Source organism: Pygocentrus nattereri, chromosome 25, assembly GCF_015220715.1.
Source record: "Pygocentrus nattereri isolate fPygNat1 chromosome 25, fPygNat1.pri, whole genome shotgun sequence".
NCBI lineage: Eukaryota > Metazoa > Chordata > Actinopteri > Characiformes > Serrasalmidae > Pygocentrus > Pygocentrus nattereri.
In genome coordinates, this window is record NC_051235.1 from 1,978,397 (window position 1) to 2,091,866 (window position 113,470).

At 42.2% G+C, this 113,470-nt stretch overlaps 12 protein-coding genes and 1 pseudogene across 14 annotated transcripts; 9 read left to right on the top strand and 4 right to left on the bottom strand.

Moving 5' to 3' along the window:
• The first annotated feature begins 12,122 nt into the window (after nt 1-12,122).
• Nucleotides 12,123-34,634, top strand: si:ch211-246m6.4 (transcription factor 15). Of its 2 annotated transcripts, none has more exons than XM_017687199.2 (3): nt 12,123-12,254; nt 15,383-15,794; nt 34,080-34,634. In XM_017687199.2, exons 1-3 carry the CDS (start codon nt 12,142-12,144, stop codon nt 34,134-34,136), a joined length of 582 nt encoding a protein of 193 aa, XP_017542688.1. In that variant the 5' UTR covers nt 12,123-12,141; the 3' UTR covers nt 34,137-34,634. The 2 variants fall into 2 exon arrangements, with proteins under 2 accessions (XP_017542688.1, XP_017542689.1); XM_017687200.2 differs by lacking the exon at nt 34,080-34,634 and adding an exon at nt 22,068-22,727.
• Nucleotides 25,203-38,799, bottom strand: bzw1a (basic leucine zipper and W2 domains 1a). 2 transcript variants are annotated; one of them, XM_017687198.2, is made up of 12 exons: nt 38,669-38,799; nt 36,141-36,213; nt 35,874-36,050; nt 34,929-35,023; nt 32,821-32,886; nt 31,964-32,099; nt 31,768-31,877; nt 30,595-30,765; nt 29,950-30,096; nt 28,158-28,296; nt 27,039-27,161; nt 25,203-26,221 (listed from the first exon to the last, which is right to left on the bottom strand). In XM_017687198.2, the coding sequence occupies exons 2-12, from the start codon at nt 36,202-36,204 to the stop codon at nt 26,190-26,192; spliced, it is 1,260 nt and encodes a 419-aa protein (XP_017542687.1). In that variant the 5' UTR covers nt 36,205-36,213; nt 38,669-38,799; the 3' UTR covers nt 25,203-26,189. The 2 variants fall into 2 exon arrangements, with proteins under 2 accessions (XP_017542687.1, XP_037390509.1); XM_037534612.1 differs by lacking the exons at nt 36,141-36,213; nt 38,669-38,799 and having other exon boundaries at nt 35,018-35,023; nt 35,874-35,918.
• Nucleotides 38,800-48,550: 9,751 nt separating this feature from the next.
• LOC108414343 (aldehyde oxidase 3-like) lies at nt 48,551-80,192 on the bottom strand. Its single transcript, XM_037534590.1, is given in 36 exon segments — nt 48,551-49,658; nt 50,474-50,641; nt 51,546-51,734; nt 52,011-52,076; nt 52,633-52,747; nt 53,869-53,921; nt 54,022-54,096; nt 54,299-54,427; nt 54,636-54,731; nt 57,054-57,281; nt 57,413-57,444; nt 57,447-57,570; nt 58,477-58,563; nt 59,402-59,489; nt 60,404-60,537; nt 60,854-60,978; nt 62,158-62,254; nt 62,713-62,835; nt 63,947-64,073; nt 65,146-65,315; nt 66,015-66,104; nt 66,553-66,715; nt 66,886-67,070; nt 67,182-67,291; nt 67,830-67,923; nt 70,471-70,622; nt 71,056-71,148; nt 72,083-72,227; nt 72,784-72,864; nt 73,123-73,200; nt 75,200-75,261; nt 76,346-76,472; nt 77,448-77,556; nt 78,930-79,026; nt 79,851-79,908; nt 80,066-80,192. Coding segments are annotated over 36 exon segments (3,972 nt in total). The 5' UTR covers nt 80,120-80,192; the 3' UTR covers nt 48,551-49,610.
• A 1,134-nt stretch (nt 80,193-81,326) lies between these two features.
• LOC108414344 (high choriolytic enzyme 1-like) lies at nt 81,327-82,415 on the bottom strand. Its single transcript, XM_037534593.1, has 4 exons — nt 82,295-82,415; nt 82,040-82,180; nt 81,829-81,946; nt 81,327-81,714 (listed from the first exon to the last, which is right to left on the bottom strand). Exons 1-4 carry the CDS (start codon nt 82,413-82,415, stop codon nt 81,327-81,329), a joined length of 768 nt encoding a protein of 255 aa, XP_037390490.1.
• Nucleotides 82,416-84,831: 2,416 nt separating this feature from the next.
• Nucleotides 84,832-85,920, bottom strand: LOC108416523 (high choriolytic enzyme 1-like). Its single transcript, XM_017689470.2, has 4 exons — nt 85,800-85,920; nt 85,545-85,685; nt 85,334-85,451; nt 84,832-85,219 (listed from the first exon to the last, which is right to left on the bottom strand). The coding sequence occupies exons 1-4, from the start codon at nt 85,918-85,920 to the stop codon at nt 84,832-84,834; spliced, it is 768 nt and encodes a 255-aa protein (XP_017544959.2).
• On the top strand, nt 85,919-87,432 carry LOC108416522 (annotated as a pseudogene).
• Nucleotides 87,433-89,776: 2,344 nt separating this feature from the next.
• LOC108421203 (high choriolytic enzyme 1-like) lies at nt 89,777-90,864 on the top strand. The gene is made up of 4 exons (XM_037534591.1): nt 89,777-89,897; nt 90,011-90,151; nt 90,245-90,362; nt 90,477-90,864. Exons 1-4 carry the CDS (start codon nt 89,777-89,779, stop codon nt 90,862-90,864), a joined length of 768 nt encoding a protein of 255 aa, XP_037390488.1.
• Nucleotides 90,865-93,166: 2,302 nt separating this feature from the next.
• On the top strand, nt 93,167-94,254 carry LOC119262453 (high choriolytic enzyme 1-like). The gene is made up of 4 exons (XM_037534592.1): nt 93,167-93,287; nt 93,401-93,541; nt 93,635-93,752; nt 93,867-94,254. The coding sequence occupies exons 1-4, from the start codon at nt 93,167-93,169 to the stop codon at nt 94,252-94,254; spliced, it is 768 nt and encodes a 255-aa protein (XP_037390489.1).
• Nucleotides 94,255-96,556: 2,302 nt separating this feature from the next.
• LOC119262459 (high choriolytic enzyme 1-like) lies at nt 96,557-97,644 on the top strand. Its single transcript, XM_037534637.1, has 4 exons — nt 96,557-96,677; nt 96,791-96,931; nt 97,025-97,142; nt 97,257-97,644. The coding sequence occupies exons 1-4, from the start codon at nt 96,557-96,559 to the stop codon at nt 97,642-97,644; spliced, it is 768 nt and encodes a 255-aa protein (XP_037390534.1).
• A 2,347-nt stretch (nt 97,645-99,991) lies between these two features.
• Nucleotides 99,992-101,082, top strand: LOC108420910 (high choriolytic enzyme 1-like). Its single transcript, XM_037534636.1, has 4 exons — nt 99,992-100,114; nt 100,229-100,369; nt 100,463-100,580; nt 100,695-101,082. The coding sequence occupies exons 1-4, from the start codon at nt 99,994-99,996 to the stop codon at nt 101,080-101,082; spliced, it is 768 nt and encodes a 255-aa protein (XP_037390533.1). The 5' UTR covers nt 99,992-99,993.
• A 2,346-nt stretch (nt 101,083-103,428) lies between these two features.
• On the top strand, nt 103,429-104,519 carry LOC119262457 (high choriolytic enzyme 1-like). Its single transcript, XM_037534634.1, has 4 exons — nt 103,429-103,551; nt 103,666-103,806; nt 103,900-104,017; nt 104,132-104,519. The coding sequence occupies exons 1-4, from the start codon at nt 103,431-103,433 to the stop codon at nt 104,517-104,519; spliced, it is 768 nt and encodes a 255-aa protein (XP_037390531.1). The 5' UTR covers nt 103,429-103,430.
• Nucleotides 104,520-106,865: 2,346 nt separating this feature from the next.
• On the top strand, nt 106,866-107,954 carry LOC119262460 (high choriolytic enzyme 1-like). Its single transcript, XM_037534638.1, is given in 4 exon segments — nt 106,866-106,986; nt 107,101-107,241; nt 107,335-107,452; nt 107,567-107,954. Coding segments are annotated over 4 exon segments (768 nt in total).
• Nucleotides 107,955-110,300: 2,346 nt separating this feature from the next.
• On the top strand, nt 110,301-111,390 carry LOC119262456 (high choriolytic enzyme 1-like). The gene is made up of 4 exons (XM_037534633.1): nt 110,301-110,423; nt 110,537-110,677; nt 110,771-110,888; nt 111,003-111,390. The coding sequence occupies exons 1-4, from the start codon at nt 110,303-110,305 to the stop codon at nt 111,388-111,390; spliced, it is 768 nt and encodes a 255-aa protein (XP_037390530.1). The 5' UTR covers nt 110,301-110,302.
• The last annotated feature ends 2,080 nt before the right edge of the window (nt 111,391-113,470 follow it).

A 113,470-nucleotide genomic window follows, 5' to 3' on the forward strand; every position in this document is an offset into this window, starting at 1 on the left:
GTGTGTGTGTTGATACTCAGTGTGTGTGAATGCAGAGGTGTGTGTGTTGATTCTCAGTGTGTGTGAATGCAGAGGTGTGTGTGTTGATTCTCAGTGTGTGTGAATGCAGAGGTGTGTGTGTTGATACTCAGTGTGTGTTAATGCAGAGGTGTGTGTGTTGATACTCAGTGTGTGTTAATGCAGAGGTGTGTGTGTTGATACTCAGTGTGTGTGAATGCAGAGGTGTGTGTGTTGATTCTCAGTGTGTGTTAATGCAGAGGTGTGTGTGTTGATTCTCAGTGTGTGTTAATGCAGAGGTGTGTGTGTTGATTCTCAGTGTGTGTGAATGCAGAGGTGTGTGTTGATTCTCAGTGTGTGTGAATGCAGAGGTGTGTGTGTTGATTCTCAGTGTGTGTGAATGCAGAGGTGTGTGTGTTGATACTCAGTGTGTGTGAATGCAGAGGTGTGTGTGTTGATTCTCAGTGTGTGTTAATGCAGAGGTGTGTGTGTTGATACTCAGTGTGTGTTAATGCAGAGGTGTGTGTGTTGATACTCAGTGTGTGTTAATGCAGAGGTGTGTGTGTTGATACTCAGTGTGTGTGAATGCAGAGGTGTGTGTGTTGATTCTCAGTGTGTGTGAATGCAGAGGTGTGTGTGTTGATTCTCAGTGTGTGTGAATGCAGAGGTGTGTGTGTTGATTCTCAGTGTGTGTTAATGCAGAGGTGTGTGTGTTGATACTCAGTGTGTGTTAATGCAGAGGTGTGTGTGTTGATACTCAGTGTGTGTGAATGCAGAGGTGTGTGTGTTGATTCTCAGTGTGTGTTAATGCAGAGGTGTGTGTGTTGATACTCAGTGTGTGTTAATGCAGAGGTGTGTGTGTTGATTCTCAGTGTGTGTGAATGCAGAGGTGTGTGTGTTGATTCTCAGTGTGTGTTAATGCAGAGGTGTGTGTGTTGATTCTCAGTGTGTGTTAATGCAGAGGTGTGTGTGTTGATTCTCAGTGTGTGTGAATGCAGAGGTGTGTGTGTTGATTCTCAGTGTGTGTGAATGCAGAGGTGTGTGTGTTGATTCTCAGTGTGTGTGAATGCAGAGGTGTGTGTGTTGATTCTCAGTGTGTGTTAATGCAGAGGTGTGTGTGTTGATACTCAGTGTGTGTTAATGCAGAGGTGTGTGTGTTGATTCTCAGTGTGTGTGAATGCAGAGGTGTGTGTGTTGATTCTCAGTGTGTGTGAATGCAGAGGTGTGTGTGTTGATTCTCAGTGTGTGTTAATGCAGAGGTGTGTGTGTTGATACTCAGTGTGTGTGAATGCAGAGGTGTGTGTGTTGATTCTCAGTGTGTGTGAATGCAGAGGTGTGTGTGTTGATTCTCAGTGTGTGTTAATGCAGAGGTGTGTGTGTTGATTCTCAGTGTGTGTGAATGCAGAGGTGTGTGTGTTGATTCTCAGTGTGTGTGAATGCAGAGGTGTGTGTGTTGATTCTCAGTGTGTGTTAATGCAGAGGTGTGTGTGTTGATACTCAGTGTGTGTGAATGCAGAGGTGTGTGTGTTGATTCTCAGTGTGTGTGAATGCAGAGGTGTGTGTGTTGATTCTCAGTGTGTGTGAATGCAGAGGTGTGTGTGTTGATACTCAGTGTGTGTTAATGCAGAGGTGTGTGTGTTGATTCTCAGTGTGTGTGAATGCAGAGGTGTGTGTGTTGATACTCAGTGTGTGTGAATGCAGAGGTGTGTGTGTTGATTCTCAGTGTGTGTGAATGCAGAGGTGTGTGTGTTGATACTCAGTGTGTGTTAATGCAGAGGTGTGTGTGTTGATACTCAGTGTGTGTGAATGCAGAGGTGTGTGTGTTGATACTCAGTGTGTGTGAATGCAGAGGTGTGTGTGTTGATACTCAGTGTGTGTGAATGCAGAGGTGTGTGTGTTGATTCTCAGTGTGTGTTAATGCAGAGGTGTGTGTGTTGATTCTCAGTGTGTGTTAATGCAGAGGTGTGTGTGTTGATTCTCAGTGTGTGTGAATGCAGAGGTGTGTGTGTTGATTCTCAGTGTGTGTTAATGCAGAGGTGTGTGTGTTGATACTCAGTGTGTGTGAATGCAGAGGTGTGTGTGTTGATTCTCAGTGTGTGTTAATGCAGAGGTGTGTGTGTTGATTCTCAGTGTGTGTGAATGCAGAGGTGTGTGTGTTGATTCTCAGTGTGTGTTAATGCAGAGGTGTGTGTGTTGATACTCAGTGTGTGTGAATGCAGAGGTGTGTGTTTTGATTCTCAGTGTGTGTGAATGCAGAGGTGTGTGTGTTGATACTCAGTGTGTGTTAATGCAGAGGTGTGTGTGTTGATTCTCAGTGTGTGTTAATGCAGAGGTGTGTGTGTTGATTCTCAGTGTGTGTTAATGCAGAGGTGTGTGTGTTGATTCTCAGTGTGTGTTAATGCAGAGGTGTGTGTGTTGATTCTCAGTGTGTGTTAATGCAGAGGTGTGTGTGTTGATTCTCAGTGTGTGTTAATGCAGAGGTGTGTGTGTTGATTCTCAGTGTGTGTGAATGCAGAGGTGTGTGTGTTGATACTCAGTGTGTGTTAATGCAGAGGTGTGTGTGTTGATTCTCAGTGTGTGTGAATGCAGAGGTGTGTGTGTTGATACTCAGTGTGTGTTAATGCAGAGGTGTGTGTGTTGATTCTCAGTGTGTGTTAATGCAGAGGTGTGTGTGTTGATACTCAGTGTGTGTGAATGCAGAGGTGTGTGTGTTGATTCTCAGTGTGTGTGAATGCAGAGGTGTGTGTGTTGATTCTCAGTGTGTGTTAATGCAGAGGTGTGTGTGTTGATACTCAGTGTGTGTGAATGCAGAGGTGTGTGTGTTGATTCTCAGTGTGTGTGAATGCAGAGGTGTGTGTGTTGATTCTCAGTGTGTGTTAATGCAGAGGTGTGTGTGTTGATTCTCAGTGTGTGTGAATGCAGAGGTGTGTGTGTTGATTCTCAGTGTGTGTTAATGCAGAGGTGTGTGTGTTGATACTCAGTGTGTGTGAATGCAGAGGTGTGTGTGTTGATTCTCAGTGTGTGTTAATGCAGAGGTGTGTGTGTTGATACTCAGTGTGTGTGAATGCAGAGGTGTGTGTGTTGATACTCAGTGTGTGTTACTGCAGAGGTGTGTGTGTTGATACTCAGTGTGTGTGAATGCAGAGGTGTGTGTGTTGATACTCAGTGTGTGTGAATGCAGAGGTGTGTGTGTTGATACTCAGTGTGTGTGAATGCAGAGGTGTGTGTGTTGATACTCAGTGTGTGTTAATGCAGAGGGTGTGTGTGTTGATTCTCAGTGTGTGTTAATGCAGAGGTGTGTGTGTTGATCCTCAGTGTGTGTTAATGCAGCAGGTGTGTGTGTTGATACTCAGTGTGCTGTTAATGCAGAGGTGCTGTGTGTTGATTCTCAGTGTGTGTTAATGCAGAGGTGTGTGTGTTGATTCTCAGTGTGTGTGAATGCAGAGGTGTGTGTGTTGATTCTCAGTGTGTGTGAATGCAGAGGTGTGTGTGTTGATACTCAGTGTGTGTTAATGCAGAGGTGTGTGTGTTGATTCTCAGTGTGTGTGAATGCAGAGGTGTGTGTGTTGATTCTCAGTGTGTGTGAATGCAGAGGTGTGTGTGTTGATTACTCAGTGTGTGTTCGAATGCAGAGGTGTGTGTGTTGATTCTCAGTGGTGTTAATGCAGAGGTGTGTGTGTTTGATACTCAGTGTGTGTGATGCAGAGGTGTGTGTGTTTGATTCTCAGTGTGTGTTAATGCAGAGGTGTGTGTGTGATTCCAGTGTGTGTGAATGCAGAGGTGGTGCGTGTTGATTATCAGTGTGTGTGAATGCAGAGGTGTGTGTGTTGATTCTCAGTGTGTGGTAATGCAGAGGTGTGTGTGTTGGATTCTCAGTGTGTGTGAATGCAGAGGTGTGTGTGTTGATTCTCAGTGTGTGTTAATGCAGAGGTGTGTGTGTTGATTACTCAGTGTGTGTTAATGCAGAGGTGTGTGTGTTGATTACTCAGTGTGTGTGAATGCAGAGGTGTGTGTGTTGATTCTCAGTGTGTGTGAATGCAGAGGTGTGTGTGTTGATTCTCAGTGTGTGTGAATGCAGAGGTGTGTGTGTTGATACTCAGTGTGTGTGAATGCAGAGGTGTGTGTGTTGATTCTCAGTGTGTGTGAATGCAGAGGTGTGTGTGTTGATACTCAGTGTGTGTGAATGCAGAGGTGTGTGTGTTGATACTCAGTGTGTGTGAATGCAGAGGTGTGTGTGTTGATTCTCAGTGTGTGTGAATGCAGAGGTGTGTGTGTTGATTACTCAGTGTGTGTGAATGCAGAGGTGTGTGTGTTGATTCTCAGTGTGTGTGAATGCAGAGGTGTGTGTGTTGATACTCAGTGTGTGTTAATGCAGAGGTGTGTGTGTTGATTCTCAGTGTGTGTTAATGCAGAGGTGTGTGTGTTGATTCTCAGTGTGTGTGAATGCAGAGGTGTGTGTGTTGATTCTCAGTGTGTGTGAATGCAGAGGTGGTGTGTGTTGATTCTCAGTGTGTGTGAATGCAGAGGTGTGTGTGTTGATACTCAGTGTGTGTTAATGCAGAGGTGTGTGTGTTGATTCTCAGTGTGTGTGAATGCAGAGGTGTGTGTGTTGATTCTCAGTGTGTGTTAATGCAGAGGTGTGTGTGTTGATTCTCAGTGTGTGTTAATGCAGAGGTGTGTGTGTTGATACTCAGTGTGTGTTAATGCAGAGGTGTGTGTGTTGATTCTCAGTGTGTGTGAATGCAGAGGTGTGTGTGTTGATTCTCAGTGTGTGTTAATGCAGAGGTGTGTGTGTTGATTCTCAGTGTGTGTGAATGCAGAGGTTTGTGTGTGTTGATACTCAGTGTGTGTGAATGCAGAGGTGTGTGTGTTGATCTCAGTGTGTGTTAATGCAGAGGTGTGTGTGTTGATTCTCAGTGTGTGTTAATGCAGAGGTGTGTGTGTTGATTCTCAGTGTGTGTTGAATGCAGAGGTGTGTGTGTTGATACTCAGTGTGTGTGAATGCAGAGGTGTGTGTGTTGATTCTCAGTGTGTGTTAATGCAGAGGTGTGTGTGTTGATTCTCAGTGTGTGTGAATGCAGAGGTGTGTGTGTTGATACTCAGTGTGTGTTAATGCAGAGGTGTGTGTGTTGATTCTCAGTGTGTGTGAATGCAGAGGTGTGAGTGTTGATTACTCAGTGTGTGTAATGCAGAGGTGTGTGTGTTGATTACTCAGTGTGTGTGAATGCAGAGGTGTGTGTGTTGATTCTCAGTGTGTGTTAATGCAGAGGTGTGTGTGTTGATTACTCAGTGTGTGTTAATGCAGAGGTGTGTGTGTTGATTCTCAGTGTGTGTGAATGCAGAGGTGTGTGTGTTGATTCTCAGTGTGTGTTAATGCAGAGGTGTGTGTGTTGATTCTCAGTGTGTGTGAATGCAGAGGTGTGTGTGTTGATACTCAGTGTGTGTTAATGCAGAGGTGTGTGTGTTGATTACTCAGTGTGTGTGAATGCAGAGGTGTGTGTGTTGATTCTCAGTGTGTGTTAATGCAGAGGTGTGTGTGTTGATTCTCAGTGTGTGTTAATGCAGAGGTGTGTGTGTTGATTCTCAGTGTGTGTGAATGCAGAGGTGTGTGTGTTGATTCTCAGTGTGTGTTAATGCAGAGGTGTGTGTGTTGATACTCAGTGTGTGTGAATGCAGAGGTGTGTGTGTTGATTCTCAGTGTGTGTGAATGCAGAGGTGTGTGTGTGTTGATTCTCAGTGTGTGTGAATGCAGAGGTGTGTGTGTTGATACTCAGTGTGTGTGAATGCAGAGGTGTGTGTGTTGATTCTCAGTGTGTGTGAATGCAGAGGTGTGTGTGTTGATTCTCAGTGTGTGTGAATGCAGAGGTGTGTGTGTTGATACTCAGTGTGTGTTAATGCAGAGGTGTGTGTGTTGATTCTCAGTGTGTGTGAATGCAGAGGTGTGTGTGTTGATTCTCAGTGTGTGTGAATGCAGAGGTGTGTGTGTTGATACTCAGTGTGTGTGAATGCAGAGGTGTGTGTGTTGATTCTCAGTGTGTGTGAATGCAGAGGTGTGTGTGTTGATTACTCAGTGTGTGTGAATGCAGAGGTGTGTGTGTTGATACTCAGTGTGTGTGAATGCAGAGGTGTGTGTGTTGATTCTCAGTGTGTGTGAATGCAGAGGTGTGTGTGTTGATTCTCAGTGTCTGTGAATGCAGAGGTGTGTGTGTTGATACTCAGTGTGTGTTAATGCAGAGGTGTGTGTGTAGATACTCAGTGTGTGTTAATGCAGAGGTGTGTGTGTTGATACTCAGTGTGTGTTAATGCAGAGGTGTGTGTGTTGATTCTCAGTGTGTGTTAATGCAGAGGTGTGTGTGTTGATACTCAGTGTGTGTGAATGCAGAGGTGTGTGTGTTGATACTCAGTGTGTGTTAATGCAGAGGTGTGTGTGTTGATACTCAGTGTGTGTGAATGCAGAGGTGTGTGTGTTGATACTCAGTGTGTGTTAATGCAGAGGTGTGTGTGTTGATTCTCAGTGTGTGTGAATGCAGAGGTGTGTGTGTTGATACTCAGTGTGTGTTAATGCAGAGGTGTGTGTGTTGATTCTCAGTGTGTGTGAATGCAGAGGTGTGTGTGTTGATTCTCAGTGTGTGTGAATGCAGAGGTGTGTGTGTTGATACTCAGTGTGTGTTAATGCAGAGGTGTGTGTGTTGATTCTCAGTGTGTGTGAATGCAGAGGTGTGTGTGTTGATTCTCAGTGTGTGTTAACTGCAGAGGTGTGTGTGTTGATTCTCAGTGTGTGTTAACTGCAGAGGTGTGTGTGTTGATTCTCAGTGTGTGTTAATGCAGAGGTGTGTGTGTTGATACTCAGTGTGTGTGAATGCAGAGGTGTGTGTGTTGATACTCAGTGTGTGTTAATGCAGAGGTGTGTGTGTTGATTCTCAGTGTGTGTGAATGCAGAGGTGTGTGTGTTGATTCTCAGTGTGTGTGAATGCAGAGGTGTGTGTGTTGATTCTCAGTGTGTGTGAATGCAGAGGTGTGTGTGTTGATTCTCAGTGTGTGTGAATGCAGAGGTGTGTGTGTTGATTCTCAGTGTGTGTTAATGCAGAGGTGTGTGTGTTGATACTCAGTGTGTGTTAATGCAGAGGTGTGTGTGTTGATACTCGGTGTGTGTTAATGCAGAGGTGTGTGTGTTGATACTCAGTGTGTGTTAATGCAGAGGTGTGTGTGTTGATACTCGGTGTGTGTGAATGCAGAGGTGTGTGTGTTGATTCTCAGTGTGTGTTAATGCAGAGGTGTGTGTGTTGATACTCAGTGTGTGTTAATGCAGAGGTGTGTGTGTTGATACTCAGTGTGTGTGAATGCAGAGGTGTGTTTGTTGATACTCAGTGTGTGTTAATGCAGAGGTGTGTGTGTTGATTCTCAGTGTGTGTGAATGCAGAGGTGTGTGTGTTGATTCTCAGTGTGTGTGAATGCAGAGGTGTGTGTGTTGATACTCAGTGTGTGTTAATGCAGAGGTGTGTGTGTTGATTCTCAGTGTGTGTGAATGCAGAGGTGTGTGTGTTGATACTCAGTGTGTGTGAATGCAGAGGTGTGTGTGTTGATTCTCAGTGTGTGTGAATGCAGAGGTGTGTGTGTTGATACTCAGTGTGTGTGAATGCAGAGGTGTGTGTGTTGATTCTCAGTGTCTGTGAATGCAGAGGTGTGTGTGTTGATACTCAGTGTGTGTTAATGCAGAGGTGTGTGTGTAGATACTCAGTGTGTGTTAATGCAGAGGTGTGTGTGTTGATACTCAGTGTGTGTTAATGCAGAGGTGTGTGTGTTGATACTCAGTGTGTGTGAATGCAGAGGTGTGTGTGTTGATACTCAGTGTGTGTTAATGCAGAGGTGTGTGTGTTGATACTCAGTGTGTGTTAATGCAGAGGTGTGTGTGTTGATTCTCAGTGTGTGTGAATGCAGAGGTGTGTGTGTTGATTCTCAGTGTGTGTTAATGCAGAGGTGTGTGTGTTGATACTCAGTGTGTGTGAATGCAGAGGTGTGTGTGTTGATTCTCAGTGTGTGTGAATGCAGAGGTGTGTGTGTTGATACTCAGTGTGTGTTAATGCAGAGGTGTGTGTGTTGATTCTCAGTGTGTGTGAATGCAGAGGTGTGTGTGTTGATTCTCAGTGTGTGTTAACGCAGAGGTGTGTGTGTTGATTCTCAGTGTGTGTTAACGCAGAGGTGTGTGTGTTGATTCTCAGTGTGTGTTAATGCAGAGGTGTGTGTGTTGATACTCAGTGTGTGTGAATGCAGAGGTGTGTGTGTTGATACTCAGTGTGTGTTAATGCAGAGGTGTGTGTGTTGATTCTCAGTGTGTGTGAATGCAGAGGTGTGTGTGTTGATTCTCAGTGTGTGTGAATGCAGAGGTGTGTGTGTTGATTCTCAGTGTGTGTGAATGCAGAGGTGTGTGTGTTGATTCTCAGTGTGTGTGAATGCAGAGGTGTGTGTGTTGATTCTCAGTGTGTGTTAATGCAGAGGTGTGTGTGTTGATACTCAGTGTGTGTTAATGCAGAGGTGTGTGTGTTGATACTCGGTGTGTGTTAATGCAGAGGTGTGTGTGTTGATACTCAGTGTGTGTTAATGCAGAGGTGTGTGTGTTGATACTCGGTGTGTGTGAATGCAGAGGTGTGTGTGTTGATTCTCAGTGTGTGTTAATGCAGAGGTGTGTGTGTTGATACTCAGTGTGTGTTAATGCAGAGGTGTGTGTGTTGATACTCAGTGTGTGTGAATGCAGAGGTGTGTTTGTTGATACTCAGTGTGTGTTAATGCAGAGGTGTGTGTGTTGATTCTCAGTGTGTGTGAATGCAGAGGTGTGTTTGTTGATACTCAGTGTGTGTTAATGCAGAGGTGTGTGTGTTGATACTCAGTGTGTGTTAATGCAGAGGTGTGTGTGTTGATACTCAGTGTGTGTGAATGCAGAGGTGTGTGTGTAGATACTCAGTGTGTGTGAATGCAGAGGTGTGTGTGTTGATTCTCAGTGTGTGTTAATGCAGAGGTGTGTGTGTTGATACTCAGTGTGTGTTAATGCAGAGGTGTGTGTGTTGATTCTCAGTGTGTGTTAATGCAGAGGTGTGTGTGTAGATACTCAGTGTGTGTGAATGCAGAGGTGTGTGTGTTGATTCTCAGTGTGTGTGAATGCAGAGGTGTGTGTGTAGATACTCAGTGTGTGTGAATGCAGAGGTGTGTGTGTTGATTCTCAGTGTGTGTTAATGCAGAGGTGTGTGTGTTGATTCTCAGTGTGTGTTAATGCAGAGGTGTGTGTGTTGATACTCAGTGTGTGTTAATGCAGAGGTGTGTGTGTTGATTCTCAGTGTGTGTGAATGCAGAGGTGTGTGTGTTGATTCTCAGTGTGTGTTAATGCAGAGGTGTGTGTGTTGATACTCAGTGTGTGTTAATGCAGAGGTGTGTGTGTTGTCTTTGGGCCCCTGGTCAGGACTAAATGTCAGGCGCTTGGTGACCATTACACGGAAACTGAGCGCGCCGACCGTCGGTGTTTGGTTACTGAGGTCGAGGTTGTGTGTGTGTGTGTGTGGGTGGTGTTACAGTGTGTGTGTGTGTGTGTGTGTGTGGGTGTGTGTGTGTGTGGGTGTGTGTGTGTGTGTGTGAGATGAAACAAGAGGGATGAGGAAAAAAGGAAAAGTTGCTCTCACGGCACGTCAGCTCACCTGCACAGAGGTCAAAGGTCATTTGTTAGTTGCTGTGACCTTCAGACCCAACGAGTGTTTATAAATACACGACCTCCTCCCTCTCGGCCGGCTGACAGGAGGCGTCCGGCACGAGCATAAACAGACCAGCGGTCAGAGCTCAGGAAGAGAAATGAGGAGAAGGAGAAAAAGGGAATATTAAATATAAATGACTCAATTATATAAATAAATAAATAAATAAATAAATAAATAAATAAATGAGTAATTAGTAAATATTGTTCTAAAATATGAATATATTATGAAAGCCTGTTTCTCTCCAGGTAGACGAGAAAACATCCCAGATGATTTCCCCTCGTTTGTGGCAGAAATTTGACTTATTATCTCAAAATATTTACTTAACATCTCAAAATGACAATAATTATTTCAAATTAATTACATTTTTTTCAAAATATTGAGTTAATATCTCAAAATAATTACATATTTTCTCAAAATACTGCCCATGTAAAAACAACAATTTAATGTTTTATAATATTTCCTGACTATATTAAAGTGACTTAAAATCCCATAATAATGACATACCATGTTGAAATAATTATTTTTCAAAATTTTGACTTACTGTGTCAAAATAAAAGCTTACTATCTCATCAGAACTTTCATAAAATGTAATAACAGGGAGTAAGAATGTTATAAATTTCCAGAACATTATTGTGATATTAAGTCAATATTTCACAAAAATATGTAAGTAATTTGCAATATGAAGAAAATATTTTTCTATTATTTTTTTGAGATATTAAGTGAATTATCCAAAAAAGCTACAGACTGTAGTCCATCTGTTTCTCTGATACTCTGTTACCCTGTTCTTCAGTGGTCAGGACCCCCATGGACCCTCACAGAGCAGGTACTATTTGGGTGGTGGATCATTCTCAGCACTGCAGTAACACTGACATGGTGCTGGTGGTGGTGTGTTAGTGAGTGTTGTGCTGGTGCGAGTGGATCAGACACAGCACGCCTGAACAATCAAAGCTTTGTCCAGTTATAGGTGGATGGCATCATAACACAGGACGTCTTTATTGATCAACACAACACTGCCATCTAGTTGTCAATGCAAGGAAACAAGCTGGGAGACTTTGGCCCCCCGTTAAACACTGTTTATAACAAGACGCCTCCATTCTCTCGGCCTCCGTTAGGTGGGGTTCTCGTTTGAACATGACACGAAATTTCACAACAGACATTTCCTCTGAACTCAGTCAGCGCAGCCTGATGCTGGTCTGCTTTGTGAGGAGGAGGAAAGGAGGAAAACATTAAATCTTCACAAAAAAAAGAAATGACTGACAAAAATGTCCTTCAGTTAGCAAAGCTATCTTAAAAAAGACGGTTCCTCAAGGGTTCCTTCGTAATGGAAATGCTTCTTTTGAGACCCAGAGTTCCATTTGATGCTCCAGTGGTCCTCTGCATGTTGGAATGGCTCTTCAGACTGATGGAGAATCAAGGCATATGGCTCTGTACAGCAGAACCCATGTACAACCCGTTCTCCATCAATCTGAAGAACCGATTCAGAACCATCAGCCTACTGTGATTTCCACACAGAGGAATCAGACCTCCGCATTTAACCCATCCGGGCAGTGAAACACCACACACACACACTAGGGGGCAGTGAGCACACTTGCCCAGAGCGGTGGGCAGCCCTATCCACGGCGCCCGGGGAGGAGTTGGGGGTTAGGTGTCTTGCTCAAGGACACCTCAGTCATGGACTGTCGGCTCTGGGGATCGAACTGATGACCTTCCGGTCACAGGGCTGGTTCCCTGACCTCCAGCCCAAACAGAACAACTGCCTTCACTCATGAATATTTGAAGAATCATCTTTAAGAGTATACAGGAAACTTGTTGGTGCTACATAGAACAGTTTTCAAAATGATGTGTATCTACGTATCAGTCATGCCATCAATCTGAAGAACCATTTCATCATGCAAAGAACCCTTTACGCGTGCAAATAGTTGTACATAGGACTTACGGTTCTTAATAGACCTATTGCACTTACTAAAGAGCCCTTGAAGAACCATCTTTCAGAGTGTACAAGAACCTTTTTGATGCTATACAGAACAGTTGTCAAAAAGATTTTATGCATCAACCGACCATACCATCAATCTGAAGAACCCGTTCACCCTGCAAATGGCTCTAAATAGAACCCACAGTTCTAAACTGAACCATATTTTCCAGCTGTACAAAACATTGTAGATGCTATGAAGGAACATTTCTGACTAAGCTGGAAGAGAAACAGTGGAAAAGCGATCAGTTCAGCCTCCGCCCACATCTCCGCTGCCCCACTTCGCCACACGGTGGCGTCCCATCCCAGAAAGGAGCTGCTCATGCTCAGCAATGGCATGCAGGAGGGAAAGCGGGTCGGCGGTCAGTGGGAGCCCCCCGGTCACCGGATCAGCCACAGCTGCCTCCGGCTGCTATTTTCACTCCAGCATAAAGCGGCATGGGGAGCCAACAGCTCCAGCCTGGACGAGCAGCCTTCACACAGTCTCCCAGCCCTCTCTGCGTCCACGCCATGAAGTCCGCAGGGGCCAAGGACCACCCGTCCTCCTGCGTGTGAGTGACCGCTGTGTGATTGATTAGCTTAACATGGTGTAGTGAAGATAAAGAGGCGTTGATGTAGATAAATGACAGCAACGCTTTGGTAAAATGACCAAAATGAAGCCAAAGCATGTTCGCTTCCTTAGTTTTAGCACTGGAGCTACGAGGCTAATGTAGCTAACAAGTAATGGAAGCTTATACCCCACCAACTAGCATCATGCTAACCGCACAAATCATCACATACTTGCCTAAAACTGTGTGGAAGACAAAATTTGTCTTAAGAGAAAACTGCAACCATCACTGTATCGGCTGTAAACATGCTACAGTGAGATTTTCCAGTATAATGTTTAGAAAATCCTCTTGAAGGTGGGAGGAGCCTCTAAAAATGATGCAGAACATAGAACTTACACTGTATTTCCAAAAGACTTCACTCCCCCATCCAAATCATGGAATTCAGGTGTTCCAGTCTCTTCCATGGTCACAGGTGTATAAAGCCGAGCCCCTAGGCCTGCAGACTGCTTCTACAGACATTAGTGAAAGAATGGGTCGCTCTCAGGAGCTCAGTGAATTCCAGCGTGGTACCGTGATCGGACGCCACCTGTGCAGCAAGTCCAGTCGTGAAATTTCCTCACTGCTAAATATTCCACAGTCCACTGTCAGTGGGATTATAACAAAGTGGAAGCGATTGGGAACGACAGCAGCTCAGCCACGAAGTGGTCGGCCATGTAAAATGACAGAGCGGTCAGCGGATGCTGAGGGGCATAGAGCGCAGAGGTCACCGACTTTCTGCAGAGTCCATCACTACAGACCTCCAAACTTCATGTGGACTTCAGATCAGCTCAAGAACAGCGTAGAGAGCTTCATGGAATGGGTTTCCATGGCCGAGCAGCTGCATCCAAGCCTTACATCACCAAGCGCAGTGCAAAGCGTGGAATGCAGTGGAGTAAAGCGCCGCCACTGGACTCTAGAGCAGTGGAGACGAGTTCTCTGGAGTGACCAATCACGCTTCTCCGTCTGGAAATCCGATGGACGAGTCTGGGTTTGGCAGTTGCCAGGAGACGGTACTTGTCTGACTGCATTGTGCCGAGTGTAAAGTTTGGTGGAGGGGGGATCATGGTGTGGGGGTGTTTTTCAGGAGTTGGGCTCGGCCCCTTAGTTCCAGTGAAAGGAACTCTTAAAGCTTCAGCACCAAGAGATTTTGGACAATTTCACGCTCCCAACTTTGTGGGAACAGTTTGGGGACGGTCCCTTCCTGCTCCAACATGACTGCACACCAGTGCACAAAGCAGGTCCATAAAGACGTGGATGAGCCAGTTTGGTGTGGAAGAACTTGACTGGCCTGCACAGAGTCCTGACCTCAACCCCATAGAACACCTTTGGGATGAATTAGAGTGGAGCCAGGCCTTCTCGTCCAACATCAGTGTCTGACCTCACAAATGTGCTTCTGGAAGAACGGCCAGAAATTCCCATAAACACTCCTAATCCTTGTGGAAAGCCTTTTAGAAATACAGTGTGTACACTCCTGACTGTACACCACTGCTGGTCCACCCTCGGACCACCCAGATTACTAGTAAGACAAACCACTGAGAGAATAAAAAAGACTAAAGCCTGATATGAAATCATTTTGTTGACAACGTTGCTGTCAGTGTGCTGGGTTGATTACAGCTGTATAACCAGATTTATTATTGATATTATTGTTAAAATTATGAACTAAACTGATTTAGCAAAAGGTAAACAAAGTATGAAATGAATGAAAATAAGATGGAAATGGAAGATGAGTGATGAACAGTGGCATTTTGTCTAATACTCTGCTTAACCATCGGTGGGCCGCCCGGAAAATGCTACCTTCGCCATTAGTGGTCCGGCAGTGGCCCACTGTCCTCTCACTATCTAATAGGACACTGAACACCGTATTTACGGTGTTTAACTGTAGTAACTGTCCCCAGACCATCACTTCCGTGGAGAGAACGGATTTGTAAAGCATCAGAAATGACTCGACAGATGGCGCTGACAGCTGATGGTAGCAGGGTAGCTAACTGGCTATCCCGACACTTCAGTCTGGTGTGTTTTCAGTGCTGAATAAAGATAAAATCACTCTTTTCTTTATGATTACGTTGAGCTAGCAGGGTCTGCTGACGCTATGGGGATTCTCAGTGGTCGTATGAAGTATGTGTGTGGTGCATTCTGGGTATTGTAGTCAGAACCCTGATGCACAGAAACATGAAAGAGCTATAAAACCCTGCATTCTGTCAAACTGGTAACACTGCACTGCATATAAACAAGAATATTAACCTCTGGTTTCTGGTTTTAGGCCAGAATGTCCTTTTCAGTGCATTCAATAGGCCAGATGATGTGGTTTCTGACACTGAATGACTCACAATTAACTACAAACATGGACTAAAGGACATTAGCACAGCTAAAACCAGTAGCGCCAATCCTGGAGCCTGGACTGAGTCTGTAGGCCGCGTTTAAAGATAACGGTGTTTCTTACAGCGTCATAAACCACATACGCAAGTCTGTTAGAGATGCTGAACACCGTGGGAACTGGAGAGCGGATGTGTGATGATTTAGCTATGCCGTTAGCACCATGCTAATCCCCATGCTAATTTGTGTACATTAGCTTCCATTACTTCTCAGCTGCATTAGCAACGTAGCTCCAGTGGCAAAGCTGGTGGTCTACCAGTGGTTCAGCAGAGCACTAGAGAAAATGGCACTTTTAATTGTCCACCCACCGGCCAATTCACTCATTTTGTCTTCCTCTCTTTCTTTCAAAATTCTGTGTAAATAATTTTAGTGAATATCAATATCATAAATAAAGCCAGTCAGACAGCTGTCACTAATCTAGCACAGTGCCAGCAACAGCCTTTTCAACTAAACCATTTTATTTCAGGCCTAATCAGAATTTTCATTTAAGTTAAGTGACACTATTTTCATCCCACAAACGGGGAAACTCCACCTCCGCATTTTACCCATCCGTGAAGTGAAACACCACACGCTGACATTATCAAGCCAGAGGACCGATATATGTTCACTATTTCACGTGTGTGTAAACAAACACATTTTTGCTTACTAGTAAACAAATGTGCTTTGATGCACTAGGAGTTTGTCTGAGTGCTTATTCCTGTGTCCATTAATGTGTTTAGCTCCTCGCCCTCGGAGCCTGAGGAGCTGGACAGCGGCAGCGAAAGCTCGGAAAAGTCGACGGGTGAAGCCAGGAAGCGACCCCACCGATCCGCCCGTAGGTTGGTGGGGGTCAGTAAGCAGAGGCAGGCGGCGAACGCCCGGGAACGCGACCGGACACACAGTGTGAACACGGCCTTCAGCACCTTGCGGACGCTCATCCCCACGGAGCCGGCCGACAGGAAGCTGTCCAAGATCGAGACGCTGCGGCTGGCCTCCAGCTACATCTCCCACCTCGCCAACGTGCTGCTGCTGGGCGAAAGCTGCAGCGATGGGCAGCCTTGCCTGCAGTACCGCGCCGTCCTCCAGGGAGGCGCCACCCGCGCCTCACTCAGACCCATCTGCACCTTCTGCCTCGGGAACCAGAGGAAAATGGTGAGTGCAGATTTAGCAAGTGGGCCAAAAATGAAGCAGCCCAGGGGTCAAAACCATGTCCATGGCGCCACCTAGTGGCATAGCCAGTATTTTAGGGGGTCCTGTTTGCAGGTTCGGGGGCCAGCCGGTATTACTGCAGTGAAGACTAGCAAAATTCTTTGTAGGGCCATTTTACAGAAACGTCCACTGGTTTATCTGTTCACAGGAGTCACTGGTGTTTCTGACCGTCTCTGGTGTTTCCTTTATTATGTTTTTAATGATCAAACGTTTTACAGAACATCAAACCACACGCTGTCAATCTGGGGACGTCCACTAAAATATGGAATTTAATCACCATGAGCTTTTCCTCATAGATCCTCAGAAAACAGGTCAAAGGAGGTCGAGTGACATCATCAGCGTGACTTTTATTTCAAAATAAGAGAATTTCTGTCAGAGCGACTGTGTGGATCATATGAACATTACAGAGCTTTTTAAATGAAACAGTAGAAGCCGTATCGCCCCCTACGCTTCCTGTAGTGTATTACAGTCTGTCAGAGCGACTGTGTGGATCATATGAACATTATAGAGCTTTTTAAATGAAACAGTAGAAGCCGTATCGCCCCCTACGCTTCCTGTAGTGTATTACAGTCTGTCAGAGCGACTGTGTGGATCATATGAACATTATAGAGCTTTTTAAATGAAACAGTAGAAGCCGTATCGCCCCCTACGCTTCCTGTAGTGTATTACAGTCTGTCAGAGCGACTGTGTGGATCATATGAACATTATAGAGCTTTTTAAATGAAACAGTAGAAGCCGTATCGCCCCCTACGCTTCCTGTAGTGTATTACAGTCTGTCAGAGCGACTGTGTGGATCATATGAACATTATAGAGCTTTTCAAATGAAACAGTAGAAGCCGTATCGCCCCCTACGCTTCCTGTAGTGTATTACAGTCTGTCAGAGCGACTGTGTGGATCATATGAACATTACAGAGCTTTTTAAATGAAACAGTAGAAGCCGTATCGCCCCCTACGCTTCCTGTAGTGTATTACAGTCTGTCAGAGCGACTGTGTGGATCATATGAACATTATAGAGCTTTTTAAATGAAACAGTAGAAGCCGTATCGCCCCCTACGCTTCCTGTAGTGTATTACAGTCTGTCAGAGCGACTGTGTGGATCATATGAACATTATAGAGCTTTTTAAATGAAACAGTAGAAGCCGTATCGCCCCCTACGCTTCCTGTAGTGTATTACAGTCTGTCAGAGCGACTGTGTGGATCATATGAACATTATAGAGCTTTTTAAATGAAACAGTAGAAGCCGTATCGCCCCCTACGCTTCCTGTAGTGTATTACAGTCTGTCAGAGCGACTGTGTGGATCATATGAACATTATAGAGCTTTTTAAATGAAACAGTAGAAGCCGTATCGCCCCCTACGCTTCCTGTAGTGTATTACAGTCTGTCAGAGCGACTGTGTGGATCATATGAACATTATAGAGCTTTTTAAATGAAACAGTAGAAGCCGTATCGCCCCCTACGCTTCCTGTAGTGTATTACAGTCTGTCAGAGCGACTGTGTGGATCATATGAACATTATAGAGCTTTTTAAATGAAACAGTAGAAGCCGTATCGCCCCCTACGCTTCCTGTAGTGTATTACAGTCTGTCAGAGCGACTGTGTGGATCATATGAACATTATAGAGCTTTTTAAATGAAACAGTAGAAGCCGTATCGCCCCCTACGCTTCCTGTAGTGTATTACAGTCTGTCAGAGCGACTGTGTGGATCATATGAACATTATAGAGCTTTTTAAATGAAACAGTAGAAGCCGTATCGCCCCCTACGCTTCCTGTAGTGTATTACAGTCTGTCAGAGCGACTGTGTGGATCATATGAACATTATAGAGCTTTTTAAATGAAACAGTAGAAGCCGTATCGCCCCCTACGCTTCCTGTAGTGTATTACAGTCTGTCAGAGCGACTGTGTGGATCATATGAACATTATAGAGCTTTTTAAATGAAACAGTAGAAGCCGTATCGCCCCCTACGCTTCCTGTAGTGTATTACAGTCTGTCAGAGCGACTGTGTGGATCATATGAACATTATAGAGCTTTTTAAATGAAGCAGTAGAAGCCGTATCGCCCCCTACGCTTCCTGTAGTGTATTACAGTCTGTCAGAGCGACTGTGTGGATCATATGAACATTATAGAGCTTTTTAAATGAAACAGTAGAAGCCGTATCGCCCCCTACGCTTCCTGTAGTGTATTACAGTCTGTCAGAGCGACTGTGTGGATCATATGAACATTATGGAGCTTTTTAAATGAAGCAGTAGAAGCCGTATCGCCCCCTACGCTTCCTGTAGTGTATTACAGTCTGTCAGAGCGACTGTGTGGATCATATGAACATTATAGAGCTTTTTAAATGAAACAGTAGAAGCCGTATCGCCCCCTACGCTTCCTGTAGTGTATTACAGTCTGTCAGAGTGACTGTGTGGATCATATGAACATTATAGAGCTTTTTAAATGAAACAGTAGAAGCCGTATCGCCCCCTACGCTTCCTGTAGTGTATTACAGTCTGTCAGAGCGACTGTGTGGATCATATGAACATTATAGAGCTTTTTAAATGAAACAGTAGAAGCCGTATCGCCCCCTACGCGTCCTGTAGTGTATTACAGTCTGTCAGAGCGACTGTGTGGATCATATGAACATTATAGAGCTTTTTAAATGAAACAGTAGAAGCCGTATCGCCCCCTACGCTTCCTGTGGTGTATTACAGTCTGTCAGAGCGACTGTGTGGATCATATGAACATTATAGAGCTTTTTAAATGAAACAGTAGAAGCCGTATCGCCCCCTACGCTTCCTGTAGTGTATTACAGTCTGTCAGAGCGACTGTGTGGATCATATGAACATTATAGAGCTTTTTAAATGAAACAGTAGAAGCCGTATCGCCCCCTACGCTTCCTGTAGTGTATTACAGTCTGTCAGAGCGACTGTGTGGATCATATGAACATTATAGAGCTTTTTAAATGAAACAGTAGAAGCCGTATCGCCCCCTACGCTTCCTGTAGTGTATTACAGTCTGTCAGAGCGACTGTGTGGATCATATGAACATTATAGAGCTTTTTAAATGAAACAGTAGAAGCCGTATCGCCCCCTACGCTTCCTGTAGTGTATTACAGTCTGTCAGAGCGACTGTGTGGATCATATGAACATTATAGAGCTTTTTAAATGAAACACTAGAAGCCGTATCGCCCCCTAGGCTTCCTGTAGTGTATTACAGTCTGTCAGAGCGACTGTGTGGATCATATGAACATTATAGAGCTTTTTAAATGAAACAGTAGAAGCCGTATCGCCCCCTACGCTTCCTGTAGTGTATTACAGTCTGTCAGAGCGACTGTGTGGATCATATGAACATTATAGAGCTTTTTAAATGAAACAGTAGAAGCCGTATCGCCCCCTACGCTTCCTGTAGTGTATTACAGTCTGTCACAGCGACTGTGTGGATCATATGAACATTATAGAGCTTTTTAAATGAAACAGTAGAAGCCGTATCGCCCCCTACGCTTCCTGTAGTGTATTACAGTCTGTCAGAGCGACTGTGTGGATCATATGAACATTATAGAGCTTTTTAAATGAAACAGTAGAAGCCGTATCGCCCCCTACGCTTCCTGTAGTGTATTACAGTCTGTCAGAGCGACTGTGTGGATCATATGAACATTATAGAGCTTTTTAAATGAAACAGTAGAAGCCGTATCGCCCCCTACGCTTCCTGTAGTGTATTGCAGTCTGTCAGAGCGACTGTGTGGATCATATGAACATTATAGAGCTTTTTAAATGAAACAGTAGAAGCCGTATCGCCCCCTACGCTTGCTGTAGTGTATTACAGTCTGTCAGAGCGACTGTGTGGATCATATGAACATTATAGAGCTTTTTAAATGAAACAGTAGAAGCCGTATCGCCCCCTACGCTTCCTGTAGTGTATTACAGTCTGTCAGAGCGACTGTGTGGATCATATGAACATTATAGAGCGCTTGTTTTTAAGTACATGACAATATATTGATGTAAACCACTATTCAGTGGTTGTAGTCCTAGTGTAGTTCTGCTGTAGTCCTAGTGTAGTCATTGTGTAGTCCTGGTGTAGTCCTAGTGTAGTCCTGGTGTAGTTCTGGTGTAGTCCTATTGTAGTTCTGGTGTAGTCCTAGTGTAGTTCTGGTGTAGTCCTGGTGTAGTTATGGTGTAGTCTTAGTGTAGTCCTGGTGTAGTCCTAGTGTAGTCCTGGTGTAGTCCTAGTGTAGTTCTGGTGTAGTCCTAGTGTAGTTATGGTGTAGTCTTAGTGTAGTTCTGGTGCAGTTCTGGTGTAGTCCTAGTGTAGTCCTGGTGTAGTCCTAGTGTAGTTCTGGTGTAGTCCTAGTGTAGTTATGGTGTAGTCTTAGTGTAGTCCTGGTGTAGTCCTAGTGTAGTCCTGGTGTAGTCCTAGTGTAGTCCTAGTGTAGTTATGGTGTAGTCTTAGTGTAGTTCTGGTGCAGTTCTGGTGTAGTCCTAGTGTAGACCTGGTGTAGTCCTAGTGTAGTTCTGGTGTAGTCCTAGTGTAGTTATGGTGTAGTCTTAGTGTAGTCCTGGTGTAGTCCTAGTGTAGTCCTTGTGTAGTCCTAGTGTAGTTCTGGTGTAGTCCTAGTGTAGTTATGGTGTAGTCTTAGTGTAGTTCTGGTGCAATTCTGGTGTAGTCCTAGTGTAGTTCTGGTGTAGTCCTAGTGTAGTTCTGGTGTAGTCCTAGTGTAGTCCTAGTGTAGTTCTGGTGTAGTCCTAGTGTAGTTATGGTGTAGTCCTAGTGTAGTCCTAGTGTAGTTCTGGTGTAGTCCTAGTGTAGTCCTGGTGTAGTCCTAGTGTAGTCACTGTGGCCTCCGCTGGACTCTTAGACAACAGAATATATAAAATTATATTAACAGACTGAACCAAACAGACGAAAAACATACAGACGCTCCACAACGTGCTTAACATTGATCACTATTGTGAGGTCATTTGTAAGATTATATAAATCACATGTTTTTATGTGATGTTATCAGATAAAATGCACAATATTATCAATCTTTCAATCATTATTTCTTAAAAAAACAACATTTTACAGAATGGCAGCATATATGTCTATAAAAGACCTACATACCCCTTTCATAACAGGTGACATAAACCTACCTGCGCCGGTGTTCATAAAGGCTGCTTTTGTCCATCTTTATTCATTGGAATAAACCTTTATTAATGTCTATATAGGTTTTTGACAAATTATTAAGTGTTAATAAGACGTTAATATTATAAAAATGAAATAAATTAATCTAGAAATAGATTTATAATTAATAATCCTGCAGTAATCTTACAGTGGCTTCACTTGTAACGCAGCCTTACATTGGTATAGTTTGGTTGAGATACATAAAAACCAATTCCAAGTCAATGAAATGCCTGTTTAGTGACAAAATGCTGTTCGCTTTCTGTTGAAACAGGGATGCTGGTCATTTCTGTCCAGAACGTTGTTGATTTCATGCCACATTTTCCGCGCAGTCACTCAGTCAGCCCAGCGGATCGCTATCGGAGCTGATTTGTGCTCATTGTCCATGTATCACACCATGAAATCAACAGCGTGAGGCACCATTTACAGTGGAAATTGAGTGGAATTGGATTTACGCCAGCAGTATTATCTCCATGTCCGCTACACTCACTCATCCACCTGTAAGCATCTTGATGAAAGGAGTGAAACCATTTTCATGAATTTTCTGCATAATGAAGTGAATAAGATGTAAACAAAGCTGTTCAGAGTGGTTTGGTGTGGTTTTGTGGTGGTGATAGGAACCAGACGTCCCTCTAAATGCTCCTCACAGTGGTGGTGATAGGAACCAGACGTCCCTCTAAAAGCTCCTCACAGTGGTGGTGATGGGAACCAGACGTCCCTCTAAAAGCTCCTACAGAAAGTTCCTACATGAACTGGTTCTGAATTCACTGCCTGATGACTGAGACGCTGTTTTATGAGAGTTTAGAGAACTTCAACTCCACAGGTGTTTCTGTCCATCCTTCCACTGTGAGAAGACCACTCAGCGCTGTGGGTCTGAAAGGACGTGTAGCTGATCAAGAAGAACCTCACTGAGAAAAGGAGACGGACACACCAAACAGAGAAGCTGGACGATGGACTGACCGCCCCAGAGTCCAGACCTCAGCACCACTGGATGTGTTTGATTAGTTCAGAAAATGACCCACCAGCTTCTCGGCTGAGCTTTCTGCCCGTTTGTCACTGCTGTGTGTTTGTGTGTTTTGCAGATGCGAGCCGGGGAGAAACAGAGTCCACGGGCCTGAGCGGCGGACCTGGACGCCACGTCCTGCTCAACGTTTACATGTAAAAGACTCTTCGACTTGTACAGACAAAAGAAGCAGATGTATATTTTTCTAAATCTCTGAGGACAGAAGAAAATCTAGTTCAACACTGAAATGCACTTTTTCTCCCTCTTCGTTTACGAGTGTCTTGGGCCTTGTTTTGGTGGCGGTAACCGGAGCCTGGCGTGTGAAGCAGCACCTGGCAGTGAGTTATTTCAGTGTCAGATATAGTGAGCCTCCGCGGGCCTCTCCTTAAAAAACAAGCCCCATGTCTGGCCTTCCTGGGTCACATGACGGTAACCCAAGCCTGCAGCGGTTGCTGTCAGTACACAGCCAGAGCGCTTTTGGGGTAACTCTCTGGGCCCCTCCCTCTTCCCCTAGACTACCAGCTGCGTTCACATAACACATAACAGGCTCCGCCCACAGATGCGTTGTTGTCTAGCCAGTGTTACGAGGTGGGCTTTACAGAGCTTTAGCACAAAATCCCATTTAACCTAATTGTCATCAAAATATGTCAATTTGGTACCTATTGTTATTTTTACTATACACTCACCAGCCACTTTATTAGGTGTTCGGACCACGGCAGACCGAGCATCAGAACGGGGAAGAAAGGGGATTTAAGGGGCTTTGAACGTGGCGTGGTTGTTGGTGCCAGACGGGCTGGTCTGAGTATTTCAGAAACTGCTGATCTGCTGGGATTTTCACGCTCAACCATCTCTAGGGTTTACAGAGAACGGTCCGGAAAAGAGGAAATATCCAGTGAGCGGTCAGTTGTGTGGACGAAAATGCCTTGTTGATGTGAGAGGTCAGAGGAGAATGGACAGACTGGTTCCAGATGATAGAAAGGCAGCAGGAACTCAAATAACCAACCAACATCTCTGAGGAACGTTTCCAACACCTTGTTGAAAGTCTGACATGAAGAATTAAGACAGTTCTGAAGGGAAAAGGGGGTCCAACCTTTTACTAGCAAGGTGGACCTAATAAAGTGGCCGGTGAGTGTATATATTGTGTCACCGCTGTCTGAAGAAAACCCTGTATCTCCAAAATGGAAACTTTACAGGAGAAGGAAAAAACTTTCTTTACTTTTAATGAAAGTCAATGGAACCAGAATTTTTCCCAGGTCATTTTGGTCCGTTCATGGTGAAATTTACACACGACGTAAAGAGCAACAGGAAGTTTCAAACGGAGATACAAGGTTTATATAATGTGCTTTTTTCCTGACATGAACTTGAACTTTCTGGTTGTTTTGACAGGAAAGTAAGTCAGTAAAGGATTTTTACACAGCTCTGTACAACGCAGTGTCGCAGTGTTCTGGATTTACTGTGTAGCTTCTTTAAGGGTTCTTTAGTAAAGAATACGGCTCTACATAGAACCATGAACAGAGAACCGTTTGCGCCATTAAAGGGTTCTCTGCATTATAGCGTTATAGACGGTTCTTTAAAGAACCCTTTTGAAAAGGGTTCCACTGCTGTTGCCATGTCAAGCCTGTTTGGCACTGTACCCTTTTCAAAAAGGTTCAATCTGTAGAACCCTATAATGACAGAGAACCCCTTAATCAGGCAGAGTCCTTACTTAACTTAACTGTCTTTACTACAGAACTGTTGAAGAACCTTTGTTAAGTGTGTACTGTGGTGCTGGATCAGGGTTAAAGCTGCTCTTTCTGTAAATACACTATACATGCACTGCAACCTTAAATACTACAGTATGTATCAAACATACTAAATATATATTAGTATTCATTTCTTGCTTGTTTGCCCCTCGTAGGACGTGGCCTACCTCTAAAATACTCGAACCCTGTCAACATACTTGAATTGTCCTTTGCACACAGCAAATAATGTCAAAGCTGCTACCAAATGATCGTGTATGTTTTTTTTTTTTTTTGTACATTAAGAGAATTTTGTCTGTACTCTTATAAATTTTCAAAATGTATTAAATTATTTCCAAAAAAATTTCTCAATCTGTTTGTACTTCTGTCCAGGGCCTTTACTATATCAGGGGTTGACATTTTAATGTGTAAGGAACAGGCTGGGGGAGGGGACGGGCTCTATAGCACCATCTGGTGGACGTTAGAGTGCAGGGAGGTGCCTGGGACCCCTGGACCACTAGAGATGTTTCAGAAAACACGGTCCTTAAATCTGATGGTTTTACATTTCCCCTTCATATCCAAAATCTTCATGAGCGTTTCTCCTTAAGGGATCCACGTTCTGCACTTCCAATATTTCATTGTTCTTCTAACGAGGTTTGTGGCAAAGATATGACCATCGTCCAAATTCCCCTATTCATTTTCAGAGTGTAGTGAAAAGGCACATTGGGAAATTCCCGCAGCAAGGTCTGTTGAAGCCTGCATCCCAAGCAGACTCTTCGGAAGTCTGCATTATTCCCTTTATATCTCCCAGTAGGACCAGCTTCTGACTATCGGATGCCCTCAAATGAACCTGACCGACTCGTTTACATCTGTAAGTACGTTTGTAAAGAGATCCAGAGGGTTTGGTGTGAAACGGTTCAGAGGTCTTTACAGTGGTGGTGATGGGAACCAGGCGTCGCCATGACTACAACACAGATATAGACACTTTATTTACCATCCAGAACCACCAGAGAACCTACACGAGTCTCCTGAGCTTATATGGAATGTTGATGATGGAAAACAGTGGAAAATCTGGAATAATGAGTTTTCTTTGGGGACTATTTTGCCGCACAGCGCCCTGCATGTCTCCCTCCACCATGAATGGAGTTTAAGTTCTCTAAACTCTAATAAAACAGCGTCTCAGTCATCAGGCAGTGAATTCAGAACCAGCTCATGTAGGAACTTTCTGTAGGAGCTTTTAGAGGGACGTCTGGTTCCCATCACCACCACTGTGAGGAGCTTTTAGAGGGGCGTCTGGTTCCCATCACCACCACTGTGAGGAGCTTTTAGAGGGACGTCTGGTTCCCATCACCACCACTGTGAGGAGCTTTTAGAGGGACGTCTGGTTCCTATCACCACCACTGTGAACGGTTCTGTCAGTTTATCTAGAACACACCAGACGAGCAGCGGAATGAATCCTGACACTAAACCACATTCAATAAAACAAGCACTCCAAATTGGCTACAACTAAGTTTTATTTCTTAAAAAAATTCAATTAGGTAATCAGATCAAAGAAATCAGTGATGAATCAATAAAAGGTGGTGGGACATCAGAGGGAAAAGGCCAGCGGTCATTTAAGGGTCATTTGAAGAGGGCGACTAGCGGAGTTACAGCTGGAGACGACGACGGGAGCGGCTAGAAGAGCTAGTAGTGCTGATGGTCCTCAAGGGGCTCCAAGCTTTGGCAACAACTTGAAACGATCGTTCAGCACAACGGAATCCAATTCGCATGATTTTCGCTTCGTTTCTCTCGAGCGTCGCGAGGCCGAGCGCTCACAGGTCACTAAGGGCTTTTCTTATTTACAGCGACACGGAGGAGACGGCTGGCGTCGCAAGTGTGATGAACTCACCCTTTTTAACTGGAATGTGACTCGGAGGGAAACGACTTATGAACGCAAAAACCTTCAGCCAGACCGGAAACGAGGCTTTAACTCCGTTATCTTAACTACTTTCGCCCTTTCAGGGCTAAAGGCATCGATTACGTACTATAAAAGGGTCTTTGAGTGAATGTACAGCTGAATCTCTTGGAATGTAATCTTCTCAAAAGGAATCGTGATTTAATTATCGCAATAATAATAATTTAAAGATGTCCAAACGTGTCACTCGACGGCTCTGTGAGGATGATTACAAAAGGGTTGACGATTCACAATTTGTGCTGTTTTTTTTTGTTTGGTTTTTTTTCTTTTTAAGTGTAAACCTTAACATTAGATAGAAAAATCTGTTAAAATTAACCTTTTTTTTTTGTTACAAAGCCCTTAAATGACATCTAAAATGTTATGGTTGAAAAAACAGGAGGTAGAATCAAAACAAAAAAAATTAAAGTAAAAAAAAAGGGAGGAAAAAAAAAAAAAAGAAAAAAAAAAGACGAGCACTTCTGTAACAAATCATTCTGCAGCTCCTGTGGTAGCGGATGGCAGGCGGCTGCAGGTCCTCAACTGAAGCTTCTTAATCTCCTTCCTCTTCCTCGGATTCAGACTCTATATGGAAACACGCAGAGAACAAATCCAGCTTATTTAACACGTTCAGACGACACTCCAAATAAAGTGCGCTACAAATACAGAAAAGGGGCTCTGGAGTGACGGTCCTGCAGTTTCCAGGTTAAACGATCTGCTGCCGAAACTTTCCGCTTTCTCTCGTTTGACGGGCGTCAGAGGCGTCAGCCAATCGGCAGTGACGTGTATATGAATCCCTGCTACGTTAATAAGGCAGTGCACACAAGTGTCTACAACTCCCATCAAGCTGCACAGCTATGAAAGGCGTTAGAGGACGCAGCTAAAGACGTATTTAAACCCAGTTTCTCAGGATCAATTCAGCACCATTTAATACTGAGTGAAGCCCAGGTCTGCAGGAAGGAGGATCTCCAGGCGCAGGGCTGGTGGCCACCGTCATGGAAAAGCCACTTTTGGTTCCTTGAAGAACCTCTTTTATGACGTTTGGTTAAAATGTTTTTTTTTTGGGTGTCCCAGTTTAGCCATTTCCATTCATATATATAAACAAGTGTAAAACTATGTTTATCTAAACTTTAATTTGGCTGGGCGAAAACATTCGTTACTGTGATCGATTCTGCCACGATGACGACGGGCGGCTGTGGCATCACATGATCGTTCATAGATCGGGCCACCGTTTATGCAGCTGTACCGGTGGGAAGCCTGAAACGTGGTCCAACATCCTGCAAACTGCATCCAACCGAAAACAAATATAATCTGAACACAGCTATTCTGTCCATATCATGCAGCCCTAAATCTGCTGGGTGACCAGTTCAACTTCAAATTGATCTCGGGCCATTTGGTTTACCTTCTTCCGCGTTCTTCAGCCACTCCACGAACTTTTTCATCTGCTCCAGGAAGACGCTCTTGCCTTTGGCCAAGTGGCCCTCGGTGTACCACTTCAGAATGGCCTCCTCACTCAGAACATCAGCTAGAAGATTTAAACAAAAATCAAGTGAGACACTAAAATCTGCAAAGCAAGGCATCACACGACTCCAGCAAGGGCACCAAGCTGGAAGAGGTGCACTTTTGTTCAGCTTCTGGTCAGTTTATTTGGGACTGTAGTTCTGCGATTGAAGAGTCTACATACTCCGATCTGATCTTCACTTAGGAATTTCATTGCATTTCACAGCATCCGACCTCCAGTTAGGAGATCTTCACCTACTCTATCGAAGTCAACAATCAGCCCTCATGTCTGTTGCCTAGCAACCGACAATAAACACACAACTGAAGCGTAAACACATCAAAATGTTAAAATGTGAGCCAAGCTGCTGTTACTGGTGTAAAAAAGGTCAAAACAGAACCAAAGTGTGATAAACTGAGTTGTGAATACTGTGAGAGCGCCCCCTGCTGTTTAACAGAGCGCCCCTGCTGTTTAACAGTCGCCCCCTGCGGTTTACCAGAGCGTTGTCGCTCCCCAGTTTCAGTCTCCATTTCCCAAACGCTTTAGCTGAGCGCGCTGACGTTCCTCCTCCTAATAAACAGACACGCGTTCAGCTCCGCCTCCTCATTATTCACCTCCATCACTGTAATACTCCATCATCAACATTAACTCAGGAAGGTGGTCAGAGGGGCGGTGGAGTTCGAGTCAGCAGCCTCTGAGATGTTTAAAAGGCAGAGTTAGAAGAGAAAAACATCTCCCAGTGAAAGCCGCGTTTTACAGTAGGAATAAATGGAGCTCATTATGCTGGTAGTGAACTACGCTGTTTAAAATTAGCCTGAGAACCTCATCTTTTAATCTTGAGATGCTCATCCAGTCATTGTTTTAGGCCTTATTTTCATGGCATTTTCTGTTTAGACCTGCACCAACAGGAATTACCTGTACTGCATTTGAATGCACTCTGATCCAGATTCAGGACATACCTGGAATTGATTCCTAAAGAACTGCGCCGATTCAAGGTCATATGCACACGGCTTTCAGACTTACCTTTATAGAGCAGCACCACGATCTTTTGGAAGGCCTTCATGAAGTGGATGTTGTCGTAGCAGTACTCCTGGATCTTCAGAAGCAGGGTGAGCTCAGACAGACCCTGGGACGTGAATGCTTTCAGCAGGGGGCTGTATTGCTGGAACAGCACAAGAGGAACGGTAAATATCAATACAGACTCGCTGAACGAAGTACAATCCATCTGCTACCTTTACCAGCCATGCCAAGTTACACATCACGTTCAGTGGGAAATTAGACATTCCTGCATTTATACGCAGTCTAAGTAGTCTACTAAGGGCTTGTCGTTAATTAATACTGTCCAATATTCACAAACTCTGTAGCCAGGCTTGACATTTCATCAGCGTAACACGTACAAGTCGTCAGCGCTGATTATGACTTCAAATCAAACTAAGAAAGTCTAACTGCAGGTACTGATCTGCATCAAATCAATACGTTATCTGAGTCCTGATTATACATTACGGCTCACGATAACACATCCAGACATCTTCAATTACCTTAAATGCTGCATCAGTGTTTACATCGCAGGACCTTACAGCATACAAATGACTAGAACCGTAATTATTTGGTCAGTGGATGGTCAGCAACGGTGTGTTCAAAAGTGGGTAACAGCTGCGTATCCATTACTACCAGTGCTGGATCAAACACGACTTCAAAAGATCTAGCAGGCTTTGTGAGGAAGTGCAGCTGCGTTTCATTCCACATGTCTGCACAGGCTGAGCCACATGATCAAACAAGACCTTCCAGGAACAAGTCGTTTTCTGACTGAACGGCTGATTGCGCTGGTTCGCTGACGAACGTCCTCTTACATTACACCCTGATGGATTTTTAGCACAAGGCAATAACGTTCACACCGACAGGCCTAGTGGAGAAGATCTCGGCCCATCTCAATCAGGCCTGTAGCAGAAGATAAACACCACAATTGGCTTTAAAAGGAGAAAAACAGAAGCCGAGAGACCTTTTTTCCTTCAAGCTGCTGCAACTCATTTGTGTACTCTGGCTTAAATCGATATGGTTGCATGTTGCGAAGGTCACATTACGAGCCCCGCTGCTCAAAACTGACTTTTTGGTCAAATCCGATCTCCGACGTGATGATTCGCCCTTGTTCAGGTAAGTGATTCAAATCGGTCACTAACGTGATGAACCGGCGTCCTCAAATTACCCTCATGAGCTCATCGTACTCTGTAACTAATGAGCTTCGCTGAGAAGATCGTTAACTCTGATCAGCTCTCAGCTTCATTATTAGAGCCAGACGGAGGAGAAAAAGGTGAGCCGAGCTGCTTTTCCACCGTTTATAGGCTCTGTTGCCATGGTAACGCTGAACGATGGCGCAGTCAAGTGGTGAAAAGCACGCGAGTTCCGATCTGAGCGCCACATTAAGGTCACATGGCCACAAATCAGATCCGTATCCGATCTAGGACCACATATGGAAGGGCCTCAGGTCGGATTTGAAAAGATCAGATGTGTGTCCACACAGCCCCGAAAACACCAGATCTGAGTCACATTAGGGCAAAGAAATCAGATTTGTGCCACTTCAGCCTGGAAATGTGAACGCAGGCCTGTCATTTTTGAAATGGACCTCCTCAAAGTCCTCAAAATAAATTTGTGGGCCAGGATCGCGTCGTAGTCCTCGCTTCCCAAAATAACGTTCTAGCAACTCTGACAACTTGCTCAAGTCTACCAGTATTACACACAACTTCACTGTGGCAGACTCTGAAATCCAAGAGTTTGGCGAGCACCATAAAGCTCAGTGCACAGTGAGCGACACACGTACCTTCAAGTGTTTGATGGCTTGTTCGGTGACGAGCTCCTCCTTCTTGTTCCACTCGACGGAGCTCATGACGCTGGTCCACACGATGCCGATCATCGTCTGCTCAGAGATGTTGGTCTTCTTCATCTCCTCGCGGACGTACGCAATTATCTGCAGCAGTGGACGAGATGGTTTTAGTACAAGACACAGTTTACTACAGAAACTGAACTGATTATATACAGTTTTATTCTAGTGGTCATATACAGACTTATTGCTACAGGACTGCAGTAAAATCCACCTGTGGAGGGTCTTGATGTGTAAATGATTACTTTTTGTATTTATGATGCCACTAAAGGGCAATGCAACGCAGCTGCGAATGTATTTCAGTGCAAACTACAAAGGGAAAAAGCTCATCTATCCATCTGGGTCAAAATCCGAAGCTCAACAAGGACAGGCCAAAGACTAGAGGGCTTTAAGATCATGTCATGAATCTGACGTAGACTTTTTCTTAGGACTTTTTTCAAGAACACATTTAGGAGGATGTTGGTCCAATGAGCCCAATACCAGCTGCAGCCCAGCTCTCAAAACCCAAGTGCAGAAGGTAACAATTAGCTTCAATATTAAAAGGAGCGAGACAGAGGGGAAGAAAAAGCCTGTAAGCTGCCGTACATCTTTGAGGGTCTCTCCGCGGGACATCTGCTCCTGCAGCTCTTTCTGGAGCTCCTTGCGGGCACCGATGGACTGCTGGTTACGGGCGAAGTCAGATAGCTCCTTCAGCCCGGCGTCCGTGAAGTATTTGGAGAAGTGCTCGCAGCTCCGCTTGTTCGCCGGAAACAGCTCCTACAACACAAACGAACAGGACGTCCAAGTATTAACAAACCTGATCTAATGCAGTCTTGAATAAAACAAACCCACAGCGCGGTTCATCACTCCTGACTTGGCTCCCGAAAGGCTCGTTACTCTTGATTGAAACCAAACCTGACTGAGGCCATTTCCATAGCAGCCTTCAGCTTGCCAGCTAGCAAAGTACTGACCATCAACGATAACCTATAACAGATGGGCTGCCAAGTAAAGCCCAGTTTGAACAGTGCAAATCAAATGTGGCTTTTGAAAAATAAACCATTTCCATTTTGAGGTTTAAAGTAGTAATTAAGATGAATAATCTGTATGAAAGTTCTGCTGCTAAGGTCGATACATTAATGCAACCTGTCGCCCCTTCAGCTACTGTTATAAAGTAAATGACGTTTAAACTGTCGCCCCATTTTCGCCTTAAACGGTGGACCCAAAGTTAACGGAGGCGCTGTTCCCACATACTTTGGGCTACAGTCATGATCTTGGTCTCATCTGAAAGTCATCTGAGTAACTATGAATTACTGACTCCAGAATGGAGGAGTTTATTTCCTCCCGATTCGTAGATCTCTAAACTGATCTCTGACTCTTGCCACGTTATCGGATCACGTTTGGATGATGGTGTCTCTGTGGAGGCGGAGAGGCTCTGAAGGTGAGGAGACAGACTTTGCAGTCTTTACGCTGCAACCGCAACTGCTGCGAATAACGGATCATACAACGGTTTGCAGCAATACAATGAGATTTTAAGCTTTCCAGCAATATGCCGCATCAACACATTGCTGGATGCCACCATGCATAAAAACACTGTAAACGAAAGCGAATTCTTTGATAAGAGCGCTGGTACATTGACCCAAGTAAAGGTCAACGGGCAGCAGGTGTGTTAACCCAAGGTCCCCATGTTTCTTGTTAAAAACCACTGAAAAAAGGAGAACATTGCCACCAAGACTGCACAGCACTGAACCGCTGGTATCCTGCAGGGTTTCTATACTCTACCATCAGCCTGTTGTCCATGCCAACTTTCCGCAGACTGGCAGCGACCGAGTTGATGTCCTTCTCGTTGATCCAAGATTTAAACAGTTTGACAGCGAAGGCAGCAGAAACACCTACAAACCACAGACATGGCATCCCTCATTATCGCACATTGGTACAGCAGCTACAGACTCACTGGAGATCAGCTGGTATCGCCTACCTTCTTTGACCAGGTTCTCGTTGAAGAGGCTGTTCAGGATGGAGGCTGAAATGTTCCCGTTGGCCAGCAGGATGCCAGTCAGCATGGCCAGCTTGTTACGCTCTGACTCTGTGAACCCTTTTAAGAACAGCAGCAGCTGCAGAGCCAATAACAGGCAGTCAGACAAACATTCGGCAGCACAAAACAGGGCTCCTCACTTACGGTGCTGAAAATTTCAACTAAACATCAGGTGGCTGTTTATGGCCAAACACATGACCCAACAGTTTAAGTCAATGCTCTCTTAAGCTCAGCTAAGAGTCCAGGTCTGCACAAACTATTCATAACGACCAGAATCACAAATAAATACATTTTAAAACTAACCAATTTATACCAAATCTAATCTTTTTGGTCATATGAGACTCTGAACAGGCACTCTGGTCAGATTACACAATTTATTTATCTGCTGCTTAAACACTCCAGTATCTTAAATTCTGCAACAAAAATAAATAAAAATAAAAAGTTAGTGCCTTAAAATGTGCAGAACTATGTTCTCCATAGAGGAGGTGTGTTTATTAGGAGGAACAACGTCAGCACGCTCGGCTAAAGTGTTTGGGAAATGGAGACTGAAACTGGGGAGCAGCGACACTGATAAAGAGCAGGGGGGCTCTGACAGAATTTCAATTCTCAGTTTATCACACTTTACATCTGCTCGACCTTTTTTTAGTAGGTTAAAATTTCCTAACTGGAGATTAGATGCTGATGTGTGATATGAATGTGAAAATTCTTATCTTGTTCCGTCAGATCTTAAGATAAGAAGTTTCTGTAACACGACCCCACAAAACAGAGGTGATTGTGAACGGGATTCGTCCCACACTCACCTTCTTGATCTCCTCCTCAAACCCTTTCTCCAGGTACTTGTACCGCCTGATCAGCTTGTTAAAAACCTGCAGAAAACGAGTTCAGGCATGTTTATTATACGGGGAACAAAAGGCTTTCATTCCGTTTCAGCCCCGCATTAAACCCAACACATGAATGTACTCGCACTACACTGCATTTAGGAGGTCAGCGAACATTCACCGAGTCTTCGTCAGTAAACGTGACTCAGATAAGCCAGCAAGATCTACAGGTACATCACCAGGGGCCGGATTCATGAAGGTGAATTAAGAAAAACCTTCTCTTAACTTCATTCTGAAAACGTTATGAAAACATTTCATTATTTCTTTAATATTTTCTGAACTATTACCTTCAGAATACATCCAAGAAGTGCTATTCTTTCAGACACTGTCCTTAAATGTTGGTTTGTCCATCTGAATTTACACGACCAGATCAGAAGGCAAATTATTCAGTAACTGCATAAAATAAATGAATTTTTATCTATTTATACATTTTGTAAAACCTCCCCTCAGACTAAGAGAGCCTGTGTTTCATGATCTCATGTCACTACACGCTCACAATTCACTGCTGAGAGCCAAAAATCTGCGCCGCTCTTTGTGTTGTTCTCTAAAAGTGATGTTTCCAGAGCAGATCACTGAAGAGACGCCGTCTGTTTATAGTTTAGAGCCCAGATTTGGGGAAAAACGGGTCGACTTTCAGTAGAAAAACAAACTGAGTTCAGCTTCTTTTATTATAAGGGTTTAAAATGACGTCACCGTCTATTAGACTGGAGAGAAGAGCTACAGCCTCACACGACGCCCAGCTTCTGAATGGAGCTTATGGAGTAGGAACGTTATGAAGAACATGATGAAGAGCGGTTTGGGACCACCGGTGGTCTCGAGGAGTTGAAATGTTTAACCTTACGATACCCTCGCACTACTTTTTTCCCCCGTTTCCACTTCCATCACCTCTAGCTCTTGTTTGTGTACCTTTTTTTAAACACTGATGCATTTCCTCCATTCAGCTCCTCTGAGTGGATCATAATGAAAATAAGAGTTACTGCAATTTAAGACTATTGTGGTGATCACAGTGAACCGTAAAACACACCACAGACTACATAAGGAAATCATGAATTTAAGAAAATCTTAAGGAACTGATGAGGACCACCCTGAGAACATTTGAGATCTTTGAGAACTGTGTTTAAGAACATTCTTACAAATATCTTTGTGTTTGTCTTAAGAAACTCTGTGTTTTCTTCCTAAAGCTTTCATGTATCCGGCCTGCGGAGCTTCAATCGCACGTCCAGAGGACGCAACCGTAGGAACCGATCCTCCCGTGTTCACTCAGAGACCCCTTCGCATGATGAAACGAAGAGTTCTTCATATCGACAGAACCTTTCGGCAAAGGGTTCTTCTACTGTTACGATGTCAAGCCTGTTTGGTGCTTTTTGTACGGCTACATGTTTTCATACATGGCACTAGACTCTAGTTTTCCTGTTCCGAGATATTAAAAATCACAAAAACTAACTCATCACATTTAATGAACAGATCACCCACCCCAACAAGTCACACTGCTCGTCTAGTTTTACTACAAACTCAAGACCACCGATTTCAAGGTGGCACTTCAACTGCAAATACTTCCATAGATTCTTTAACAGACCATAATTATATTTGCTTATGAGGTGTGCACTCATTTTTTGGAGAAAGCGACTTCCAGGGCCATTTTCAAACATTAAAAAATCCAAATAAAGAGATATTCTCATGAATATTATATAACCGCTGTTGATGGAACAAAACCTCACATCTCCTTGTATGGAAACTTCACAGGAGAAGGAAAGAAGACACACTAATTTTAATGCAAGTCAATGGAACCAGAATTTTGTCCAAGTCGCTTTGGTCCGTTTCTTTTGGTCCATTCGTCATGAAATTTGGGCACAGCGTAAAAAAGACAACAGGTTTTTTCAAACAAACAAAAAAAAACCGATAAAAATGGATATAAATAAATGGACATGCTTAGAGAAACTAGAAGATAAAACATCATGACGCATTTAACTGTAATCAAACTGTTGTGATTTGCTTTATACGGCTATAAATCACGGCCTTAAAGCAGTTACCTGAGCATAAGCTTGCATTGTCTCCAGGTCCTCGTTTGCCGTGAAGAGACAGTACTCGGTGCGGGTCATGTCATCAGATAGGGTCCCACCTGGGGCTACAGCACAGAAACAAAGACGCAATTACTCAAAGTGGAAGAGCTTCAGGTTCTTCAGCTCTTTAAGAGGAATGAAAGGACTTTCTGATCATTTCGACCACCAGGAGCCACTGAACTACCATAAGAAGCTACATGGAATAAGACGCCGTCTAATAACAGCCAGTTAACCCAATACGCAACATTATATTACAACCAGAAGCGGAAACACAAGTTTACCTTATTTTTAAGGTCCTATTGGCCGAAGAACCACATTCACCACTGCACGGATTATCAGCGCATCTGTGACCTGCTCTACCTAAATCTGCGCTTCATGGCACAATTACATCATCGGGTGTTTAGAAATCCGCAATATTTCAGGATTAACACACAGCACCCGATTCGATTGCATTAAAACATCTTAACTTTCGCTTTTATCAAGTTTTATTTTTTGCATAATTATGACCAATTACTCTAAAATCGAATTTTAATAAAATAAGACTTAAATTTTGATGCATGTGTAAAGCAGCTCACACAACACATGCAAGTTAAATGTAGTAGTAGTAGTAGTAGTAGTATTATTATTATTATTATTATTATTATTATTATTATTATTATTATTAGTAGTAGTAGTAGTAGTAGTATAAGTAGTATTAATAGTATTATTATTAGTATTATCTGCTCACAGATTTCATAGTTATGCAGCAAAAAGGCAAATATACATGAACACTGAGCGCAACAACGATTTCTTTACTTTGCCTGTTAATTATTATAATTACAGTCACTAATCAGCAGCAGAGGCTCAGAAGGAGCTAAACCCCGCAGCACACGTTCTCCGAGTGAACGGGTCTTTGTTCCGGGAGCGGTTCCTTACCCAGCATTCCACCGGCCACCAGGATGTCGAAGAGTGTCTCTGCATACCGGCGATAGTCGAGCTTGGCACCAGAGGCATCAAGGAACTTCGCAACTGCGTCCAAGTCAGTGCCAGTTTGGTTCAAGCCTTGCACGATACTTTCTTGAAACTGAGAAGGATCAAATCTCTCCTTTTCATCTGGTAAAGAGGGAAAAACACGGTTCAGCGCATTTTACGGCGTCACGTCAGCAGAACGTACGAGCACGTCTCACTCCGCCTGCCGCTCACCTCTTTTCCGAGTCTTAAAACGCTGGCCGGTTAGCGTTGGCTTTTGCTGCTTTTGATTATTCATAAAAGACACCTGTTAAAGACAAAAACAGGGAACACGGTTAGCGGTCAGCACTGCTGACCTACAGAGGCCACAGGTCACCTTACAGAGGCACTCGCACGCTGTAATAAACACCTGTATGTACAGGTCTTCACTACAAGGACTGACGGTTAACAGCGCACCAAGGCATCGTAACTGACTGGCAGCTGGCGGCTTGTTAATCATCAGCAGCCAAATTCAAGTAAACTGATACCGTCAGTCATCCTGAACCCAAAACTGACTTTCTGGCAACATCAGGCGACACTAATGCACAGCTCACGACGTTATACACCACATACACATTTAGGACAAACATTCTTCACATTTCACCTGGTTTTCCTCACAGAGACCACTTAAAAAGACAATTCTCAAAACCGCATTCGATCATGTCCCAATACAAATCACGTCCATTAGGTCTTAAGTAGGTCTCAAGGTTCCAGCCTAATAAGAGTCGAGAGCGTTTATAGCAAAACGCAACACAGTACTGGCGATTATACGTCCTCCTCTCTGTCCGAGCGCCTAATTTACGGTCCTCCGTGGAAGCGACGGGTGCGTCCCAACTATTTTTGCATTGTTTACAGCTCAATTACACCGATTAAGATCACAAGGGCCGCCACTTTCTGTAGCTGGGCTTTCAAATAAACTGCGTTTATCTGAGCCAAACCAACAGCCGCCTATAATTAGATGCAGGATAGGGATATTTTTACCACACAATATGGGAAACCCGTCAGGACATTTACGCACTGAAAGGCTGGCGGTGAGGCTCAGAGTCGCTCCACAGACAGTGAATAAAAATGTAAATATCTCTCACTACAGACTCTTTAAAGTGACTTGGTGTTAAGGTGGTACTGTCCATTAACAAAATCAAGTTCTGACCTCTGGATAAAGAAAAATCGCACCAAACTTGGCATCACGTCCCTTTTTTGTTGTCTTTTGATTAAAACATTTTCTTTACAGTGGAGCCCACGTCCCCTTTAGCGATGAGCCCATCAGAAAGAGCCCATTCATCCAGGGAGGGAGGAGGAGGAGGAGATACAGCAGGTTACACGCTTCTCCTCTGCACTGACTCATCTCCAGCCTCGTCGCCTGGGAGGTTTGGGTGGCTATCAGCCACTGATTAAAGCTGCTGCTGTGTAATAAACCCCTTCTAAGGTCTGCTTGACCGCGTTTAAGCTTCAGTAATGCATAAACATTGACATTTCAGGGTTTCCCCCCTTTGTTTTTAAGCTGTGGCCACAAATTAATACACTATGGCTATAAATTAAAGCTACACTATGTAGGATTTGGGGTTTTGGAGACCTCTCTGGTGGAATTATGTAACTGCAACACATGGAAGAACATCTTTTAACACGGTCTGCGCTTCGGACCCTCACAAGCGGATGAATCTGACTTTTGCGAGTTTGTTAAGACAATCTTACGAGGATTCCGACAATACGTTGCCAAAGACGCGTTTTCCGAGGACGCGAGCGAATTATCTACTATCGTCAACCGCACCGTCATACGACGTGGTGTGGAAAAACTCGACACCTTCGACTTTTAGATGATTATTTCAGGCTTTATCGTTTTCCTCTATATATATAAAAAAAAATAATAATAATAATAATAACAACAATAACAACAACAACAACAACACTTCAGTTTTAATAGAAAATATATTAAAAATATATACATTGTGCTGCTTTAACACACTGAGGCCACCAGTTAAACCACTTAGGCCTCAGATTTCTACGTGGAGGCCTCAATTTAATGCACCAAGACCACAAATGTACATATTAACCCCACAAATTAACACAAATTTCTACGTGGAGGCCACAATTTAATGCACTGGGACCGCAAAACGCACATATTAACCCCACTAACGTCAATTAACATATCGAGGCCACGAGTTAACAAAGTCAACTCGTGGCCTCAATATATTAATTATACTTTAAACCTCAGGTGCACGGCACATTATCGCACCGCCACTGCAGGACCCTTTATTCCGTGAGGAAGCGGGTAACGGACCACACCGTAAACCGGCCTCGCGGTCTACTCGCCCGGCCGGACCTCGGGAGCCTCCGCTGAGGGAACTTCTGCTGAGCTAAGGCCGCAAACTTGACGATAACGGGAGCCACGACGGGCAGACACCCAACCACCGCCCCGACCTCGCGTTTAAGGCGCACCGCCTGGTTTACAGCAGGCTTAATGCGCGTGTCACTGCGATTTTGACCATATAAACCGCGTCTCGTTGCGCGCGCGTTACCGATTTACTGAAGCGGCTCCCGGCGCGTTCGCTAGCGGTTAGCCTGAAGCTAAGCTAAGCTAAGGTAAGCGGCCAACCGAAGACGTTCATCGCGAAATAACCCGCCATCCGCGAACGACAGCCGGCGTGAGGGGGGCCTCGCTGCCCCGAGAGACCGTGCCAGACGGAGAAAGCGCGTTTCTCGGCTGTGAAACGGAGCAAACTCACCGAAATGAATTCAGATAATAAACGGCTTCAGTCAAACGGCGAACAAAGCGGTCGAGTCCACACAGCTACAGGCCCCCAGCGCATGCGCAAACCGTGTTTTACCGTGCCGGCGCATGCGCAGTCAGGCGCGGACCTCTCCGCCGACTAAAGCGGTTTTATGTTCGCTCGATATACAGAAAGAACGCGATGGACGATGAGTAACGAAATAGCGCCAGTAACGCAGGACGAATAACCCGACATTACAACGGGCTTCGCTGGCTTGTATGGCGTTCTTCGCGTTTGACCGGGCGCCGCATTTTGAGAGTGGAGGGGGGGCTGAAGTCTAATTTGCTGTTTTATTCTCTTTTTCGCGGCTGAAATGAAACGCATACTGATTTAACACACGTGTGTGGTGATGTACATGTGTACTCGATCATTTCACGTGTAAGTGTCGTCGTGTACTCGTGTTTGTGTAAGTCGTGTGAGAGTGGACTCCCCCCGGTTGACCGGATTCAGTCGCCCACGCTGTGGTCACCAGGCTGTGATTTAGTGTGTAGGCCCAACATGTGGTCCCCGTGTAGAGAGTGAAGATGCACTTTTAGGGGGTTCAGTGCATTTTCATGTAACCCAGTCTGACGCATGACAGTCGTAAACGTTTGATTTTTTACTGAAGTTTCATTTGTGGTGGAACTTTTCAGCACACTTCCCAAACAGTCGCAGCACAGCTGCTGCTGTAAGGAGACTCACTGTAATACTGGTGTAAATAATAGTCATGTTAATAATTATCTGTGGCTTTAGTTCATCTCATACCACTGCCTGCTGTCATGTAAATACAACAGATCTGTCTCATATGCCACCGGGCTCTTCAGCTCTTCCCAGAGGGGCAGGAGACGAGGAGGGATGAGGAGGGAGGAGGACTGAATCTGAATCTCATAGTTTTATTCTATCCATCAAACTCCACACCCACACAATAAAGTATCTATCAAATCAAATTTATTTGTAGAGCTTTGTACAACGGATGTTGTCACAAAGCAGCTTCACAGAATTCCAGAAAAGACAAAGTTTTAACAAGAATGTAAAACCCCCAGGTGAGCAGACCAGGGGCAACAGTGGCCAGGAGAACCTCCCTCAGAGCTGAGGAAGAAACCTTGGGAGGAACCAGGCTCACCAGGGGGGACCATCCTCCTCTGGTCAGACTACCTACAGAGTTATTATACTACTAATATTAATAGCAGTAGTATTAGTAGTAGGAGTAGCTGGGAGTCCATGAGAACTTCAGTGTAGGGTGGACAGCTAGTCCAAGGTAGGTGGTGGTAGCTGGGCGTGGGCAGCTGGTCTGAAGTGGGCAGCAGGAGAGCTCGGCAGTCAGTCGTCCTTCAGTGTCCAGACGGACATGTGGGTGATTGTATACTCGGAAAGAAAGCAGGGAGAGGGAATTAGTTTTATTCTGTCTGTTTGTACATAAACAGGAATGTGAACATTTCCAGAGTGAGGCTAATGACTCCGGCAGATCTGACTATGACAGCTAAACTAACAGCCAGCACTCTGTGATCTGAGTAGTCGTGATGGCTCGTAATGGGAAATCAGGTCTTGCAGGTGCTCAGGAGCGAGACCATGTAGAGCTTTACACATCAATTAAAGGATTTTATAGTCAATACAGAATTATCTGTCTGTCTGTCTGTCTGTCTGTCTGTCAAACCAGATACTGAAAGCAAAGTGTCACATACTTTTGCCACTCACAGGTCTGTAATATTGGGTAATTTCCTGTCTAATATTTTTTTCTTATTCGTTTAATTTGGTTCTCTTTATCTACTATTAGGAAATCTGATATTTTAGGTAATATTCATGAAGAAATACAGAGAATTCTAAAGGGTTCACACATTTTTAAGCACCCCCTGATAGCGAGAGGGTAGTGGCCCACTGTTGGGCCGCTAATGGCAAAGCTGGTGGTCCGCTGGCGTTTTGCTCAGCGTTTTCTGGGCGGCCCACCGGCGGTTAAGCAGAGCATTAACAGAAATTCCACTGATCATCGCTCATTTTCCCTCACAGTCCGGTTTACAGATTTTCCTTCTGTCCTTATTTTAGTAAATAATTTTCAGCTCAGCCTCAGAAACATTTTCTATAAACTCATTTTATATCAGGCCTGGTCAGTCATTTTTTTCCCTCTCAGTTGTTTATAATATTTGTCTGTTTTCTAAAATAAAAGTCTCTATTTAAAATCTGGAGATTAAAACTAGTTAAAACATGCATGCAGGACGGGTGCTGGGTGGTCCGAGGGTAGACCAGCAGTGGTAAACAGTCAGAGGGGTGCCGGCCTTACTAAGCCAGAGGACCAATATACGCTTGCTATCAGGGCCACACTCCGTACGGAAAAACTTATCGGCTTTGGAACACTTCTGTTTTCCATATGAAGAGATAGCGGCTGTTTTATTAAACACTTCATTTTTTTCAGCTTAGAGCTGGATTTCCTTAAACGGTCATTACACCGACAAAACAACATTACACATGCTTAGCCATGCAATCTGTGCTGTACTGGTCAGTTTAGAGACTGAGTTACTGGCTTCTTTCCAGCTACACTGTTGCTGTGAGGCACCCAGGAGTGGACCAGAGACTGTCCAGGTCTTTCTTTTCTTTCTCCATGGCCACTTTGCTCTGTGAGTGCACATATCAGTGTTGTTGATATATAAGCAGCTTGTTTTGTCTGGACTGAAACTTCTGTTTCTTTGTCTGGAGCCTGTGAGACACAACACAGTCCCTGTTAGGGTAAGGCATGGGAACAAGATAACCAAGTTGTGGCCATGACTTAGTAAGGCATGGGAACAAGATCCTAATGCAGGAACAAGATCCTAATTTGGGAACAAGATCTTAATGTGTCGCCATGACTTAATTATCTTGTTATTCTGAGTTATTATCTTGTTATTTTACAGAGTTCCACCGGTGACATCCTGTATAAATAAAAATAATGCATGGCCACGTCTTAGTAACACATGGGAACAAGATAATTAAGTTGTGGCCATGACTTACTAAGGTGTGGGAACAAGATGCTATTGTTCTTATGACTTAGTATGGCATGATCCATTCCCACACCTCACCAAGTCATGATCATGATTTAATTATCTCATTCCCACTCCTTACTAAGTTGTGGCCACACATTACTTTTATTCATATGGGATGTCATCAGCAGGGCTCTGTATTATTTCTACTTATAAATTATCCAAAATTAGCTCAAATGTATAGTGAACCTGGAGGGGTGGTGTTTCACAACATGTAATACATCAAATGGAACCACAGGTTCAAAGTTCCTATTCCACCCTAATGTGGTCCAAGTTCAGTTCTGTGCAGTTCAACAGAAAGCTGCACCATGGCATCTAGAACCGAGAGCAGCAAGCTGATGTTTTACATTAATGCCAAAAAGGTAGGGCATTTTATGAGTGAAATAGCTTTGAATACTACTTAGATCACAAGGTGCTGCTCACTACTGGTACCTAGAACTAATAAAGCTCCATCAGGGGGGAGAGCGTTCTCATACAAAGCCCCCCAGCTCTGGAATAATCTTCCTGTTAATGTTCTGGACTCAGACTCAGCCTCAGTCTTTAAGTCTAGGCTAAAAACCTACTTGTATAGTGGAGCCTTTGGTGATTAGTCTCCCTGTCAGGTCTGGACCTGCTGGAGTCTCTGCTGCTCTGTTATACTGTAATCTGTGGTCAGCCACTCTTTACAGAACTGACTCTGTGGTCAGTCACTCTTTACAGAACTGACTCTGTGTGTTTTCCTTTCTTTCCTGAGTTGATCAGCTGCCCATCCTGTGCGTCTGATGCTGTTGCCTCTTCTGCCCTGCTCGGGTACAACTGCTCACCAGCCTTCTGGACCGGCTTGACCACCATTGAGATTCATGCTGTACAACTCTGTGCAAACCTGACCTGCATGAACTGACCCTCCTGCTGCTGCAAAAACTAATCTAATTACCCATTACTTCACCTGTTTTTCCCCATCTTGGTTCCTGTCAAGGTTTCTACCTCTTTTAGGGAGTTTTCCTTGCCACTGTCACAACTGGCTTGCTCCTGGGGGCTCGGAACCAGGTTTTTCTTTTTCTTTCTTTAATACTGATTGCTCTGTGAAGCTGCTTTGTGACAACACCTGTTGTAAAAAGTACTGTATGAATTAAAATTTGCTTGCTACAGTGCAATACATTACAATCAATACTTAATTCAGTGCTCATTTAAGTGCTGTGTAAAGAGACGGTTCTCAGTCTGCATCTGAAGACAGCAAGAGACTCCACTGTTCCGACAGCCAGTGGCAGTTCATTCCCCCACCTGGGCTCCAGTACAGAGAACATTCTCCACGCTTGTCTTCCAGGGGCCTTGAAGGATGGCGGGTCAAGCCGAGCTGTACTCGAAGCTCGAAGGGCTCGTGGTTCAGTTCCAGATTTCACCACTGCCATCAGGTCAGGAGGGGCTGGTCCATTTCTGGCTTTGTAGGCCAGCATTAGGGTTTAAATCTGATGCAGCTACAGGAAGCCAGTGAAGGGAGCGCAGCAGTGGGGTGACGTGGCTGAACTTGGGCAGATTGAAGACGAGCCGTGCTGCCGCATTCAGGATGAGCTGCAGAGGCTTGATGGACGCATGGGAAGACCAGCCAAGAGTGAGTTGCAGTAGTCAAGCCTGGGCAGCCTCTTGGGTGAGGAAGGGTCGGATCCTCCGGATGTTGTACAGGAGAAATCTGCATGACCGAGTTAAGTTTGCGATGTGAGTTGAGAACGATAACTGGCCATCCAGAGTCACACCAGGACTTCTCAGCTCTACAGACGGAACAATCAGAGAATTCTTGAATGAGACAGTGAGATCATGATGAGGATCTGTAGTCGCAGGGATGAATAGCAGCTCAGTCTTGCTAAGACTGAGCTTCAGGTGGAATCCATGAAGAGATGGCAGCTCAGGAGATGTGTGTAAAGGGCAAGAGCTGTGTCCATAGCACCAGGTAGGAATGGAAAGGGAATAAACTTGACACTGCGAGAGAAATGATTGATAATTGTGAGAATCGTAGTGTAGCCCTCCAAAGGAGGTAGGTCTGTCACAAAATCTATAGCTAAATGTGACCATAGATGAGGTGAAACAGGCAACGGCATGGGTTTTCCTGTGGGTAACATTTTGGGAGTCATACTTTGAGCACATGTCTTGTAGTACGGGTTAGCCAAAGGTGTGAACTGTAGGGGCCGGACATTCAGTCACAAGGCTGATAAATTGAGGAGGTGTAGTGGTCTGTAGCAGCTCTAATTCAACTGAGACGCGTCTGCTTAACTTTGGCCAAGTATTACTTTGTAATCCTCCATTACCTTTTTAATGTCCTAATTACTGTATCAATCATGTACTTTACAATACCTGTTTACTTATTCCATAGATCATATAGAACTACCCATCGTCACAGGAATTCCAGTAACCTCATGTATCCCCCACGGTCGTCAGAATCTCAGACCAGGTTTGCAGGTGGGCTCTGGAATTGCCAATCCGCTGTGCAGAAGACAGACTTCATTTCAGCCCTCGCATCCTTCTATTCACTGCACTTTCTGGCATTGACGGACACCTGGATCACCCCCATGAACTCGGCGACTCCAACAGCCCTGTCCTCTGCCTTTCACTTCTCCCATTCTCCACGGCAGTCTGGCAGGGGTGGTGGCACAGGTTTGCTCTTGTCCAGAAAGTGATGTTTCACTCCACTGGCCTTTTCTCATCTTTCCATTTCCTCCTTTGAGTACCATGCAGTCACTGTATCTTTCCCCACTAAACTTCACTTTGTTGTTCTTTATTGTCCTCCCTCTCCTCTAGGTTACTTCATTGATGAGTTAGACACTCTTCTGAGTCTCTTCTCCATCGATGAAACCCCGCTCATACTCTTGGGTGACTTCAACCTGCCATCAGACAAGCTGCAGTCATCCTGCCTGTTACCACTGCTATCATCCTTCGACCTCGCCCTCAACCAGATTCCTCCAGCACACAGAAGGCAATGCTTTGGACCTGATATTCACCAGACCGACCTCCACGCTGGATGTGACAGTAACTCCCATGCATCGCTCTGATCACCACTTCCTATCTTTCTCACTCTCCCTCCCTGTTACTCCTGTCCATTCCACCCCTTTGTGCTCCTCTTCTTGGCGCAACTTGCACTCTGGAGATGCTCAAGGCTGAAACACAAATAGAAGTTTTTTGGCAGCATACAGAGACAGGTAAAAAGAATGACTTGGAAACCAACCCCTTTGTGGGAGCACTCACCACGTTTTCCAGGGGTTGGCGTCTGGGTTCTGTGTGGACGCAGTCCACAGTCATGCCGAACGTGATCTGTACCTCCACAATAAAGGCATAGACCACCATGGTATGAATCACGCTGCATGGGCTCAGGTGGCAGGCTTACAGGACTGGAAACCACGTTCTGGACCTTAGTATTCACTGGATTGGATTGCTTTACGCGTTCCTTGGGGCGTTTGTCTAAAGCCTTGCCAGTAAGACAGGGAATAACAAAAGCAATCCTAGCTTGGTCCGTACTTGGTGGTGAGTTTTAAAAAACACTGAGCACTGTAACAAAAAGCTGCTATACTTATCAGTATTGCCATCAAAAGATTCCAGTTTACAGACTGGAGATGACGTTACGGGTTTTACACTAGCCGAGGCAGTAGTCGGCGTAACAGTAGGGCTACTGGTTTGCAGATGGGTAAAAAGGGTCTTTCATACTCGTCAGTATCTGAGATAGTTGTTGTTGTTGTTGTTGTAGTTGGAGATTCTGCTGTTGAGCAAACTCACCAAGCAGCTGGCCCTGAGTAGATATGGCAGTTTTAATAGTCTCGAAATCTGCTGTCTGCATGGTGGCCAAGAAGCCGAAGTAGAATAGACAAGCAAAGATCCAAAACTAGAACACAGAGTCCAAATCCACACATACTCAACACGCACCTACTTACCAATGCACAAAACCCCCACGCCATCTACTCATCTAAGGTAACACAAACACATTCACTGTCAATCCTCACCTTCATTCCAGCCTCCATTCCTTTCAGGAGACTCACTTTCAGCTCCTCAAAGAACCTGCAGACACGCCTCCAAAGCTCAGTCTTAGAAGCTGGTTGATGATTTTCTGAAGCGGTCAAACCCATTCAGTGGTGTTGAGGTCTGGACTCTGGGGTGGTCAGTCCATCGTTCAGCTTCTTTGATGTGTCCGTCTCCTTTTCTCAATGAGGTTCTTCTTGATCAGCTACACATCCTTTCAGACCCACAGCACTGAATTGTCTTCTCATAGTTGAAGGATGGGCAGAAACCGCCTGAGCTACCATAGCAACCTTACAACAACACCCTAGCAACCACCTGGGATTTCATAGCAACCATTTAACAACACCCTAAAAACCACAAAGCAGCTTCCATTCTTTTCAGGAACCCCACTTTCAGCTCCTCAAAGAATCTGCAGACTTGCCTCCAAACCTCAGTCTTAGAAGCTGGTTGATGATTTTCTGAAGTGTTCAAACCCATTCAGCAGTGTTGAGGTCTGGACTCTGGAGTGGTCAGTCCATTGTTCAGCTTCTTTCACTGATTTGCAGATGTTCTTCTCTCTCAAATGTTTGCGCACTCTTGGCCGAATTACATAGTGTTTTTTTGTGAAAGTGAAAAGGATTAAACTCCTAATCAACCTGTGCAGCATTTGTTTCTGAACACACACTTATTTTATATTAGATGAACCAAAAAAAGTACCAAAACAAATGAAAAACTTATTGAGTCGTCCAAAAGTTTGGACACCTGAGGTCAGTACTGAGTAACACCTCCTTTGGTGGAAATCACACAAAAAAGACAATTTTTTTATAGCCAGCTAGGAGTTGCCATGATTGGGCCCTCCCAGTCTTCCATGTGCATTTGTTTACATGTCCATGTGCTTGTTTTGTTTCCTCCCGGTTCTGCGTCCTTGTTTCTTGACTCAGCGCTTGATTGTTCCGACCTGTTTTCCACCTGTGTCTTGGGAACCCTCCTTATCCCTGTTTGTATTTGAACCCTGTGTTTTCCCTAGTCTACTGCTGGTCTTTGTTTGATTTGTTTGAAGTATTGTTTGATGTGCTTTGTTTGATGTTCGATTTGTTTGTTTATCCCTGTGTCATTTTCATCGTGTCTGTCCCTCCTGCTCTCTGTGTTGGCTTTCTGACCCTGGACAGTCTCGACCCATAAAATATTCACAATTATTCTAATAATACACAATAATGATATGAAATACAGAAATAATTAGATTACATTGGTCATCACTTATGTTTTTAATTAGTAAGAAAAAAAATGTATTTTTTAATAAAAATTATTTTGCAAACATTTAGGCACCCCTGACCAAATTCCATGTTTTTGATGTAAAGAATTTAACACGTCCACTACAGAGTTACTGTTTATTTACTGAATGTAACATATTAACATAACCAGGCTTGTTTCCAAGATAGAGATTAAGGCTAGTCCTGGATTATACATGGATCTGCTAATGAAAGAAATACCATGTCTAATGGGTATATTATATATGATCAGGCTTAACCCAAAATGAGCCACATGCAAAGCATTGACCATTTTTGTTATATTGTGCCTGCAACATCTTAAACTCAGCAAATTAATGGAAATTACGCCCTAAAATTGACCAATGATACTTTTGAGTTTGTTCAGGGGGGCCAGTCGCAGTACACACACCTACACACGCAGGTAGAATCATATTCCTTTAAATGTTGCAGGTAACAGTAACAGTGCTATAGAGATACACAGCTCCAAAGGTCTGAGACCACATTGACAATCGGGTATTGTTTTCACTTAAAAATAGGGAAATAACAACAGAAGATTTTAGAAGAAAAGAAAAAGTTATGAGAAGCAAAATGAAGAAGAAATATATAAATATTTATCTCTAAAAACCAAAGCAAATCTGTGACACTGACCACAAGATTCTGCCGTTCACCCAGATTTGCGATGAAAAGAATGATATTAAATTAGGAAAGAATGCAAAAATGAGGTGTACAGAAGTGCATTTCCACGTTTCCTTCTCTTACTTCAGGCTTCCTCCTCTGAGGGTGGACACTGCAGACCCTGGGCCATCAACGTGTGAACCAAGCAGTCCGCCGGCCTCTCGGACGGTCACCTGACTAATAACGACTTAGTATCTTGCAATTATTACTTGAGATACGAAGTCATGATTTTGATTTGCTCATTTCAAGATACTAAATCAAATTTCAGAGAAATTTAGTCTGTAGTCCACACTTTGCATTGCGCTTTGTGATGTAAGGCCTGGATATATATATATATATATATATATATATATATATATATATATATATATATATATATATATATATATATATATATATATATATATATACATATACATATATATATATAGAAATAAATATATATAAATATATATTCTATCTATTGTCGGAACAAAATTTCGAATCTCCATTTTTGTTATTTTTTTTAGTTTTTTGACATAATTTCAAAGTAGGGTCCTATACATTGTGTGGAAATTTCATGATGAATGAACCAACATAAATGATCCAAAATTACTTACATACACTTGTTGACTTACATAGAAAGTAAAGTAGGTTTTTTTCCTTCTCCTGTAAAGTTACCATTTTGGAGATATGAAGTTTCCTTTCTTCCTTTAGACGTGTTCATGGTTATGAAAGGATCATATGATTATGAAAACCACTTCCAAACATTTGACTGAAACTTCTCTTTTGAGCTTGTACTCGCTTCCCTGCTGGACGCTGGACTGAGCCCAGATCCTCAATAAGTAGGACAGTGACTCAGCAGGTTCTGCAGCCAGAAGAACTTTGCACTCATCTGGCCGGAAGTAACAGCAGAGAGAGATTAAGAGGCTGTGAATGAAGAATTACTGCAATCTTCAGGACTAACATGATCATACTGCAATATTTTAATATGATAACACAACACATCTATTACTGTGGCACTGAGGTAGATGTTCAGTTACCTTCATAACAATGTACTTAATAAAACTAACACGTCTGAATGAAGTGCTTAAAGAGTGAGTTTTATTGTGCAACATATCTGACTAGTAACCAGCCACCAAGTCACGTGTCAGATCTTGAATGATGGACAGATTGTGGCTAAATTAATATTTAGTCATTTCAGTTAAAGAAATATTACACTGTGAAGGCCAAAGTAGAACATTAATTGTGTTGAAAATTTTAAACATATTCAAGAATAATACTGAAATCAACGAATCAAGTGTGCTGGTTTAGTAGAGAAGGCTGAGCTTCTCAGGATTTTTAGTATTTTTATTAGTTATTTTGAGTTCATTTTGGGTTGAAACGTTAGTACGTTAGTTTTAGGCTAAACATAAAGTCTAAATGCATTGTGTGTTAATTACTATTAAGGGTTTAATTAATGTAACTGATGGGAATTTAGAGTTAATTTTAACATGTATACATTGTATGTTGGAAGGATTTACAATCATTTTAAAGAATAAATTCTTCATCTGTAATCATGTAACACGTTGAAGGGCCCATATCCTCTTGATTTATGATGTTTTGTGTGTGTTTCTGTAGTAAAACATCTGTAATTAATTTCTACATGACCGTTTTCAACCTCTACAAATAAGCAGGCTGTTTTTGATACTGCCCCTTTAAGATTTATGAGCTCTCTTTTGATTGGTCTTGCGTCATTCAAGAAGCATTCTGAGCTGAAATACTGCTTATAACTTCGGTTTAAGTGAGTGGGCGGGGCTACACTCAAACTGCAGGCTGAATGGGATATATGTGAATGTGTTGGCCGTTTTTGCAGCGGAGTTTCCATATATGGACTTTATGGACTACAGTACATTTTGAAACTTAACACAGTAAATCAGTTTTTCATGATTTGGGTGATTTAAACGTCATTTTGATGCTGATGTCATTCATTCAGAACTACGAAGGCTGAAATATGCTACTTTAAAGTGGTTGTATAACAGAGTGGGCGGATCATGGCAGCTCCAGAGCCCACGGCTGAGCCGTTTCTGTTTCTGGAATCTGGAGAAAAACACAAAAACATTGATACGTGAAACAAATTCACTCGTCAAAATAAAATGAATCTATGTAAGGAAAAGAATTCACAGTTTGCACAATGTTAAAAGCATCATGTAGCTTTCTATGAATTATTTTTGCCGATTAGCTCGTTTGTAAGCAGAAAATGAAATATTTTAGTACGTTTCGAATTTGAGGAAAACTTATTAATCTAGTTTTGCACAAAAGAAAAACTGACCTTTACATTTTTGCTGTTTGTCAATATTTGACATTGAAACAAACAGAAAAAAGTCAGAAGTTCAGACTCAAACTTGTCCATAAAGATTAGAAAATCAAGTGCAAATGTAAACATATTGCTGTTGTCGGAAGAAAGCCTTGTTTCTCCCAAATACCTTTACAGGAGAGGGAAACAACTGATCTACTTTTAAAGTAAATCAATAGAACCAGACTTTTTTCCAAGTAATTTTGGACTGTGTCTGTTGGTCCATCCATCATGAAATTTAAAATGTAAAAGGCAACAGGCATTTTCAGATTGTAAAAAACAAAAATATGATAAAAATGGAAAACACAAGGTTTTCTTTCAACAGCAGAGATATATACTGTGTTTACCGTATTTTATGTAAAAATATAATAACAGTATTTAAATAAATAACTAAAGTAAACTGAATGTACAGCCAACTGGCATTAATAACTAGATTTCTAACAGTAAAGGCGGCCAAACAAGCCTCATGCAGATCTCTGCCTGAAAGTTTAATCCACGGGTTTAAATCAGGTTCAAATCCCACTTTATACCGGTAACAGTCTTCGAGTGCATCACATACCATCTGTGTAAAGCGTGTGCCGCATGCGATGCAGGCCCGTTCTGGTGTAGCTGGGCTGTGTAAAGTGAACGGGCCGCTCAGTCCCGCGTCGCTCCGAGCCGCTGCCACCGCCTCCTTTAGTGCGAAGAACACAGAGCAGCCCAGAAAGACAGTGGGCTCACCAACACCCTGAAACAAACAGTAAAACAACGGTAAACAACTCTGCAAACAGCCAGACTACACCGGCAGGCCAAAACAGGATGAACACTCACAGACATGAACAATGTTGATTATTTGTCAAGATCTGGGACACACATGGCGAGACAACTGGGACGGGGCATTTCTGAAACGTCAAGACTTGTTGGTCACTCCCGGTCAGCATCACTGACTACCAACAAGCCACAAACCAGTGAGAGGGTGCTGAGCGCCCAAGGCTTATCAGTGCTCATGGGTGACAAAGGCTGTCCAGTCTGGTCAGAACAGACAGAAGAGCTACTGTGGCAGAAATGATCAATAATGGTTACGGGAGGAATGTGTCAGTGCAGCGCAGCCGCAGAGTGGTCAGAGTGCCCATACTGACCTTTGTCGACCTTTGGAAGTGCCTATAATAATAATAATAATAATAATAATAATAATAATAATAATGCATTTGTCAAAACAGGACCTTGAACACCTGGTCCAGTGAGCTCCTTTATCACACGGACGGCTGTGTACATGTGCAGTGTTTCCCTGGGGAAAGTTGCACTGTAGGAAGAGTCAAGCCCATTTGAGGGAGCGTCATGTTCTGGGCGATGTTCTGGTCCAGGCGTTCATGTCACATCAATTTGACACATCATTCAGGAACATTTTGAGGAACATGACGAAGAGTTCTAGATGTTGTCCTGTTTCCCAGAACTTAATCCGATGCAGCTTCTGTGGGATGTCCTAGAACAAATCCTATCCATGGAAGCTCCACCTCACAACTAACAGAACTTAAAGGACCATCTGTTTAGGTCTTGTGGAGTCCATACCTTGGGAGGTCAGAGCTGTCACAGCATATTAGGCAGGTGGTCATGATGTTATGGCTCATGGGTGTAAAGAACAGCGGACGTACCTTTGAGGAGTAGATGGCGTGCGGGTTGTGGGATCCAGACAGCAGGTACACGTTAAACTGTAGTGGGACGTCGCAGACCGCAGGGATCTTATACTGACCCGGACCGCGGGTGTACAAAACACCAGACGGGGAGAACTTCAGCTCCTCCATAGTGTAGAGCCCCAGACCCTGCATGAACGCACCTTCAATCTGGAACACACAGACACGCCTAAAAAAGGCGGTTCTTCAAGTGTTCTTTTATGGTTCTATGTAGAACCGTGAACACAAAGAACACTTTCCAAGATTAAAGGGTTCTTAGCATCATGTAATGGTTCTTCAGATTGCGTGACGAAGGGTTCCACTATTGTTACAAGCCAAAAAAACCTTCTTGGCACTATGTAGAACCCTTGCTAAGAGTGTCCATTATGAGGTCAGTCTGAAGAAGCCAGTATAAAGGCACACTTTCCCAGGTGGGTGACGTCCTACCTGTCCGATGTCGATGGCTGGGTTGATGCTCCGGCCGATATCGGCGACGAGGTCTGTTCTTACAGTCTGAGTAAAACAGAAATTAGTTTTTAATCGATTAAATGAAAACCTGAATGTGGAAACGTACATGAATACTTCACAGGTTCTTCACAAGTTCCTTAGTTCAGGCAACCATGTAAGTCAGTGTTTGAGGTTCTTTGCACGATTAAATGGTTCTTGTCTCTGCTGTTGACCTGTTGTACAGGGTTCCTTAAAGAACCTTTTAAAAAATGGTTCTGTATAGCTAAAGGACCTTTCATTGGTGCTACAAAGACCCCTGTTGCTAAACGTGACTACAGATTTAGTGACATTTTGCTATACAACTAATGCAATCAGGTGCCTTAAACATTTGCATATAGTATGTTTACTTAAATAATTATAACATTTATTAATCTCATTTAAATGTGATTCATTGTGTAACAATGCAATGATTGATTAGGTAATTACATCACTGCATTTAAATGATTATGTAAATGTGTATAAACAAAGAGCAAACAGGCTGGTGTGTGGAAGGTTTTTTTTAATATTTGTTCATTTTTTAATATTTTGTGTATTAGTGACAGTAGACCAGTGAGTGACTGACCCTGTATTCTCCGGTCAGACAGTCCAGCTCCACCTCACTGCAGCAGGCAGAGTAGGTGAAATAAGCGTACGGCCTTCCCTCCTGCTTCACCCAGTCCATGTACAGGTCGTGACCTCTGATAGAAACACAAACACACATACACTATATTTCCAAAAGTATTCGGTCGTCTGGCTTCACACGCATATGAACTTGAGTGACATCCCATTCTTAGTCCATAGGGTTTAATATGATGTCGGCCCACCCTTTGCAGCTATAACAGCTTCAGCTCTTCTGGGAAGGCTTTCCACAAGGGTTAGGAGTGTTTATGGGAATTTTTGACCGTTCTTCCAGAAGCGGTGTTCCAAGCGGTTGGGATGGCGTTGATAAGTGGTTGTACTGGCATCCCAAGTGGTTGCTAGAATTTTACTTTTTTTTATTTTAATTCATCCCAAATGTGTTCTATGGGGTTGAGGTCAGGACTCTGTGCAGGCCAGTCAAGTTCTTCCACACCAAACTGGATCATCCACGTCTTTATGGACCTGCTTTGTGCACTGGTGGGCAGTCATGTTGGAACAGGAAGGGGCCGTCCCCAAACTGTTCCCACAAAGTTGGGAGCATGAAATTGTCCAAAATCTCTTGGTGCTGAAGCTTTAAGAGTTCCTTTCACTGGAACTAAGGGGCCGAGCCCAACTCCTGAAAAACACCCCCACACCATGATCCCCCCTCCACCAAACTTTACACTCGGCACAGTGCAGTCAGACAAGTACCGTCTCCTGGCAACCGCCAAACCCAGACTCGTCCATCGGATTTCCAGATGGAGAAGCGTGATTGGTCACTCCAGAGAACTCGTCTCCACTGCTCTAGAGTCCAGTGGCGGCGCTTTACTCCACTGCATTCCACGCTTTGCATTGCGCTTGGTGATGTAAGGCTTGGATGCAGCTGCTCGGCCATGGAAACCCATTCCATGAAGCTCTCTACGCTGTTCTGCTAACATGGATATGATGATTGTACTTTCCTGTTTTTATCTATTCTCTCAGATAATTGAGTAAAATAGAATGTTTCTTGCAATTAACAGTTGCTTTAATGTACTTTCATGAATACTGGCAGCAAAGTCCAGACAGTTGGAATTCCAATGTGTGTGTTATTAAAGATTTAGCTCAAAATCAAGTGCAAAATAATTCCTGATTGATTAGGAGAGCTTGGCAGCACAAAATGAGGGTATGTGTGTGTGTGTGTGTGTGTGTGTGTTATTTGTACCTGTAGAATCCAGTAGCTGACAGACTGATCCTCTCCAAGAAGGCTTTAGCAACCTGCACCGAAACCAAACACCCAAAGTGTCATATAGTGGATATGTGTGCGCTTGTTTTTCCCCCATTTAATAAAAGAAGTATTTGATCCAAACAGCTGTACCCAGCTTTGCCACGTGCCGTTGGGGTCCTGCTTCCTGATTGGCTCCAGGCTTTTATACAGAGTTTGACAGGCGTCCTACAAAACAAACATCTGCTGACCAGGCTACTTTGATTAGAAACGATTAACAGGGTTAGCCATGCTTTAGAGGGGAAAGCTGATCATTTCAGCCCAGCAGTAACAAAAATGAACCCTCTAAGGTTTTTTAAGGGTTAATCTATGACTGTGTGTGTGTGTGTGTGTGTGTGTGTGTGTGTGTGTGTGTGTGTGTGTGTGTTACCTTGACAGCCATGCCATTGACATCGGTGCCGATGGATGCAGCGGAGGGACAGGTGTTGGGTACGGAGCTCGTGCTGGTCTCAGAAATGTGGATCATAGACAGAGGAACGTCCAGCTCTCTGCTGGCCACCTGCGTAACACAGCAGACCAACAACTGCAGCAGACCAGCGCCAGCATCTCACAGTACAGCACAGGCTCTTATCAAAGATCTAGCAACCACCTGGAACCATACAACTGCAACCACGGTGATCTCAGAGGCCATGGATGAAAAGCTCACCGTGAGAACTGCTTCAGTGAACGAATGGAGTGAGCTGGAGAGAAGAATGAGAGAGAAGTACCTGCTGGACCTTGGTGTGGATGCCTTGACCCATCTCAGTCCCTCCATGACTCACTAGCACTGATCCGTCTTTGTAGATATGCACCAGTGCAGCCGCCTTTTCATATAAACGAACACAAAACACAGCACAGGGATTAAATGTGTGCGTTTTATAATCTTAAATATATTTTGATCTGAAATCTTATGATTAATAGCTTGAAATTAGCGTCTGACGCTGTTTTACGTGTTGCTGAAAACATGGTTCTGTGCCACGACCAACAGCAGCACGCCGCGCTGAAACGGTTGTGATTGTGACTGCATTACTAGTGAAAACGGGTGATTTTCAGAGAGGGCAGCAGTGCTGACTGTTTATGGTTCATGGTCCAAAAGGTCAGGAGGATCTTCTGTACTCTTATTTGTTTTTGTTGTGTAACCTTGTGGTCAACAGCCAAAGTTGAGCTCAGCTCCAACATGTCAACACAGCATAAGACAAACGTAAACAGTGAAGCTGATGTATGCAGATTTGTGAAATTATTTCCAAAACAAACATTTTTTGTTTGAAAAAGAAAATTTGGTAACACGGGTTACATAACGTCTACATAAGCCTTGCGTCAGTCATCATTAAGGCTTTCTTTGATCATTTTAACCCCAGCAACCACTTGGAATACACTTGCAACCACCTAGCAACAACATGGCAACCACTTGGAACAACACAGCGACCACCTAGCAACCAGCTGACAACTACCAGACATACAATAGCAACTACCTTACAATACTCTAGCAACCACCTGGAACATCATAACAAGCACTTATCAAAACCCTAGCAACTACCTGGACTATAATTGCCATTATGTAGCAACACCTTAGCAACCAACTGGAATACAATATCAACCACAGAGTGAAACCCTTGAAACACTGGAATACCATAGCAGCTGCTTAGTAGTGTCTAGCAACCACCTAGGGTGCCATAGCAATGACTTAGCAACACCATAGCATTCATGGCATTTGGCTGACGCTCTTATCCAAAGCGACTTACAATTTGGTCATTTTTTTACACAGGTAGGCCAAGGTGTTGTTAGGAGTCTTGCCCAAGGACTCTAATTGGTATAGTGTAGGGTGCTTGCCCTGGTGGGGGATTGAACCCCAGTCTACAGTACAGAAGGCAGAGGTGTTAACCACTACACTATCCCAACTTTTTGGAACACCACAGCAACCACCTAGCAACCCCTGGCAACCACCAGTGATACCATAGCAACCATGTAGCAACAACCTAGCATCTACCATAGAAATCACAACCATCTGGCAACATCTGAGCAACTACGTAGGGGGGAGTGTGTGCTGGAGGTCAGGGAACCAGCCCTGTGACCAGAAGGTTGCTGGTTCGATCCCCTTGGTTGACAGTCTGTGATTGAAGTGCCCTTGAGCAAGACACCTAACCCCCAACTGCTCCCCAGGCACCGTGGATAGGGCTGCCCACTGCTCTGGGCAAGTGTGCTTACTGCCCCCTAGTGTGTGTGTTCACTAGTGTGCATGTATGTGGGTGTTTCACTGCACGGATGGGTTAAATGCAGAGGTCTAATTCCACAGTGTGCAAAACAGTGACAAATGGTTGTAAATTCTATTCTATTCCAACTAGTAAAATTCTCGCAAACACCTGTGATGCCAACACAGCCACTTATCATCACCATCTGAACTGCTTGGAACACCATAGCAACCACCTAGCAACCCCTGGCAACCACCAGTGATACCATAGAAACCACATAGCAACAACGTAGGCTCCACCATAGAAACCATCACAAACATCTGGCAACATCTGTGCAACTAATTAGTAAAATTCTAGCAACAACTTGGGATGCCAATACAACCACTTATCAACACAATCCCAACCGCTTGGAACACCATAGTAAACATGTAGGAACACCCTAGCATCTACCATAGATACCATCACAACCATCTAGCAACACCTTTGCAACTATCCAGCAACACCCTAGCAGCCACCTGGAATACCACAGTAACCACACATTAACATCCTTGAAACAATCTGGAATATCATAGCAAATGCTTAGAGTCATCTATTCATGACCTGGGATACCACAACACTATAGCAACTACTTAGTAGTTCCCTGGCAAGCGATACCATAGCAACCATGTAGCAACAACCAAGCATCCACCAAAGAAACCATCACAACCATGTAAGAAAACCTTAGCAACCAACTAGCAACACCCTAGCAACCACCTGGGATGCCAAAGCAACCCCCTGATAAGAAGCACCTTACAGCAGACTAGTAACAAGCTGCACATTCACTTCATAATCGAACTGTAGAAAACCATGAGGGCGTGTCCATATTATGTCCTTTAAGTATGAGGTCAATAAAATCCCTGTACTGTCCAGTTCAGTGTTCCGAGACACGCCATAACTCTGTGGCTGACTCTGATCTACCTGGTTGAGGAATCCCTCAGCGAAGCCGACGCCGTATTTAAGGGGGATCAAAGCGATTCCTCTCTTCTTCCAGCGGTTCTGCTGGTTAAACCTGGCGACGTCCAGACGTCTGCGGTCCAGCTCACTCCTCTCCTTACACTCTTCCCAGCAGCGCAGCAGAACCTCCGGATCAAACTCCATCTTATAGTGCGTAAGTGAAGTTTCCTTATACAGGTTCTTCTCCCTGATCTAACACAGCGGAACCAACACAGTCAAACAGGATGAAGCACATCCACAATGTACTGAACCCTCAGACCACATCACCAGATAATACACGTTATTTAGCATCAAGAATCATGAATGATGCAGAAACCTCTGACCTCTTCAGCTGGCCGGCCGAGCACCATGGGGTCTGGGGCACACCGAAACCTCGGAACGCGGTGTTGGACGGCAGGTTGGTCTTGCAGGCAGCCGATTGGCCGCGAAGGTTCAGGATGTTATAGGCGTTGTCCATGTGGAGCAGGATTTTCTCAATGACCTGAGAGAGAGTAATTGTTACGGGACGGCAGGGAGGCGGACCCAAGAACTCAAACCCAGCAAAAAGGGTAAGGAGATATATAGACAACAGAGAGCGTGCCTAACGCAGTAAAAATTGGGTAACCCCGAGCCGGGTTCGAACGTCTGCTGCTCGGTACCGCTACGCCACTGGGGCGCAGAGGCAGACTCCCTTCAAGGAAGGGAGAAAAAAAAGCGTGGGAACGGATGACAAACAAAGGAAACGCTCAAACAATAGCTTAGTTGAAAAAGGGCGAAATAAGAAATAATCAGAAAACACACACTTCCTCTGCGATTTTGAGAGGAAGGTCTGCCTTAGGTTTTGCAGATTTGCTGCCCAAGGAGCAAACACTTTAGCAGGGCTGGGAGCTTTCTTCTGAGCTCTTAGTAGGTTTTGGGGTTTATGTAGTTTTATTAATTTTTGTCTTTACAGCTCTTTTCATTTCACTGAATACCGTACTGGTCACCCCTCTACAAAGGGGTGACAAACATTGCCGTTTGCCGCCACCTTAAATAAGGGAACTCCCAGGTGTATCAGGTTAGCCTGATTAGTCAGAGGCGCCTTGCTGCCACTGCCATCTGCTGGCAGCAGGCAGTGCAGGCTGAACCCTTACAGTAATGCGGTCATCTTATCAGTTTACATGACCTAAAATGTTCAACTTCTTATTTTATTATTTTCTTCCTTTTCTAAACTTCGTTAACCAAGTTTGGTGATGCATTTGTATCACATGTGCTTGTCCTGCCAAAACAGCATGATGAACTGAACAGATGTTTAAAGGAATTCCAATAGGAAGGAATTTAAAAAGCAGGTAAAATGATATTCATATTTCCAAAATCTCAAAAATTAAATATCCTCTTTGTCAAAATGTAAATGTCGGTACGTTTTTACCAGCACAGAATCGTCAGGTGTGTGTCCTGCGTTGGCGTAGTAACGAACGTCAGCTGCAGTGATTCTGCCGTCACTCATAAAGCCCACCTGAGAACACACAACCATCAGTGTGGTCAGCAAGCACCAGAGATATCTATGGTGTTCGCTGCAATGATACCATCTTTAAATCTACAGCAACCACTAAGCAACATCCTAGTAACCACCTTCAACACTACAGCACTCACATAGTAACAACGACATCCAACACCACAGCACTCACATAGAAACACCCTAGTAACCACCTCCAACACTACAGCAGTCACACAGCAACATCCTAGCCACCACCTCCAACACTACAGCACTCACACGGCAACGTCCTAGCAACCACCTCCAACACTACAGCACTCACACAGCAACACCTTAACAACCACCTCCAACACTACAGCACTCACATTAACACCCTAACACATCCAACACTACAGCACTCACTCGGCAACGTCCTAGCAACCACCTCCAACGCTACAGCACTCACACAGCAACACCCTAGCAACCACCTCCAACACTACAGCAGTCACATAGCAACATCCTAGCAACCACCTCCAACACTACAGAACTCACACAGCAACACCTTAACGACCACATCCAACACTACAGCACTCACATGGCAACGTCCTAGCAACCACCTCCAACGCTACAGCACTCACACAGCAACACCCTAGCAACCCCCTAGCAACCACCTCAACACCACATATATATTGTTCCAAGTGTAAACAGGTGCACATCTCACAGACACCGAGGTGACTAAAGAGTTCTACAGCATTAAAGAGTTTATTAAAGAGCTACTCTTTGACAGAAGATGGAAATCACTGCCTTCACATCATGAACTGATGATGCTGATCAGCAGGAACTCTGTCTGTTAAATGAAGAAATAAGGTAAAAGCTTCACCTTGTATTTCCCCAGAACTGGGTGGCGAGCTCCTGTTATGAGCATGTCCTCCCCTCTGTCCAGCACACACCGCACAGGCCTCTCCGACCTGCACCACCCAACCACAGACCGGGCAGGTTTGGGTGGGGAGTGTGTAGAACCCAATTATAAAAAGTGCTAACGTCATTTTTTTATTATAATGTAATCCCTTATTTTATTACAGTGTCACATTCATCAAATTCAATACTTTATTATATTATTGGGAAATTATCACATATTTCACACATTTTGTCATATTTATCCTCTTTAACTGGATATAGATACAGATAGTAGCCTATATTTTGCAGAATGAGCCAAAGCACTGGAAACGTTTTATATCACCCATTAAAAAATGAGATCAAATAATTCCCAAAAATATAATATTTTAATATTTGAATCATAATGTAATGTATATCAGCGTAAACATGGCGTTACATTACTTGGCAAAGCATCATTATTGTGAAATTCTTACAGGACTGGGTTCTACAGCTGTTTTAACTCGGCGAACTTCAGCCAAACGAGCCGGCTCGCCCAACAAAATCAAAATAACAATAAAGTTAACAATCCAATACTAGCTGAGGAACTTCGCTCAATCTCGTCGCCTTTTCGTGGGCGTAACCACAGAACAGTGTGTCTAGTAACCATGGCAACAGATGCAGCACAGCACAGAAATGGAGTCAACGTGACCCTGGAAATGGGTGTAGCATTACCACAGAAACAAGCGTAACAGCTGTGAAAATGACTAGTGTACCCAGGGAATAGTGAGTATTGTAACCATGGAAACGGATGTAGGGTAATGGAAGTGTGTAATGTGAGCATGGAAACAGGTGTTGAGCAACTATAGATATGGATGAAAACAACCATAGAAATACATGTAGCGTAACCATGGAAACCGCTGCAGGGTAACATGGATATGGGCGGAGCCACCATCAATTAGCCCATTCGTTTCCAGCAGCGCTGCACGTGGCGTTAAGGCAAACTCACCTCCAAGCAGCCAACGCAGTGATGCTGGCCAGAATGGACGTTTTGGACAATTTGCCCCCAAACGCCCCACCAATGCGTTTAACATGGCAAGACACGCGACTGGACGGAATACCCAACGTCTCCGCTACAGCCTCCTACAGACAAGATCAAAGCAGTGATGAGAACAGGAGACACTGCTGTGAGCATCCTGGTTATATTTAGATGCTGCGCTCAGAGTGGAATAATATCTGGACAACAGTACTCCTGTGGTCAGAGACTGACCAATGATAAATGGAGTAGAGGAGATATAAGACAGGTGTTTCTAATAAAGTGGCCAGTTAGTAGAAGCACAAGGTGGGTGTTTCTAATAAAGTGGCCAGTTAGTGGAAGCACAAGGTGGGTGTTTCTAATAAAGTGGCCAGTGGTCAGTGTTTTGTGAGTGTAACTGGACGTACTGTAGGATCTGTGTACCTGGACCATGGTTGGGTGCTGAGTGGACGCATAAACTTTCATCTCCTTCTCCTCCCCAAGCGGAATGACCAGCATGCTTTGCGTTTCCATGTAGAAATGCTCCTGCCCCCCCAGCCGGATCTCTCCTGCGAGACACACGAAATCTTCAGGCTTACAGTTTGAAAAACTTTCTCTTTGAAAGTTCAAAGTTCATTCTCGACACTTTGTTACTTGTTTTCAATCATTTTATGGTGTGAAAGTGTTTTATGACTTTAGACGAAGGAACTCGTTTCCAGGAGAAACGCTTGTTAAACAAACGACTGAAAACCAGCCAGAAAGAACTCAATTCATCTAACAATGAATGAAAATGAGAATTCCTTTAATTTTTTTTCCCCATTTCCTTTAATATTTACTTATGAACGTGTTCATTGTGGTCGTGAACATTCGGCTCTGATTTAACCTCTTAAACTCCTTGGAACCACCGGTGGTCCCAAACCCACTCCATCATGTTCCTCCTAACGTTCCTACTCCATAAGCTCCATTCAGAAGCTGGGCGTCGTGTGAGGCTGTAGCTCTTCTCTCCAGTCTAATAGACGGTGATGTCATTTAAACCCTTATAATAAAAGAAGCTGAACTCCTGAGCTGAACTTGTGACACCCATATGAATCAGACGCTTGTGGTCAAACTCTGAAGGAGAGACTTGATTATGAAGGGCGTGTTTGTGAAACAGGCAGAGGCCAAATCTGAAAAAAGTCCAGACAGAAAGGAAAAATCATTACAACCAGGTGACCAAATCTAAAGGGGCAGAGACAAGCAGACAAAGTGTAACACAAAGACAATCAGAGAAACGCTCAGTGGCTCATTCGAAGAAGCAATGCCTCGCAGAGTAACTCGTCTAAAGGCCCGGGCGTTATACTCAACCTTAGTGGAAGTGCAAGGTGGGTGTTTCTAATAAAGTGGCCAGTGAGTGGAAGCACAAGGTGGGTGTTTCTAATAAAGTGGCCAGTTAGTGGAAGCACAAGGTGGGTGTTTCTAATAAAGTGGTCAGTTAGTGGAAGCACAAGGTGGGTGTTTCTAATAAAGTGGCCAGTTAGTGGAAGCACAAGGTGGGTGTTTCTAATAAAGTGGTCAGTGAGTGGAAGCACAAGGTGGGTGTTTCTAATAAAGTGGCCAGTGAGTGGAAGAAAATAATAAATAAATAAATAAATGTACATTTATTTCTTGCAGTTACTGAATAATTTGCCTTACGATTTGGTCACGCAAAAATTCTGATGGACAAACCAAAATATACCCTGGAGACTAAGAGGTTAATTTGGAACTTTAACCTTCATAAATATGATCGGCCTCCTGAAACGCTTTGGTCACGTCTCCTCTCTGAATCTCCCTCTGAGGCAGAAAGAACGAACGCTTCTCCACAGCTTCCTGCAAACACAGCAATCATCAAAAAACGCCTTCTTCTCCAGCACGACCGTCAAATCAGAGCCGACAGGCTTCAACTGGGCTCTAAAATCAACCAGCTAACATCTGAACGGAGTCGCCCCCACCCTGCATTCTCCACCTTCAGAAGCTCAGAGTTACTCCTGCGACTGTAATGATCACAACACAGCTCCACAACCAATCATCAGCACGGAGCTGGACTTCTACAGGGACGGCATCCAGCACTGCTTCACATTTATTACTGTTCCTATTATTATTCATTAAAAAGGCAAAAACAGGTAAACAGAGCGGAACTGATCACATCAAACACCTCGTCTTATTAAATCCTTCAAATGAAAAACTCTGGAATTCTCCGGGTTAATATTCAGATCAAATTCAAGAAACTCCATAAAGCAGAGCATCAAATGATCATTTCACCCCCCCGACCCCGACTGACCACCGACCTCTACAGTGAAGATTCTGTCCGGCAGGTCCTCATAGTGGACCTTCACCGCTGCGGACGCTAGCTTGGCGTGCGGCTTCGTATCGGCGACGACCGCACAGACCATCTGACCCACGCAGGTGACCTGAGGACAGGCAGGAGATACACATACAGCAGGAGTGACCGCCACCCAGCCGGATTCACGCCAATACACAGCACTGCATGCACGAAATACTGAACGGTAACACTTTACATAAATACTCATTATTCATATGGTAATTAGCTCCTCATTAAGCATTCATTAACGATCAAGTTAAGTACACGGCTGACCATTTAGTCTATTATTAGTTTATAGCACGTCTACTCATTAACTGTAATAACCGCTGCTTATTACTCTGATAATGAGCTGATAACGCCGGAGACGTGATAAAGGAGGAGGAGACGGTCACTGGGTAACATGGACATCAAAGCTCATAAAGCCAAACATGGGGTCTGTTTGCAGGGGAAGTCCCGCCCTTCAATAAAAAGAGCCAATCAGCTTGCTGGGAAAGATTTTTTTCTTGTTTTTGATTTTATTCTTTATGGACACACTTAAAAAAAGATCATTCTTGAAGGTTCTACATAGAACCATGAACACTCAAGCAACCCACTGCATGATTAAAGGGTTTGCTGCATTACGAAAGGGTTCTTCAGACTGATGGAGATGGTTCTACACCCTCAGAAATAAAGGCCCTAAACCATCTCTGGGTCAGTTCCCCTCTCATCACTGGGGTGGAACCCTCAAGGCTCCATCTCAGTACCTTATGTCAGGGATCATAACTGAACCATAATCCACTGAAATGATCTGTTCTAAGCTGGACTGACTCCACACACCCCGCCTCGCCTTGCCTCCAGGCTTTTACTCTACTGCTCTGTTTTAAAACATTCGGTTATGAAAAGGAACAAATACCAACTTTTCACCTGGAGGAACTGATTTAAGCTCCACAATCTGGCGTTAGAACCACTGTAGAACCTCTGAGGGAACATTTACATTGTTTATACCTTGATGATGAAAAATGTACCTGCACAGAACCTTCATTTCCTTTCTGTACAGCACCAAAGAGGGTTCTTCTATGGCTTTGATGTCAGGCTTGTTACAATAGAAGAACCTTTTTTGGTTATATATAGAAACATTTCCTGTACTAAAGAACCCTTGAAGAACCGTCATTTTTAAGTATGTAGAATTTCTCGCTCAGCGTTCTGATAAACGGTTCTACCTCGCCTTGAGCCAGTATCTCCTCGTCGATCCCGGTGAAGGACCTGAACTTCTTGCCTGGAATGTCATCAGCGGTGAAGACGTCCACGACGCCGGGCATGCTCAGAGCTCGGCTCACGTCAATGTGGCTAACGAAACAAAACAGACGGCGCTCAATTACAGCCCAAACGGCCCAAACGTCTCCACCTGCATAGTAATTACAGCTGCTGTTAGCAATATTGGCTTAATAGTTATTTCAATAACACGACTTAAATTCTATAAACTAGACATTCTTTTATTTTGCTTAATTTTATCAAATATCCTACATTCTTCTTCCTGTAATCTCCACTCATAGCCTCGACTGTTTTACGATCCAAAAGCAGGAATTACTTTTACACGACTGAACGGGCTGTTCAGGTTACTGTGACTATAAGACTGATGTATGTAAATAAGCTCTGTTCTGATTGGCTGTGCCTCATTCAAAAAGCAGTGTGGGCTGAAACACTTCTTATAACTTCAGTGTGAGTGGGCGGGGCTAGGGTTTAGGGTAGTCGTGGGCTGGAGGTCAGGGAACCAGCCCTGTGACTGGAAGGCTGCCGGGTCGATCCCCTTGGCTGACAGTACATGACTGAAATGTCCTTGAGCAAGACACCCAACCCCCAACTGCTCCCCAGGCGCTGTGGATAGGGCTGGCCACCTAGTGTGTGTGTTCACTAGTGTGTATGTGGTGTTTCACTGCATGGACGGGTTAAATGCGGAGGTCTAATTCCACAGTGTGTAAACACCAGAAGGCTGATGGTTCTAAATTCAATTCAGTGGGATGGTTAGAACTTCAAGCGGTCAGCTAAGACATTTGAAGTCATGCATTGTTTTTACTCCGTACACACAAGAATGTGTCCATCATTTCTTCATAAACAGAATGTTCCTGACGGCTGATGGTCATTTTCCATAACTGGGGTGGCCAGCAGGGCAGCCACGCTTCACTATGACGGCACTGGCCCCATCGGCCACCCCTTGGCTACGTCTCTGGATGTGGACCCTTTAAGCAGGACGGGGGTCTACAATCTTCCCCTGGTGTACCAGCTTCAGCTCCTGGTTCGATGCCCAAAGGGTTTACATGTGAATCTAGCCCATGAACCGGTCTCTAGACTTCCGATCAGAATTCCGAGCTGTCCTCGCTAACGTGATGTGACGTGCAGCGTGTGTGTGAGGCGTGTTTACGTGATTCTGGCGTGCGCTCTGGCGCTGGTGACCACAGAGAGGAACAGCTCTCCCTGCGTACGTGGAAAATCATCGCAGTACACGGCCTCTCCTGTGGCGTGCGACAGCGCCGCCTGGTGCTGAACCGCCCGGCCCACGGGGTCCTGCTCCGACTGACCACTCGGCACATCCTACACACATGAACATGCACATGGTTACAGGTGTTCAATCACCCCCTGCATCTCCACTCACTGTCCACTGTATCAGCTTCACTGACCGTCTCACTCTGTAGCTCTACAGTTACAGACTGTAGTCCATCTGTTTCTCTGTACCCTGTTCTTTAGTGGGCAGGACCCCCACGGACCCTCACAGAGCAGGTACTACTTGGGTGGTGGGTCATTCTCAGCACTGCAGTAACACTGACGTGGTGGTGGTGTGTTAGTGTGTGTTGTGCTGGTCTGAGTGGATCAGACACAGCAGTGCTGCTGGAGTTTTTAAACACCTCAGTGTCGCTGCTGGACTGAGAACAGTCCACCAACCAAAAACAGCACATTTGTTTACTGTTTAGTGGTTCAGCTTGGCTGTTTACTCTGTGGGTTTTATGCAAATGAAGGCATCAAACTGGCTGAGATCCGCCCCGTTATTAATGTGAGCTCTTTATTTTCCCTAAATATGCAGCAATATGCAGATCAGAGAACAAACCTGCACAGTTAAGGGCAAAAAACTAAAAGACTGAATCTGCATCAGAAAATCTACGACTGTTTATTTACACGCCGTTAGATGTGGGACGTTACGGTCGATCTAACTACAGGCGTAGTTTTTCACCCAGTGCTCAGCTGCGGTTTGTCGGCTTTGGCCTGCATGTTTCTGTAAGCGGCGTCGTTCAATACCTGGAACTCGTGGTAGCTGGGCTGGATGATGTTGGGCAGGCGCTCCACAGCACTGAGCTGCTCTGAGGGAATCTCCCCCTCACACACATTCTGACAACACAGTTACACAGTCAGATATATGGCATCACTGCATGCAAATAAATAAATAAATAAATAAATAAATAAATAAATAAATAAATAAATAAAACAGTTTTGTATATCACTATTGAGATGTAAATCATTTCACTGTACAAGGTGAAGAGTCTAAAACTGGGCGGTGGGGGACCAAGCCAGGGAGATGAGATCAGGTAAGTGGGGGAGGGCTCAGATGAGCCGGATAGGACCAGGTAAGGGAGACAAGATCAAGTGAGTGGGGGCGGAGCCAGACAAGTGGGGTGGGACCAAGTAAAGGATACGACATTAGGGGAGTGGGAGTGGAGCTAGATAAACTGGGAGGGACCAATTAGGGAGATGAGATCAGATGAGTGGGGGCGGAGCCAGACTAGTGGGGTGGGACCAGGTAAGTAGGATAGAACCAGGTGACAGAAGGAGGGCGTACCGTGTCTTTGAGGTGCTGCAGGACATGCAGGTAGAACCTGAAGAGCAGGCTGAGGGTCAGAGACCTGCGGAACATCACTTTACCCCCCGGAGCAGACGCCCCTAGAGTGACCTCATCAACGAGAGCCCTGTACGCGTCACTCAACGTCGCCTCGTTCCACGGCCTGCCACAAAACACACACAAACAAGCCGAAAGAAGCAGAATAAAAGTCCCCCGTGTGCCTGGAAACGCTGTGTACGTCTGTCCAGTACACAGCAAATCCACGTTACCGTCGTGTTCCTCTGACAGAGTCTCTGATATTATTGTTGTTACTGTGTCGTCAGGCTGGTTTACCTGCCGATGACCTGCTGGACGGTCCTCTCTGCGCTGACCGTGCAGGGTCCCACTCCCCCGTAATAAACACTCATCTCCTTCACCACATTCGAACCCTCTTCAAACCACACGCGCAGGCCGGCGTTCACCGTGGCCAGAGCGTTCTCCTTACGGGGAGCGTGACGGAACGCCCGAACGACCTCACCCTGCAGGACGAGAGGACGGGGTCATCCCAAACACACTAGCGTGCAAGACTCTTATATACACACGACTTTCACCAGCACAGAGATTCTGATTCTTTACAGTAGAAACCTCACCTTTCTGGACACTGGGATGAAAACGGACAGCACAATCTCGTCCGGTTTCAGAACCGTCTTTCCAAAGCCCACAAAGAAATCCTTATCCAGAGGAACTTCCCGTTTTCCCTCTGGAATCACACACAAATGATCAGCATTACCTGGGAATGACGCACCATAACAGAGTAATCAAGGGAATAAATATCAGTAGAATTTGCATAAAAGCATCAAACTCCATAAATCTGCACAAACAAAAGCCCCAAAACCGGAGAAGGAAATATCAGGAAGACTTGAGCTTTTAATGGAAATGAGTGCAAAAAGACGTTTTTGTAAAAAATAATAAATAGAGAAAAACGGAGACGGAAGGTTTTGCCCTACAGCATCAACATATTAACTGTGCTCGTTTGTCTTTATGCTCTGTGATCTAACGGCATCAGTTATACATGAAAAGCGTCGCCACATTAAACCGACGCCACTGCTCTCTTATCGTCTGATTGTACTGCTTATTAAATGCTTTATGCAGAGCTTACGCACGTTATGAAGTGCTGATGTAAGCAGGCTTCAGGTAAAGTGTCACTGAATTAAGAGACAAACGGGGCAAATTGTGTATAATAGAAATACAGAACTCAGTCAAATGAACTGGGAAATAACAGTGAGCGCCTCATTCACCTCTGGACTGCAGCACTACGGAGCATCTACCAGCAGCTAGAACAGGATTCAGATCGGAGTTTGGATACGCGCTCGCAACGTTACCACCCAGAGTCTGTAAACACAGACAGAGACACAGACAGAGACACAGACAGAGACACAAAGACACAGACAGAGACACAGACAGAGACACAAAGACACAGACAGAGACACAGACAGAGACACAGACAAACACAGAGACACAGACAGAGACACAGACAGAGACACAGACAGACAGAGACACAGACACAGAGACACAGACAGACAGAGACACAGACAGAGACACAAAGACACAGACAGAAACACAGACAGAGACACAGACAGACAGAGACACAGACAGAGACACAGACACAGACAGAAACACAGACAGAAACACAGACAGAGACACAGACAGAAACACAGATAGAGACACAGACAGAGACACAGACAGAGACACAGACAGAGACACAAACACAGACAGAGACACAGACAGAAACACAGATAGAGACACAGACAGAGACACAAACACAGACAGAGACACAGACAGAGACACAAAGACACAAACACAGACAGAGACACAGAGACACAGACAGAGACACAGACAGACAGAGACACAGACAGAAACTCATGAACGTGAAATTCTCTGTAAAAGGTAACGGTAAGAATTAGTGATTTATGGGCGTAAGTTTTCTGTATAATCAAAGTCAATATTTTACAGTAATTAACTGAATATTGTGTTTACAATTATTTACTGTTAATTTACAGAACTTTACTGTAAACTCGGCTGCTGGTATATTACTGTAAATTGCGTTGTCTGGTATGTTACTCTGTAAATGCCCAATCTTTTACAGTACGATCCTGTAAAATAACAAACCAGTATAATACTGTGCCATAAATACTGTAAATTTACAGCATTTTGGTTCCAAAAATGTCCTAAAAATTCAGTCCTGCTGAACAGAAATCACTAAAACCACTGAATTTTCTGGTGTCCAATTTTCACTGTGTAACATCCTCGCTCTGTTTCCGTCTGTTTGCATTTGTCCGTCTATCCATGTGCTTCTGTTTCATTGGCCTGCTGCTCTGTGGCTCCGCCCTTTTTTTTGTTACTTAACTCGCCTGTGTTGTATCACTAGTCCATGTGTCCAGCTCTGTTCAGTGTATGTAAACCCCTCCGGTCCGCCTTGTTCTTGCCGGGAACTGCGTGGATTTCTTGGATAGTTTCTTGTCTTTTCCCGTTTAGTTTCGTTTTCTCAGTTTGTCAGTCTCTAATTTTCTGTTTCTTGTTCTTGGTCAGGACATCTCAGCCATGCTGGGACCCTCTAATTAACCTGTAACCTGGACTTTAATGTAAGACACTCACACTTGCGTCCTGCCTCCACGCCTACCTGGTTACCAGAGTTGCAGCAATATGATGCCGTATCAGCACTGATGCCGATACTGGCGCTTGACGCCGTATAAAGGCAATAGAAGTGGGTGATTACTGTTTGGAATTCTATGTAAGCCATTGGTTTCACTGATATGTCACAAATACACAACATAGAGCTGCATGAAAACAGCATAAAACACACCAGTGGCAGCTCCTCACCTCAACAGCTGACTCGCTTCTTTCAGTGATCTGTACCCTCGCCCTGTAATCATTGGCCCTGGATGCGTCTTGCTCTGTTAACTGCCCTGAAACCCACTGGTTAAAATTCACTGAACAGTGAGTTACTATTAGTCCCGGCTGTTAGTGAGGGACTGAACATTAGAGAGACATGTGGAAGAAACCACCACTGAGGTAATCCTGAGGTAATCTTTAGCTTTGGTTTAGCCTTTAGCATAGCAGCCCACTAGCCAGGCCTGCGTGTCCATTCACCCCACCTGTGATGCGCCTTTTCAGAACCCGATTTGAACCAGAAACCGGCCTGCGTGTCAAACGCTGTGCACAAAACTGAAGGCAGCTGTCTTGATGCCTTGGTGCCTCATAAGTCAGTGCCTCAGAAGGCAGCACTGTGATGAACGTACGTGCGAAGGAATCGCGTCTGAGATGTGCGTCGCAGGTTTATCTGCGTGTCATTCAGTTCTGTTTTAACTGCTTTACACAAACATATTTTACATTCATATGTTAAACATCACTCTTATAATCATTTACATTTACGGCATTACATTTACATAATCAACAGCCTTAGGCATCTAAAGTTGTTAGATTATACATTAAAACATGACGATTACAGGTAAATGCTTTATTAATGATAGAGGACACAGTTTGGACTAAAATGAAACTTTTAAAAAGTCAAACTGCATGAATATCAAGACTAATATGCTAATAAGGTTAGACAGAGTTAGTGTGGGTGTCGGTACTCAGTATCGGCCGGTACTCGAGGATCAGGTATCGGTATCGGAAGAGAGACGGTGGTATTGGTGCATCACTACTGGTCACACACTAAAGCTATTCTGCTGTTGTGTTGGGTTGATATCACAGTGTGAAGGACTCTAATGGTGTTCTGGGACTGATTCCAGATGCATGTGGTTTCCTAATGGGATCTAATGGCGTCCTACAGGAAACTAGTGGTCTCAGTGGAAACCATTCAGCAGGGAATGAAATAAACGAAGGCTGGTCTCTGCCTTTTGGACTCTACTGTGTGTGTATGTGTGAAAGACTCACAGCAACGTTGCGGATCTGCTCTCCTGCGACGTGGCTCAGCTGCTCCAGCAGCGCTGCGAGTGTCTGTGTGTGTTCAGCAGGGAGAGAACACACACACTTCTCCAACACACTCCGCACGGTGGACAGACTAGAGCCCGCTCCAATACACACACCTGCAACACACACACACACGCAGAGTCTGGCACTGATACGAGATTGATGGAGGTTGGGTTGGTCATCCTCTCGTCCTTCATCAGTGGTCACAGGACGCCGCCCACAGGACGCTGTTGGCTGGATATTTTTGGTTCTCAATCCAGCAGCGGTCCACTGCTGATTCACTCAGACCAGCACAACATACACTAACACACCATCACCAAGCCAGTGTTACAGAAGTGCTGAAAATGACCCAACACCCAAATAGCACCTGCACTGTGAGGGTCCATGGGGGTCCTGACCACTGAAGAACAGGGTAACAGAGTATCAGAGAAACAGATGGACTACAGTCTGTAACTGTGCTACTGGGTCTATACGGTCAGTGGAGCCGATAAAGTGGACAGCGCCAACCCAAAACGCCTTCCCACCTCCCTTAGTGTTCTGGACACTTACCTTCCGGCTTCTCCGTGACCTCAAACAGCTCCCGCACACGAAAGCCTGATATGATTATGGGATGGACGACGCCTTTAAACTTTATGTCCAGCCCTGATAAAAACATCAGACAGTAAAATCAGGACAGCAGGTCAATCAGTTCATCAGCTGTTATAACAGGTCACGGCATCTAATTCACCACCGTTTAAGACTTCACCACAAACAACAGTGCAGTTTCACTAACATTCACACTTTCTCACGTTTCAGACTCCTCGAGACCACCGGTGGTCCCAAACCCACTCGGTCATGTTCTTCATAACGTTCATACTCCATAAGCTCCATTCAGAAGCTGGGCGTCGTGTGAGGCTGTAGCTCTTCTCTCCAGTCTAATAGACGGTGACGTCATTTTAAACCCTTATAATAAAAGAAGCTGAACTTTGTTTTTCTACTGAAAGTCGACCCGTTTTTCCCCAAATCTGGGCTCTAAACTATAAACAGACGGCGTCTCTTCAGTGATCTGCTCTGGAAACATCACTTTTAGAAAACAACAAGATTTTTGGCTCTCAGCAGTGAATCGTGAGCGTGTAGTGATATGTGGAGATCATAAAACACACGTTCTGCTCATTTGAAGTTTTACAAAAAAATGAATAAATAAATAAAATAAATAAATAAATACATTTATTTCCTGCAGTTACTGAATAATTAGCCTCATGACTTGATTATGTAAATTCAGGTGGACAAACCAAAATATACCCGGGTGTATAAGAGGTGAAAGTGAGGCAGGGTTGCCAGGTGTCCAGGTTTGGACCGGACAGTCTGGCTTTAAGGATCATGTGGGTAGGAGTTTAAAATTTCTCTCAAACTGCATGAACTTTAATAAATATCACGTCAAACGTTGATGCACATTTTATGACATACGTGTGTTTTCTGTAGAGGATGTGGCAACATATCAACAAAACATGGAAACGTCTGTGGATGCGCTTCCTTCCTCCATCAGCCGTCAGGAGCCGCCGAGCTGGCAGCTCAAAGCTCAGTGAGGTAAAAATACCTAGATTAGTGTTGCCCATGACGACGGGGGCTTGTGGGTGTTGACTCTTCAGCTGGAGCAGCTCATCCAGAGAGATGGGGGAGATCCAGGTCATCCTCTCCCCCCGAAACGTCTGAGTGGCTCGCTCCTCCAACTCGGCCATTCTCTACACAGAGTCGCCCACAGATTAAACTGCTACATCACATAAAAGCGCCAGAGCGTCTTAAAACTGCCTTTTACGTTTCATTTCTTTAGATTTTCCACTATTTTACCTTCATTTATATCCCACATTGTTTATGACCGTTTTCAGCAGATTTCAGCTTTAAACTCCATTCATGGTGGAGGGATACATGATATGCAGGGTGTTATGAGGCAAAATTGTCCCTAATAAAACTTCTTATTTCATATTTTCCACTGTTTTCCCATCATCAACATTCCATATAAATTCAGAAGACTCGTGTCTTCATGACTAGAACTCAGATATGGACATTTTATTTACCATCCAGAACCACCAGAGAACCGACACGAGTCTTCTGAGCTTATACGGAATGTTGTTGAGGGAAAATAGTGGAATATCTGGAATAATACGATTTCTTTAGGGACTATTTTGCTGCACATTTTAAAGTGTTTGAGTACACTTGGAGAAAAGGAACTACCCCTTTAGTTTTCCTCACACTACCGTTACACGGTGGGGTTTTTCATTAACTCCTTTAAAGTCTTACTATCAGCTCTGGGGGGAAGATGAGCTCCTGTGTGGGGTCCAGAGGTAGAAGCTTCTCTTTCCCAGACGTCTCCGTCTGACCCTGAGAGACCAGACAAAGCAAACACTTCACTCACAAATTTAACCGATAACCTCGGCTGGACTTTCAGTCCTTGTGGCAGTGAAATGCCAGTGATTGGCCGATGAGCAGGAAGACGAATCAAATCCACAACATCAGAGTCTTTACAGTGAAACGCGGAAAAACCTGGAAAAAGGGCTAAAAGCCTAAACAAAGAGTCCAAACCAGGTAATAATCATCTGAATAGGCCACTGACCCGAGATGACCCGAAAATAATCTTACATTCTCCGCAGGTTCCAAAGGTCCGTTTCCATTGGCCGCGCAGCCGGCACTGCCGTTCACCCGGCAACAGTTTTCACTCTGCAGAGAGAACAAACAGATTAAAGGGCCAAAACAAGAAAAAACGAATTTTGATCACTTTTTTGATGTGAAATGTAAACATTGTTAAAGCATCAAAGCGTCACTTCCCCAGAACGTTCCGTCCATTTATAGACCTGGAGTTTCCCCGTTATCTGATTACTGTCTGACTCATGTAGACCTGGAGTTTCCCCATTATCTGATTACTGTCTGACTCCTGTAGACCTGGAGTTTCCCCATTATCTGATTACTGTCTGACTCATGTAGACCTGGAGTTTCCTCATTATCTGATTACTGTCTGACTCATGTAGACCTGGAGTTTCCCCGTTATCTGATTACTGTCTGACTCCTGTAGACCTGGAGTTTCCCCGTTATCTGATTACTGTCTGACTCATGTAGACCTGGAGTTTCCCCATTATCTGATTACTGTCTGACTCCTGTAGACCTGGAGTTTCCCCATTATCTGATTACTGTCTGACTCATGTAGACCTGGAGTTTCCTCATTATCTGATTACTGTCTGACTCATGTAGACCTGGAGTTTCCCCGTTATCTGATTACTGTCTGACTCCTGTAGACCTGGAGTTTCCCCGTTATCTGATTACTGTCTGACTCCTGTAGACCTGGAGTTTCCCCGTTATCTGATTACTGTCTGACTCCTGTAGACCTGGAGTTTCCCCATTATCTGATTACTGTCTGACTCCTGTAGACCTGGAGTTTCCCCATTATCTGATTACTGTCTGACTCATGTAGACCTGGAGTTTCCCCATTATCTGATTACTGTCTGACTCCTGTAGACCTGGAGTTTCCTCATTATCTGATTACTGTCTGACTCATGTAGACCTGGAGTTTCCCCGTTATCTGATTACTGTCTGACTCCTGTAGACCTGGAGTTTCCCCGTTATCTGATTACTGTCTGACTCCTGTAGACCTGGAGTTTCCCCGTTATCTGATTACTGTCTGACTCCTGTAGACCTGGAGTTTCCCCATTATCTGATTACTGTCTGACTCCTGTAGACCTGGAGTTTCCCCATTATCTGATTACTGTCTGACTCATGTAGACCTGGAGTTTCCCCATTATCTGATTACTGTCTGACTCCTGTAGACCTAGAGTTTCCCCATTATCTGATTACTGTCTGACTCCTGTAGACCTGGAGTTTCCCCATTATCTGATTACTGTCTGACTCATGTAGACCTGGAGTTTCCCCATTAACTGATTACTGTCTGACTCATGTAGACCTGGAGTTTCCCCATTATCTGATTACTGTCTGACTCATGTAGACCTGGAGTTTCTCCATTATCTGATTACTGTCTGACTCATGTAGACCTGGAGTTTCCCCATTATCTGATTACTGTCTGACTCATGTAGACCTGGAGTTTCCCCATTATCTGATTACTGTCTGACTCCTGTAGACCTGGAGTTTCACCATTATCTGATTACTGTCTGACTCCTGTAGACCTGGAGTTTCCCCATTATCTGATTACTGTCTGACTCATGTAGACCTGGAGTTTCCCCATTATCTGATTACTGTCTGACTCCTGTAGACCTGGAGTTTCCCCATTATCTGATTACTGTCTGACTCCTGTAGACCTGGAGTTTCCCCATTATCTGATTACTGTCTGACTCCTGTAGACCTAGAGTTTCCCCATTAACTGATTACTGTCTGACTCATGTAGACCTGGAGTTCCCCCACTATCTGATTACTGTCTGACTCATGTAGACCTGGAGTTTCCCCATTATCTGATTACTGTCTGACTCATGTAGACCTGGAGTTTCCCCATTATCTGATTACTGTCTGACTCATGTAGACCTGGAGTTTCCCCATTATCTGATTACTGTCTGACTCCTGTAGACCTGGAGTTTCACCATTATCTGATTTCTGTCTGACTCCTGTAGACCTGGCGTTGCCCCATTATCTGATTACTGTCTGACTCATGTACACGGAACGGTTCTAGACTTTCTCCCACTGCATGAAGGAACCCGGAGATGAAGGAGCTGATCACCTCACAGAAAGTCCGATAGCCGTCGATAATGGGCCGATACCCGGTACACCTGCACAGGTTACCTACACAAACAAAGCAGCCTGTTATAAACAGCTTATTACAGCCTATAGACAACAAGCGGAGGAGCAGCTGATTGGTTAGTGTTACTGCTACTGAGAGCTGATTGGTCGGCGTTACTGCTACTGAGAGCTGATTGGTCGGCGTTACTGCTACTGAGAGCTGATTGGTCGGCGTTACTGCTACTGAGAGCTGATTGGTCGGCGTTACTGCTACTGAGAGCTGATTGGTCGGCGTTACTGCTACTGAGAGCTGATTGGTCGGCGTTACTGCTACTGAGAGCTGATTGGTCGGCGTTACTGCTACTGAGAGCTGATTGGTCGGCGTTACTCCTACTGAGAGCTGATTGGTCGGCGTTACTCCTACTGAGAGCTGATTGGTCGGCGTTACTGCTACTGAGAGCTGATTGGTCGGCGTTACTGCTACTGAGAGCTGATTGGTCGGCGTTACTGCTACTGAGAGCTGATTGGTCGGCGTTACTGCTACTGAGAGCTGATTGGTCGGCGTTACTGCTACTGAGAGCTGATTGGTCGGCGTTACTGCTACTGAGAGCTGATTGGTCGGCGTTACTGCTACTGAGAGCTGATTGGTCGGCGTTACTGCTACTGAGAGCTGATTGGTTAGTGTTACTGCTACTGAGAGCTGACTGGTTAGTGTTACTGCTACTGAGAGCTGATTGGTTAGAGTTACTGCTACTGAGAGCTGATTGGTTAGAGTTACTGCTACTGAGAGCTGATTGGTTAGAGTTACTGCTACTGAGAGCTGATTGGTTAGAGTTATTGCTACTGAGAGCTGATTGGTTAGAGTTACTGCTACTGAGAGCTGATTGGTTAGTGTTACTGCTACTGAGAGCTGATTGGTTAGTGTTACTGCTACTGAGAGCCGATTGGTTAGCGTTACTGCTACTGAGAGCTGATTGGTTAGCGTTACTGCTACTGAGAGCTGATTGGTTAGCGTTACTGCTACTGAGAGCTGATTGGTTAGTGTTACTGCTACTGAGAGCTGATTGGTTAGTGTTACTGCTACTGAGAGCTGATTGGTCAGTGTTCCTGCTACTGACCTAAAGCAGTGTGTAAGTGTCTGTTTTACCCCCCAGAGTCTCTCTGATCTCCTCCATGGTGGGCTGTGGTTTGTTCCTCAGCAGTGTGTAGATGGACATCACCATCCCAGGAGTACAGAAGCCGCACTGAGAGCCGTGAGCCTTCGCTATTCGCTCCTGAAAATGGACACACAGATACGGCTACAGCGAGACTCGGACAGCTGGACAGGCAGCTCATCCGAGCCAATTTAGCCAATCAGGCCACCAATTATGATGATGTCATCAATTCTTAGCTAAATTAGAGTTTGATAAACTCTCCTTTAAAGCCTGAGCATTGAAAATAAAGCCTGAAGTGAATTTACTGCTCCAGATCGAAACGACCGGCTTACGAGAAAAACATTAAAGTTCTGTGGATTTTATTCTTTTGTCCTGTTTTACGAAACAAAACGCTGCAGGTGTTTGTAGCACCTTCTGGATCTGTTAAACCACCATTGAAGTAATCCAGGTAAAAATGACTGATCAGGAGCTTTAATGAGTTTAATAATTATTTAGTCTCTGATAAACTAGAGAGACGACACACACACACACACTACATACACACACACACACACACACACAGTACACACACACACATGCAGTACATGCACACAATACACACATACACACACACAAAGTACACACACACAGGACCCTCACAGAGCAGGTACTGTTTGGGTGGTGGGTCATTCTCAGCACTGCAGTAACACTGACGTGGTGGTGGTGTGTTAGTGTGTGTTGTGCTGGTCTGAGTGGATCAGACACAGCAGTGCTGCTGGAGTTTTTAAACACCTCAGTGTCGCTGCTGGACTGAGAATAGTCCACCAACCAAAAATATTCAGCCAACAGCGTCCTGCGGGCAGCGTCCTGCGGGCAGCGTCCTGTGTCCACTGATGAAGGACTAGAGGATGACCAACACAAACTGTGCAGCAGCAGATGAGCTGTCGTCTCTGACTTTACATCTACAAGGTGGACCGACAAGGTAGGAGTGTCTAATAGAGTGGACAGTGAGTGAACACAGTGTTTAAAAACTCCAGCAGCACTGCTGTGTCTGATCCACTCACACCAGCACAATACACAGACTAATCCAGTGTCCTGCACTATAATCCGGATTACCTGCACAGGGTGTAACCTGGTTTTGGTGCTGCCGATCCCTTCGACGGTGGTGACGGCGGCTCCGTGCAGCTGGCACACGGGCATCAGGCAGGCATTAACAGAGAAGTGACTGCACAGTGAAGGAAACCACAGCTCACTGACCGCCCCTCAGAACTCATTAAAGGGCCTGTATTATAGAAAACTGACCAATCAAACACCTACACGTTTACATACATCCACCTACTTTAGCCCCGCCCACTCACGCTGGCGTCACAAGGAGTGTTTCAGCTCAGACTCTGATCTCTAAACGATTCTCTAGCAAACGATTCAGGGCATCATCCCACACGAGGCCACGCCTGGAGCTCATTTGACTGACTGAAACTATTTTTTAAAATACACTGAAAATACACTGAAACAGGAAGGCTGAGCAATTTGGGAAATCGAGAATTCCCTTCTGAATATTGTGACAGAGATTTAAACTGGGATTATTTTCTAGGAATTAAAGTCCAGGCCGTTTTTTAGCCAGTTAGACGTCCACGTCCGTTTTCTGGCGCGAGGGTTGAACACTGAACTGGCAGTTAGTTGTGGGTGTGATGTCACTGCTCCTGGGGTTTCTGATTGGTCTACGTCACCAACAGGCAGTTTAGTTAAACTTCTCCACTTAAAACTTACGACGACGTGGTTGATGATACAGGCTATAATGAAAAATGCCCTCCTTCAAACTTTCAACACACACACACCTAACCCGCTTATCCTCCTGGGTCGCAGGGGGAGCCAGAGTCTATCCCAGCAGTCACTGGGTGGAAGGCCAGGAGTCCACTGCAGGACAGACACACAGACATATACACTCACACACACTCACACCTAGGGGCAGTTTAGCATGTCCAGTTGGCCTGACCGCATGTCTTTGGACAGTGGGAGAAAACCCAGGCCTTTCTTGTGGCGAGGTGACAGCGTCACTAACTGCACCACCTCATTTGGTAAACGTGGTGAATAATTTAATAATCTATTATAATATCGCTGCTGTTGGATCAAAACCTCATATCTCTGATATGGTGACTTCACAGGAGAAGGAAAAAACATACTCTACTTTTAATGTAAGTCAATGGAACCAGACGCCAAGTAATTCTGGGCCATTTCTTTTGGACCATTCTTCATGAAGTCTACACACAACGTAAAGATCAACAGGCATTTTCAAACTACGTCAAAAACTGAAAAACTGAAAAACGGAGATACGAGGTTTTCTTCCGGAAGGGGATCCATCGTGCTCATTTTCAGCGTTCATACTTTTATTTTTGCTCCACTGGAACAGATTTACAGCTTCAACGTCCCAAACACACCTTACGCTCCTCATACTGTTCATCTCTATTCACCCTCGGTCCCAAGCGCTGTTAGAGCTCCTGCGTCTTTAAGCCCCGCCTCCCGATGAGCCCAGTGCTCTACAAGCCCCTCCCTTACGCTGCTGTGGACGCTCTCATGACGGCGTCGTCCGGTAAAGGATACTGTATGTGTTTGGTCTGAGGGTCGTATCTGGACAGCATTACAGTACAGGCTCCACAGCCTCCTCCTCCACAGCCGTACTTACTGCCCGTCAGCCGCACTGCCCAAACGGTCAAGGACCTCAAACACACACTCACAGCCTGCCTGACCTCCTGCAGCCACACAGGAAAACAACTCATCTCAGATGTGACTCAAAAACCAGCTTTCCCACTACACACGTTTTTAAAGCTGGCCCGTATAATAACGGCCAGTCAAATGAGCCTATAAATATTCATTAATCATTACCGTTAAAATCCAGTCCTGTAAAAACGAAATGACATCACAACAGATTCTGAAAATCGAGTCTTTAAAACACACAAAAACACATTTTTACAAACACACGTTTCCCCCATAAACACGCTCTACTGCGTTTTAGTCTTCCTCTTTCTCTTCTCTACTTCTTATTCTCTTCTTTTTGACTCTCCATCTCTCCCCCATCACTCTCTCTCTCTCCTTTATCTACTTTTCATTGCTTCTCTCTCTCTCTTTATCTACTTTTCATTGCTTCTCTCTCTCTCTCTCTCTCTTTATCTACTTTTCATTGCTTCTCTCTCTCTCTCTCTTTATCTACTTTTCATTGCTTCTCTCTCTCCTTCTCTGTCTCTCTCTCTCTCTCTCTCTCTCTCTCAGAGGTCAACAGTTCATTCGGCAGTGCACTCATTCACTCCTTCTGTCCATTTCTCTGAAATGACCTCATCTCTCTCCTCGCTCCTAGTCAGACTTCAGAAGAAGCTCCTATCGCTTCCAAAACGAAGCTGAAGGATTTCTCCGAAAGTCTCCTCACAGGAAACCCCTCAGCTGTGAGTCTGGAGCAGCTCCACCGAGGCTGCTCAGAGCTCCTGCTGAGACCCTGCAGCACCACAGCAGGTCCAGCTGAAAGGATACGGCTCTGTCTGAGGAAGCCGAGCAGGGTGGTCTCCGGATCTGCATCGCTCACGGTCACCTGCAGCACAGCAAACCTCAGGTTCACATACTTAAGACTTTCTCTCACCTCACAATGAGGAACCAGCGGTGGAGAAGGGCTGACCTTCCACAGCTCCACCGAGGCAGGACATCAGCTGGAGCTCATTAAAGGCGTTTATATACACACAGCTCCTTACCTTCTTCCCATTCACATAAAAAGCCAGAACGTCGCTCCTCTGCTGCTCAGCCATGCTCGAAACTTCCAGCTGGAGCTGCCTTCCCCTGCCTGGGCCTCGAGGAAGCGCACAGAGGCAGTGACCACAGAGAAACGCCCCCTCTGTTAAAAATAAACACCCCTTAAAGGGCCAGTACAGCCTGACAGAGGCCTTAAAGGGCCCAGTCGACTCAGTGAGATAGTAAAGGGTGACTTCAGAGGCCCCTGCCTTTATTTTAAAAATTAAACACAATAAATATGTGCACGATTATCACCGGTTCAGCAGATGATACTGCTGTACATCATTAGTGTATTAATCACAAATACTTATATTTTCACATGGAGACAACAGTATGGGACCTAAAATGGAACCTTGAGGAACGCAGCAATCCTCGAAATTTCACGATGAATGGATCTTTAGAAATTCTCCCAAAATTAGTTGAAATAAAACCTCCTCACATTAACTCACATTGCTCTCTACTGTAAAGTTACGATAACTGACAGTATGCAAACAAGCTCTGTTCTGATTGGCTGTGCCACATTCAAAGAGCAATCAAAATGAAACACTCCTTAAAACATCAGCGTGAGCGGGCGGGGCTAACCTGCTGCAGGCCGAATAGTTGGAGACATTGAAACATGTTGGTTTTCGTGACATCAGTTGAAAGCAGGTCTGTTCAGTTTGATGTGTGGACTGAATAGATGTGGTTGTTATTTGAATCTTTTAACCATGGTTAGAGACTACATCAAACCCTGTTTCTATAAAAGCTGAAAAGGTTTGATTTTTCATGATGTGGGATTTGTTTTAGACTTATTTAAATGGTAACATGCTCTAAAGAAAGGAAACCGATCCCTTTTCTTAGCAGGTACTTTCAATTAATAGATTTTTAGGCTTAGAACTTTTTAAAAATGTACAGTGTCCATTGGTGTTTTTTACTAACTTGTTCCAGAAGATAAATGAATGTAAAAGGGCTGAAATTTTGAAACTATTATAAACTGTTAATAATAAAGATGTAGCAGAAGATCCTAAAATGATGTCAACATTTTGGGAAAAACATCAAAAAGTACTAATTCTGGTTAAAATGCTTTAATATGGTCCATTAAACACTGAGGACACATACAGTGACTACATTTATCAGTAAGTTCTAATATTATATCAGCCAAAAACAGTGATAAGAACATGACAGGATGAAATACTTCAGCTACAGAAGAGCTGTGTTCAGCTGTAAATGAGCCACAGTAGCATCTCAGCAATTGTAGAGAATGTTGATCCTCTTGACGTCGATGGCGGACAGGTCCACTCTCTGTCCGATCGGCACTGATGGATCAGGAATAGGAGTGATGGTGTCCTGCCCGTTGATGGAGAAAGCCGTTTTCCCATAGTGCATCACGGAGGAGTAATCGTACGGTGTGTTGAGGTTGTTGGTGTTCTCCGTGTTGAAATTGTACTGCAGTGTTGGTGAGATGTTTGCCCAGTTGATCCTCACGTAGTAGTCGCGGTCATTCCTGGTATGCTCGTGGTAGAAACCCAGCGCGTGGTTCAGCTCGTGCTGGGCAATGCCGTGGTACACACAGCCGTTCCTGCTGAGGGAGACCACCTGCACGCCACCTTGTCTGCCCACTGGAGAGTAGCACCTGAGACGAAATGGGGAAGATTCTTCACATCACTGAAGTACAGCTATGGACAGTGAGCTTAAAACAGGAGTAAAGCTGATCTAAAAGCTCTGTAGATGGTTCAGCTGCTCTCACCCATCTCTGCTCTCAATGCTGAGGTAGTCAGCTTCAATGGTTCTGGAAACAAAGCGAACGCAGGTTTTGCTGTGGAAGGTCGCCATAGCGCTGGCAATGACAGACCTGTCAGAGGATGCTGTAAAGGATATAAGTAACAAATAATCAGATAATAGCATTAATAAATCAGGAAATGGGGAATACAGATTGTGAAGATCGACCTTTTACTCACAGAAATCATTGCTCACTGTGAAAGGCACCAGTACTAAGCCATTTGAGGACTTCTTCCAAAAGCAGTTGTTGCTGGGGCAGACCAGAGCATTCCTGGTTCTTGGTAAAACTATGTCTCCCTCCACCAACAGTTCCCTGGATCCTTCATACACAGATGGAGATGGAAATTTGATCAGGCAAAGCAGAATTTTGGAACATGTTATTCAGATATAAAAATTGACCATCTAGAATCAGTAGAATCAGCAGGTTATCTGACCGTTGTTGATTGTCAGAATATTTCTTGTGATGTCCACATGCTGAGTCTCCATGAGAGGCACAGCCTGCGAGAGGCCGAGCAGCAGCAGGGCTAGAATGGAGAGAGAGGCTGTGGGCTCCATGTTGCTTCAGTGTGTGAAGATCTGGATGCTCCTTCACCGTAGCTCAGTGTCTAAACCCTGTGAGATCTGGCCTTTTATTCACATGGACACTCATCGGTGTGGCTGTTTGGGGATTAAAGCTAGGCTGTAGTGTCCACTGTCTAATGTGTTTATCTAAAGGGAGGCCCAGTGGACTCAGGGTTTGGATTTTAAAACAAAATTTAGATTGTTAAGACTGGACGTATCTCCTCCTCCTCAGCATATATCTTCTTTGGTGATCCTCAGAGCTTAATACTAGGGACTCTTTTATTCTCTTGAAGTCCCATTTTTTCTCTTCATTGCTCTGCTGCTCCACAGTTCTACCTTCTGTTGAAACTGAGTGAAACTCATTCAAACACTCAATCTGTCTAATATGTATAAATAGATGAAGGAGCCTCTGAATCCACCAGTTATTCTAAAACCTTCCTGAATTAGTATGGTTCAGGGTTTGTTTGGTTAAACTCCACTAATGTTCAAGTGTTAGTTGTGTTTACAGTGGTCCCTTATTTTTGGGAGTAACTCAAAAGGAAAAAAAACAATTCCCCTTGGAAAAATGGCAAAATCCAAAAGTAAATACTTTCATTATGATAATAAAATGAAACATAGAAATGTAAAACTTCCACTTTAAGAATCATACAAAGGAAACACTTAAGTTTTGAAAAAGGGCTTTAAATATTGTAGTTTTTTATCTTCAGGCAAAAAAAGTAACACATTTTCTTGAAAAATTTGAAAGAAAAACAAATAGCAAGTTAAATATTTGCAAGAGATGAAAAATGCATCCTGAATTCAATAATATTAAAGACATTAATTTAATCGATTTACTAGAAAACTTTAGATACATCCAGACATAATTTTGAATTCCCCGATAAAATTTCACAAATCCTAGCAAATTTCAAAATTAAATTAAAAATTCAAAATGTATGAATAAAAAGCCTATTTAAAAACCTATTTTTTAGTTCATCCTGAATTTCCTTTGCCAAATGAAATTTTTTGTAAAAATCATTTTCAAAATTCAAAATTTTCCCAAATGATAGCTTATTTTCAAATGAATGTAGATATATGATGAAATGCATTTTATATCATGTCTTAATTTCTGCATTGTTACTTACTGTCTTAGATCTATCTGATTTGGCTTTATTTTAAACTCAAACTTATTATAATACACTAATCATCAGTATCTGTTCAATAGCATTCACCAATCTGTAGGCAAGTTTATTTTTAACTGTACATTTTATGGCTTATTTAAAATTTCAAACATTTATCACGAAGCTAATAGACAATGCCAATTACAACAGGTAGTTTCAAATGATTTCAAACACTAAAACTGAAAGAAATGGAGAAACTAGATTTTGCTCCAACAACAGTGATATGTTGTTCATTTTTTTCTTACAGTAAAAAAACTTGAAAACAGCAGAGGCGACCATGTTTGGTCAGTGCCTTTGTGTTGCCAGCTGAAGTTTGCAGAAATCAAACAGAGGGCAAATAAAATAATGCCGATTTATTGTCATCCAAAAACTTACTTGCTGTGTAAGATAGCTTCAGTGATACAGGTTTACTTTCATCCAAGTACATCACACAAATAAATCATGTTTGGTGGGAAGAGGTCTTAAGTGTTTGAGTACACAAAATATGAAGAAAATATCAGCTTTTATGAGCAAAATAAAAAATATTAGATTTTTTATTCAAGTTCATCAAATACATGACATTTTATAAATTACTGTTCATCATTTTACTTTACATTCAGACACCTGTGCTAAAATGTGTACATGAGTTTGTTTATACGGATAGACTTCTCTGTTAGAATTTTGAGCAGTTCTGTAAATTCAAAATTTTTTTATTCTAATTTGAAAATTTAACTTACATTATAATATCCATAAGTCTAGTGATGAAGAATGATGACTGAGGTTATGTTAAACTAATTTTCCGGTATTTTTGTGAAAAAGCCATCTTCGCTTGTAATGAAGAATTTTTGCTAATTATCAGAATTAAGTTTTAAAATATTTAAATGGTGACAATAAAAAGTATTTGTCAAATTTATCTGTGAGTTTGTTTAAACTGCTGCCTACACATCACTGGGATGGAATGAATGTACGAAGTGTAATCCTCCTTCAGATAATGTCATAGATGTGAAAGAGTTGAACTATTGAGGCTCTTACCATGGTCTAATAATATTTAAATTGTGATGATCACCTTTAATAAAGGACATGACATTCAAAGAAAATACTCCAGGTTAAATGCTCTGCTTTTTTATTATGCAGTGATGATATTTATGACTTATATTAATCATTAAACTACGACATAGTTATATCAATCATTGATGACAACAAGAACATGACAGGATGAAACACTTCAGCTACAGAAGAGCTGTGTTCAGCTGTAAATGAGCCACAGTAGCATCTCAGCAATTGTAGAGAATGTTGATCCTCTTGATGTCGATGGCTGAGAGGTCCACTCTCTGTCCGATCGGCACTGATGGATCAGGAATAGGAGTGATGGTGTCCTGCCCGTTGATGGAGAAAGCCGTTTTCCCATAGTGCATCACGGAGGAGTAATCGTATGGTGTGTTGAGGTTGTTGGTGTTCTCCTTGTTGAAATTGTACTGCATTGTTGGTGAGATGTTTGCCCAGTTGATCCTCACGTAGTAGTCGCGGTCACTCCTGGTATGCTCGTGGTAGAAACCCAGCGCGTGGTTCAGCTCGTGCTGGGCAATGCCGTGGTACACACAGCCGTTCCTGCTGAGGGAGACCACCTGCACGCCACCTTGTCTGCCCACTGCAGAGTAGCACCTGAGACGAAATGGGGAAGATTCTTCACATCACTGAAGTAAAGCTATGGACAGTGAGCTTAAAACAGGAGTAAAGCTGATCTAAAAGCTCTGTAGATGGTTCAGCTGCTCTCACCCATCTCTGCTCTGAATGCTGAGGTAGTCAGCTTCAAAGGTTCTGGAAACAAAGCGAATGCAGGTTTTGCTGTGGAAGGTCGCCATGGCGCCGGCAATGACAGACCTGTCAGAGAATGCTGTAAAGTATATAAGTAACAAATAATCAGATAATAGCATTAATAAATCAGGTAATGGGGAATACAGATTGTGAAGATCGACCTTTTACTCACAGAAATCATTGCTCACTGTGAAAGGCACCAGCACTAAGCCATTTGAGGACTTCTTCCAAAAGCAGTTGTTGCTGGGGCAGACCAGAGCATTCCTGGTTCTTGGTAAAACTATGTCTCCCTCCACCAATCGTTCCCTGGATCCTTCATACAGAGATGGAGATGGAAATTTGATCAGGCAAAGCAGAATTTTGGAACATATTATTCAGATATAAAAATTGACCATCTAGAATCAGTAGAATCAGCAGGTTATCTGACCATTGTTGATTGTCAGAATGTTTCTTGTGATGTCCACATGCTGAGTCTCCATGAGAGGCACAGCCTGCGAGAGGCCGAGCAGCAGCAGGGCTAGAATGGAGAGAGAGGCTGTGGGCTCCATGTTGCTTCAGTGTGTGGAGATCTGGATGCTCCTTCACCGTAGCTCAGTGTCTAAACCATGTGAGATCTGGTCTTTTATACACATGGACACTCATCGGTGTGGCTGTTTGGGGATTAAAGCTAGGCTGTAGTGTCCACTGTCTAATGTGTTTATGTAAAGGGAGGCCCTCTGGACGCAGGGTTTGGATTTTAAAACATAATTTTGATTTTTAAGACTGGACGTATCTCCTCCTCCTCAGCATATATCTACTTTGGTGATCCACAGAGCTTCATTCCAGGGATTCTTTTATTGTCTTAAAGTCCCATGTCCTCTCTTCATTGCTCTGCTGCTCCACAGTTCTACCTTCTGTTGAAACTGAGTGAAACTCTTTCAAACACTCAATCTGTCTAATATGTAGATCCCATCCCCTCTGGGGGGATGTTGTCGCAGCTTTCTGTCCTCGCTATTGAGTGCATCTTGTGACAAATTTATACTGTACTGCACTCACAAACACACACACGCACACACTCACATACACATACATCACAGTCATTTGTGTAGTCTTTCCAAGTGCTGTATTTCTCAGGTACACTTTCTTCTCTTCTTTCAGGCGCAGTAGTTGGTGAACCATCGCCGTGTCAAATTAAATAATTGAAAAGTAAATAAAGAAAGAAAGAAAGAAACACTGACAAATGAGCTATAGTGCTCATTTTGGAAAAGTAAATTTGTTTGACACAGTAATGCAGTCTGACCATAATTCTGATTGCAAATCTGCCAGACAAAACAGGCAAAAAATGCTTTTGGAAGAAGTCCTCAAATGGCTTATTGCTGGTGCCTTTCACAGTGAGCAATGATTTCTGTGAGTAAAAGGTCAATCTTCACAATCTGTATTCCCCATTACCTGATTTATTAATGCTATTATCTGATTATTTGTTACTTATATCCTTTACAGCATCCTCTGACAGGTCTGTCATTGCCGGCGACCTTCCACAGCAAAACCTGCATTCGCTTTGTTTCCAGAACATTGGAAGCTGACTACCTCAGCATTCAGAGCAGAGCTTTTAGATCAGCTTTACTCCTGTTTTAAGCTCACTGTCCATAGCTTTACTTCAGTGATGTGAACAATCGTCCCCATTTCGTCTCAGGTGCTACTCTCCAGTGGGCAGACAAGGTGGCGTGCAGGTGGTCTCCCTCAGCAGGAACGGCTGTGTGTACCACGGCATTGCCCAGCACGAGCTGAACCACGCGCTGGGTTTCTACCAAGAGCATACCAGGAGTGACCGCGACTACTACGTGAGGATCAACTGGGCAAACATCTCACCAACACTGCAGTACAATTTCAACAAGGAGAACACCAACAACCTCAACACACCATACGATTACTCCTCCGTGATGCACTATGGGAAAACGGCTTTCTCCATGAACGGGCAGGACACCATCACTCCTATTCCTGATCCATCAGTGCCGATCGGACAGAGAGTAGACCTCTCCGCCATCGACATCAAGAGGATCAACATTCTCTACAATTGCTGAGATGTTCTTGTTGTCATCAATGATTGATATAACAATGTCGTAGTTTAATGATTAATATAAGTCATAAATATCATCACTGTATAATAAAAAAGCAAAGAATTTAACTTGGAGTGTTTTCTTTGAATGTCATGTCCTTTATTAAAGGTGATCATCACAATGTAAATATTATTAGACAATGCTAAGACCCTCAATAGGTCAACTCTTTGACATCTATGACATTATCTGAAAGAGGATTACATTTCTTACATTCATTCCACCACAGTGATGTGTAGGCAGCAGTTGAAAAAACTCACAGATAAATTTGAAACTTTTTATTGTCACCATGCAAATATTTTAAAACTTAATTCTGTTAATTAGCAAACATTCTTCATTACAAGCAAAGACGGCTGTTTGACAAAAATACCGGAAAATGAGTTTAACATAACCTCACTCATCATTCTTCATCACTAGACTTATGGATATTGTAATGTAAGTTAAATTTTCAAATTAGAATAAAAAAATTTTGAATTTACAGAACTGCTCAAAATTCTAACATAGAAGTCTATCCGTATAAACAAACTCATGTACACATTTTAGCACAGGTGTCTGAATGTAAAGTAAAATGATGAACAGTAATTTATAAAATGTCATGTATTCGATGAACTTGAATAAAAAATCTAATATTTTTTATTTTGCTCGTAAAAGCTGATATTTTCTTCATATTTTGTGTACTCTAAACACTTAAGACCTCTTCCCACCAAACATGATTTATTTGTGTGATGTACTTGGATGAAAGTAAACCTGTATCACTGAAGCTATCTTACACAGGAAGTAAGTTTTTGGATGACAATAAAGCGGCATTATTTTTGTCGCCCTCTGTTTGATATCTGCGAACTTCAGCTGGCAACACAAAGGCACTGACCAAACATGGTCGCCTCTGTCGTTTTCAAGTTTTTTTACTGTAAGAAAAAAATGATCAACATATCACTGTTGTTGGAGCAAAACCTAGTTTCTCCATTTCTTTCAGTTTTAGTGTTTGAAATCATTTGAAACTACCTGTTGTAATTGGCATTGTCTATTAGCTTCATGATAAATGTTTGAAATTTTAAATCAACCATAAAAGGTACAGTTAAAAATAAACTTGGCTACAGAGTGGTGAATGCTATTGAACAGATACTGATGATTAGTGTATTATAATAAATTTGAGTTTAAAATAAATCCAAATCAGATAGATCTAAGACAGTAAGTAACAATGCAGAAATTAAGACATGATGTAAAATGCATTTCATGATATATCTACATTCATTTGAAAATAAGCTATCATTTGGGAAAATTCTGAATTTTGAAAATGATTTTTACAAAAAATTTCATTTGGCAAAGGAAATTCAGTATGAACAAAAAATAGTTTTTTTTTATTCATACGTTTTGGATTTTTTATTTTAATTTTGAAATTTGCTAGGATTTGTCCAATTTTAATTGGGAATTCAAAATGATGTCTGGATGTATCTAAAATGTTTCAAATAAATCGATTAAATTAATGTCTTTAATACTATTGAATTCAGGATGCATTTTTCATCTCTTGCAAATATTTAACTTGCTATTTTTTTACATTTTCTTTTAAATATTTAAGAAAATTAGTTATTTTTTGCATGAAGATAAAAAATCTAAAATATTTAAAGCCTTTTTTCAAAACTTACTTGTTTCCTTTGTATGATTCTTAAAGTGGAACTTTTACATTTCTATGTTTCATTTTATTATCATAATGAAAGTATTTACTTTTGGATTTTGCCATTTTTCCAAGGAGAATTGTTTTTTTTTTCCTTTTGAGTTACTCCCAAAAATAAGGGACCACTGTAAACACAACTAACACTTGAACATTAGTGGAGTTTAACCAAACAAACTCTGAACCATTCTAATTCAGTAAGGTTTTAGAATAACTGGTGGATGCAGGGGCTCGTCTATCTATTTATACATATTAGACAGATTGAGTGTTTGAATGAGTTTCACTCAGTTTCAACAGAAGGTAGAACTGTGGAGCAGCAGAGCAATGAAGAGAGGACATGGGACTTTAAGACAATAAAAGAGTCCCTAGAATGAAGCTCTGAGGATCACCAAAGTAGATATATGCTGAGGAGGAGGAGATACGTCCAGTCTTAAAAATCAAAATTATGTTTTAAAATCCAAACCCTGCGTCCAGAGGGCCTCCCTTTAGATAAACACATTAGACAGTGGACACTACAGCCTAGCTTTAATCCCCAAACAGCCACACCAATGAGTGTCCATGTGTATAAAAGGCCAGATCTGACAGGGTTTAGACACTGAGCTACGGTGAAGGAGCATCCAGATCTCCACACACTGAAGGAACATGGAGCCCACAGCCTCTCTCTCCATTCTAGCCCTGCTGCTGCTCGGCCTCTCGCAGGCTGTGCCTCTCATGGAGACTCAGCATGTGGACATCACAAGAAACATTCTGACAATCAACAACGGTCAGAAACCTGCTGATTCTACTGATTCTAGATGGTCAATTTTTATATCTGAATAACATGTTCCAAAATTCTGCTTTGCCTGATCAAATTTCCATCTCCATCTGTGTATGAAGGATCCAGGGAACTGTTGGTGGAGGGAGACATAGTTTTACCAAGAACCAGGAATGCTCTGGTCTGCCCCAGCAACAACTGCTTTTGGAAGAAGTCCTCAAATGGCTTAGTACTGGTGCCTTTCACAGTGAGCAATGATTTCTGTGAGTAAAAGGTCGATCTTCACAATCTGTATACCCTATTACCTGATTTATTAATGCTATTATCTGATTGTTTGTTGCTTATATGCTTTACAGCTTCCTCTGACAGGTCTGTCATTGCCGGTGCCATGGCGACCTTCCACAGCAAAACCTGCATTCGCTTTGTTTCCAGAACCTTTGAAGCTGACTACCTCAGCATTCAGAGCAGAGATGGGTGAGAGCAGCTGAACCATCTACAGAGCTTTTAGATCAGCTTTACTCCTGTTTTAAGCTCACTGTCCATAGCTTTACTTCAGTGATGTGAACAATCTTCCCCATTTCGTCTCAGGTGCTACTCTGCAGTGGGCAGACAAGGTGGCATGCAGGTGGTCTCCCTCAGCAGGAACGGCTGTGTGTACCACGGCATTGCCCAGCACGAGCTGAACCACGCACTGGGTTTCTACCACGAGCATACCAGGAGTGACCGCGACTACTACGTGAGGATCAACTGGGCAAACATCTCACCAACACTGCAGTACAATTTCAACAAGAAGGAAACCAACAACCTCAACACACCGTACGATTACTCCTCCGTGATGCACTATGGGAAAACGGCTTTCTCCATCAACGGGCAGGACACCATCACTCCTATTCCTGATCCATCAGTGCCGATCGGACAGAGAGTGGACCTCTCCGCCATCGACGTCAAGAGGATCAACATTCTCTACAATTGCTGAGATGTTCTTGTTGTCGTCAATGATTGATATAACAATGTCGTAGTTTAATGATTAATATAAGTCATAAATATCATCACTGCATAATAAAAAAGCAAAGAATTTAACCTGGAGTGTTTTCTTTGAATGTCATGTCCTTTATTAAAGGTGATCATCACAATGTAAATATTTTTAGACCATGCTAAGAGCCTCAATAGTTCAACTCTTTGACATCTATGACATTATCTGAAAGAAGTTTACATTTCTTCCATTCATTCCACCACAGTGATGTGTAGGCAGCAGTTTAAACAAACTCACAGCTAAATATGACAAATACTTTTTATTGTCACCATGCAAATATTTTAAAACTTAATTCTGATAATTAGCAAACATTCTTCATTACAAGCGAAGACGGCTTTTTCACAAAAATACTGGAAAATGAGTTTAACATAACCTCAGTTATCATTCTTCATCACTAGACTGATGGATATTATAATGTAAGTTCAATTTTCAAACTAGAATAAAAAAATTTTGAATTTACAGAACTGCTCAAAATTCTAACATAGAAGTCTATCCATATAAACAAACTCATGTGCACATTTTAGCACTGGTGCCTGAATGTAAAGTAAAATGATGAACAGTAATTTATAAAATGTCATGTATTTGATGAACTTCAATAAAAAATCTAATATTTTTTATTTTGCTCGTAAAAGCTGATATTTTCTTCATATTTTGTGTACTCTAAACACTTAAGACCTCTTCCCACCAAACATGATTTATTTGTGTGATGTACTTGGATGAAAGTAAACCTGTATCACTGAAGCTATCTTACACAGGAAGTACGTTTTTGGATGACAATAAAGCGGCATTATTTTTGTCGCCCTCTGTTTGATATCTGCGAACTTCAGCTGGCAACACAAAGGCACTGACCAAACATGGTCGCCTCTGCTGTTTTCAAGTTTTTTTACTGTAAGAAAAAAATGATCAACATATCACTGTTGTTGGAGCAAAACCTAGTTTCTCCATTTCTTTCAGTTTTAGTGTTTGAAATCATTTGAAACTACCTGTTGTAATTGGCATTGTCTATTAGCTTCATGATAAATGTTTGAAATTTTAAATCAACCATAAAATGTACAGTTAAAAATAAACTTGGCTACAGATTGGTGAATGCTATTGAACAGATACTGATGATTAGTGTATTATAATAAATTTGAGTTTAAAATAAATCCAAATCAGATAGATCTAAGACAGTAAGTAACAATGCAGAAATTAAGACATGATATAAAATGCATTTCATGATATATCTACATTCATTTGAAAATAAGCTATCATTTGGGAAAATTCTGAATTTTGAAAATTATTTTTACAAAAAATTTCATTTGGCAAAGGAAATTCAGTATGAACAAAAATAGTTTTTTTTCATTCATACGTTTTGGATTTTTTATTTTAATTTTGAAATTTGCTAGGATTTGTCCAATTTTAATAGGGAATTCAAAATTATCTCTTTAATATTATTGAATTCAGGATGCATTTTCATCTCTTGCAAATATTTAACTTGCTATTTTTTAACATTTTCTTTTAAATATTTAAGAAAATTAGTTATTTTTTGCATGAAGATAAAAAATCTAAAATATTTAAAGCCTTTTCTCAAAACTTACTTGTTTCCTTTGTATGATTCTTAAAGTGGAACTTTTACATTTCTATGTTTCATTTTATTATCATAATGAAAGTATTTACTTTTGGATTTTGCCATTTTTCCAAGGAGAATTGTTTTTTTTTTCCTTTTGAGTTACTCCCAAAAATAAGGGACCACTGTAAACACAACTAACACTTGAACATTAGTGGAGTTTAACCAAACAAACTCTGAACCATTCTAATTCAGTAAGGTTTTAGAATAACTGGTGGATGCAGGGGCTCGTCTATCTATTTATACATATTAGACAGATTGAGTGTTTGAATGAGTTTCACTCAGTTTCAACAGAAGGTAGAACTGTGGAGCAGCAGAGCAATGAAGAGAGGACATGGGACTTTAAGACAATAAAAGAGTCCCTAGAATGAAGCTCTGAGGATCACCAAAGTAGATATATGCTGAGGAGGAGGAGATACGTCCAGTCTTAAAAATCAAAATTATGTTTTAAAATCCAAACCCTGCGTCCAGAGGGCCTCCCTTTAGATAAACACATTAGACAGTGGACACTACAGCCTAGCTTTAATCCCCAAACAGCCACACCAATGAGTGTCCATGTGTATAAAAGGCCAGATCTGACAGGGTTTAGACACTGAGCTACGGTGAAGGAGCATCCAGATCTCCACACACTGAAGGAACATGGAGCCCACAGCCTCTCTCTCCATTCTAGCCCTGCTGCTGCTCGGCCTCTCGCAGGCTGTGCCTCTCATGGAGACTCAGCATGTGGACATCACAAGAAACATTCTGACAATCAACAACGGTCAGAAACCTGCTGATTCTACTGATTCTAGATGGTCAATTTTTATATCTGAATAACATGTTCCAAAATTCTGCTTTGCCTGATCAAATTTCCATCTCCATCTGTGTATGAAGGATCCAGGGAACTGTTGGTGGAGGGAGACATAGTTTTACCAAGAACCAGGAATGCTCTGGTCTGCCCCAGCAACAACTGCTTTTGGAAGAAGTCCTCAAATGGCTTAGTACTGGTGCCTTTCACAGTGAGCAATGATTTCTGTGAGTAAAAGGTCGATCTTCACAATCTGTATACCCTATTACCTGATTTATTAATGCTATTATCTGATTGTTTGTTGCTTATATGCTTTACAGCTTCCTCTGACAGGTCTGTCATTGCCGGTGCCATGGCGACCTTCCACAGCAAAACCTGCATTCGCTTTGTTTCCAGAACCTTTGAAGCTGACTACCTCAGCATTCAGAGCAGAGATGGGTGAGAGCAGCTGAACCATCTACAGAGCTTTTAGATCAGCTTTACTCCTGTTTTAAGCTCACTGTCCATAGCTTTACTTCAGTGATGTGAACAATCTTCCCCATTTCGTCTCAGGTGCTACTCTGCAGTGGGCAGACAAGGTGGCATGCAGGTGGTCTCCCTCAGCAGGAACGGCTGTGTGTACCACGGCATTGCCCAGCACGAGCTGAACCACGCACTGGGTTTCTACCACGAGCATACCAGGAGTGACCGCGACTACTACGTGAGGATCAACTGGGCAAACATCTCACCAACACTGCAGTACAATTTCAACAAGAAGGAAACCAACAACCTCAACACACCGTACGATTACTCCTCCGTGATGCACTATGGGAAAACGGCTTTCTCCATCAACGGGCAGGACACCATCACTCCTATTCCTGATCCATCAGTGCCGATCGGACAGAGAGTGGACCTCTCCGCCATCGACGTCAAGAGGATCAACATTCTCTACAATTGCTGAGATGTTCTTGTTGTCGTCAATGATTGATATAACAATGTCGTAGTTTAATGATTAATATAAGTCATAAATATCATCACTGCATAATAAAAAAGCAAAGAATTTAACCTGGAGTGTTTTCTTTGAATGTCATGTCCTTTATTAAAGGTGATCATCACAATGTAAATATTTTTAGACCATGCTAAGAGCCTCAATAGTTCAACTCTTTGACATCTATGACATTATCTGAAAGAAGTTTACATTTCTTCCATTCATTCCACCACAGTGATGTGTAGGCAGCAGTTTAAACAAACTCACAGCTAAATATGACAAATACTTTTTATTGTCACCATGCAAATATTTTAAAACTTAATTCTGATAATTAGCAAACATTCTTCATTACAAGCGAAGACGGCTTTTTCACAAAAATACTGGAAAATGAGTTTAACATAACCTCAGTTATCATTCTTCATCACTAGACTGATGGATATTATAATGTAAGTTCAATTTTCAAACTAGAATAAAAAAATTTTGAATTTACAGAACTGCTCAAAATTCTAACATAGAAGTCTATCCATATAAACAAACTCATGTGCACATTTTAGCACTGGTGCCTGAATGTAAAGTAAAATGATGAACAGTAATTTATAAAATGTCATGTATTTGATGAACTTCAATAAAAAATCTAATATTTTTTATTTTGCTCGTAAAAGCTGATATTTTCTTCATATTTTGTGTACTCTAAACACTTAAGACCTCTTCCCACCAAACATGATTTATTTGTGTGATGTACTTGGATGAAAGTAAACCTGTATCACTGAAGCTATCTTACACAGGAAGTACGTTTTTGGATGACAATAAAGCGGCATTATTTTTGTCGCCCTCTGTTTGATATCTGCGAACTTCAGCTGGCAACACAAAGGCACTGACCAAACATGGTCGCCTCTGCTGTTTTCAAGTTTTTTTACTGTAAGAAAAAAATGATCAACATATCACTGTTGTTGGAGCAAAACCTAGTTTCTCCATTTCTTTCAGTTTTAGTGTTTGAAATCATTTGAAACTACCTGTTGTAATTGGCATTGTCTATTAGCTTCATGATAAATGTTTGAAATTTTAAATCAACCATAAAATGTACAGTTAAAAATAAACTTGGCTACAGATTGGTGAATGCTATTGAACAGATACTGATGATTAGTGTATTATAATAAATTTGAGTTTAAAATAAATCCAAATCAGATAGATCTAAGACAGTAAGTAACAATGCAGAAATTAAGACATGATATAAAATGCATTTCATGATATATCTACATTCATTTGAAAATAAGCTATCATTTGGGAAAATTCTGAATTTTGAAAATTATTTTTACAAAAAATTTCATTTGGCAAAGGAAATTCAGTATGAACAAAAATAGTTTTTTTTCATTCATACGTTTTGGATTTTTTATTTTAATTTTGAAATTTGCTAGGATTTGTCCAATTTTAATAGGGAATTCAAAATTATCTCTTTAATATTATTGAATTCAGGATGCATTTTCATCTCTTGCAAATATTTAACTTGCTATTTTTTAACATTTTCTTTTAAATATTTAAGAAAATTAGTTATTTTTTGCATGAAGATAAAAAATCTAAAATATTTAAAGCCTTTTCTCAAAACTTACTTGTTTCCTTTGTATGATTCTTAAAGTGGAACTTTTACATTTCTATGTTTCATTTTATTATCATAATGAAAGTATTTACTTTTGGATTTTGCCATTTTTCCAAGGAGAATTGTTTTTTTTTTCCTTTTGAGTTACTCCCAAAAATAAGGGACCACTGTAAACACAACTAACACTTGAACATTAGTGGAGTTTAACCAAACAAACTCTGAACCATTCTAATTCAGTAAGGTTTTAGAATAACTGGTGGATGCAGGGGCTCGTCTATCTATTTATACATATTAGACAGATTGAGTGTTTGAATGAGTTTCACTCAGTTTCAACAGAAGGTAGAACTGTGGAGCAGCAGAGCAATGAAGAGAGGACATGGGACTTTAAGACAATAAAAGAGTCCCTAGAATGAAGCTCTGAGGATCACCAAAGTAGATATATGCTGAGGAGGAGGAGATACGTCCAGTCTTAAAAATCAAAATTATGTTTTAAAATCCAAACCCTGCGTCCAGAGGGCCTCCCTTTAGATAAACACATTAGACAGTGGACACTACAGCCTAGCTTTAATCCCCAAACAGCCACACCAATGAGTGTCCATGTGTATAAAAGGCCAGATCTGACAGGGTTTAGACACTGAGCTACGGTGAAGGAGCATCCAGATCTCCACACACTGAAGGAACATGGAGCCCACAGCCTCTCTCTCCATTCTAGCCCTGCTGCTGCTCGGCCTCTCGCAGGCTGTGCCTCTCATGGAGACTCAGCATGTGGACATCACAAGAAACATTCTGACAATCAACAACGGTCAGAAACCTGCTGATTCTACTGATTCTAGATGGTCAATTTTTATATCTGAATAACATGTTCCAAAATTCTGCTTTGCCTGATCAAATTTCCATCTCCATCTGTGTATGAAGGATCCAGGGAACTGTTGGTGGAGGGAGACATAGTTTTACCAAGAACCAGGAATGCTCTGGTCTGCCCCAGCAACAACTGCTTTTGGAAGAAGTCCTCAAATGGCTTAGTACTGGTGCCTTTCACAGTGAGCAATGATTTCTGTGAGTAAAAGGTCGATCTTCACAATCTGTATACCCTATTACCTGATTTATTAATGCTATTATCTGATTGTTTGTTGCTTATATGCTTTACAGCTTCCTCTGACAGGTCTGTCATTGCCGGTGCCATGGCGACCTTCCACAGCAAAACCTGCATTCGCTTTGTTTCCAGAACCTTTGAAGCTGACTACCTCAGCATTCAGAGCAGAGATGGGTGAGAGCAGCTGAACCATCTACAGAGCTTTTAGATCAGCTTTACTCCTGTTTTAAGCTCACTGTCCATAGCTTTACTTCAGTGATGTGAACAATCTTCCCCATTTCGTCTCAGGTGCTACTCTGCAGTGGGCAGACAAGGTGGCATGCAGGTGGTCTCCCTCAGCAGGAACGGCTGTGTGTACCACGGCATTGCCCAGCACGAGCTGAACCACGCACTGGGTTTCTACCACGAGCATACCAGGAGTGACCGCGACTACTACGTGAGGATCAACTGGGCAAACATCTCACCAACACTGCAGTACAATTTCAACAAGAAGGAAACCAACAACCTCAACACACCGTACGATTACTCCTCCGTGATGCACTATGGGAAAACGGCTTTCTCCATCAACGGGCAGGACACCATCACTCCTATTCCTGATCCATCAGTGCCGATCGGACAGAGAGTGGACCTCTCCGCCATCGACGTCAAGAGGATCAACATTCTCTACAATTGCTGAGATGTTCTTGTTGTCGTCAATGATTGATATAACAATGTCGTAGTTTAATGATTAATATAAGTCATAAATATCATCACTGCATAATAAAAAAGCAAAGAATTTAACCTGGAGTGTTTTCTTTGAATGTCATGTCCTTTATTAAAGGTGATCATCACAATGTAAATATTATTAGACCATGCTAAGAGCCTCAATAGTTCAACTCTTTGACATCTATGACATTATCTGAAAGAAGTTTACATTTCTTCCATTCATTCCACCACAGTGATGTGTAGGCAGCAGTTTAAACAAACTCACAGCTAAATATGACAAATACTTTTTATTGTCACCATGCAAATATTTTAAAACTTAATTCTGATAATTAGCAAACATTCTTCATTACAAGCGAAGACGGCTTTTTCACAAAAATACTGGAAAATGAGTTTAACATAACCTCAGTTATCATTCTTCATCACTAGACTGATGGATATTATAATGTAAGTTCAATTTTCAAACTAGAATAAAAAAATTTTGAATTTACAGAACTGCTCAAAATTCTAACATAGAAGTCTATCCATATAAACAAACTCATGTGCACATTTTAGCACTGGTGCCTGAATGTAAAGTAAAATGATGAACAGTAATTTATAAAATGTCATGTATTTGATGAACTTCAATAAAAAATCTAATATTTTTTATTTTGCTCGTAAAAGCTGATATTTTCTTCATATTTTGTGTACTCTAAACACTTAAGACCTCTTCCCACCAAACATGATTTATTTGTGTGATGTACTTGGATGAAAGTAAACCTGTATCACTGAAGCTATCTTACACAGGAAGTAAGTTTTTGGATGACAATAAAGCGGCATTATTTTTGTCGCCCTCTGTTTGATATCTGCGAACTTCAGCTGGCAACACAAAGGCACTGACCAAACATGGTCGCCTCTGCTGTTTTCAAGTTTTTTTACTGTAAGAAAAAAATGATCAACATATCACTGTTGTTGAAGCAAAACCTAGTTTCTCCATTTCTTTCAGTTTTAGTGTTTGAAATCATTTGAAACTACCTGTTGTAATTGGCATTGTCTATTAGCTTCATGATAAATGTTTGAAATTTTAAATCAACCATAAAATGTACAGTTAAAAATAAACTTGGCTACAGATTGGTGAATGCTATTGAACAGATACTGATGATTAGTGTATTATATTAAGTTTGAGTTTAAAATAAATCCAAATCAGATAGATCTAAGACAGTAAGTAACAATGCAGAAATTACGACATGATGTAAAATGCATTTCATCATATATCTACATTCATTTGAAAATAAGCTATCCTTTGGGAAAATTCTGAATTTTGAAAATTATTTTTACAAAAAATTTCATTTGGCAAAGGAAATTCAGTATGAAAAAAAAATAGTTTTTTTTTTATTCATACGTTTTGGATTTTTTATTTTAATTTTGAAATTTGCTAGGATTTGTCCAATTTTAATAGGGAATTCAAAATGATGTCTGGATGTATCTAAAATGTTTCAAATAAATCGATTAAATTAATGTCTTTAATACTATTGAATTCAGGATGCATTTTTCATCTCTTGCAAATATTTAACTTGCTATTTTTTAACATTTTCTTTTAAATATTTAAGAAAATTAGTTATTTTTTGCATGAAGATAAAAAATCTAAAATATTTAAAGCCTTTTTTCAAAACTTACTTGTTTCCTTTGTATGATTCTTAAAGTGGAACTTTTACATTTCTATGTTTCATTTTATTATCATAATGAAAGTATTTACTTTTGGATTTTGCCATTTTTCCAAGGAGAATTGTTTTTTTTTCCTTTTGAGTTACTCCCAAAAATAAGGGACCACTGTAAACACAACTAACACTTGAACATTAGTGGAGTTTAACCAAACAAACTCTGAACCATTCTAATTCAGTAAGGTTTTAGAATAACTGGTGGATGCAGGGGCTCGTCTATCTATTTATACATATTAGACAGATTGAGTGTTTGAATGAGTTTCACTCAGTTTCAACAGAAGGTAGAACTGTGGAGCAGCAGAGCAATGAAGAGAGAACATGGGACTTTAAGACAATAAAAGAGTTCCTAGAATGAAGCTCTGTGGATCACCAAAGTAGATATATGCTGAGGAGGAGGAGATACGTCCAGTCTTAAAAATCAAAATTATGTTTTAAAATCCAAACCCTGAGTCCACTGGGCCTCCCTTTAGATAAACACATTAGACAGTGGACACTACAGCCTAGCTTTAATCCCCAAACAGCCACACCAATGAGTGTCCATGTGTATAAAAGACCAGATCTCACATGGTTTAGACACTGAGCTACGGTGAAGGAGCATCCAGATCTCCACACACTGAAGCAACATGGAGCCCACAGCCTCTCTCTCCATTCTAGCCCTGCTGCTGCTCGGCCTCTCGCAGGCTGTGCCTCTCATGGAGACTCAGCATGTGGACATCACAAGAAACATTCTGACAATCAACAACGGTCAGATAACCTGCTGATTCTCCTGATTCTAGATGGTCAATTTTTATATCTGAATAACATGTTCCAAAATTCTGCTTTGCCTGATCAAATTTCCATCTCCATCTGTGTATGAAGGATCCAGGGAACTGTTGGTGGAGGGAGACATAGTTTTACCAAGAACCAGGAATGCTCTGGTCTGCCCCAGCAACAACTGCTTTTGGAAGAAGTCCTCAAATGGCTTAGTGCTGGTGCCTTTCACAGTGAGCAATGATTTCTGTGAGTAAAAGGTCGATCTTCACAATCTGTATTCCCCATTACCTGATTCATTAATGCTATTATCAAATTATTTGTTGCTTATATGCTTTACAGCTTCCTCTGACAGGTCTGTCATTGCCGGCGCCATGGCGACCTTCCACAGCAAAACCTGCATTCGCTTTGTTTCCAGAACCTTTGAAGCTGACTACCTCAGCATTCAGAGCAGAGATGGGTGAGAGCAGCTGAACCATCTACAGAGCTTTTAGATCAGCTTTACTCCTGTTTTAAGCTCACTGTCCATAGCTGTACTTCAGTGATGTGAACAATCTTCCCCATTTCGTCTCAGGTGCTACTCTGCAGTGGGCAGACAAGGTGGAGTGCAGGTGGTCTCCCTCAGCAGGAACGGCTGTGTGTACCACGGCATTGCCCAGCACGAGCTGAACCATGCGCTGGGTTTCTACCACGAGCATACCAGGAGTGACCGTGACCGCTACGTGAGGATCAACTGGGCAAACATCTCACCAACAATGCAGTACAATTTCAACAAGGAGAACACCAACAACCTCAACACACCGTACGATTACTCCTCCGTGATGCACTATGGGAAAACGGCTTTCTCCATCAACGGGCAGGAGACCATCACTCCTATTCCTGATCCATCAGTGCCGATCGGACAGAGAGTGGACCTCTCCGCCATTGACATCAAGAGGATCAACATTCTCTACAATTGCTGAGATGTTCTTGTTGTCATCAATGATTGATATAACAATGTCGTAGTTTAATGATTAATGTAAGTCATAAATATCATCACTGCATAATAAAAAAGCAAAGCATTTAACCTGGAGTGTATTCTTTGAATGTCATGTCCTTTATTAAAGGTGATCATCACAATGTAAATATTATTAGACCATGCTAAGAGCCTCAGCAGTTCAACTCTTTGACATCTATGACATTATCTGAAAGAAGTTTACATTTCTTACATTCATTCCACCACAGTGATGTGTAGGCAGCAGTTTAAACAAACTCACAGCTAAATATGACAAATACTTTTTATTGTCACCATGCAAATATTTTAAAACTTAATTCTGATAATTAGCAAAAATTCTTCATTACAAGCGAAGATGGCTTTTTCACAAAAATACCGGAAAATGAGTTTAACATAACCTCAGTCATCATTCTTCATCACTAGACTGATGGATATTTTAATGTAAGTTCAATTTTCAAATTAGAATAAAAAATTTTGAATTTACAGAACTGCTCAAAATTCTAACATAGAAGTCTATCCATATAAACAAACTCATGTACACACTTTAGCACAGGTGTCTGAATGTAAAGTAAAATGATGAACAGTAATTTATAAAATGTCATGTATTCGATGAACTTGAAAAAAAAATCAAATATTTTTATTTTGCTCATAAAAGCTGATATTTTCTTCATATTTTGTGTACTCTAAACACTTAAGACCTCTTCCCACCAAACATGATTTATTTGTGTGATGTACTTGGATGAAAGTAAACCTGTATCACTGAAGCTATCTTACACAGGAAGTAAGTTTTTGGATGACAATAAATCGGCATTATTTTTGTCGCCCTCTGTTTGATTTCTGCGAACTTCAGCTGGCAACACAAAGGCACTGACCAAACATGGTCGCCTCTGCTGTTTTCAAGTTTTTTTACTGTAAGAAAAAAATGATCAACATATCACTGTTGTTGAAGCAAAACCTAGTTTCTCCATTTCTTTCAGTTTTAGTGTTTGAAATCATTTGAAACTACCTGTTGTAATTGGCATTGTCTATTAGCTTCATGATAAATGTTTGAAATTTTAAATCAACCATAAAATGTACAGTTAAAAATAAACTTGGCTACAGATTGGTGAATGCTATTGAACAGATACTGATGATTAGTGTATTATATTAAGTTTGAGTTTAAAATAAATCCAAATCAGATAGATCTAAGACAGTAAGTAACAATGCAGAAATTAAGACATGATGTAAAATGCATTTCATCATATATCTACATTCATTTGAAAATAAGCTATCCTTTGGGAAAATTCTGAATTTTGAAAATTAATTTTACAAAAAATTTCATTTGGCAAAGGAAATTCAGTATGAAAAAAAAATAGTTTTTTTTTATTCATACGTTTTGGATTTTTTATTTTAATTTTGAAATTTGCTAGGATTTGTCCAATTTTAATAGGGAATTCAAAATGATGTCTGGATGTATCTAAAATGTTTCAAATAAATCGATTAAATTAATGTCTTTAATACTATTGAATTCAGGATGCATTTTTCATCTCTTGCAAATATTTAACTTGCTATTTTTTTAACATTTTCTTTCAAATTTTTCAAGAAAATTAGTTATTTTTTGCATGAAGATAAAAAATCTAAAATATTTAAAGCCTTTTTTCAAAACTTACTTGTTTCCTTTGTATGATTCTTAAAGTGGAACTTTTACATTTCTATGTTTCATTTTATTATCATAATGAAAGTATTTACTTTTGGATTTTGCCATTTTTCCAAGGAGAATTGTTTTTTTTTCCTTTTGAGTTACTCCCAAAAATAAGGGACCACTGTAAACACAACTAACACTTGAACATTAGTGGAGTTTAACCAAACAAACTCTGAACCATTCTAATTCAGTAAGGTTTTAGAATAACTGGTGGATGCAGGGGCTCGTCTATCTATTTATACATATTAGACAGATTGAGTGTTTGAATGAGTTTCACTCAGTTTCAACAGAAGGTAGAACTGTGGAGCAGCAGAGCAATGAAGAGAGAACATGGGACTTTAAGACAATAAAAGAGTTCCTAGAATGAAGCTCTGTGGATCACCAAAGTAGATATATGCTGAGGAGGAGGAGATACGTCCAGTCTTAAAAATCAAAATTATGTTTTAAAATCCAAACCCTGCGTCCAGAGGGCCTCCCTTTAGATAAACACATTAGACAGTGGACACTACAGCCTAGCTTTATTCCCCAAACAGCCACACCAATGAGTGTCCATGTGTATAAAAGGCCAGATCTGACAGGGTTTAGACACTGAGCTACGGTGAAGGAGCATCCAGATCTCCACACACTGAAGCAACATGGAGCCCACAGCCTCTCTCTCCATTCTAGCCCTGCTGCTGCTCGGCCTCTCGCAGGCTGTGCCTCTCATGGAGACTCAGCATGTGGACATCACAAGAAACATTCTGACAATCAACAACGGTCAGATAACCTGCTGATTCTCCTGATTCTAGATGGTCAATTTTTATATCTGAATAACATGTTCCAAAATTCTGCTTTGCCTGATCAAATTTCCATCTCCATCTGTGTATGAAGGATCCAGGGAACTGTTGGTGGAGGGAGACATAGTTTTACCAAGAACCAGGAATGCTCTGGTCTGCCCCAGCAACAACTGCTTTTGGAAGAAGTCCTCAAATGGCTTAGTACTGGTGCCTTTCACAGTGAGCAATGATTTCTGTGAGTAAAAGGTTGATCTTCACAATCTGTATTCCCCATTACCTGATTCATTAATGCTATTATCAAATTATTTGTTGCTTATATCCTTTACAGCTTCCTCTGACAGGTCTGTCATTGCCGGCGCCATGGCGACCTTCCACAGCAAAACCTGCATTCGCTTTGTTTCTAGAACCTTTGAAGCTGACTACCTCAGCATTCAGAGCAGAGATGGGTGAGAGCAGCTGAACCATCTACAGAGCTTTTAGATCAGCTTTACTCCTGTTTTAAGCTCACTGTCCATAGCTGTACTTCAGTGATGTGAACAATCTTCCCCATTTCGTCTCAGGTGCTACTCTGCAGTGGGCAGACAAGGTGGAGTGCAGGTGGTCTCCCTCAGCAGGAACGGCTGTGTGTACCACGGCATTGCCCAGCACGAGCTGAACCATGCGCTGGGTTTCTACCACGAGCATACCAGGAGTGACCGTGACCGCTACGTGAGGATCAACTGGGCAAACATCTCACCAACAATGCAGTACAATTTCAACAAGGAGAACACCAACAACCTCAACACACCGTACGATTACTCCTCCGTGATGCACTATGGGAAAACGGCTTTCTCCATCAACGGGCAGGACACCATCACTCCTATTCCTGATCCATCAGTGCCGATCGGACAGAGAGTGGACCTCTCCGCCATTGACATCAAGAGGATCAACATTCTCTACAATTGCTGAGATGTTCTTGTTGTCATCAATGATTGATATAACAATGTCGTAGTTTAATGATTAATGTAAGTCATAAATATCATCACTACATAATAAAAAAGCAAAGCATTTAACCTGGAGTGTATTCTTTGAATGTCATGTCCTTTATTAAAGGTGATCATCACAATGTAAATATTATTAAACCATGCTAAGAGCCTCAGTAGTTCAACTCTTTGACATCTATGACATTATCTGAAAGAAGTTTACATTTCTTCCATTCATTCCACCACAGTGATGTGTAGGCAGCAGTTTAAACAAACTCACAGCTAAATATGACAAATACTTTTTATTGTCACCATGCAAATATTTTAAAACTTAATTCTGATAATTAGCAAAAATTCTTCATTACAAGCGAAGATGGCTTTTTCACAAAAATACCGGAAAATGAGTTTAACATAACCTCAGTCATCATTCTTCATCACTAGACTGATGGATATTTTAATGTAAGTTCAATTTTCAAATTAGAATAAAAAATTTTGAATTTACAGAACTGCTCAAAATTCTAACATAGAAGTCTATCCATATAAACAAACTCATGTACACACTTTAGCACAGGTGTCTGAATGTAAAGTAAAATGATGAACAGTAATTTATAAAATGTCATGTATTCGATGAACTTGAAAAAAAAATCAAATATTTTTATTTTGCTCATAATAGCTGATATTTTCTTCATATTTTGTGTACTCTAAACACTTAAGACCTCTTCCCACCAAACATGATTTATTTGTGTGATGTACTTGGATGAAAGTAAACCTGTATCACTGAAGCTATCTTACACAGGAAGTAAGTTTTTGGATGACAATAAATCGGCATTATTTTTGTCGCCCTCTGTTTGATTTCTGCGAACTTCAGCTGGCAACACAAAGGCACTGACCAAACATGGTCGCCTCTGCTGTTTTCAAGTTTTTTTACTGTAAGAAAAAAATGATCAACATATCACTGTTGTTGAAGCAAAACCTAGTTTCTCCATTTCTTTCAGTTTTAGTGTTTGAAATCATTTGAAACTACCTGTTGTAATTGGCATTGTCTATTAGCTTCATGATAAATGTTTGAAATTTTAAATCAACCATAAAATGTACAGTTAAAAATAAACTTGGCTACAGATTGGTGAATGCTATTGAACAGATACTGATGATTAGTGTATTATATTAAGTTTGAGTTTAAAATAAATCCAAATCAGATAGATCTAAGACAGTAAGTAACAATGCAGAAATTAAGACATGATGTAAAATGCATTTCATCATATATCTACATTCATTTGAAAATAAGCTATCCTTTGGGAAAATTCTGAATTTTGAAAATTATTTTTACAAAAAATTTCATTTGGCAAAGGAAATTCAGTATGAAAAAAAAATAGTTTTTTTTTATTCATACGTTTTGGATTTTTTATTTTAATTTTGAAATTTGCTAGGATTTGTCCAATTTTAATAGGGAATTCAAAATGATGTCTGGATGTATCTAAAATGTTTCAAATAAATCGATTAAATTAATGTCTTTAATACTATTGAATTCAGGATGCATTTTTCATCTCTTGCAAATATTTAACTTGCTATTTTTTAACATTTTCTTTTAAATATTTAAGAAAATTAGTTATTTTTTGCATGAAGATAAAAAATCTAAAATATTTAAAGCCTTTTTTCAAAACTTACTTGTTTCCTTTGTATGATTCTTAAAGTGGAACTTTTACATTTCTATGTTTCATTTTATTATCATAATGAAAGTATTTACTTTTGGATTTTGCCATTTTTCCAAGGAGAATTGTTTTTTTTTCCTTTTGAGTTACTCCCAAAAATAAGGGACCACTGTAAACACAACTAACACTTGAACATTAGTGGAGTTTAACCAAACAAACTCTGAACCATTCTAATTCAGTAAGGTTTTAGAATAACTGGTGGATGCAGGGGCTCGTCTATCTATTTATACATATTAGACAGATTGAGTGTTTGAATGAGTTTCACTCAGTTTCAACAGAAGGTAGAACTGTGGAGCAGCAGAGCAATGAAGAGAGGACATGGGACTTTAAGACAATAAAAGAATCCCTGGAATGAAGCTCTGTGGATCACCAAAGTAGATATATGCTGAGGAGGAGGAGATACGTCCAGTCTTAAAAATCAAAATTATGTTTTAAAATCCAAACCCTGCGTCCAGAGGGCCTCCCTTTAGATAAACACATTAGACAGTGGACACTACAGCCTAGCTTTAATCCCCAAACAGCCACACCAATGAGTGTCCATGTGTATAAAAGACCAGATCTCACATGGTTTAGACACTGAGCTACGGTGAAGGAGCATCCAGATCTCCACACACTGAAGCAACATGGAGCCCACAGCCTCTCTCTCCATTCTAGCCCTGCTGCTGCTCGGCCTCTAGCAGGCTGTGCCTCTCATGGAGACTCAGCATGTGGACATCACAAGAAACATTCTGACAATCAACAACGGTCAGATAACCTGCTGATTCTCCTGATTCTAGATGGTCAATTTTTATATCTGAATAACATGTTCCAACATTCTGCTTTGCCTGATCAAATTTCCATCTCCATCTGTGTATGAAGGATCCAGGGAACTGTTGGTGGAGGGAGACATAGTTTTACCAAGAACCAGGAATGCTCTGGTCTGCCCCAGTAACAACTGCTTTTGGAAGAAGTCCTCAAATGGCTTAGTGCTGGTGCCTTTCACAGTGAGCAATGATTTCTGTGAGTAAAAGGTCGATCTTCACAATCTGTATTCCCCATTACCTGATTCATTAATGCTATTATCAAATTATTTGTTGCTTATATCCTTTACAGCTTCCTCTGACAGGTCTGTCATTGCCGGCGCCATGGCGACCTTCCACAGCAAAACCTGCATTCGCTTTGTTTCCAGAACCTTTGAAGCTGACTACCTCAGCATTCAGAGCAGAGATGGGTGAGAGCAGCTGAACCATCTACAGAGCTTTTAGATCAGCTTTACTCCTGTTTTAAGCTCACTGTCCATAGCTGTACTTCAGTGATGTGAACAATCTTCCCCATTTCGTCTCAGGTGCTACTCTGCAGTGGGCAGACAAGGTGGAGTGCAGGTGGTCTCCCTCAGCAGGAACGGCTGTGTGTACCACGGCATTGCCCAGCACGAGCTGAACCACGCGCTGGGTTTCTACCACGAGCATACCAGGAGTGACCGCGACCGCTACGTGAGGATCAACTGGGCAAACATCTCACCAACAATGCAGTACAATTTCAACAAGGAGAACACCAACAACCTCAACACACCGTACGATTACTCCTCCGTGATGCACTATGGGAAAACGGCTTTCTCCATCAACGGGCAGGACACCATCACTCCTATTCCTGATCCATCAGTGCCGATCGGACAGAGAGTGGACCTCTCCGCCATTGACATCAAGAGGATCAACATTCTCTACAATTGCTGAGATGTTCTTGTTGTCATCAATGATTGATATAACAATGTCGTAGTTTAATGATTAATGTAAGTCATAAATATCATCACTGCATAATAAAAAAGCAAAGCATTTAACCTGGAGTGTATTCTTTGAATGTCATGTCCTTTATTAAAGGTGATCATCACAATGTAAATATTATTAGACCATGCTGAGAGCCTCAGCAGTTCAACTCTTTGACATCTATGACATTATCTGAAAGAAGTTTACATTTCTTACATTCATTCCACCACAGTGATGTGTAGGCAGCAGTTTAAACAAACTCACAGCTAAATATGACAAATACTTTTTATTGTCACCATGCAAATATTTTAAAACTTAATTCTGATAATTAGCAAAAATTCTTCATTACAAGCGAAGATGGCTTTTTCACAAAAATACCGGAAAATGAGTTTAACATAACCTCAGTCATCATTCTTCATCACTAGACTGATGGATATTTTAATGTAAGTTCAATTTTCAAATTAGAATAAAAAATTTTGAATTTACAGAACTGCTCAAAATTCTAACATAGAAGTCTATCCATATAAACAAACTCATGTACACACTTTAGCACAGGTGTCTGAATGTAAAGTAAAATGATGAACAGTAATTTATAAAATGTCATGTATTCGATGAACTTGAAAAAAAAATCAAATATTTTTATTTTGCTCATAAAAGCTGATATTTTCTTCATATTTTGTGTACTCTAAACACTTAAGACCTCTTCCCACCAAACATGATTTATTTGTGTGATGTACTTGGATGAAAGTAAACCTGTATCACTGAAGCTATCTTACACAGGAAGTAAGTTTTTGGATGACAATAAATCGGCATTATTTTTGTCGCCCTCTGTTTGATTTCTGCGAACTTCAGCTGGCAACACAAAGGCACTGACCAAACATGGTCGCCTCTGCTGTTTTCAAGTTTTTTTACTGTAAGAAAAAAATGATCAACATATCACTGTTGTTGAAGCAAAACCTAGTTTCTCCATTTCTTTCAGTTTTAGTGTTTGAAATCATTTGAAACTACCTGTTGTAATTGGCATTGTCTATTAGCTTCATGATAAATGTTTGAAATTTTAAATCAACCATAAAATGTACAGTTAAAAATAAACTTGGCTACAGATTGGTGAATGCTATTGAACAGATACTGATGATTAGTGTATTATATTAAGTTTGAGTTTAAAATAAATCCAAATCAGATAGATCTAAGACAGTAAGTAACAATGCAGAAATTAAGACATGATGTAAAATGCATTTCATCATATATCTACATTCATTTGAAAATAAGCTATCCTTTGGGAAAATTCTGAATTTTGAAAATTATTTTTACAAAAAATTTCATTTGGCAAAGGAAATTCAGTATGAAAAAAAAATAGTTTTTTTTTATTCATACGTTTTGGATTTTTTATTTTAATTTTGAAATTTGCTAGGATTTGTCCAATTTTAATAGGGAATTCAAAATGATGTCTGGATGTATCTAAAATGTTTCAAATAAATCGATTAAATTAATGTCTTTAATACTATTGAATTCAGGATGCATTTTTCATCTCTTGCAAATATTTAACTTGCTATTTTTTTAACATTTTCTTTCAAATTTTTCAAGAAAATTAGTTATTTTTTGCATGAAGATAAAAAATCTAAAATATTTAAAGCCTTTTTTCAAAACTTACTTGTTTCCTTTGTATGATTCTTAAAGTGGAACTTTTACATTTCTATGTTTCATTTTATTATCATAATGAAAGTATTTACTTTTGGATTTTGCCATTTTTCCAAGGAGAATTGTTTTTTTTTCCTTTTGAGTTACTCCCAAAAATAAGGGACCACTGTAAACACAACTAACACTTGAACATTAGTGGAGTTTAACCAAACAAACTCTGAACCATTCTAATTCAGTAAGGTTTTAGAATAACTGGTGGATGCAGGGGCTCGTCTATCTATTTATACATATTAGACAGATTGAGTGTTTGAATGAGTTTCACTCAGTTTCAACAGAAGGTAGAACTGTGGAGCAGCAGAGCAATGAAGAGAGAACATGGGACTTTAAGACAATAAAAGAGTTCCTAGAATGAACCTCTGTGGATCACCAAAGTAGATATATGCTGAGGAGGAGGAGATACGTCCAGTCTTAAAAATCAAAATTATGTTTTAAAATCCAAACCCTGCGTCCAGAGGGCCTCCCTTTAGATAAACACATTAGACAGTGGACACTACAGCCTAGCTTTAATCCCCAAACAGCCACACCAATGAGTGTCCATGTGTATAAAAGACCAGATCTCACATGGTTTAGACACTGAGCTACGGTGAAGGAGCATCCAGATCTCCACACACTGAAGCAACATGGAGCCCACAGCCTCTCTCTCCATTCTAGCCCTGCTGCTGCTCGGCCTCTCGCAGGCTGTGCCTCTCATGGAGACTCAGCATGTGGACATCACAAGAAACATTCTGACAATCAACAACGGTCAGAAACCTGCTGATTCTCCTGATTCTAGATGGTCAATTTTTATATCTGAATAACATGTTCCAAAATTCTGCTTTGCCTGATCAAATTTCCATCTCCATCTGTGTATGAAGGATCCAGGGAACTGTTGGTGGAGGGAGACATAGTTTTACCAAGAACCAGGAATGCTCTGGTCTGCCCCAGCAACAACTGCTTTTGGAAGAAGTCCTCAAATGGCTTAGTGCTGGTGCCTTTCACAGTGAGCAATGATTTCTGTGAGTAAAAGGTCGATCTTCACAATCTGTATTCCCCATTACCTGATTCATTAATGCTATTATCAAATTATTTGTTGCTTATATCCTTTACAGCTTCCTCTGACAGGTCTGTTATTGCCGGCGCCATGGCGACCTTCCACAGCAAAACCTGCATTCGCTTTGTTTCCAGAACCTTTGAAGCTGACTACCTCAGCATTCAGAGCAGAGATGGGTGAGAGCAGCTGAACCATCTACAGAGCTTTTAGATCAGCTTTACTCCTGTTTTAAGCTCACTGTCCATAGCTGTACTTCAGTGATGTGAACAATCTTCCCCATTTCGTCTCAGGTGCTACTCTGCAGTGGGCAGACAAGGTGGAGTGCAGGTGGTCTCCCTCAGCAGGAACGGCTGTGTGTACCACGGCATTGCCCAGCACGAGCTGAACCATGCGCTGGGTTTCTACCACGAGCATACCAGGAGTGACCGTGACCGCTACGTGAGGATCAACTGGGCAAACATCTCACCAACAATGCAGTACAATTTCAACAAGGAGAACACCAACAACCTCAACACACCGTACGATTACTCCTCCGTGATGCACTATGGGAAAACGGCTTTCTCCATCAACGGGCAGGACACCATCACTCCTATTCCTGATCCATCAGTGCCGATCGGACAGAGAGTGGACCTCTCCGCCATTGACATCAAGAGGATCAACATTCTCTACAATTGCTGAGATGTTCTTGTTGTCATCAATGATTGATATAACAATGTCGTAGTTTAATGATTAATGTAAGTCATAAATATCATCACTGCATAATAAAAAAGCAAAGCATTTAACCTGGAGTGTATTCTTTGAATGTCATGTCCTTTATTAAAGGTGATCATCACAATGTAAATATTATTAGACCATGCTAAGAGCCTCAGTAGTTCAGCTCTTTCACATCTATGACATTATCTGAAAGAAGTTTACATTTCTTCCATTCATTCCACCACAGTGATGTGTAGGCAGCAGTTTAAACAAACTCACAGCTAAATATGACAAATACTTTTTATTGTCACCATGCAAATATTTTAAAACTTAATTCTGATAATTAGCAAAAATTCTTCATTACAAGCGAAGATGGCTTTTTCACAAAAATACCGGAAAATGAGTTTAACATAACCTCAGTCATCATTCTTCATCACTAGACTGATGGATATTTTAATGTAAGTTCAATTTTCAAATTAGAATAAAAAATTTTGAATTTACAGAACTGCTCAAAATTCTAACATAGAAGTCTATCCATATAAACAAACTCATGTACACACTTTAGCACAGGTGTCTGAATGTAAAGTAAAATGATGAACAGTAATTTATAAAATGTCATGTATTCGATGAACTTGAAAAAAAAATCAAATATTTTTATTTTGCTCATAAAAGCTGATATTTTCTTCATATTTTGTGTACTCTAAACACTTAAGACCTCTTCCCACCAAACATGATTTATTTGTGTGATGTACTTGGATGAAAGTAAACCTGTATCACTGAAGCTATCTTACACAGGAAGTAAGTTTTTGGATGACAATAAATCGGCATTATTTTTGTCGCCCTCTGTTTGATTTCTGCGAACTTCAGCTGGCAACACAAAGGCACTGACAAAACATGGTCGCCTCTGCTGTTTTCAAGTTTTTTTACTGTAAGAAAAAAATGATCAACATATCACTGTTGTTGAAGCAAAACCTAGTTTCTCCATTTCTTTCAGTTTTAGTGTTTGAAATCATTTGAAACTACCTGTTGTAATTGGCATTGTCTATTAGCTTCATGATAAATGTTTGAAATTTTAAATCAACCATAAAATGTACAGTTAAAAATAAACTTGGCTACAGATTGGTGAATGCTATTGAACAGATACTGATGATTAGTGTATTATATTAAGTTTGAGTTTAAAATAAATCCAAATCAGATAGATCTAAGACAGTAAGTAACAATGCAGAAATTAAGACATGATGTAAAATGCATTTCATCATATATCTACATTCATTTGAAAATAAGCTATCCTTTGGGAAAATTCTGAATTTTGAAAATTATTTTTACAAAAAATTTCATTTGGCAAAGGAAATTCAGTATGAAAAAAAAATAGTTTTTTTTTATTCATACGTTTTGGATTTTTTATTTTAATTTTGAAATTTGCTAGGATTTGTCCAATTTTAATAGGGAATTCAAAATGATGTCTGGATGTATCTAAAATGTTTCAAATAAATCGATTAAATTAATGTCTTTAATACTATTGAATTCAGGATGCATTTTTCATCTCTTGCAAATATTTAACTTGCTATTTTTTTAACATTTTCTTTTAAATATTTAAGAAAATTAGTTATTTTTTGCATGAAGATAAAAAATCTAAAATATTTAAAGCCTTTTTTCAAAACGTACTTGTTTCCTTTGTATGATTCTTAAAGGGGAACTTTTACATTTCTATGTTTCATTTTATTATCATAATGAAAGTATTTACTTTTGGATTTTGCCATGTTTCCAAGGAGAATTGTTTTTTTTTCCTTTTGAGTTACTCCCAAAAATAAGGGACCACTGTAAACACAACTAACACTTGAACATTAGTGGAGTTTAACCAAACAAACTCTGAACCATTCTAATTCAGTAAGGTTTTAGAATAACTGGTGGATGCAGGGGCTCGTCTATCTATTTATACATATTAGACAGATTGAGTGTTTGAATGAGTTTCACTCAGTTTCAACAGAAGGTAGAACTGTGGAGCAGCAGAGCAATGAAGAGAGAACATGGGACTTTAAGACAATAAAAGAGTTCCTAGAATGAA

Excerpts from the sequence above, each read along its gene's own strand:
- LOC119262459 (XM_037534637.1), top strand. The coding sequence starts at position 96,557 with ATGGAGCCCACAGCCTCTCTCTCCATTCTAGCCCTGCTGCTGCTCGGC. Across the intron at positions 96,678-96,790 it reads CATTCTGACAATCAACAACG|GATCCAGGGAACTGTTGGTG; the intron begins GTCAGAAACCTG and ends CTGTGTATGAAG. Across the intron at positions 97,143-97,256 it reads AGCATTCAGAGCAGAGATGG|GTGCTACTCTGCAGTGGGCA; the intron begins GTGAGAGCAGCT and ends ATTTCGTCTCAG.
- LOC119262453 (XM_037534592.1), top strand. The coding sequence starts at position 93,167 with ATGGAGCCCACAGCCTCTCTCTCCATTCTAGCCCTGCTGCTGCTCGGC. Across the intron at positions 93,288-93,400 it reads CATTCTGACAATCAACAACG|GATCCAGGGAACTGTTGGTG; the intron begins GTCAGAAACCTG and ends CTGTGTATGAAG. Across the intron at positions 93,753-93,866 it reads AGCATTCAGAGCAGAGATGG|GTGCTACTCTGCAGTGGGCA; the intron begins GTGAGAGCAGCT and ends ATTTCGTCTCAG.
- LOC108414344 (XM_037534593.1), bottom strand. The coding sequence starts at position 82,415 with ATGGAGCCCACAGCCTCTCTCTCCATTCTAGCCCTGCTGCTGCTCGGC. Across the intron at positions 81,947-82,039 it reads CACAGTGAGCAATGATTTCT|CATCCTCTGACAGGTCTGTC; the intron begins GTGAGTAAAAGG and ends TATCCTTTACAG. Across the intron at positions 81,715-81,828 it reads AGCATTGAGAGCAGAGATGG|GTGCTACTCTCCAGTGGGCA; the intron begins GTGAGAGCAGCT and ends ATTTCGTCTCAG.
- si:ch211-246m6.4 (XM_017687199.2), top strand. The coding sequence starts at position 12,142 with ATGGGGAGCCAACAGCTCCAGCCTGGACGAGCAGCCTTCACACAGTCT. Across the intron at positions 12,255-15,382 it reads GACCACCCGTCCTCCTGCGT|CTCCTCGCCCTCGGAGCCTG; the intron begins GTGAGTGACCGC and ends TAATGTGTTTAG. Across the intron at positions 15,795-34,079 it reads TCGGGAACCAGAGGAAAATG|CTTTCATGTATCCGGCCTGC; the intron begins GTGAGTGCAGAT and ends TTCTTCCTAAAG.
- LOC119262456 (XM_037534633.1), top strand. The coding sequence starts at position 110,303 with ATGGAGCCCACAGCCTCTCTCTCCATTCTAGCCCTGCTGCTGCTCGGC. Across the intron at positions 110,678-110,770 it reads CACAGTGAGCAATGATTTCT|CTTCCTCTGACAGGTCTGTT; the intron begins GTGAGTAAAAGG and ends TATCCTTTACAG. Across the intron at positions 110,889-111,002 it reads AGCATTCAGAGCAGAGATGG|GTGCTACTCTGCAGTGGGCA; the intron begins GTGAGAGCAGCT and ends ATTTCGTCTCAG.
- LOC108420910 (XM_037534636.1), top strand. The coding sequence starts at position 99,994 with ATGGAGCCCACAGCCTCTCTCTCCATTCTAGCCCTGCTGCTGCTCGGC. Across the intron at positions 100,115-100,228 it reads CATTCTGACAATCAACAACG|GATCCAGGGAACTGTTGGTG; the intron begins GTCAGATAACCT and ends CTGTGTATGAAG. Across the intron at positions 100,370-100,462 it reads CACAGTGAGCAATGATTTCT|CTTCCTCTGACAGGTCTGTC; the intron begins GTGAGTAAAAGG and ends TATGCTTTACAG.
- LOC108416523 (XM_017689470.2), bottom strand. The coding sequence starts at position 85,920 with ATGGAGCCCACAGCCTCTCTCTCCATTCTAGCCCTGCTGCTGCTCGGC. Across the intron at positions 85,686-85,799 it reads CATTCTGACAATCAACAATG|GATCCAGGGAACGATTGGTG; the intron begins GTCAGATAACCT and ends CTCTGTATGAAG. Across the intron at positions 85,220-85,333 it reads AGCATTCAGAGCAGAGATGG|GTGCTACTCTGCAGTGGGCA; the intron begins GTGAGAGCAGCT and ends ATTTCGTCTCAG.
- LOC108421203 (XM_037534591.1), top strand. The coding sequence starts at position 89,777 with ATGGAGCCCACAGCCTCTCTCTCCATTCTAGCCCTGCTGCTGCTCGGC. Across the intron at positions 89,898-90,010 it reads CATTCTGACAATCAACAACG|GATCCAGGGAACTGTTGGTG; the intron begins GTCAGAAACCTG and ends CTGTGTATGAAG. Across the intron at positions 90,152-90,244 it reads CACAGTGAGCAATGATTTCT|CTTCCTCTGACAGGTCTGTC; the intron begins GTGAGTAAAAGG and ends TATGCTTTACAG.
- bzw1a (XM_017687198.2), bottom strand. The coding sequence starts at position 36,204 with ATGAATAATCAAAAGCAGCAAAAGCCAACGCTAACCGGCCAGCGTTTT. Across the intron at positions 35,024-35,873 it reads GGTGGCCGGTGGAATGCTGG|CCCCAGGTGGGACCCTATCT; the intron begins GTAAGGAACCGC and ends TCTGTGCTGTAG. Across the intron at positions 31,878-31,963 it reads CGAGAACCTGGTCAAAGAAG|GTGTTTCTGCTGCCTTCGCT; the intron begins GTAGGCGATACC and ends TGTGGTTTGTAG.
- LOC119262457 (XM_037534634.1), top strand. The coding sequence starts at position 103,431 with ATGGAGCCCACAGCCTCTCTCTCCATTCTAGCCCTGCTGCTGCTCGGC. Across the intron at positions 103,807-103,899 it reads CACAGTGAGCAATGATTTCT|CTTCCTCTGACAGGTCTGTC; the intron begins GTGAGTAAAAGG and ends TATCCTTTACAG. Across the intron at positions 104,018-104,131 it reads AGCATTCAGAGCAGAGATGG|GTGCTACTCTGCAGTGGGCA; the intron begins GTGAGAGCAGCT and ends ATTTCGTCTCAG.